The sequence below is a fragment of the Cervus elaphus genome, chromosome 17, assembly GCF_910594005.1.
Source record: "Cervus elaphus chromosome 17, mCerEla1.1, whole genome shotgun sequence".
NCBI classification, from domain to species: domain Eukaryota; kingdom Metazoa; phylum Chordata; class Mammalia; order Artiodactyla; family Cervidae; genus Cervus; species Cervus elaphus.
Window position 1 is genome coordinate 36,151,931 of NC_057831.1, and position 144,179 is coordinate 36,296,109.

Below are 144,179 nucleotides of genomic sequence, written 5' to 3' on the forward strand. Positions count from 1 at the left end.
CTGATGATGGAAACCTCTTCTTTACAGAAAAAAGCATCTTTCCCAGTCAGATGCTTTTCTTTCAGAGAATTAAATTTTAGGGAATAAGGGGTAAACTGTCAAAAGCAATAATGGGAAAAGAATGTCTTTTGGAAGCAAAATGTCAGCTTGAGTCATGGCCTACTTCTTATCACACTAAACAGTTTGGGCAAGTAACTTGAAATTCTGCGAACCTCAGTTTGCCTACCAGTAAAATGGAAATAAAACTATCTATATAAGAGGCTACAGTAAAGATTAAACAATATAAATTTCATGGCCTGAAACTGGCACCCTTAAAGGAAATTAAAAGTGTTAGTTCTTTATTGTTATTTATGTAGCATTTTGAAATATGTTATTGCTTTAATATTTGTACTTTTTAAAATCTTTTTTTATAAGTTTCTCTTTTTGAGCCAGAAGTTTCCATTACCTTAGAGAAATTTAGTATCTTTACAGCTTGGATGAAAGCATAAACAAAATATTTTTATTCATTTGTCGACTGCCAAAATAGGCACTAGAAACCCATCTTTGAAACAACAATCCTAAAATCCAGGCTTTTGATTATAACTTTTGGGCCTTTGTGATTTAAGGGGAAAAAAAAGTGTTTTATGTCCCAAAGTCTTATCATTAAATATCAGGGAACAAACCTGACCTTCATAGCATAATGTCCTGTAAGCCACAGACCAGAAAGATGTGGCACAAGTGCCTACACTATAGCAAAAGGAGATTTTAACAGCTGAACCACATGCATGTTGTATTCCAAGCACTTTAGACACATTAATTCACTCATCCTCATGACAACCTCCCGTACAGATAAGGAAATTGATACCCAGAGAGGTTAAGTAACTTATCCAAGCTGACGCAGCTTGCAAGGGATGGCTCTGGTATTTGATCCTGTGCAATCTGGCTATACTCTTTACTATGGCGCCATGGTGCTATAAAAGCAGATCCTGGGCTTGGGGGACGCTGCTTGGAGATTACTGGTAAGACAAATTTGAAATTCAAACACTTGGAGGAGGCAGATTAAAAAAAATCTCCAGTTATGTTTCAAAATTCAGAAACAAAGCAGGCTGTGTAAAGATAACCTCACAGAGGGTCTCCGTGCCCCATCTCCACCGCCACCCCTGCCACACACATCGATCCGGGAGCAGTAGGTACACGGGCATGGAGCATTTGTTCAGAAACAGGACTTGCAGTAGTGTGCCCTCTGCTTCACAAGTCCTACACGTCCCTGCATGCCAGTGGGGTACCCCGAATGTCACTGGGGCATTAAGTGCTCTTAGAACTCAGAAATGGGGTGAGGTGTGCTGAAATGCACATGCTTAGGAAACACAGGCCTGGAAGACAGCTGCGATCCGGACAACGCATAGGGGCCGGAGTCCAAGCCCGCCTCACACAGCAATGTCTACCGCTCAAAGGACATGAGAAAGCGGAATAGGGTTCATAGCGCATGAAGTTTGCCTACAAGCTTTGGGGAGCCCTGTGAGGAAAAAAGAAAATAACATGATAAATGTAATGCTAAGAATGAAAGTAAATGTTTCTTTAAATATTTGAGAAAAGAAAAAAACAAATATATAAAAGCTAACAGATATATCATAAAATCTAGATAATAAAAATGGTTTTATAAATTTATTAAATTATAAATTAATTATAATTTAATTATAATTAGCAAATTATAAATTCTCTATAAAACATTTTTCATACATTTGTGGCTGCACACTTTTTGATCACTTTTTCATATGATAACTATTTTGTAATAGTTTCTACAGAGAGAAAGAAAAGGTAGATAATTGAGGCTTTCTCAAGGATCACTGACTTTTTTATAACTGGTAGTTGGAAGGTATAAATCATGTGGCCTCACATGTGGATGCACCTGCTCTCAGTGCCAGTACCTCACAAACACAGGAATTCTAAGTTCTACTTTGCATAATTTCTGTCAGAAAAAAATAGATGTAACATTTATAATTGCATATGCTGCATTATTGAATGTATTCCTGGCCTAAAAAGAAAAGTCTCTATGTCAAGCTGTCAATGAGTACTAAATTTTCTGCTTACGATATTACCCCTCTGGTAACTGGAAGAATCTTCCACAGGCTTTTTCCCAAGTTTTTTCTCCCCCACTCACCCACATACTTCTAATGCCAGGCATCGTAGGCGCTATATCCCCATATGACCCCAGCCTTCCATGGTTTTGAATTGGCACAAATATTTCTATTAGAGAAGCCATTTCTAGCCAAGATTGACCAGTCCATAACTTAACTATTCACGGAAGTGACTGTAAACCACATGAATCTATCACACTAAATACAAACTGAATGTACCCCATCTCAACTTCCCCATAAAACAGATCCCCCAAATTCTTACAGCTATCCCAAAGCTATTTTATAAAAGGTGAAGTTTTGGTGGAGTGAAAATCAAGTGGCAAACAACAGTGGTCTTAATCAGTTGCTATTAAAGTATTTAACTTCTGTAAAAGTTACAAAATCTATGACCATATGAACCCATCATTGCTGCCCCTTCCAAGGGTTCAGAAAAAGCCCTGAAGTTTAAGCTTCATTAAAAGTACAGTACATTCAACTCCAGGTATGAGATACTTTAGGCAAGACCAAGAAGGACAGGATGACACAGCAAGGACCAATGGCCTCTCCCGGAGACCTAGGGCTTACCCTGGGGGCAGGGTAGGGGGCAGAAACATTGACTTATTCTGGAAAATAAGATTTTTAAATTGAAAGTGACTAAGAAAACTTGAGTGAGCAATTTATAGTTCTTCCCCATTCCTGACCAGAGTTGGGGAGCTCATGGACCAGTTGAGTTCAGTTATAGAAAATAAATTATATCTCTCCATGTTTAAAGGGTGACTTGAAATATAAACCCCCCTACATATGAAAAGAAAATGACTGAAACACAAAAGTCAAGGAATTTAACCCTCTGTTCTCAAAAGACTGTGAGTTAATGTGAAATGCTAAAAAAAGGTACAGATAACAGTTTGGATAGCTTTAAATAGCTTTCTGTGGTAACCTCTAAATCCCCATGGTTCTGGATATTTTGACAGAGAATTGGACCCAGAATGGGTTTATCTTGCTTTGGTTTGAATGTTACACTGGTCATTCAGCCAGGTTTGGAAACACCAGGGGGTGATTGGCAATAAAGTTCACTGCTTTTTTAACCCTTCTCTCACCAAAAAGAGTAATGGATACAGCTGGAATAAACCACTCCATCAAAAGATAATGTAAAAAATAAATTTAGTTAGTCCTTGTTATAAACTGAATTGTATCCCCCAAGTTCACAAGTTGAAGACCCACTGCCAGAACCTTATAATGTGATTGCATTTGAAGACAGGGCCTTTACAGAGGTTGAAATGAAGGCATATGGGTGGGCCCTAATGTAATATGACTGGTGTCCTTAGACGAGAAGGACACAGACAACATAGACAGAGGGAAGAACACGTAAGGACACAGCGAGAAGGCCTCTATCTGTAAACCAAGGAAAAAGGCCTCAGGAGAAACCAACACTGCCAATACTTTGATTTGGGACTTCCAGACTCCAGAAATGTGAGGGAATAAAGTTCTATGAATTCAGTCACCTTGTCTGTGTTACAATGTTATGGCAGCCTTTGCAAACTAATACAACTCAAATTGGAGTCTTAGTAGGATGGAAGGTTCCTTTTATGCTCCTAAATGAACATGACATTCATGAAAAAGTTTTTTTAATAGCTTCACACCTATATCTACCACCTCTATGAATTTTTTCCTGTATATGCCAATTCCTTCTGGGTACTGAAGAGGCTTTTTTAAGGGGAAATATATTAAAATTAATGTTTCACCCCTTAAGACCTCTGTTGGGTGTCTTAAGCATACATTGTGGATCCTGGGGACTCACAGCAATTTCTGTGTAAAATTTATTCTTTCCCTGTGATTTCTCTTCCTTTATCTGGCAATTGAATATTTCTCTGGGAATTTTTTTACCTTTGAACTAAATTGCTAAGCCTATATTTGATATGGGTTTTTCCTCTATTATTTTGTAAAAAATATCTGTGTGTGTGTGTGTCTGTTTGCTATATAAACTATCAACACTTCATTTTAGTGCCAAAAAAGAGTTGTCAGTTTTTGAGGATATGCACATGTTTTATGTTTCCCTAATGGCTCAAATAGTAAAGAATCTGCCTGCGATGCAGGAGACCCAAGTTTGATCCCTGATTCAGGAAGATCCCCTGGAGAAGGGAATGGCAACGCACTCCAGTATTCTCGCCTGGAGAATCCCATAGACAGAGGAGTCTGGAGGGCTATAGTCCATGGGTTCACAGAGAGTGAGACATGACTGAGCAACTAACACACACACATACACACACACATGTGTTTTACACACCAAAAACTGGGAAAAGAGTTTACTCATTTTTTGATATTTTGCAAGCTTTTGTGTAACATGAAGTCTCCTTTTCCAGTAGCAAGTCATCATCTAAACACAGGGAGAGATTCGGAAAGGCTACACTGCTGACTGTGAAGGTAGAGGAAAGGGCCAGTAGCCAAAGAACACAGCTGCGAAAGGCACGGAAGTGGATTTCCCTAGAGCCTCCAGGAGGAACGCAGTCCTGCTGACCATGTCAGACTTCTGACCTCCTGAACTTTCAGATGACAAATCTGTGTTGTTTGAAGCCACTAAACTTGTGGTGATCTGTTATAGCAGTTATGGGAAGCTAATACTCAATGTATACTGCAGTGTACCCTATAAGTCCAAGCCTTTCCTGGTCCTGAAAACCTCACGGGAAGGCCAGGAAAGGTATCAAAACTCTAAGTTCCACTCTCCACTGGAGCGTGAAATAAATCGTGCCCTCAGTTTGACCCAACAAACAACTCACTCGGGAGCTAGGTGGTGATTTCATAGCCCTTGAATCCATATCACTTCCTGTCCACTCCTTCTTCCCTAATCTGTGTGGACCTGTTTTGGACACTGAGCTCCTATCTGGACCCTCACTGGTCCTATGTTGACTAAGGCCTCAGGGTTTCAGTACCAGGGCTACTCATAATTGGTGTAAATCCAGCCACACTGGGGATGAGGGACCCACACTGGCACAGACCAGGGTCTCAGCAAAGCAGAACAGAGAAGCAAAACCCTTTTACAAGAGAATCAACATCCTAAGCCACAAGTCTGAGAGCAACTTCTTAACTAGCAGAAGGACATAAATAATAGCTAACATTTCCTCGGTTTGTGCCGGGAACTTTACACGCATTATCTTATTTAATCCTGATGGCAGTGCCTATGAGGAGGTATTTTATTACCTTCATTTTACAAATGAGAAAACCTAGGATTCGCAAACATCATTACTTTGACTAATGTTACGCAGCTGGGGCTTGAGCCCAGGCAATCTGACTCAGAACACCTACAAAGACTTCTGGCCAGCAACGCAGTGAGGTCTTGGGCAATGTGTTTTCAAGCTACAAGTAAAGCCTGTCAGCAGCACACCACTTCCTAAGGGAAGGAAGCTTTAAGAAGCTAAGTGGGGAGGGGGTGAGAATTTTAGGGTCCCAGGTAAAGGGAGTGGAATTCAGGACAGGGCTCCAATCTCAGAGATGCAAAGAACAAAAAGGCAGAAGGAGAAACACCAGAAAGGCCACCCCCATCCCCAAGAGGACCTGGAGCAGAGTGAAGCCATGGCCTACCTGGGACTCAGATAACTAAGCTTCTCCAATGAGACTTGGGCAGGTAAGGAGATTAGGGGAGCAGCAAACTTTTTCAGACTTCACTGACAAGACAGAACAAGGTCCCATTCATCGTCAGTGCTGGTTTTCCTTGACTTGGGGCACAAAAGGAGCTGAAACTTTGGGTGTTTAGCCTTTCTGGCTGACTACGGGAAAGGGCTGGACTAGCGCAAGGTGGATAGTGAAGTAGGTCATATAGTGGTGAGGAGGTGGGCAGTGAGGCCCTCTGTCGGGGCTCACATCCACCCTGCTGTTCGCTAGCTGTAGACCTCCCGCAAGTTACTAGACCACATACAAATGAATGCATGCATACTCTGCATCTTGATTTCTAAACAAGTATCAACCAAGAAATTCTTAGTGAGCATCTAGTTGTAGACTCAGTACAGGGTTACTGGACAGATCAAGCAGTGAATAAGAAACATCCCTTGCCATCATGGGATGGCAGAGAATCCTACTTATCAGTAGTAGTTAGCCCTCTATAAGAAAAAGGGGATTGAGAAGAGAGATATATAGGTTTAAAACCCTATCCACTTGGGCTAATTAAATGAAACTTGATTTAATGATGAGTAGCAAGGAAAGAACATCTTGGAAGGATGCAAATTTCATGTTGGCAGTGTTGCTAGTCTGACCTCACTTTGCCTTCGGTTTATGTTAAATTAAAGTTAACTTCAAACAGCATTGATATATTTAAAACTATTGGAGTTTTCCTTAGAGCTGAATCGATAAAGAGGCCTAATGGCTTTAGAAGAAATTGATCAAAATTTCATTTCAAGCCTGACATTTAAAGTAGAACATTACAAGCAGCTTACTTGCCCTCAAGGAAAACTTAGATATAGAAGTGCTATAATTTAAACTGTTCTTCAAACAGTGAGAAAGCTCGAGTTTACTGAAATAATGATAAGGATGATGATAACAATATCTGTCATCCATTAAGCATCACCCACCTACCAGACATGGTGGTAGGTCCTCCACATGTATTGTCTCTGTACGTGTATGCTAAGTCACTTCAGTCACATCTGACTCTTTGTGACTTTATGGACTGTAGCCCTCCAAGTTCCCCTGTCCATGGAATTCTACAGTCAAGAACACTGAAGTGGGTTACCATGCCCTTCTCCAGGGAATCTTCCCGACCCAGGGATTGAACCCGCATCTCTTACACCTTCTGCATTGGCAGGCAGGTTCTTTACCACTAGCACCACCTGGGAAGCCTGGTATTATCTCTAGTCCCTGCAACAACTAGGAAAAGTAAGGACTATTACTTTTGTATATGAGAAAAATAAGATTGAGTAATGTGCTTAAAATCACACAGATAATATATGTAGGATGCACATAAATGTACCACATGTACATGAAAGAAAAAGTTGTTTTAATTTACTCACATATTTTGTATTGTGCATTATAGAAAGGCCACCTATTTCTGTTTTCTCTTACTCTTGCAACTTATATTTGTACTTAAATCTCTATGTAGTATTTTCTTAAAATTCTGAGAAATAATGGTAGACATATGTTGTTTTTACTTAGTATTCACACCCCTTCAAATAATAGTACCTCTATCCACTTTCAATCCATGTGATTTCATGGGCCTGACCCCATCACCTGGCTCCAGAGCTAGGCATGTGAGTCATCTCTAGACAATCAAAGCACCAAATTACCCTAACTACAGGGTGTTTGCTTTTAAGGTGAATATGACAAAACAGGGTAAATGAAAATTGTCTGCCAAAAGTTTGTTGGAATTCTTGAAAAATAAAACCTTTCCTTTGACTGGTGTTGCTAGAACAATAAGCCAAAAACCTAGATACAAAGAAGCAACCTGCCTGAATTTAAAATTAGCACAGAGAAGTAGAGTGGCATGTGAGGAAGAAAGGCAAATTCCTGGATCAATCTGTGCCTGAAACTGCCTGAATTTCTTCATTTATTAATGTAATGAATAACTCCCACCCCCCATATTGATTTCTTACTTCAATCAAAGTCACCTAATGCAGAGCATGATTTCAGTTTGTGACTTTCCATCAAGTGTTAGTTATGTATTTTGGAAATACTAATACACCAAGAATTAATGAGCAGGTTCTGTGGTATGCAAAATAATGATAGCCACCCCCTGCCCAAGGATATTCACACCCTAATCCCCAGGATATTATCTTACAAGGAAAATTTTCTTTACAGATGTGATTGAGGATAAGGACCTCAAGATTAGATGGCCCAATCTAATCATGCAAGTTCTTAAAAGCAGATCTGGGAAGCAGAAGATAAGGTCAAGAAATGAGGTGGAAGAAGAATAAGGAAAGAACCTTAAAAAAAGAGGGACTCCTACCATTATTAGCTTGGAAGTTGGAGGAAGCAGGCCATGAGCAAAGAGTGTGGTGTCCTCTAGAAGCTGGAAATGACCCCCTGGAGGCAGCAAGAAAACACAAACCTTAGTCCTATAATTATAAGGAACTGAATTTTCCCAACAACCTAAATAAGTAGGAAACGTAATCTCCCCATGGCCTGCAGGCATCTTAATTTTAGTTTGATGGACACACACCAGGCTTCTGACCTACAAACTGTAAGATAATAAATCTGTATTAAGTCACCACATTTGTGGTCATTTGTTACAGCAGGAGTAGAAAACTAATATAGATTCTGTTCACTGTATTTGCCTTGGAGAGTGGGAAATCAGACCATAACACCAAAAATTCTATTGGCAGAACCTCCTGGGCTTGAGGGGAAGAAACTTGGGGCTTAATCTTAGCACAGCCACACAAGACGAGGAGTAGGAGGAGAGGCTGCAGAAAGAGAGCATGAGAGAAGGCAGAAATCTTAGACTGATAAAATGTGTGCCTCAGTTTGTGTTACTCAGCAACCACTGAGGAGAAGTATATTTGCTGTGCTAACCTAGGGCTTTGGTAATCATATCCAAAATTCCTAACAGGGTATTAGTAAATAAAAAGCAGCCAGGTGGAGCCTTGGAAGACTAGAAAGCATCTACCAGTGATAAAGGAACTTGTCTCCATCATTGTTGGGACTGATGTCAGAAGTCTCGACAAGGGAAAGTAGAATTAGGAAGAGAAAGCAACAAGAGTGTTGAATGGGAGTAGCAACAGCAGCAACACTGACAGGGTGGGCATTACCTAGGCCGTGGCAGCAGCAAAGTTGTAGCAGCCACTGAGAAAGAATATGAAGTCCCCAGAACCCTGCAGGTGAGAGAGGAAAGGAAAGCAAGGGTGGGGGTTCCCATGAGAATTCTGGGGATGGGGCAGGGAAATCAAGGAAACACAACTGCAATTATTGTACAAAACCTCAGTGACCCCAGGGCCCCACAGATTGGCATCACATGGGTTACCATGGTCACAAGTTTATATTTCAAAACCTTCTCAGAATATTCTAAATGAGCTTATGACTGCATTTTCAAGAATGGTGCTGTCTTTGGGATGGTGCCTTGGAGGCTCTCTCAAGGTCATCATTCAAGGTTCACTAGTCTGTTTGTAGTGATTTTACACCACTGTGGCAAAGCATAGAGGCTCCAGACTTATGACTCTCTTGAGCTGATGTGACACAATGAAGAGAAGGCCTAGGTACTTAAAGCAGGATGATTTTTCCACTTTCCAGTTTACCTGCCTCCTGATGTCTTCTGAAGGGAATTAATCAGAGAGCTCCTTAGTCATAAATCTCTGGAGATAGTACTCAAGAGGGAAAAAAAAAAGAAAGAAAGCTTAGAAAGTGAAGATCTTAGGTAACATATTCTTTTCTCCAGTCAAGGAAAGTAGCATTTATAACTAAAGCATCAAAGCCAGCTTTTTCTCTTTCACACATCACTATTTTATTTTCTCTCTTTTTTGTGGCACTAGGATTATACTCTTAAAATACAATGTTATGTCATATGAAAAAATTTACCTATATTAAAAAAAAACTAAATCTTCTAATTATTTAATTTTTCAAAAATGCCCAAGCATTATTTAAATACACATTTAGCTATTTGGATATTTGATAGTACATTGGTCAAGAAATAAAGGAAATAATAGTAATAGCAAGAATTCATTAAGCTCTATGCTTACTTTGTACTGAGGAATCAAGGAATAAATACTGTATTTTTTAAAGTTGCAACTAGAAGTTTCATCTATGTATTCTTTCACTTCCTCACTCATACATAGCTACAAAGCCTGATTCATTAATGACAATTTTTTTTTATCCTAGCTGATCTGTAAAATGGGGGCCACAGACTTACGAACATACACAACCTGGAAGAAAAGATTCTAGTTCATATTTCTTATAGTCATCTGAGCTTGGGAAATTTTAAAGAAGACAACCAGAAAGAATTTTTCCTGCAACACTATATTTAGTCTTATTTGTTTATCTTTCTTGTTGCTTAATTGAAATGTAAACATAAAATAATCTGATTTCTGGTTTACCAATCTACAACTGCTGAGCAGTAAATAATGGCATGTCCTGTCTAACCTCCAGAAATCTCAGAGTTGGGAAGGGCAATTAATTGCCATAATAGAAGTTAACCAGTGGTGAAGAGCAATGCACTGCCTTTCTTTGATCATTAAGATTAATTGTTCTTTATAATTCTCAGAAATGGCAATCTGTAAGGTTAAGAATATAGAATGGCACAATGTAGATTTTCCTGCCCTTTGTTTTTCTTAACAAATAAGGGCAAGAGTTTAATATTAAGCAATTATCACTCATTAACTCACTCTTTTAACACAAACAAAAAACAGTTTCGTGAAATTGTTTTTGTAAAAATTTTTTTGTCCCTGGGTTTATAAGAAGTCCTTCTATGTATCAGGAGACTGGATTTTAAAATTATTTTTAAGAATTGCTTTCTTCTCCTTACTGGTCAGTCTTTCTACCTGCCAAAAAGAGAAAACTAACATAACAAAACCCAGGAATTTAGATAAGACTCCTCTAATTTCAGCTTTGCTTGAGTAATGGTGGACAAAGTGTCTAAGATGGAATCTAAGAGGTGGAAAGACCCTTGACCTCACCCGCTCCATGTTCTCTTTCCCATACCCACAACTCTGGTCTCTGGGCAAGAAATATGCCTGGTTTATTCTTCACTGAACCCCATTACAGAAGAGGAAGTTGAGGTCCAGAAAGTGGTGACTGTTCTCACTCCACCAGTCATCAAGGGAGCAGGGCTCCTAATTTCCTGTCCAACTTTTATTTCCTGCATCCAGGATCCCTGGAGGATGAGAAAGTTCAGAACAGTAATCAAAATAATGATGTTGATATGATATTAGAGCTAAAGGAATGTAGTCATCTAGTCCAATTCCCATATTTTCTAGATGAAAAATACAAGACCCAGATAGATTATAATTTGTCTGAGGTCATATGCTTTGTCAGAGGAAAAGCAGAACCCAATGATGTTGCTGCATGGCCCCCGTTACCATCAGAAATCAACAAGTTCCTTGTAGTGGGACCTGGAAGAGAGAGGCCAATTCCTGGAATTTGATAGCTCTTTCATGTCTTTGTTTCTCATAGATAAGTCCTATATAGGTGACTTTCTCCAAATCGGGCACATAAAACTACTTCAGAGGCCAAAATGATGAAGGTCCTCAAGACTTTCTTAAATTTCTCGGGTTAATGATGTCATACAACTGGCCTTTGAAAGGAAACACATTAACTTGCCTCCTCTCGTCTTGTTGTACATCAAGAACAGAGCCATCTTCTGCCCTAATTTGGGGCTGAACATCATAATGACATTCTAAACACTCCCAATAGTAAATGGAAGTTCCCAGGTGCCATTGGAGCATAGATCCAATATGTCACGTTTTAGCTTAAAGAGAAAACATGTCTTAGGGGAGGGGTAGTGTTTAATGGATGGAAGGAAGACTATTGCTTTTAACTGTACTTTTTACTTAACCTATCTCAATGCTCTGAATATTTGTTTCCCCTCATGATGCATATGGCGAAATGCTAACCCACAACGCCATGGTATTAATAAATGGTGCCTTTAGAAACTATTTGGTTGAAACACACACATTACGATATGTAAAATAGAAAGCCAGTGCAAATGTGCTGTATGGCTCGGAATTCAACCCAGTGCCCTGACAATCCAGAGGGGTGGGCTGGCGTCGTGGGGGAGGGTCAAGAGGGAGGGGACATAAGGACACCTATGGCTGATTCATGTTGATGGTAGAAACCAACACAACATTGTAAAGCTATTATCCTCCAATGAAAAGTAAAAAACAATGCAAAAAAAGAGAAAATATTTGGGTCATGGGGGTAGATCCTCGTGAATGGGGTATACAAGGGACCCGAGAGAGCTCTCTTGCCCCCTTTCCATCATGTGAAGATATGACAAAGATGACTGTGAGCCAGGAAGTAGGATCTCACTAGACATCAAATAGGCTGTAATCCTTAATCTTGGACTTCCCAGCCTCAGAACAATGAGAAAGAAATGCTTGTTGTCTATGGGAGTCTTAGATATGGTACAAACCTTCTTCCACTTATGATGGAGTTGAAAATATCACAATTCAAAAACGAATTTAATACACTTAGTGTACAGAACACCATAGCTTACCTAAACTGGGCTCAGAACACTTACATGAATGAGCCTACTTTGGAGCGAAATAATCTAATACAAAGCCTATTTTATAATAAGCTGTTGAACATCTCATGCAATTTATTGCATTCTATACTGAAAAATGAAGAACAGAATGGTTGTAAGTGTATTGGTTGTTCACCCTCATAATCTCGTGACTGGCTGAGAGTTGTGGTTCGCTGCCACTGACAAGCATTATGCGAGTATCATGCTGCATAATGCTAGCCTGGGCAAGGTCAACATTCAACATTCAGAGAATAGTTTCTAATGAATTCATATTACTTTCACACCATCATCAAGTCAAAAAATTCTAATTTGAACTATTTAAAGTCAGGGACAGGCTGTATTTTTGTTACAACAGCCCAAATTAAGATACTTATAGCCTACATTTTCAATAGGAAGAACAGTGAAATCTACCTTACTAGACCCTCAGACTTGGCAAGTCATTGGGGTCTTGGTGAGGAAAGCATTGAGTGGGTTTATGAGGGATGGCTTTCTAAGACAAGATTTGACGACAATTCTTGTAACAATCAAGTCCTTTTGATTCCCTCTCACATTTATCTGATATTCCTTATCAGATAAGGATGTGTTTGCCACCATGGCTCCGAAAATCTCAACTCATTCCTAATTTATTTACAAGTCCTGCTCTCCCTGGAGTAAAGACTAGTAACAAAAGCTGCCATTAAATGAGTTCCTCTTATGTGTAGGTATTGTGCTTTAAATACATTATGCTCATTCTCATGATAAACTGCTAGACCTTAAGAAGCTCCTTTTATAGATGTTATGTTTGAGAAGTCCAGAATTTGCCCCACAGGTAAGTTAAGGATAGAGATTACTTCCACTTGTGACTCAACTGATTCAGGTGTTCTTTACAGATTTTTCTTCTCCTCTAACATAATTCTAGTTTAGAGTCCTCATGCTCTAGCTAAACTGAAGGGTTGGAAATGACGCCCCGCCTTGGAGAAACTGCCCCTGCTCCAGCTAGCTTGCCTTCGGTTTTTAGGGTCTCAATAGCAAAGCAGAACTGGGGAAGCTCAAAACAAGACTGTTGTTTTCAGTTGCAATTTTTATTTAACCTATAGTCTACATTTTCAACAGGAAGAACAGTGAAATCCACATTACTAGACTTTAACTCAGCGGGGCACTCGGGGACCCTGGTGAGGTAAGATTTGAGTGGGTTTAAGGAGATGTTTGAGCAAAGGAAAATTTGGAGATTGAAGCTTGACACTTCTTAATCAGAATAATATTCAAATCCAAGAAGTGGAGCAAAAATAAGTACTAACTATGGTATAGAGTGGGAGAAGGAAACAATAAGATTAAAAAACGTTTTAGAAATACTAAGTATGATAGAGGGAATGTAGGAGGTGATGAGGGTGATAGTGTGGTTGGCAGGGGTGGAGTTTTGGCATAATTTTCTGTGTATACCTAATAAGATTTAAACGTGAGCTGTCAGAGGAGTAGTTTCTAGGTTAGAACAAGGTATATACAAAGACATGAAGGATCAGAGGTTTATTACTGTCTTGAAACTTTTGTAAAATATTACATAATTATGTTGACTCCACCAGCAATAAAAATTGACCTACTCTTCACATAGAAGTTAAATCTCGTCCAGGGTTATTCAATAATCTTGTAATATCTAGATATGGCCCAAGAGGACTTAGGCTTTATGTTTGCAGTAAGACTAATGATTGAGTTGGTTTATATACTAAATTTGTGCAAAACTAATTTTCCTGAATCCAGCAGCTTTCTCCTATCCTAGTGATAAATGAGTCACTCATCTGTACCCTAGTGGTGGCCTAGTCACTAAGTCGTGTCCAACTCTTGCGATCCCATGGACTGGAGCCCACCAGGATCCTCTGTCCATGGGATTCTCCAGGCGAGAATCCAGGGCTGCCAGCCCCTTCTCCCCGTACCCTAGTAAGAGTGGCGTTTTTACTCTCAAAGGCAGTAGTGGACCACACACAAGTAAAGCTAGAGAGTATCTGACTGTAACCCATAAGTAAAAAACGTATTAGCTCTGTTTCCTAGGACTCAGCTATTAAGCAACATATGAAAGAGGAAATCTTATTACTATTCACCCTAATTTATACAGGTCTTATTGCTACTGTAGTTATATTGCCAACAATTGTCTGAGCAATAGATATTGCTATGGAGCAATAGATAGAGGTAGGTAGTTAGGCAAAAAGATAGATAGAGACAAAGAAATGCATATGTCTGTGTCTCTATGTAATGTGTGTATACTTAATTATTTTTATCATATTTGGTTAACTGAAATATTTCTAGGCTTCAGAATTTTTAAATGCACATTACTAAACTCAAATATGCCTTTCGGGCCTTTGAGTTTCTTGTCATTAGAATGTGTTATAAATTACAGAATTAGCCTACGGTGCCACAACCAGAGAAAAAAATACAAAAAAAAAAAAAAGAAAACAAATACCCTTGCCCCATAGCCTTCCTTTCCCAGAGACCATCCCTACCCTAGGGTAAACATCATCTTTTCACCTCTTTATGAGGCAGCAAGCTCAGGTTTGGGGTGAACCCATTTATCTCAATGTATCTGAGATGCTATTTTATACTATTCTGTAGCCACTGGGAGACAGAAAGGTGTGCCACATGTACCCAGGTTTATGTTTACATGTGTGTGTGTGTGTTTTGTCATTCAGTCGTGTCTGACTCTTTGTGACCCCATGGACTGTAGCCCGCCAGGCTCCTCTGTCCATGGGATTCTCTAAGCAAGAATACTGCAGTGGATTGCCACGCCCTCCTCCAGGGGATATTCCTAACCCAGGGATCAAACCCAGGTCTCCTGCGTTGCAGGTGGATACTTTACCATCTGAGCCACCAAGAAAGCCCAAGAATACTAGACTGGGTAGCCTATCCCTTCTCCAGAGGATCTTCCTGACCCAGGAATTGAATCCAGGTTTCCTGCATTGCAGGCAGATTCTTTACCAGCTGAGCTACTAGGGAAGCCCATGTATATGCATAAAGTTCTGAAATTTAACATAAAAGAATTCCCTTTACACTTCAGGAAGGCCTATGAAAGCTCAGATTTCTCTGTCATGAGATCAGTGGAGTATCTGAGGAAATAGGTTAATCAGTTTCAAGTATTCCTTCAACAACATTCTAGAGGTTGAGGTGTCCGATCCTTCCCATGGCTAGAATTTGAGGAGACTCCTAAAAAGAAACATTCTTAAATGTTTGATCTCATCCATCTCACATCTCAAACTCTATGAGTCAGTAATGTCACTCAACCAGTCCAGATTAAGACATGTCTTTCTCACCATTACTAAGTAAAGTTGTTTTGTACCCACTTCTACATTACTGGTTTATATATATTTAATATTTTAGATAAAAGATGGAACATAAAGTGCCACTTCATGCTATGTAGATCTTCCTTTTCTTATTATTGATTATTTTGTGGCTAGACAATATACTCTAAAATCATTAAAGTTCAGTTCAGTTCAGTCGCTCAGTTGTGTCCGACTCTTTGCGACCTCATGAATCGCAGCACTCCAGGCCTCCCTGTCCATCACCAACTCCCAGAGCTTACTCAAACTCATGCCCATCAAGTCAGTGATGCCATCCAGCCATCTCATCCTCTGTCGTCCCCTTCTCCTCCTGCCCCCAATCCCTCCCAGCATCAGGGTCTTTTCCAATGAGTCAACTCTTCGCATGAGGTGGCCAAAGTACTAGAGTTTCAGCTTCAGCATCAGTCCTTCCAATGAACACCCAGGACTGATCTCCTTTAGGATGGACTGGTTGAATTTCCTTGCAGTCCAAGGGAGTCTCCAGAGTCTTCTCCAATACCACAGTTCAAAAGCATCAATTTTTCGGTGCTCAGCTTTCTTCACAGTCCAACTCTCACATCCATACATGACCACTGGAAAAACCATAGCCTTGACTAGACAGACCTTTGTTGGCAAAGTAATGTCTCTGCTTTTTAATATGCTATCTAGGTTGGTCATAACTTTCCTTCCAAGGAGTAAGCGTCTTTTAATTTCATGGCTGCAGTCAAATCATTATAAGTGCTGTAGAAAATCAGTGGGTATTTTATTCTTATCTCTTTGCATACTTCTGTGTTTCACATGATGCCATTTCTGGGCTTTTTGCCCACTCTGAAGACTCTCCTTTAATTAGCTCTGAAGCATCTACTTGAGCAGAAGATGCAGTTAAGATACAGGTAAATATATTTTTAAAAAGCCCTTATGTTCTACATAATATACCTACAACAAAGTCTAGAGATGATCATAAACAGTAAGATATTTGCTCAGATATTTGGAGAAGAACACACTCACATAAGCAATAGTTACTGAGCTCAATCAAGGATGCAGGAAAAATGTGATGCAATTCCTGCCCTCCAGAGGTCACATCTATTATTCTTACTTTACAAAGAGTTTAACAAGGTGGACCTCAGTGTAAGCGGAGATTAAGAATGAGCTGTGGGAAAATCAGGGAGAAAAGTCCATATGTAAGAAAGCAATGTGGACAGAAATCTTTTCCATCCCAAGAGAGAACTTGGCAGGGGCATCAACTAAGTCAACAGTTGGCAAACACTGCAAAGGCCAAGATGGCAAATATATCAGACTTCATGGTCCACACAGTCTTTCACAGCTACTTAACTCTGCCATGTTCCTGTTAAACTTTCAATTTACAAAAATAGGTGGCGGCCAGACTTGGCTTTAGGGCCATAGTTTTCTGACCCCTGATATAAATAATCACAGTTTCAAATTGGTATCATTAATAGAGAAGGAAATAGAAGGCAAAGTAGGTTACATGAGGAAAAAAAAATATGAGATTGGCATTAATAAACATTTGATTGAATATGACAAATATTTCCTGAGCACTTACTATATTCTAGATATGGTATTAGGTATTAGAGTAGGAAATGGCTACCCACTCCAGTATTCTTGCCTGGAGAATCCCAGGGACAGAGGATACTGGAGGGCTACAGTCTACAGAGTTGCAAAGAGTTGGACACGACTGAGCATAGATTAAGGTATTAGCTACAAGGGGTAAAAGAAATGGACAAAAATAATCATACAATGTGATAAGATCATATCATGGAGCCACAACTTTCTGTGTCCTGAAGTAAGCAAGCCATGCACATGGGCTCAACAAAGGCCCTCCATTCAAATTACTTCAGTCTCCAAAACATGCTCATGGCTCCGTAAACTGGGCTAAAATGGGCAAGTTGAAGAAGCTGCCAGTGAGTGTTGGCAAAGTGAAGACAGGACATTTGATGACTTTTGAATCAAGTGGATGGAAATGAAATTTAAAACTTCAGACAGACAAAGGCTAAATTGTTACTGGCAGCTGAAGTCATGCTTATTCCTTTAAGAGGAATAGTGGAAGTTGAAATGGAAGATGATAAAATATGGATATCATAAAGATACTGACTTGTGATAGGTAAGCATATCAACTACCTTAAACTGGATGTGCTCTATGTACCAGAAACCACCATTATAAAAAGAAAACAAACAAACAAAAGAATAAAACATGCATCACTGATGTTACCACACACTATGAGTATTCACTCAGAAGATTTGCCTATAGGTCAAGTTTGTGGTTATGATGGGGGAAGGGAATGAACCAATCCCACTCCTGGAGAAATTGAAAGAAAAAAGGGAAATACCATTATGATTATCTAGTACAATGATTTTTAGTATTTGACAAGTTTATAGACCCTTAGAAAATGTAATGAAAAATAGATATAAGATTTCCCACACACAAAAACATGTATTTATACATATAAACAAAATCTTGCATGTAGATACAGAGGATCAAAGATTCACTGAATCCTATCTGTGGAGCCTCTGCAAGCCTGTGTACCAGAAGTTGAGAAACACTGCCTACAGTAAGCCAGACACTTTTCATGTTTATCTCAGGTGATCCACAGACAAAGAGAACAACAATTGACAAAGATCCTTTTAATATTATCACCATTTTACAGAGATAAAGGAATAAGGATCACAGCGGCTGAGGAATTTGCCCAAGATCAAGCTAGAAAATGGCAGAACCGAGTCTGTGAACACCCTGCTTACTAGTGAAATGGAACTCACATGTGCCTTGTTGTAGCATTCTACTTGCAAACTAGGAGAAAGTAAATGAAATCGTTCTTTTATAAAAACAACTTCTACGACACCCCAACAGAAGCACTCCCCAAAGAGAAATAAGTTCTTTGTTCTTAAATATTGAAAAAGTGTTATAGGGTGAAAACTTGCTCCCCACCTGACCCCCCCCACCCCTGAAGATATTCACACCCTAGTCCCCAGAACCTGTGAATATGGTACCTTACATGGCAAAAGGAACTTTGCAGATATGATTACACAAATGATCTGGTGATGGTGAGATTACGATGGATAATGCTTGTAGGCCCAATAAAATATAATAAAAAGTGTTCTAATAAAGGACATGGGCAGGTCAGACAAAGGAGAAGCCTGTGATGATCGAAGCAGAGGGTGGAGTGATTTGGCCACAAGCCAAGGAATGCCAGCAACCCCTAAAAGCTGGAAGAGACAAGAAGACAGATTCTCCCCTAGAGCTTCCAGAGAGAACCAAGCCTGCCAACATCTTGCTTTTAGCCCAGTGCAGTCTTTTTGCAGACCTCTGACCTGCAGAACTTGAAGAGGATGAATTTCTGTGGTTTCAAGCCACTAAATTTGTGGAACTTTCTTACCATGGAAACTGGAAACCAATACCAAAAGTAAAACCAAGTTATTTATAATCAAATTTCATTTTTTTTTCCTGAGCTCCATGAGAGCAGGGAGTTTTATATCCTAGCACCTAAAACAGTGCCAAAAACAGTATATGCCCAATAAAAAACACAATGAACCAGTGAATGTTCATTGTGGTACCATGACATTTTATAAATGTAGGAGAATTAAAAGTGAACCTAGAGGCACATTCCTACAGGGAGAAAAAAAAATGCTTTAAAATGCTATATATATTAATAGATATAGAGTATAAAGACAACTATATCTTTGTCATGTGTTTACACCCCACAGATGCAAATACAAGAGAATTATTAAATAAATGTTAAGGTGAATTGATTGATTATTCAGTCAGATTCTCTAATACACTAGTCCTTTCCTCATATAATCTTTTGTTATTTATGAATGAGGTGGTCCAAACTCAATTCTGCTTAGTAAATGACTATATTTTTCTTTTTCCTCACTTCTGATCACTCCTGCTATTCTTCTTGGAACTGGGCAGGGAAAGAGTTAAGGAATAATGAATCATTTAGAGGTTGCTGTGGGGAAGAGGCTGAAGCTGATGACTCCTACAAACTGTGAAGTTCATGTCCATACCTCACAGCATCACTAAGACAAAAGATGACTATCCCCCTTCTCTTTAAAACAAAAGGCTTCAAACTGATCTTCTATGGCCACTTTGCTTATATAAGGTTTTCCCTCCCAAGGGAAGCTGATGGGATGATGTTTAGGGTAAAGGATTAAGAAAAGAAAAAGAACTCAAGTACCAAATTCAACAGATGCCTCTTTTCAAGTCCCACCTACTAAAAGCTTTATTAGTCAGGGTCAGTGATTGCTGCGGAAGAGGAAATGGCACCCCACTCCAGAGCTCTTGCCTGGAAAACCCCAGGGACGGAGGAGCCTGGTAGGCTGTGGTCCATGGGGTCGCTAAGAGTCGGACACGGCTGAGCGACTTCACTTTCCCTTTTCACTTTCATGCTCTGGAGAAGGAAATGGCAACCCACTCCAGTGTTCTTGCCTGGAGAATCCCAGGGACAGGGGAGCCTGGTGGGTTGCCGTCTATGGGGTCACACAGAGTCGGACACGACTGAAGCGACTTAGCAGCAGCAGCAGCAGTGATTGCTGATGATGCCTGGAATTACAGCCATCAGAGGCAGCACCATTAGATAGATACAATAAGTGTGAAAGATGTCCAAGGACAAGAGAGAAGAGGACGGGAGAGAAGGAGTCTAAATCTTGTGGCTTAGCATAGTTGACTGTATTTTGTTAAAGCAAATATTCCTAGTCAGTGAACAGGAATGTGCTTAGTTAGAGACCAGGACTGCCCAAGGTCTGAGTCCTCCATGAGGTGGGAAATCAAAGAGATGAGGGAATTACACAGAACATTTACTTGAATAAGACTGGGAGTAATATACAGCACTTATACCACATTCCAGGGGTCAGATCCCATCACTTTATGGCAAAGAGATGGGGAAACAATGGAAACAGTGAGAGACTAATTTTTGGGCTCCAAGATCACTGAAGATGGTGACTGCAGTCATGAAATTAAAAGATGCTTGCTCCTTGGAAGAAGAGCTATGACCAACCTAGACAGCATATTAAAAAGCAGAGACATTACTTTGCCAACAAAGGTCCGTCTAGTCAAAGCTATGGTTTTTCCGGTAGTCATGTATGGATGTGAAGGTTGGACCATAAAGAAAGCTGAGGGCCAAAGAATTGATGCTTTTGAACTGTGGTATTGGAGAAGACTCTCGAGAGTCCCTTGGACTGCAAGGAGATCCAACCAGTCCATCCTAAAGGAAATCAGTCCTGAATATTCATTTAAAGGACTGATGCTAAAAAAAATAAAAATAAAGGACTGATGCTGAAGCTGAAACTCCAATACTTTGGCCACCTGATGAGAAGAACTCACTCATTGGAAAAAACCCTGATGTTGGGAAAGATTGAAGGCAGGAGGAGGAGGGGACGACAGAGGATGAGATGGTTGGTTGGCATCACTGACTTGATGGACATGAGTTCAAGCAAACTCCGGGAGTTGGTGATGGACGGGGAAGCCTGACATGCTGCAGTCCATGGGGCTGCAAACAGTCAGACATGACTGAGTAACTGAACTGAACTGAGGGGTCAGAACTCTTTCATATGGCTACACACTCCCACCTGCAAAGAATTCCAGACAATACAGTATGGCTTCGAAACTAGGAAGCAGAGAAAACAACTTCGGTAAAGATAAGTATTCCACATGCCCTGGCCTCTGGCCACCTCTATCAACTCATTTCCTATTGTTCTTCCCCTCATTTACTATGTTCCAGCCATTTTGGCCTCTTTGTTTATTTTTAAACCTATTAAACCAAAGTCCTATCTCAGAATCTTTGTACAGGCTGCTCCTAACAACCTAAATGCCGTTCCCGCTAGATATTCACACGACTTGCCCTCTAATTTCATTCTACTTAAAACCACTTCTTCAGGGAGGAGTTCCCTGACCCCACCTCCATCTAAAATCAGTACCCTGTCACCCTCTTGTCCCTCACTCTGATTTTTCGTTTCCCTTTATGTAATTCATCACTATTTGATATTATGCATGCATGTGTGCTCAGTGTGTGACCCCATGGACTGTAGCTCTCCAGGCTCCTCTGTCCATGGAATTTTCCATGAAAGAATGCTGGAGTGGGTTGCCATTTCCTATTCCAAGAGATCTTCCCAATCCGGGGATCAAACCCATGTCTCTTGCATCTCCCACACTGCCAAGCACACTCTTTACCACCGCACCATCTGGGAAGACCATCTGGCATTATAATATCTATCTGTTCATTCCATTTTTATGTTTTTCTCACTAAAATGTAGACTCCTAAACGTCAGAAACTTTAGTCTGTTTTCTTAATTGCTGTACTTGCAGCATCTAGAACATTGCCCCAAATATGATAAAACACTCAGGAAGCATTTTATTGAGTGGAAGATGTTTCTTAATAAAGACTTCAAATATATAAGTACTGCAATGACTCTATTTCCTAATGACCCATTTTGAGCACAGCCCAGGTCACCCTCTTTCACAAATATCTCTTATTCATTCCACTTCATCGCACTAACTCCTATCCATCTTGAATTTAAGTCGTCTCAAGGATCCTCTCTTTTCCCAAAACTCCGGCTGCTCTGTGCTCCGTGGTACTTCACACAGAACTCCTTCCTGCATGGAAGTCAACTGCTGATGTGTCTGTCTCCCCCACAGTCCAATTAATTCCTCCTGGGCAGGGCTGTGTATTCTTTAACTTTGTGTCCTTATTGCTTAGTATAATATCTGACATATGGTAGAATCTTAACAAATATCTGTTCATCAGAACTGTTCAATAAGTTTGAAGACTTCTTCCTGCAGCAAAACTTATCAAGAGAAAAAAAATCAACCACTCAGATTTCCCTGAGCAGATTTAATAAGAATATGGCAAAACATGATTCCTCCCAGCTCCTTCCAAATTGTAAGAATACAAACAAAATTGTTCCTTGAATCATATATAATTAATGCAATGGTTATTAGAGCTGGATTATTTGTTTTAAATATGTCATTATGATGCAGTTAAGTGGTAATAGTTTAGTGTTATAGATGTAATTTGTACATTGAGATCCATGAATAATTGATGCACACATCCTATTTATGCCATTTTATAAAATTTGGAACATAATCTTATTTTAAATGACTGTAGAGATTTTAGTATTTGTTAGTTTTTAACTCTGGATCATTTTGCTGTTGAATTCATGATCAGAGAAGCCAGGCCTAATGGTAACATTATTGCTAAATGAAAAAAAAAATCCATTTCACATTGATATGCTTTATGGTATAACTTACAGCAATGTCTTATAAAGAAATGTGGAGATTCCTTATAGGAAATGGATAATTGGAGAGACAAGTTAATCCTGGAACTAACAAGCAGAGGGCTTCCTTCCCAGGTTGCTAAGTGGGAAAGAACCCACTTGCCAATGCAGGAAATGCAGAAGACATGGGTTTGGTCCCTGGTCTGGCCCCTCCACTGGAGGAGGAAATTTCAAACCACTTCAGTATTCTTGCCGGGAAAATGCTATGGAAAGAGGAGGCTGGTAGGCCCCAGTCCATGGGGTTGCAGAGTCAGACATGACTGAGCACACACACACAAGTAGATATAATAACCCATTAGGTGATTAGTAAAATCAAGTATTTTTTCTTAACTAGAGAAGTCTATTGCATTCATTTTCCATGTGTATAAAAGGTTTCCAGAAAATATGATAACATTTGGACAAATGTAACTCTTGTCAGAGACACCTTCAATCTGTAAAAGATAAAACATATTATCTGTGTATCTAGACTTTGTGTATCCCCTATGTACATGTATATATCCTGTGATAGAGACATATATTTATGTGTCTATATTTATGCATAAGGCATTTTCTTTCTCTCTATATATATAGGTGTACATGTGTGTGTGTGTATTTAGTATGGTTAATAACCATGCCTCCCAGGGTAGGGAATCATGACGTTTAGAAACCCTGTTCCACTGTGTCACTTACATTTCAGGAACTGACTAGGCGTTTGGTTCTGTCTTCACCAGGCCAAAAGAACAGGCTTAAGACACAGCAGCCAAACCAGATGTGAGTTTACAAAATGCATTTGTTCAATTTCTATTTGGATCTTCACCTAAAAACCAATAATGTCTCAGCCACCACCTCATGGTGAAGTCCACCAGAGAAAACTGAGCCAACTGGATATAATCATATTAACACAGATATCAATGCGTATGAGTCTGTTAAGATCACTAAAACCAAATATAGCTTAAATTTCTCTGGGATCTTGAGTAGGCATCAATCCCATTGACTCATCAATAATGAGTGCTGCAGTGACTTCAGACTTCAGAAAGTAAAGTGAGATACCTGGTACAATTCTACATTTGGGTGAAGGAAGAGAAAAGATAGGTTATAAAGAAACAATTTTTCTTTGAGGGGCCAGGTTTTCCTACCATTCTATCAAATAAATCAGATTTTCTATTTTGTTCAAATTTGGAAAACACCATGTATATAGAATGCAAGTTGAGTTGTGCAATTCCATGATAATTAGATAAACTTAATCCATCTGGGGCAAATGAGGTACATTCATCAGTCTACAAACAATATGCTTAGATATGAGTTTATTCATTCATTAGTTCAGTTCTTATTGATTACTGATGTGGTAGTGATGCTGAAGGCCAAATCACTGTTCCTTCTTGCCATGGCTTCACATCTGTTACAAAAGACAAGATCAGTAACTATATATTATTTTCATTTATATTTGGTTTAGTTTTCTTCTGTGATGTGATACTCCACATTTCCAACAGGGGTCTTTATAGTTTTGCATTGAAAAATAATATTCCATCTAATTTAATGTAGCTTAGACCTGTCAAGAAGAAAGAGCAAGAGGTCAACCTGCTGACTAATAATTTTAGGCAGGGTCTCTTGGGGATTCAGCATCTGTATGTGGCTAATACAGGCCAGACATTTAGCTTTGCAGTTTGCTAAAATCAATTCCATCAGTTCATCTCAAGTGTGATCAAACTCTGGGGGAATTATTTGGACTGGAAAAACCACAAGAGATGGGTGGGCATGCAAACCAGAGTATCAACTTATTTGTGTGGTTGATGTACTTGGCAGAGTAAGCATCATTGATCAGGGTAATGCACTAGGGAAACTGAATTAGAGATGAAAAACAGTTGCTCACATGCTCAGCCTCAGAATTATGGAAATTAAGGATTCTCAAAAAGTATTCCATCCAGCTAAATTAATTGTTAACATAATATTTTTAAACAGCTTTACTGAGATATAGGCTTCCCTAAGAGTTCAGTTGGTAAAGAATCCACCTTTAACATAGGAGATTCCTGGGTTGGGAAGATCCCTTGGAGAAGGGATAGGCTACCTACTCTAGTATTCGGGCCTGGAGAGTCCAGAATGTATAGTCCATGTGGTTGCAAAGAGTCGGACAAGACTGAGTGACTTTCACTTTCACTTACTGAGATATAATTCACATGTCATACAATTCATCCTTTTAAAGTGTACAACTGAATATTTTTACTGTGTTCACCTCTAATTTTAGAACATTTCCAGCACCTCAGAAAGAAATCCTATACCCGTTACCAGTCATTACCCATTCCCTCTTCCCCCCAGTCCTACACCTCGAGGCTACAACTAATCTACTTTCTGTTTCTATTGATTTGTGTATCCTGGACATTTTATATCAGTGGCATCCTGCAATATGTGTTTCTTTGTGACTGGCTTCTTCACTTAGCATGTTTTCTTGGTTTTCCTATGGTGTATCATATATCAATACTTTGTTACTTTTTATTTCTGAATAAAATCATATTTTATGAATATACTAAATTTTATTTATCTGTTCTTGGCTGATGTATATTTGGGTTAATACTAATTTTGGGCCACCATGAATAATGCTGCTATGAACACTCACATACAAGCTCTTGGGTAAACATATGTTTTAATTTCTCTTGGGTATATACTTAGGATGGAATTGCTGGTTCATAGGATAACTCTGGGCTTTCCTGGTAGCTCAGATGGTAAAGAATCTGCCTGCAATAAAGGAAACCCCGGTTTGATTCTTGGGTAGGGAAGTTCCTCTAGAGAAGGGCATGGCAACCCAATCCAGTATTCTTACCTAGAGAATCCCCATGGACAGAGGAGCCTGGCAGGCTATAGTCCATGTGGTCACAAAGAGCCAGACACGACTGAGCGACTAAGCACAGCACAGCACAGGTTAACTTTATGTTTAATTTTGGGGGGCCTACCAAACTCTTTTTCAAAGGAATTGCACCATACTTAATTCCCATCAGCATTAATAAGCATTCCAATTTCTCCACATCCTCACCAGCACTTGTTAGTTTCTATTGTTTGTTAGTAGATATCCTAATGGGTGTGAGGTAGTATCTCATTGTGGTTTTCATTTGTATTTCTCTAATAATTAATGATAGTGAACATTCTTTCATGTCTATTGACCATTTGTAGACCTCCTCAACATTCAGAAAACTAAGATCATGGCACCTGGTCCCATCACTTCATGGCAAATAGATGGGGAAACAGTGGAAAGAGTGACAGACTTTATTTATCTGGGCTCCAAAATCACTGCAGATGGTGATTGCAGCTGTGAAATTAAAAGACGCTTACTCCTTGGAAGGAAAGTTATGACAAACCTGGACAGCATATTGAAAAGCAGAGACATTACTTTGCCAACAAAGGTCCGTCTAGTCAAGGCTATGGTTTTTCCAGTGTCATGTATGGATGTGAGAGAAAGCTGAGCACTGAAGAATTGATGTTTCTTAGCTATGGTGTTGGAGAAGACTCTTGAGAGTCCCTTGGACTGCAAGGAGATCCAACCAGTCCATCCTAAAGGAAATCAGTCCTGAATATTCATTGGAAGGACTGATGCTGAAGCTGATACTCCAATGCTTTGGCCACCTGATGTGAAGAGCTGACTCATTTGAAAAGGCCCTGATGCTGGGAAAGATTGAGGGCAGGAGGAGAAGGGGACGACAGAGGATGAGATGGTTGGATGGCATCACCAACTCAATGAACATGGGTTTGGGTGGACTCCAGGAGTTGGTGATGGACAGGGAGGCCTGGCATGCTGCAGTTCATGGGGTCACAAAGAGTCGGACACGACTGAGCAACTAAACTGAACTTTGGAGCTATTCAGATCTTTCATCCACTTTTTAATTGGAGCGTGTATTAACATTTCATTTGTTTTATTGACAAGCAATGTTATATTGTACAGATATACCACATTTTATGTGTTCATTTACCAGTTGACAGATATTGTGGAATAATGTTTGTATTTCTATGGAGAATGTTGGTGATGTCAACAGGATGGAGAACCAGGGGAAGTGTATACTATGGAAATTAATTTGGTTTATGGGCCTAACTCTGAAAGAAGTAATAGTGCCTGCAAGAACCCAGAAAATTTTGTAATATACAGCTAACATATTTAAAGTAGGGGGAAGATGAAGCAGTCTTAGAAGTCTCTGCTCTCCTACGAAGGTGAAGCCATCTTAGGCAAGGCAGCCAGCCCCTAGTAGCAGTTATACTTGAAGCCATGTATTAGTTGCACTCTTTCCGGCTGCGTGCATGCTTAGTTGCTTCAGTTGTGTATGACTCTTTGTGAACTCATGGCCTATAGACTGCCAGGCTCATCTGTTCATGGGGTTTTCCCAACAAGAATACTGGAGTGGGTTGCCAAGCCCTCCTCCAGAGGATCTTCCAGGAGGTCCATCTAATTTAAAGCTGAACTTTACCCAATTACTGGAGAATCAGCACCAAGGTACAATTAGCCCATCACCCTTGGAGAAAAAGGACTGGCAAGCAAAAAGAAGGGTCAGGGTCTTTAGCAAGCAAGGTGAAATGCCAGCAGATGGAGCATTACTGAGAAATCAGGCAGAAGTGGGACCACATGAACCAGCAAAAAATGGTAGAGAACAGAGATGAAGGTGGATCATCATTGTAGGGACAGTAGCCCAGAGCCCACCTCAGTCATTTTACATTCAATGCAGAAATTTAGTGATATTATTTCTGTATTATACCAGCTAGAGGGTGAAAGTCCACTACCTGTCTTCGTCAGACTTGGCTTTGGATCTGAAGTCTTGAGCATACATGGTAAAATGTCTATATTAATAGCAACATGGAACAAGAGAAAAGCAGTAACTTCCAAACCTCTGTAATCAAAAGATACGATCAACACTAGTTCATCTATCTGTCTGTCAGTCTGTCAATCATCCATCAATTCTTCTCATTAGAAGAAAGTGGTAGCTCCTCTTTTGAATGCTTTCTTTCAGCACTGGAACAGATTTCTGACCCTTTGGTCCAATACCAAAGCAAGTGGTTGATAGTGTTTAGATGCCATATTTTATGGGGAGGGGGGCGGGAAATGGACCTTTAAACATCAAAATCATCCCCATTCTGTTAAGAAGATGCTACTATGAGAGCCTTACTGAGGGAATAGCAGGTTTTCGGCTCTTATCAAATGCTAATCCCTGGTCAGATGCTAAATGGTAGAATGTCATGCCCAAATCCCATATAAATTGTTATTGCTGTATTTCTTTTACCATCCCTCTCCAATACTATATATTTATATTTACATAAGTTAAATGGGCATATAAACTTTCAACTCACTCTACAGTTTTCTTTATATAAGCTGTATTTCAGTCCTTTTCCTGATGTTACACCTTGAATATGTTGAGTGAACTAACTATAGAGACCCCTTGCTGTTTTGGTCAATGGTATTTCTGATAGAGACTTGGCATACACCCTAATCTCACTGTTAATTATTTTATTCAATAGTTAACCAAAATTATTTTTTATCTGTATTGTGCTTGATATAAGTCAAGAAAAAAAATCCTGTCCTCAAAGAAATTACAGTCTAGGAGTGGTAGTGAAGAGATGGACAAATAAATAGACAGTGAAATGCCAAGTGATGAACAGGTAGATGCTTTAGAAACACAAACAAGTACTTAACCCAATTCCAGAGTCTCAGATAGCTTTTGTAAAGGAAATGGATTTCCCTGAGACTTGAAAAATGCATAGGCATTAGCCACAAAGAGGGGGGGATCCCTGGCGCAAGAAAGCGTGCCAAAGGGAACAACCTGTAAAAAAGCACTTCATACATTTAAGGGACAGTATCAAATAGCCAATCAGATTCTCTTTCTTGGGAAGTTTGAATGCAGGTTGTGCAGAGAAAAATAATTCAAAGAATTGTGGTGTAAGCAGAGAAATGAAAGAAACACAGTTACAAAGTCATTTGCAGGCTTCAGAAAAAGAAGCAATAGCAGATGGCTGCTTCTAAAAGAGCAGTGTGACCAAGTCACCAGAGACCTTCTTATTGGACCATAAGCGTCATTGCCAAACACAGGTGTGCTGCTCTATTCTGAGGGACATACGAAGTCTCTCTGCGCATCTGTTCTAAGAGCCTACAAGAACGCTTTCCTTGCTGGAGGCAAACCCACCTCGGAAATGACTGAGCAATGAAAATTTCAATAGCAGAACTTGAATGAACGTGGTGGTTTAAATGATATCACTGATATCATCTCTTTCTCTTCATCTGCCAGCCCTGCTTTCCTTTCCTTTGTCTTTATGTTTCCCTCATGCAAACTTCCTCCAAGTGGCCCCCACTAGTAGCCTCAGTTTTACATTTTACTAGCCAGGGGACCCCATTCTCCCAAGAGTTCCAGCAATAGCTTGGGTCTTGCACCTATCTGTGAACTGACCACTGTGGCCAGGGACAGGTAAACCTTCTATTGGTCTATCCTAGGTCTTATGTTCACCTTAGATCAAGGTCAGACCCACCTACTCACATGGACTGAAGTGTGGTTCCTCAGTGGAAAATTGAGACACAGTCATCAGAAAGGGGTAAACAGAAGCTTAGAAGACAGAAACAGCAGCTCTCTTCCATAAACTGTCCTTGTGTGTCCTTCCCTCCTTGTATCTTTCAAACAAGTCTGCAGTAGCTGATGTCAACTCAGCACATTTTTGTGGGGTTATTTGTGGTTTTTTATTTTTTATTAATTGTTTGCTCCTCATAGCCTAAAAATTCCTGGAAGAAAAACAATCATTTGAATAATGGTCCTGTATAAAATAGATTTTTACATGTATGACATGCAGTTTGTAAATAGAAGTGATGATTATTACTCTTAAGCACATATGGCTAAATTAGCAAAGTGTAAACCAAACACTGCCACACTGCATACCTATGAAGACAGCGTAGGCACAACCAGTTTTCAGAGCCTAAGGTAATCTAGTCTATTAGAGGAGAAAAACAAATAAAAATACAAAATTATAGTACAATTTTTAACTACAACAAAGACTGGTACCAGGTGTGTCTACAGAGGAAGAAGTAATTAAATATGGGAATGGGTGGTCTGGGCAAGGATTCCAGGAGGAGGGATCGCTAAACTAGATTTTGCCAGATAGATTCGGTAAGCGGCTCTGAGAAAAGGGCACTCAGGAGGTGGGCTGAGGGGGCACAGGTCAAAACAAAGCCATTGCTGTGGAGCAGTATGCTCGTGTGTTACAAACTACTGGGGCAGGAATGGAAAATACGAGTTCAGGGAGCAGCAAAAGATGACACCATGTGACTAGCAGTTACTTGAGTGTCTCTTATCCAATCAGTTGAACAAGCCTATTGTAAGAATATTTCTGATGGTGAGAATCTAAATATTTGACAACAGGGCACTGATCAAATATACAGTAGAATACTAAATAAGACTAAAAACGATGCTGCAGAAAGCCATTTAGTATTAGAGGAGGGGAGAGGGAAGGAGAAAGGGAGAAGGAAGGAAGGATTGAAGGAAGAACTGAAGGAAGGAAGGAGGGAGAGAGGGAGCGAAGGGGAAAAGGAAAGAAAAGAAAAGAAGAATGAGAAAGGGGAGAGGAAGGAAGCGGTAGAGAGAGAAGGAGAAAGGGAGGAAAATAGGTAGGAGCCTGACTTAACATGACTTGCCAGAAATCAAAAGGCAGTCAAGCAACATCAAAATGGACCTTACAGTGAGTCTTTAGTTAATTTCTATATGATTTCTCTGTGAAAGAAACTGCTAAGGGCTGATCCTAGAGCCTACCTTCCTTCTCTCTTAATAAAAGAACCTCAGTTTCACTTGGAGCACCGGGACATCTAGCCTAGAAAAACCAAAGCAAGCTTGTTCTCCCTGGCTACGTGCTCACTTTCACAAACTCCTTGGGTGATCTGGTGACTGGATTCTGGTCAATGACTTGGAAATAGGAGAGTGGGTTCTGGAAAATATTTTTTCCTCCATAAAAAGATGTTCCCTTTTCCAATGGAATCCTTTTCTTTCTATTATAAAGGAGAGAAAAAGCTTTTTTCCCTCTATCCTCCTAGGGTCTCTAACTGAGGCCCTGCATATTAGACAGTGAAAATACATATTAATAAGAGAAAAAGAAATAGAGTTTATTAATATGTATGTACATCAGGCATAGATGCAGAAGAAACTCAGTGATGAGTAACTCAAAGGAGCAGTTAGAACTTGGGCTTATAGAGCATTTTCACAAAAACAATAAACTTGTATAGAAATGACAAGACAAAGGAAAATTTGGGGGGTTTAGGCTTTTAGGGGCAGCAAACTGTGGGAAGGCAAATATTAGGGGGAAACCTAATGAAAGGGAAGAATTACTTTAGTAAGATTTGTTTGCAGACTTATCATGGTGCAAGGTTTCTGTCCTCTTCATGGCCTTACACTATCCCAAGAGAGGGGATTTAGGGTAATCCTCACTTCTCTAAATTTCTGCTTTTAGTCTGCATCTGTTGGTTCTCATTTTCCTCTGGTTCAAAATAATTCTTATGCCAAAGTGGCATATTTTGCGGTGGCATATTTGAATCTCCTACACTGTCTTGAACGTGGTTTGTAAGGATATGGTTTTTAAGGCAACGGCAGCCATTTTGTAACCATGCAGTGATAAAATCTATTTAGAGTCCAGTACTGGGCAGAATGGGCTTCCCTAGAGGGTCAGTGGTAAAGAATCCGCCTGCCAACACAGGAGACATGGGGGTTTGATCCTTGGGTCGGGAAGATCCCCTGGAGAAGGAAATGGCAACCCACTCCAATATTCTTGCCGGGGAAATCCCATGGACAGAGGAGCCTGGTGAGCTACAATCCATGGGGTTGCAAAAGAATTGGACACAATTTAGCAACTAAAGAATAACAACTGGGCAGAATGCATGGATATAAAAAAAAAAAGTTATAGTCCCTGAGCCAAAAAGTGTAATACAAAGTGTCAAGACACACACATATGAATTAACCAAAGAACAATTACAAAACATCTTACAGTATGATTCAGGGCCAACTAACGCAGCACTGATGGGGGTCCTCAGGAATCGACCGTTGCTAACTTCCTCCTGTCCATACTTCTAGCCAATCCAGCTAAGATGATGAAGTTTTTAGGCAAGATGTGACATTTAGAGAAGATTCTCATCTCAAATTCTTATGCTTTTAAAATATAGTACTGCCCCTGTTTAAATGCCCCTAAGACCTTTCACTCAGAAAGGAAACAGACTATCAAAAAAGCATTGGGCTGGTCCCTGGGCTTTAGTCTTGGTAAAGGCTCTGAACAGCTGTGGAACATCACAAAGTTTATTTAAATATCTGGCATTTTGATTCCTGATTTATAAATTAGAGTAATGATTCATTCAATTTATCCAGCCCTTAAAAAATGAGTGTAGTTTTAGGTGACAGAGATTTAGCAGTGAAAGAGGCGAAGTCCCTGCCCTCAAAAACAGTAGAGAGACAATAAACAAATATATACTCTATCAGAATGCAGTAGGAAGTCTGCTGGAAACACATAAAGCAGGCTAGAGAGGACAGGAAGAATGACAGGTAAGGGGGGAGGGAGCTGCTATTGCAATACAGAGTGGATGAGAACACATCTTTGATAGGAAGGCTGTATTTCTTTCTCCTTGTGGTGTGAAGTGTATATGTGTTTGTGTGTTTGTGAACACATTGGCCTGCTTCTCCAGGGTCAGAGGAGAAGAAGTCAAATAATTGAAAATATGTAAAAAGTGCTTGGTAAATTACTCGGCATTATGTGGACATAAGGTATTGTTATTGTCATTATAATTTCAGGTTAAGTCTAAACTCCATAACTTGACATTTAAGATGCTTTACAAAACAATTTTCAAATCTACGTTTCTAGCTTTATCTCCACTCCCCTGTATAAACCTAACTTCCAAATAAAATGTTCACTTTAATTCACTTGGCAATTAATCATGTACCGACTCACATTGCTTCTCCTATTGTTTCTTCTGTTCAAATCCTTTATTATTTTCATTTCCCACAAACCCTGTGTTCCTAGTGATATTTTAAACTTGTGTATGTCAGTCTTTCTATAAATTCCTTGAGGTATTCAATAATATGATTTGGCTTTGCTTCATGTACTGTCATACTATTTATCATCACTCTGATAGTTATTATGCTTTGGAATTTGGTGTTATACTGAATTTTGTATGGGTTTTGAGAAGCAGAATTTTTTTAAAAATATTCTGTATTGCTAAACTGAGCGTATCACTGTAGTTAGGACTTGCCTTAAGGATTACCTCAGTTCCATTCAGATAATTAAGCACCTCCTAATCCTGTGTGTCCACTTCATGACCACAATCCTAGCCATCCTCTTGGCTTTTTCATGGCTTTGGGATTTCTCTTGCCAGTATACATGTGATATTGTCTCTTGAATGACTTTCAAGTAAATTTTTGCATTGAAAGAACTTCCCAGCAGTCTGAGAAATCAAGTAGAAGAGATAGATGAGTAAAATATAGTAGAAACTATAGGATAAGTACTAAGTGAAGCTTTGGTAGACATAATGATCCTACCAAAATAGCTAATCCCTGGAACCTCTGACTATGTTACCTTGCATCACAAAAGGGCCTTTGCAGATATGAATAAATTAAGGATTTTGAGATGGGATATTACTCTGGGTTACCTGGATTAACCCAAAATAATCACAAAAGACTTTATAGAAGAGGGATGCAGGATAATCAGAGTCAGGGTAGAGGATAAAAGAGGTCTGAGTGATGTGGTCACAAGCCAAGAAAGGCAGATGCCTCTAGAAACTGAGCAAAGAACAGTAAGGAACAGATTCTCCCCTTAGAGCTTTCAGAAGGAATGCAGAGCCCTGATGAACCTTTGATTTTAGCCCCATAAAACCAATTTTCAGGCTTTGTACCTCAAAAACTATAAAATAATAAATTTGTGTTGCATTAAGCCACCAAATTTGTGGTAATCTGTTATAGCAACAGAAGAAAACTACTGCAGGAGATCTGGGTTTGATCCCTGGATTGGGAAGACCCCTTGGAGAAGGGAACAGGAACCAACTCCAGTATTCTTGCCTGGAGAATCCATGGACAGAGGACGCTGGCAGACTACAGTTCACGGGGTCACAAAGAGTCAGACATGACTAAGCGACTAACAGGAAACTAATACAGTAGTTTAATAATTTTTTTAAAAAGCCCTGAGCTAGGGATCTATCACAATCTAGCCCCATCACATGTTTTTAGTTGTGTAATATCGAGAAAGTTGCTCTACCTCAGTTTCCTTTCCTGTAAAGTAAAATTATACCTGCCTTACAGAGTCATTATGAAGACAGACGAAATTATTCATATGAGCATTTTGTAAAGTGTTTTGTGTTATGTAAACGTGAAGTGTAAAACTTTAACTTAAGGCTTTCTTAACAAGGGTTGGGTGTGGAATGAAGACATCCATCCTTACATGTTACACCATGATCATTCTCAATAACCAGCATGTTATTTTAGAAGTTGTAGAAGTGGCCTGCTGGGATACTTGCCACAAACTTCCCTCCATTAACCAAACTGGACATGGCTAGTGGGCTTCCCTGGTGTCTCAGATGGTAAAGAATCTGCCTGTGAAGCAGGGGACCTGGGTTTGATCCCTGGGTTGGGAAGATCCCCTGGAGAAAGGAATGACTACCCACTCCAGTATTCTTGCCTGGAGAACTCCATGGAGGAGCCCAACAGGCTACAGTCCATGGGGTCACAAAGAGCCAGATATAACTGAGCAACTAACAGACACACAATGGACTGCAACATTCTTTGTGCAAGAGCTAAGACACAGCCTTAGAATCCTTCTTAACCTACCTTCAGGAAGTTGCAATCAATCATCTAGAGCTGGCATAAAAGAAGAAATTTATTAAAATCCCTGACTTGGTGGTTTAGAAAGTTTGGTCCCTTGGCCAGCAGCACAAACACCCCCTGTGAACTTGTTAGTAACCACAGATCCACAGGTCCACCCCAGGCCTACTGAGTCAGAACCTACATTTTAATAAGATCCCCAGGTGATTCCCCATGAGTGAGAGGATCTCTTTTGCAGTGTTAAATTCTTGTTTCGCAGTTACTACTATGTGACCTGAAGCAGTGTCTAAATCATTGAAGCTTTAGTTTTCTCATCAGTTCAGTGGAGAATTTCACTCACTTCATTGGGTCATTAAGAGAATTACAGAAGCTGCATATAAGGCATTTTGCACAGTGCCTGCTAACAAATAGTTGGTGAACGTTACCTCTTCTCAGTTTCATTTGCACCATCTGCAGCTGCTAACCATACTACACATCCATTCAGTGTTGCTGGAGCCACTCTGAGTGGACGCTTTCCAAAGCCATCCATGTCCAGGAGACGGGAGTTGGGGCGATAGGGGGCAGGGGGCAGGAACTGTCAGCAATGCCATCTCCAAATACGCGGGGTATCATACTTTTTGCAACACCGAAAAAACCTTGGATGGTCTCCTTGGTTTCAGATCTCTGCACTTGGCTCTTCTGGAAACCGTGTGCTGGAGTCAAGACACAGCCATGGAGTCTGGTGACCTGTGGGTGGGAGCGAGGGCCAGAATTCCTGCGGAGCTGCTCTGGGCCCCAGCCCTCTATCTTAATCTCCTTCTGAACTTTCCACCTGCAGCCGGTCTCCTCGCAGCATACCGCAACCCGCCAGCGGGTGCCCGGGTGCCCCCTGGCCCGCAGCAGCCGCCGCCGCAACCCCTTCCCGCGGGACGGAAGGCTGGGCGGGGGCGCGGCGGGGGCGGAGCTCGGCGTCCTGCTGCTGCTGCCGCCGCCGCCGCGGGTGCAGCCGGTGCAGCCGGTGCTTCGGCCGCCGCTGCCTGCGCTCCTGCCGCCCCTTCCTCGAATGTTCCGGCAGGGCAGCGCTCCCCGGCGAGGACAGATGGGCGCAGCCCGGGCCTGACGGACGAGCAGTCGGGCACGTGAACTCCCACCTCCAATTTGGCTCAGTGCCGGGCGGCGGCGGCTGCAGTCCCGGAGTGGGGGGTGGCCCCCGCGGTCTCCGCCCGGCTCCTGCGCGCCGCCTCTGCTCTTTGCATAGTAATTTCAGTTCCTGCCGGCACCCGGCTCCCTCCCGGAACAGGTCTGAAAAGGACCGCCACTCCCGAGCCCGCTGAGGCATCGTGGGGCGCCGGGAGCCGCTGCGTGTGACATGCGACGGGAAGCCCTCGCCAAAGCGCAGGCAGCGGCCCCGCCACGCCGGAGAGAGCCGGGCAACAGCAGGTAGGTGACCGGCGGCCGCGGGAGGAGACGCCCCCCGCGCCACCTCTGCCCATCTTGCAACCCTGGGAGACCACAGCTTTGCGGTGTGCTCGGTACTGATGGGGGATGGATTCGGTCCCACATTTTGCTAGGTGATCCTTTTTGCCTGTTGCTCTCGTTTCCATCCCGTCCTGAGCTCCAGGAGGGGCAGCCTTTCTCGCAGGTGATGAATTTCTCGGCAAGGTCATTGCTACCTTAAGCTTTGGCTTTGAAGGTAAACCGGCGAAGACGCCTGTTGTTCTTGTTCTTGGGAGAGGGGGGTTTGCAATCAGGTCTGCATACTGTGAATATCCAAATAGGGGTGTGTGCGTGCGTGTGTGTGTGTGTGTGTGGCAATACTACACAGGCATTTTTCTCATTTTCCTACACTTACTCCGTTTAAGGTCAGCATACTATCGTTATATATAATATACATGCGTTTGTATGCGTGTGTATACACACATTACATATATAGTTTTTCTTGAGATAGGCAGAGAGAGAAGGGCATGCAGAGGTTGATAAAGGGAAATCATTGTAGAGACCTGTTCAGTATCTAGAGGTGAACTTTGGAACCACATTAAATCCGGGTAGACTAGAGGCTATAAACAGCTCTTTGGAGATGGATTTTAGAAAAGAAATCACTGAAAAACACTGTCAACCAATACACACAAAAGATCCCTACGCCATCCAGGCAGATCGAAAAGATACAGGCAAAATTTCAGACGCAACAATGGACAGTGAAAGAGTGGGGGGAAAAAAGAGGGGGGGAAGAATTTAGACACTGGAAAGTGATTTTGGCTGGTAGGAAGGCAGCAAAGTCTGGTCAGGTTTAAAGTGCTTTTTAGAGGGGCCTTGGGAGAAATCTTGGCTTGGGGTGTAGGTAGTACAAGGTTAAGATGATGCAAATGTCCTGAGAGCAGCATAGGTAGTGGGGAAAAGGTTTGGAGGGGGAGGGGAGAAAGGAAGCTCTGAAAGTCATCAAGAAGCAACCACCTTTATTAAGGTATCCTCTTCTTCCTGTTAAGGCAATACCTTGGATATGCTCTATCTATTAATAAATATTTTTCACACCACATTTGTTAAAGATCCATTGGATCATGTTTTCATTTTGTTTTTGCAAAGAATCTGGGTCATGGTGGGACTGGAGGAAACTGAAGTGTTTACAACACCAGCAAGATTTAGAGAGAGAGTTGATTAAGGCTTTAGCTTCATGAAATATTTACACATCTCTTGCGTGGGCTTTTGTTTGCTCTTGTTGGTACTGCTGCATATTTTACTTTGATAATGCTTTGAGTGTACTTCTTCTGAATGTGCTTATTTTCCAGTTATAAACTCTTCTTTCTTTTCCATTGTGTTCACCACTGGCCTGCCCTAAGTAGCAGCTGTGGGAATAAAGATACATGAGTCACAGCATAAAGAAGAAAATCTTCTCTGTTGCTATCTGGGAATGGCAGGAGTTTGTATTAGGGAATATTCTTTTCAAATAGGATTGCAAAGAACATTTTTCAAGAGCTTTCCTGCTTTTAGTTTGTTGGCAGGGCGGGGGGTAGGTTGTTGATTCATAAACAGAAAAAAATTAGTAATTGCTATGGCAAGCCTAGATATTATATCACTGGAATTTATTCTGGAAATAGTGCAAAGGAACTTATAAAGATCCATGCAGAATGTATGTGTGAGACTTCACCTAATCACTAACTAGACTAATGAAACTGATGAGGACAAAATCGCAAGTGCATAGCTTCATGTGGGAAATGGAGATCTGAGGCATGGTCAGAACCCCCAGGGTGGGTTCCAACCAGCAGTTTTAAAATCTGAGTGATTTTTTAAAATTGCCTCAGTACACTTGCCCAATATACTAAATTATTTGTCCCTTCCAAATACCATTGTTTGTGCCCTAAATAAAGTTGAAAGAATATATTAGACACAGCTATCCTTCACTTTATGAATTTCCAGTCACAAAATCTGTACCCTTCAGGGAAACACTAAAATCATGGTCATAGAATCATAAAGTCATGAATGATTGGCCTTGGAGGGTTAAGACATACAATTCCAGTCCCAGAGCACACTCAAGCTTTTTCGTGGCCGTTCTTTATGCGGTCACTTGTTGATTCATTTATGCCTTCTCCATATTTTTATCCTGAATTCAACATGGCCCTAGATTGTAGAATAGAAGAGTCTCAGCCTGTAAAACTCAGGAGGGAGGGAGGAAGAGCTAGTTCAGTGCTTGATGGGGAGAGCACAGGGTGCTATGAAAGTCACATTGTGGGAGAGGAGAGGAGTAAGGACAGTTCCCAGGGATTTGAAGGATGAGGAACTAGCCTGGTAAAGAGGACAAAGAAGGGCAATCCTTGTATACGGACCAAAATATACAGAGGCTGAAGAAGAACAAGTAGTTCTAGGTGGCTGAAAAACTGAGGAGATGAAGATGGAAAGATGGGGATAGAGAAGGAAGTGGATACATCTTCAAACTGAAGTCCAGAAGAGCTGTTAACTCATTTGATCCAGACGAGTTAGGTAAATACATTCATACTGAGGCTCTGTGTTGTTCACATTACCCAAGTTTATCTCCTTTAAATGTCTAGAAACCATATTTACCTGAATTTATAACAGCCTGATTAAAAGAGAGATATGTCATTGAGAAAGTCAGAATTCTCTGTGCCTAAATTTCTTCATCCACGAAATGTCTACCACCTACTGTGCATATTGTGAAAATAAAAGAGAATGAGGAAATGGAGATTTGAGTTTTACAGAAACTCAGGGAATCTTATCTTTTGACCAGCAGTGCTCAGGGCAAAAGAATGGAAAATACTATATATTCCAAGCATTTAATTGTCCCAGATGACTCCAAAAGGCAAAAAAAAAAAAAAGAAATGTAATGCTAGAAAAGTCAGAGGCCAATGGCGACAGATAATTGTAATTTTTTTTTTTTAAGTAAAGGAAATATATATAGCAGTCCCAGAGTAATCAACTGGTCACAACCCACAGTGAGGTCAGTTTACTGGGTCTGACAGCATTTTTATTTTCAAAGTACAAAATAGAATAAAACAATAGAAGGGTGAATAAATATTGCTCTTGTAACAGCATATGTGGACTATGGTAAAATGGATATCATATCATGCATCGTTTTAAAAAGTCTGAAAGCTGCTGCTTTAAGTGATACAAAGAAGAGATGCTTCCAGTTTGCAAGTCACCTAGAGATCTACTACACAAGCATTTACACCATATTCTGAATAGCAATCAGAATATAGGGCTTCCCTTGTAGCTCAGTCAGTAAAGAATCTGCCTGCAATGCAGGAGCCCTGGGTTTGATCCCTGGGTTGGGTAGATCCTCTAGAGAAGGATATGGCAACCTACTCCGGTATTGTTGCCTGGAGAATCCCATGGACAGAGGAACCTGGTGGACTACAGTCCATGGGATTGCAAGAGTCAGACCCAGCTTAGTGACTAAACCACTGAAGAGCAAACTTGTCTTGAGAAAGGCAAGTCATCATAATTTACCAGTAAACTCATGGCAGTGAAGTCAGAAGACAGGGAGATCCTTAGGAACTGAATTAATTTAGAAAAGTTCAAAGTGGAGGTAAAACTTAAGGTAGTCTATGACAGATGGATGGATCCAGGTGGGCAGTGAGGAAGAGATGGTGATATAGGAGGAGGAAGTAAAGAAGGAGGTGGGGATATGTGAGATTTATTTAAAAATCATTTAAAAAAGAAAAAAAAATGAGTTATCAAGATGGGGGCCGAAAATAACAGCAGAATGTTTGTTTAGACTAAAATACGACTCGAAAATTGTTATTTTCTATCTAAGGTTTCTTTTCTCAGTCCTACTACTTTAAGAAAGCTAGGCAGAAAGGCCATAACGTCAGTCACTTATCTGTTATTTTCTGCCATATTTTTTATTTCTTCTGCAATAATTTACTGGCTAAGCCTTGCTTCAAATGAATTTAATAATTGAACTGCTGAAATTATATGGCACACCATAATACAGCGTGATTATTTCATTTCTCAGAACACAAGTACAGTCTTTGGCACAGAGGGCCGCGGGTCATCAAGTGACTGTCTCACATGAAGCAAACCCTGCTTCTACTGTCCGCACTCTCTCCTGAGTGCCTTATAGGTATAGCCGCCCATGCTCGATACTGGCAGCTCTGTGAGGATGGATCAGACCACCTGAGACTCAGAATCCCAAAAGGAAGGGCAGAAACTGCCAGACTTTCTTTTCCAGTTGCTCTGTGACTTGTCCATCATTTTCATTAAATCTGTAAATATATCTGTATGCATTTTGAGAAATTAACATCTACTGTAGCGAAACAGTTATTTTACAAAGATAAAATCAGAGAAGAAAGTGCGTTATGTGTGTTTCTGAAAACTTTTGGTGGGCTTCTCTCAGCTCTTGCTGTCCTTCCTAAGCAATAAAACAATCTTAGGAATTTGATATCCTCTTGAATAAACCTGTACATTTAACCAAAAGAACCACTGCCAGTTAAAAATAGAGCCTCATGTGCTTCAATTAGTTGACTTGGAAGGCAATCAAATATGGAAATTCACTTTTTATAAATATGTCTCAGACTTCTCTTTCATCTTTCTCCACTTCAGAATGTTTACATTAGTGATAATCTAAGTTTTTTGCATGAGTCAAGTCTGAGATAATAAAAACGTGTAGAGGCTGCACGTGAGTTGAAAAGGCATTTGTTAAATTTCATGGAGGAAGACATAAATACATACATATATATACATACTGTTACAATTCAAAGTACTATCTTGAATGCCAGTGAGAAAAATTTTCACAGCTTTTGATCTGGGCATGTTACAGTTGGCAATACAATAGCAGCTTTCTAATTGTACATGCCTGTAATTAGACTGACAGCTTTATTTTGAAGCTAGCAGCATAACTGAGGGCCTGAATTATAATTTCCAGTCAGTAATAACTGACCCTTAGCTGGAGGGTTGGATGCTGTGACCTATGGAATCTGAATCTGTAGGTAGGGCTTAGAGATCTGTATTCTATAATAGTTAACAAAGGATTTCAATAACCAGTTGTGGACACTCCTGTTTGTGTTCAGCCTTTACTTATAAGGAAGAGGAAAGATTACAGATGAGTCCCAGAGAAGTTAATAAATTGTCCTAAACCAATGGGGCAAAACAACCTAGACCTCCGCTTTCTAGTTCACTGATCCTCTGCAGAGGGGAGGAGGAGCAGGACCTGAAGTAAGGGTCTGAAGGGCTCCTGAGTGGTAGGGGGAGGGAAATCCAATTACTCCTGCCTCTTTCTTCCTGGACTGTGAGTCACTACAGTGATCTCTGTCTCAAGGGTCTAATGAGGCAGAAAAATTTTGAGGATCTACTGTGTGATCTGAGACCAGTCACTTTCTTGGCCTCACAAATCAGATTCAATTTTAAAATGTTAATTCTTGGGTCCTAAACCTCGTAGATCCCCAAGCCATCCCTAGGGAGATTGCTTTAGTCAGTAGTCACAGCCTGTGACACTAGCAGAACCGAGCAAATCCTGAAAAAACTCAAGACTAGAGAGTGAAAATCTATAAAGTCACAAGCACCTTGAGGGACCTCAGGACTGTTGCTAATTCAGTAATGGAAAGCTGGACAGAGACCTCCAGAGCTCCTTAAAAAATCACATTTGCATCTACTAATTTTCTGGAGGGAAAGGAGTTAGAGAGAACACCTTTTTTTTTTTTTCTTAAGCCTTAATTGCAAATGGTTCAACAAAGTAAGAGATCTAGTTTAGGGGGTATTAATCAAGATGGCTTATGTGAATAGATTCTTGATTTTTTTTTTTTTCCACAATATTGACTTCTAAACAGACTCAAATTAAGCTAACCATATTGTGTCTATGGGAGATTCTTTCTTTATAACATAAAACTTGGAGTAAATAAAATGCTTGAAGGAGTTAACTGTGTTCAGTATATTTTCTGAGTAATAACAGCATCTTTTTGTTTGAATTCTTGTTGAAATTTTTTCTGAAATCTAATACTCTATGCTTGTGTGTCTGCCTTAACAAAGACCATGTGGCAAATATTATCAGGATTCAGAATTTTGCATCACCTCTGGGTTTTTATTCTGAATTATATCTGTGTAGGACAGGGCTCCTGAATATAACATAGGATTTGTGAACTGTTTTTTATTCATTCTGATGTAAGTGTGTTTTCTCATGATGTACTTTAAAAATTTTTGTTGTTCAAAAATGCAAAAGATATTTGATTCATTGTGGGTTTTACTTTGTTGGACTTTGGTCTTTGCTTTTGCTGTTACATCATTTTGGAATGCTTATTTCTTCATCTGAAATTAGTTTCTCAATCCCCTCAAAACATGGTTTAAAGCTCAATTCAACAAACTCACCATGCTTCTTTAGACCTATTTCTAACTACTATTTTATACATGAATTTGTAATTTATCCTTACTTGTGTTATTCTCTAAGCATGCCTTCCTTTGAATCCTGTAAATGATTTCTCCTTGAAATAGGCAAGCAAAAAATGAAGTGACTAGAATTTTAATGCTAAAGAGAACTTTAATCAGAGCTAAGGTTAATAAATCGATGTACATTTCCCCATGCATCCTTGAATGAGTAAAAATTGCTTATGACAGATGGGTGTGGAAGACTGGCCTTGTTTTTGTGTTGAACAAGTTCTGAAAGCAGTCAGAGAACAGAAAGAAATCTGTCAGGGTCAGGGTCAGGGGCTAAGCTCTGGCTGAGTGAAAATGCCTCTGCCTTTTCCTTTCACTTGGGGGATGATTTCTTGTCTGCATATGTAGATTCTCAGAGCAGGAGATTCTTTGTCAGGAGCATCTGAGGGGGCTGGTGTGCTCCACTTAAAGCTCTCAGACAGGCTTGAGGATGTGTGTGTGTGCTGTGTATGTGTGTGCTAAGTTGCTTCAGTCAGATTCTTTAGTGTTGAGCCTCCACGGAAGCCTGAGAATGTAGGTACTCGATCAGAAACTGAAAACTGGCCAGCAGGAAGATCATGTTCTATCTGATCTGCAGGTATTTCTTTTTAATTAAGCCAATATCTAAAAATAAGAAGATCTATTATAAAAATGAAACACCAACCCACACTCTCTAAGCCAGAATTGAGCAACAGTATGTGCCTTTATTACACTTCAGACCCCACTGCTCCCTATTGTCTCCCTGACACAAACTGCGTATAATCCCTTGTACTCAACAGCTTCCCTTAATTGTGTGAGCTATAGATACTGGGTTCTCAAAGCCTGAACTAGATGTTTTCTGAGTACCACTGAGCTCTCCAGTGCTCTGAGTGAGTTCATGAAATTGGTGGGACTCTACAGAGTAGAGAGATTATTGTGCAGTGTATAGTTAATTCCTATACACTCTCATGAGAATCTAAACAGTTCTCATCATCAAAATATGTAGATTCTGTAAAAGGGTAATGAATGCAAACTGAGTTGACCTGGTCTGTTAAGAACAGACTAACGGAAATTTTTGTTTGCTTGCATGCTTTTTATGGTACCACACTGCACAATACAAAACAAAGAAACAAAAAGTTTGATCAGTTATCAGTTTTACATTGGATTGCTTTATGTATTGAAGTACAGTTGAATTATAATATTGTGTTAGTTTAAGGTATACAGTAAAGTGATTCAGTTATGTGTGTGTGTGTGTATTCCTTTTCAGATTCTTTCTCCTTCTAAGCTATTACAAAATATTCAGAATAATTCCCTGTACTATATAGTAGGTCCTTGTTGGTTAGCTTTATATATTTTTAATGCACCATATCTTTGTTTTATATACAACTCTTTCCGTAGACACTACACATGTGTAGCCTCCTGAAAGCCCAAAGCATATCTCAAGCTTTCAGTGGATGGTGTATTCTGTTTGGTAGACTGGGCAGTTGAGAATAAACTGTCAGGGGTGGATTGACTTGTATCCCAGTTTGTGACTGCGTCTGTGCAACTGAGGAAGGGTCATCTAATGATGGTGGTTGGTGATGATTCCAACCCATGGCTACAGTGGCCCGAATCCCTGTGCAGTCTGACCACTACACTGTGCGGAACTGTTCTGTTAATATGGCTGAAAATGAAGTGACCCTGTCAGTGTTGATTTATTCATGTTGCAAGTAAAAGCAGTTGCCCTTTGGAGACAACAGGCAGAAGACAAACGCAAGCAGATCCCTGAAGTAGAGAAAGCTCTTCCCAGCTCTCTGACATCTCTCCTACTTTCTCAACTTCAGCTGCCACTCTCCCTCCTCGTGCACACTTCATGCCTGCCACCCCCACATCGTGCCTCCCACTTTACTTCTAAAAACATCCTCGCACCTAATTATTAATCCCAAAGTGTCGGTGCTTCAGCAGCTTCTCTCCAAGAAGACAGTGCTGAGAATAGTATCAATGGAAGCCAGCAGAGGACACGGTACCACATCAACTGTATGCTTCCTTGGGACAGAGTGTATTTCCTTCTAGAATACTGTCTAAGTCTTTAAGTAATAGGCATCATATCCCCTGAAGTATACTGATAATATATAAAACCAGAGGTGTCCAGTGACTTAAATTGACTTACACTAAAACTTTTATGTTCTCTTATGAAACTATCCTCCTTTTCCCCTGGTGGTTATTTTGATGTTTAAAATTGCAGCGATGGGCTTTTAAAGATCATCCCTCTGGGGTTTGTGGCTTTTGAGTGCTGGGTCCAGGTCTCAGGAGGGATGATAAGAGTTAGTAATCTGAATTGGACTGGGTTGAGGGTACATCAGTACTTCCGTCTGGTAAATCAAATAAAAACATGCCTCAAACTGGAAATAGGAATTCATTTAGGAGATGAAGTACAGAATGTGAGAAGGGATTGGCAGAAGGCCCTGATTTAAGGAAGACAGATGTTTGGATCATTTAGTAAGTTGGATGTTGAATAAAGTAGGACCCTGTGCTATATGCTAGGGATTCAGAGTTGGATAAAACACAGTCTGAATTGTCAAATAATTCCCAGACTACTGGATTAGATAAATTTATTGATAAATGTGGCTCAGCAAAGTGACAGTGGACTCTTTTCCTGGTCAGGATCTCCAGGAATTCCCCCAGTAGCCTAACAACCAGGCTCCTTTCTCAGTCCCAACCACACACACCCCCGTGCCTCCCTCTTCCTTACTTAGGCCCTAGTGATTCAGATCACTTTCCGTCCATCTTCACAGCTTCACTACTTGTTCATCACACCTGGGTTCCTTTTTTCCCCAGCCAGGTCAACATGAAAACTGGAAGTCTTTCCCCCCACTGTACCTCCCTTCATGAATTTGAAAATAAAAATGCAGACACATGTATTTTCAACTTTATCTTACTAAAAACAACTAAGAAACAGAGGATCACAAGAGTGACCAAGATGGGGTAGATAGAAGATCAAGAAATCTTCTGAGTTTCTACTGGTGGCTAGTCTGAATACTGTAGGGAGTTTCCTCCCCATGAGTACGTAAGAAACTCTGTGTAACTCCATCCCCTCTCTTTTTTTTCTGTTCAGGAAAATATCTACAAATGCAAGTGAGGTGAATGAGAGTAACATTATTATAGAAGTGACTTTATTATTGAGATCAGCATAGTTGACATTAGAGAGAACTGCTTTAATTATTCTTTTAATAAATCATTTACTGTCATTGATACTTTATCTTTGCTCATAAACTGTTTGTGATACACTAGTGAATTATTAGATGGTTTAAAGGTCATGGTTTTAGAGTATTGCTTAGATTCTCAGGGATTACGTCCCCCCTGGGGGGATGACTTTGAGTTAGATCATTACTGGGTTGTGTACCCACTTCAGGGTACTGAAAATACCTGGCTGTTTTCATAGTTGCTTGGCAAAATGCCTCATACCCTCATGCTGTCTTTTGTTTCTAAGGTGGTGCTCATCACTTTCCCCTGGTTTTCCTCTTCAGAGATAGGACCCTGGAAGTTCAGATAATAATCCATGTCTCTGCAAAGCCCTGGTGAATGAGCCCATCTCTGTGCATTTGCCCCTACTTACAGAACTTCCTAGCCTTGTTGCCTAGAAGGCAGTAGTGCAGGGAGAAGGGGGACGGTACCTGGATTACAGAACTAATGATGAGTGGAGAGAACAAAAGGCCAGCCAGACACAAGAGAGAAGAGGAATGAATCTAAGTGGGATAAATAGGAGCAAGAGACCAAAGGACCCACTCAGGCCACTTTGTCATCTTGGTTCCGGCGCATGAGAGGATGGAATACATTTCTTTTTCTCTATTTGCTTTCCACTGTAAGGAAACTAAACATGAGCAGGTGGTCCTGTGCGTAGCCTCTCAGTTGTGTCCTACTCTTCGCGTCCCCATGGACTGTAGCCTGCCAGACTCATCTGTCTAAGGGGATTCTCCAGGAAAGAATACTGGAGTGGGTTACCATGCCCTCCTCCAGGGTATCGTCCCAACCCAGGGATTGAACCCAGGACTCCCACATGGCAGGTGGATTCTTTACCGTCTGAACCACCAGGGAAGATTATAGGTTGGTATAATTAATGACCTCCAACTCTTTCAAAACTTCATTCTTTAGGCTTGTCTGCCAATGGCATCTGCTAAACTCATTTCTCATTTGAACAAATCTATGAGGTCGGACTTCCCTGGTGGCTCAGTGGTAAAGAATCCACCTGCCCTTGCAGGAGATGTGAGTTTAATCCTCGGGTCAGGAATCCTCTGGAGAAGGAAATGGCAACCATTCCAGTATTCTTGCCTGGGAAATCCCACAGACAAAGAGCCTGGCAGGTTATAGTTCATGGGTTCACAAAGAGTTGGACATGACTGGGCAACTACACAACAACAACATGAGGTTTGTATAATACTATTATCTCCCCCATTTTGGGGAGGAGGAAACAGATTAAACAACATGCCCAAAGTCCCTCAGATACTAAATGATGGAGCTGAGAATCCAGAGTTGTCTAACTTCAAAGGCTGCACCCTTTAGCACTACGCTATATTCCTTGCAGTATATTAATATGAATGTTATTAATACTGTGGGTCAAAATGTGAGGAATGAACAGGATTTTACAGACTGCTTTTTCCCAGCTCAGATTTCATTTTGTGTTATTTAAAAAGAAAACGTGAAAGCTTCTAGATCAGTGATAAGTCATTCTTTTAGCAAACAGCGTGAGCTCAAGGACAAACATTTTAAGTTAAAACTTCATAAATCATAGTATAGGCAGAAAAATTGCAGAACAAAATGTCTTATCAGAATATCCAGGTGACACATATGTCATACAGACAACATGTCTTTGTTTCTTGAAAGAAAAGCCAAATATATTCTACACAGTCACATTTACACATGTGCACATACACACATATAACAGGAAAGAAAACCAGGCAAGTCTGTTTTAGCTTTACCTCTGGACTTTGGACCTAGAAACTATTTATAGAACTAGTGTTTCCATGATTGATGTTTTAATCACAGACAGTCATTTACCTATGAAAGTGAGCAATTCCTTATTATAGCTTGCCGCTAAGTGTTCTAATTGCAGACTGAAGGATGAACAAAAGGTAATCTATGCACAGGAGGCCCATTTGAGACAAGTTTCTTCTTAAAACTCTATTTCTAATAAACTAATGGTGCTTGACAGGAGGATGAGTATACATAGATTTGTCTGTTTTGAACATGAAAATTCACTCATTGGTTTAAAGTCATGATTTCTGCTTTAATTTTTTAAGTATTAATAATAAGCAATTAATTTTTTTCTAGTTAAAAATAAAAACAAAACAGAAGTCCCCTACAGGCACTAGGCTTATTGCTGGACTCTTACATCAATCTGGAATGTCTTTACCACTTGGTGTTGTTTCAAAACCCAAACTCTTTGTTCCAGAGTGTGGCACAGTAGAATGCATTGCTTTTCAAAGTGCAAGAGGTTTCTACCAGTGACGTGTGAAATGATCTTAGGTAGTATACATATTTACTTTGTATTGAATAGCTACGAATTTATCTTAGTAGAAAAATACTTAGAATAAATTTTAAAGTATATATTTTTAAATATGCTATATGAAAAATATATAACTGACACAACAAACCTGTGACTTTACAGGTACCACTTCCTAAGGCTTAGCTAGTATTTTTAACTAGTGCACCAGTTACATTCAATTGAATGAAAAATATTAAGTAAAAAAATAATTTAGATAAGAGGGCTTCCCTGGTAGCTCAGTTGGTAAAGAATATGCCTGCAATGCAGGAGACCCTGGTTTGATTCCTGGGTTGGGAAGATCCACTGGAGAAGGGATAGGCTACCTATTCTAGTTTTCTTGGGCTTCCCTTGTGGCTCAGCTGGTAAAGAATCTGTCTGCAATGCGGGAGCCCTGGGTTCGATCCCTGAGTTGGGAAGATTCCCTGGAGAAGAGAAAGGCTACCCACTCCAGTATTCTGGCCTGAAGAATTCCATGGGGTCACAAAGAAAACTATTAAGTAAAATATTTTTTAAATGAAAATATTAAGTGAAAAATCATTTAGATAAGAAGTACATAAGGGAGAATTCATGAGAGAGGTACACAAATGTCACAATCTGTGCAGGTGTTATATGAAACCATGTCATTGCCCAAGGCATCTCAGATTCGCTCTAGAAATGAGAAGGTTGGTTCGGAAATCCCTAAGATCAACTCTAGCTCTAAAGCCCAATTATTTTTAACAGGCTTGCATTTTTTTCTTTATCCTTGGGCCCACTTACTGAATTTTCAGTCTTTCAGCCTTTTCTGGATCTTAAAGATATCCTTATCTGCCCCCCTCCTCTGTCAGCACCAAGTGCTCATGTATGCATTAATTTATGCCAGGTACTCCTGAAACAAATATTCTATGGAGAACTTACATACTAGGTAATGTGGGCAAACAGAAAGCTATGCAATTCTATATCCTTGACTTCATTCTTAAATGAGTATACCTGTCTGTGGTTCCCACTAAAGTTAAAACCCCCAGAAATGCTGGACTTCTGTCATAATCTTTTCTTTGTACTTCCTGAATGACTAAGAGATCCTCAATGGAAAGTCCCTTCATTGATAAAAGCACATTATCAAGGCTCATATTACAAATTTAAAACATGTGATGTGTAAATCCTGAGTAAGATTATATATGAGAATAGACAAAAAGGACTTTCTATATTTCATAACTAGAATGGTCTAATGCTTGGGCCATTTTGAACATGAAGGGAAAAATACAGTACTTTTTCTATTGAGGGTAATACAGTTGGTTGTCTAGACATTTTTACAGATCTGAGTGGAATGAGGAGTTTTAACAGGTGTTTAACATCAGGTGTTTTTTAATTCAGTGATATAGAGGGAGGAATTGAGTTTCAGCAGTGTTTACTGTTTTTCTGTATAATTTACCTCCAAATACATGATGCTTAGTCACTTATCGTGTCTGACTCTACGACCGCATGGACTGTAACTCTCCATGCTGCTCTGTCCATGGAATTTTCCAAGTAAGAATACTGGAGTGGGTTGCCACTTCCTACTCTAGGGGCTCTTTTCAACCCAGGGATTGAACCTGTGTCTCCTGCATTGATGGGTGGATTCTTCACCACTGAGCCACCTGGGAAGCCCAAACACAGAGTTATGGTGTAACTATTATTATCACTATTTTTCTTTGGGAATTTGTCCTTGAAAAACATTTGAGAAAGTGTAAAGCACCTGAGTGTGGTGAGTATAAATTGTCACAAACATCTGTGTGATGTCAGTAGAGTTCTTTTATGCTTGCCAGCAATTCATAAGATTTTCCTATACTGGTAAAAAGGATATAGCTGTGGTTTCCTGCTGGGGTTTCTATATAATAGTGAGAAAAGCATCAGAGGATCAGTTCGTTGTGGTCGTTCATGCACTGCTGCTCTTTTCTCTTTTGCAAAAAACAGGAAGTTGAAGTTTACTCTTTACTCAGTTCAAGTATGTTTAATAAGGACTTATCCATGTCCTCCTCTATAGGAGGATATAAAGATGAAAAATGCCTTTAAAGACCATAAACTCTTAATATTAAGAAAAAGTAAAGAGGTTGATGCACATACATTGTGATTAAAAACTGTGAAATTGTTTTCAAAATTTTAATGTTTATGTTTTATCTTAGCATATGTAAGATTCCAAGTGTCACATTGAAACATATTTTGAAGACACAGCTAGTTAAAAACAGGTGGTTTTTAATGCTAGTAATTACACCAAAGTTCAAATTATAATAGTTTCTTAGTTCTTCTGTATTCCCTAGTGATAGCCCAAAATCTTGATTTCCTAGCCCAATAATTTAGAGGGGAATTGGGCAGAAGAAAATAGTCCAAGTCCTTTTCTCAAAGACAAAGTAAAATGATATACTTAGATTTAATAAATCAGTATGATTGCACTTAACACTATTATACATTTTAAAAGAAAGAAAGCCATGCACAAAAAGAATATTTGCAACCAAATATGTATTCTGACTGGAGAAGGAAATAGCAACCCACTCCATATTCTTGCCTGGAAAATTCCATGGACGGAGAAGCCTGGTAGGCTACAGTCCATGGGGTCGCAAAGAGTCGGACACGACTGAGCGACTTCACTTCACTTCACTTCATGTATTCTGAATGGAGCTTCCCAGGTGGCTCAGTGGTAAAGAATTCGCCTTCCAATGCAGGAGAGGCAGGAAATGTGGGTTCGATCCCTGGGGTTGGGAAGATCACCTGGAGGAGGCAATGGCAACCCACTCCAGTATTCTTGCCTGGAGAATCCCATGGACAGAGAAAGCCTAATGGGCTACAGTCCATAGGGTTGCAAAGAGTCAGACATGACTGAGCAACTGAGTGTGCATGCGCAAGTATTCTGAATAAAAATGATTTAATGGAAACTGTATCAGTTAGGAAAAAAGTACTATATGGTACTGAGCAATGAAGAATTGATGCTTTTGAACTGTGGTGTTGGAGAAGACTCTTGACAGTCCCTTGGACTGCAAGGAGATCCAACCAGTCCATCCTAAAGGAAATCAGTCCTGAATATTCATTGGAAGGACTGATGCTGAAGCTGAAACTCCAATACTTTGGCCACATGATGCGAAAAACTGACTCATTCGAAAAAGACCCTGATGCTGGGAAAGATTGAAGGCAGGAGGAGAAGGGGAGGACAGAGGATGAGATGGTTGGATGGCATCACCAACTCAATGGACATGAGTTTGAGTAAACTCCAGGAGTTGACGATGGACAGGGAGGCCTGGCATGCTGCAGTCCATGCGGTTGCCAAGAGTCGTGAAGAGTAGCAAAGAGACATGAGTGAGCAACTGAACTGACTGACCACAATGGTGATATGGAATAACGGATTTATTATAAATTTTAGACCTTGCACAATTGTGGGAGCTTATAGAAAAGTTTATGAGAAGTAGTTGCTTTTGCATCTGGTATTGGGTCTGAAGTCATCATAGGTTAACAGAGCTGGTGTGTTTTGTGTGTTAGTCAGTCATGTCTGACTCTGTGACCCTGTGGATTGTAGCCCGCCAGGCTCCTCTGTCCACAGAATTCTCCAGGCAAGAATACTGGAGTGGGTAGCCATTTCCTTCTCCAGGGGATGTTCCTGATCCAGGGATGGAATCCAGGTCTCCTGAATTGCAGGCAGATGCTTTGCCATCTGAGCTACTAGGGAAGCCCTAACAGAGCTGGTAGTAGGAAGAAAAGCTGGATGTTAAGTGAGGACGGGCAAAGGCAGACTGGAAGCTATGTCAGACAACTGTCCCATCCAGCCCCAGTGATCTGGGAGAACTGTGGAAGGAGCTGGCACTCTGCATTGCAGAGCTGTTTGTGCACCTGACCCAGAAGGTGAAGATGGGGATCTGTGTGCTCAGTCATGTCCAACTCTTTGCGACCCCGTGGACCGTAGTCTGCTAGGCTCCTCTCCCCATGGGATTTTCCAGGCAAGAATACTTGAGCGGGTTGCCATTTCCTTCTTCATGGGATGTGGATTTGGTGGGAGGCAGAGAACCACAACCTGGCTGCTACTTGACTTCACCAGGGTGAACTGGAAGATCTGTGCCCAGCACCTGCCCTTCTGAGAGCAGTAACCCTACTGCTTCACTTCTGCCTTCCAAAGCTCACCTAGATTTTCCTTGTAGCCAAGTGTGATGAAGAAACATTTAGAGAAGAGAATTCTGGAAATGGGTTTCCATCTAAGCTAAATTGGCAGCTGGTACAAAACCATCACGGAAACTAGTCAATAAATAGAAAGAGAAATGTCTAAGGTCAGAGGGCCCCTTGTTTTTGAGTTCTGTGAGAATCCTTTAAACTAAAAGACTCAGGTTCCAGTCTGCTCATGGATTATGTTTAAGACGTTTTCTTCTATTTATACAAATTTTCTTCCACATGCAACTATGAGTTGTTGGTTTACTTACACTCAAAGACTAAAGCTTCAAAAGTAGTATCTATAAAAAAAAAAGTTCCTGGATTCATGTCATTTAAGCCACTGAGCTCATCACTTCAAAATATATATCATCTTGCAATGCAGAAGTTAATGAGATTAACTCAGCACATGGCTGAATGATGTAATGATGAACATATTTTCTGCCACAATAGATTCCAAACTCCATTTTTAGATTTCCGTAGGTGCTATAGAAGGTTCATATAATATAATGTTACAGAAAAGAAAAGGCTCATTTAGAGATAAGCTGCCTTCTCCACCTCTTTGCAACCCCATGGACTGTAGCCCACCTGGCTCTTCTGTCCGTGGAATTTTCCAGGCCAGAATAATGGAGTGGATAGCCATTCCCTTCTCCAGGGGATCTTCCCAACCCAGGGATCAAACCTGGGTCTCCTGATTGCAAGCAGATTACCATCTGAACCACCAGGGAAGCCCAATGTAGCATGTGTTGTTTGCCTATTGTTGCAGATCTCTGCACTTGGGTTAGGGTGCCAGTGTACTGTATATACAGAGGTAGCTAAGATTTACTCCTTGTGCATGCTCAGTCGCTTCAGTCATGTCTGACTCTTTGAGACCCTGTGGACTGTAGCATGCCAGGTTCCTCTGTCCATGAGAGTCTCCAGGCAAGAATACTGGAGTGAGTTGCCATGCCCTCCTCCAGAGGATCTTCACAACCCAGGGGTCAGACCTACGTCTCCTGCATCTTCTGCACTGCAGGCAGATTCTTTACTGCTGAGCCACTGGGGAAGCCCAAGATTTACTTCTTACCAAGAATAAATCTGTAATCTAGTGAGAGAGATAATACAGAGATTCAAGTGAGGGAGAGGAGCAAGTGTTTAATGTGGGCTTAATATGGAAGTGGAAATATTCTGGTTCTAAAAAGATGAAGTTGTAAAATCCTGTCCCACACTATGCATCTAGAATGACGAGGACAAAACAAAGACTTGACAATACCAAGTGCTGGCAAAGATGTGGTATAACTGGAACTCTCACATGTCACCAGTGGGAATATACAACGGTACAGTGACTATGGAACATATTTTGGCAGTTGCTTATAGAGTTAAACATTCAGTTACCCCATGATCTGGCACCTCCACTCCGATTAACTGAAGTGAAAGTAAAACCTACAGTAACCCAAAGATCTATTTCTAGTGGCTTTATTCATAATTGCCAAAACAAGACATACTGAAAACATAGCTCAATTAGAGAATGTCTAACCAAACACTGGCACACTTGTGCAGTGGAATACTATCCAGCAGTGGAAAGGAAGAAATTACCGATACAACCAACAGCACAGATGAATTTCAAATATATTATGCCAGATAAAGAAGCCAGTCTGAAATAGCTCTGTACTTTTACTGTTATGTGACAATCTGGAAAAAGCAAAGTCAGAAGTGGAAAACAAATGAGTGGTTAAGAGTGGGGGAGAATTTGACTACAAATGAATGGTCAGTAGTCAAGGACTTTCTTTGGGGAATGATAGGATAGTTTTGTATCTTGACTGTGGTGGTGGTTATACAGCATTTATCAAAACTCATAGAATTGTACCCCCAAAAAGTAAATATTACTGTACATATATTTTTTTTAATTCTTAAAAAGTAAATTCAGCTTTGAATCATGGTCTAGAGTTTAGCATCCTCTTTGTTCTGAGATTAGAAAATCAGGCCATATGGAGAAGATGCTAATCCTATTCTCTGTTTATTGACATAGAAAAATGTGCAGACTGAATAGATTTGTGCTCTGATGTCCAGAAATCTTGGGTTAGTTTAGATCTCAAAACTCTCTTTAAATGGATGAAGAGAGGGATCATGGGGCCTGAATATCAGCTAAGAATTCTGTTGCCAAAAATTCTGTTATGTTAACCATATGGTGGATGTAGGTGAGGGTATTGTGCGCTTGCTGTGTCTTCTACTGGCTGTGTGTGAATGGGCTACGGCCCTTCTCTCACCAGTCTCACATTCACAGACCCTGAAGGTGATTGTTCACCCTAATCTTATTTATTAAGGTCTTATAATATGGGAAGTGCTATACTACATGCTGTGAGCACTAATACCAAGCTACTTAGAGCCTGTATCAAACATGGAGCTTACAACCTAGGGTGAGAGATAAGACATGATAAATCCTGTAATAAAGGTCTTCTCACTGGACTGTAGCTGTTGAGAAATGGAAGTCACCACTTCCTGCCAGGAGTATCAGAAAGGTTTACTTTGAGGAGAGGATGGTGTTTGTCCTGAACTTTGAGATTCTTAGTTCCTAAGGTCTTTGAGAAATGGGTCTTTTCTATCTTATTTACTAGTTTCTTCCATATTTCATCCAGTCCCTGATACATTTTGTTTTATTGATACATCAATGTTTTATAATTAATAAATGAAATAAAAGACAGAGGTGGAGAACACACACTAAGGGGACATGGGGTGAGCACAGAAATTCAGGCAAATGCTTGAGAAATGCATGTTTGAGAAACTGAGAGTTGGTCCGTCTGGCTGGAGTATAGGGGGCTTGTGGAAACCGATGTGGTGAAATCAAAATGGTGTTAAAATCAAACTGGAGGTATTCTTCAGTGCATGTTAAATAATATGAACATGTTTCAGTATAGGAAGCCTCTGAAGGATTCTGAGCTGAAAGTGATCAGTCTTTTAAGATAATGTCATTAAACAGTGATTATAAGACAGTGACTATTACTGATTATATAAGATGTATTGAAGCAAAACAAAAAAACCATACCTGAGGCACCTATACCAGCTCAAGCATGACTTGGAGAGCTCAAGGATTGGAAGATCGAAACTGGAAAACAAGAGTCAGAAGCCCTGGGATCAAGTCCTAACTCTGCTTCTAAGCTATGGTATAAATCACAGAAGTTCCTGAAGCCTCAGTCTTTTTAATCTGTAAGGTTAATGTGGAAATTATAAGAAAGAATATCTATGGGAGCTTTGTATATCCGAAAGAGCTATATAAATGTGAGAAGTATTGTTATTTGAGTCTTGGTTATAGGAAGGAAAGTTGCATATATTTCTGGCAGAGCTGTGACAGGAGTTGGGGACTGCGTAATTATAGGGGATGAGGGATCTGAAGCTGTCAAAACCATTCCAGGATTTTAAGCCAGACCTGACTGGGTGACCACTGGTGCTGTTAATAGGAAGAGAGATGTCAAGAGGGAAAGTTCATTTTGGCAGAATGATGTCGAATATGGGATAGCCAAATTCACCATCCAGTCGCTGCACCATGTTGAGTCTGGGATACTGGCATGACATGCAGGTCCACAGTTATAAAATGTAGGAGGATGGGAACGTGGGGGAAAGTGGTGCCTGTTACAGCTATTAGATCAGCACCATTAGATACCCTGTGTGTGAAAGAGACTTCCAAGGACAGGGAAGAAGAGGACTAAAGAGGAAAATTCCTGATAAAATCCATGTTTAAGGGTCAGAAAAGGAAACAGTTTGATCTACGGCTACAAAGGGGCTGTCCAAAAGTGGAAAGGAAAGTCAGCTAGAAAGAGTGTCAGAGAGAAGGGCTCAGTGGTGAACACCATGCCCGAGTTCTCGGCAGATAAGGAATAAAATTCAGCTTCCTTATTTTAAAATTGATAAAATAATACTTTCCTTGCTGGCTTGTTGTGGAAAATAAATAAGACTTAGAACAATATCTTATATACAATAGTCTTAAAATAGGAGCTATTATTACAGCATTTCTATTGCTGTTAGAAATGAAGTCTCATTTTCAATATCTTTTAGGAATTAAAAAATATTAATTATACAGGCCTTGTGAGTTTTGTGTGTGTCATGTTCCTTTCTAAAACATAAATCTTAGGCTAAATTTGCAGCATAATTAACATCGACCAACCTTTAAAGCATAAAACCTAGCTCCACAATCATTTAAGAAGAGCTCCATACTGTCCTGACAAAAGCATACTATTTTTCAGTGACTCATGAAGGTGTCCTGCTTGAAAAAAATTTCTCCCATCCCTGCCAAACTTAAAGCAAAGCAAAGATACACAGGTTAAGAACTTGCCTGTCTGTTTCCTGCTGCTGCCCTAATGTGAAATGTATCATTTATATGGAATTAATGCTACATTTCAATCCTGAAGGTGGAAATATAAACTTAGTTAACTCAGAAAATCACTAATGAAGGGGAGAAAAATTAAAAGAATATCAGTTTGATATATACACTTTTACACTGTCTTATGTATGAGTGACCAGACAGCATAGAACAATCATAAAATCTTTTTGTACCACGCTGATTATTTTTTAGATTTTTATCTAAGGGACTGAGCATCTCTGCTTTGATCCAGGTAAAAACGAGTTTACTTTTAAAACAGGGAAAAAAATCTTTCAGGATCACATCTTGTGTCTCATCTCAAAACAGCCACCTTGAAAATGTACGCTATTAAAGAAACAGTGAGAAAGCACAAAAGGCTTGGGGACATCAGCAGTTACTCTAGGGAACACCATCCAAGGCAAGGCGCAGGATACTGTATCTTTTAAGATCCTCAGGGCTCTGAAATTCACTGGCACATGGAACATAAGTCCCTTGGTTTTCAAAGCCAGATGTTCTGGGGCTTGTTTTCCTGGTGTAGGACCACAAGCTCAGCCCTTTGTAGGCTTGGACCCTTTGCTCCTTGGGGAGGACCTCTGTGATTGTGACATTCCTTCCATTCATGGCTCACCAGTCCAGGGAGATGAGTCCTGAGTACACTGTGTGTCTGCTCCTCCTACTCATATTGCTGTGATTTCTCCTTTGTGTCTTTAGTTGTGGAAAGTCTTTTCTGCACGTCTTCAGGTTGTTCTCATGGATAGTTGCTCTGTGAGTAGCTGTAAGTTTGGTGTGTCTGTGTGAGGAGGTGAGCTCAGAGTCTTCCTACTCTGCCATCTTAGCCACTTTCCCTCTACAATTTTTGATTAATCATTTAAACACATGGAGTAATGTGCCATTGAATTTCAGAGCCATGAGGATCTTGAAAGATCACAGCATAATAGCCCCTTATCAGCTTCTCTCTGAGTCCTGGCACAGGCAGCAGTTTGAAAGAAGCCAGGGTCAAACCTACTTGATGATCTTGGAGAGCCTCCTGGAAAAACAGGAGGCAACTGGGACTCCCCCTGGGAGCCTTCTTTGGGAACTTATTCTACCAAGATAACATCAGCATTGGCAATCACTATTTTGGAATTCTCTCGATAACCTATTAGTGTTGGGACACAGCCTTGCCCACCAGTAGGCCGTGCCAGCCCCCAAAAGACTGTGTAGCACTTTATTTATAACGAAAAGAATCTGTATATAAGTGGACCTGAGCAGCTCAAAACCACATTGTTCAAGAGTCAACTGAATACACGATGGAATATTAGTCAGCCATAAAAATGAAAGCTTATTATTTTTGACCATGTTGATGGATCTAGAGGTTATTGTGAAAAAAGTGAAAAAAGTTGATAAAAAAGCAAATACTGTATGATATCACTTATATGTGAGAATCTAAAAAATGAAACAAAATGAAATGAAACTAGACAAATAAACAGAAAAAAAATGGGTGATTGCTAGAGGGAAGGGATGCAGGGGGCAAAATAGGTTAAGGAGATTAAGAGGTTCAAATCTCCAGTTTTAAATAAGCCACTGGGATGTAATATACAGCATAACAAAGATGGTCAGTAACATTGTAATGACTTTGTATAGTGACAGATGTTTACTAACTTGTGATCATTGTATGGTATATGCAAATGTTGAATTACTATGTAGTATAATTCTGAAACTAACATAATATTGTAGGTCAACTATATGTCAATTAAAAAAACTATGGGACCTCCCAAAGAAATTGATAACACCTTTTTGTCATCATTTGATATAAGTTGCTGCCCCAACACTGAAACCAGGCACATTTTCTTCTATATAGCAATCAGTAAAAATCAATCTTACCATGGAACCAGCTCATCAATATTTCTCTTCTTTTCTCTTTTTTATTTTTTAAATTATGAAAGTATGATAACACATTTACAAGAGACTTGGAAAGTACAGAACGAAGTTACATATAGTCCCACTATATATTACAATTATTTTTAAGTAGATAAATGAAGATCATCAATCTTTCTTAACTTTAGGATTTATTATGATATGTTGAATTTTTAGAAACATCTTTAAATATACACATTTCTTTCTGTACTTTCATCTTTCATTCTACATTTTAGTTAGTGATTTATTTTTTACTTATTTCAAAGTATAGGGCTTTGAAATAATTTCTAGAATAAAATTCAATTTCTTAACTTGGCACTTAAGTCTATTCATAATAGACTTGGGCCGAGAGCCATATTTCCCAATGAATATCCCAACCCATACCCCATTTTCACACAACTCCCAGCTTTCCTCCATTATATACTCTTGAGTTCCAGGCATAATGGACCACAGTAAGTCTATAATTTCCCATCATTGAATCCTTCCTTAGGCTGTTTCCTCACTCCCAAAGCTCAACTTTAAAACCTCAAGTAACATCTTTACCATGTGCTATGAAATAGCACACCATCCAGTTTAGTCGGTTCAAATGTGTAAGCCACAGTAGACTAATTTCTAATAACATATAACCCCAAAATGTCAAGGCTTAAGGAAATAACATTATATGTATTTAAGATCTTTACCAGCACTTGCAAAAAGCCTTTGAATTTGACTCTAGTGTCAACTGAACATTTGCCCTCTGTACTCTCCTAGCACTTTCTTTTACAAGCCTAGTACGATAGTTGTTCTCAGAGGTATATCCTCCTTAAAATGTTCGGTTCTGGAGCCTACCAGCCAGCTTTTCTGGCATAGCCCACCCCCCAAACTTAACATAATGCCTTAAACATAGGACTCCTCAATAAATGTTTACTTAGTTCAGTTTTCCATTGAGTTCAGTGTTGAAATTCTCCGGGAATTTGAGACTAGCATAGTAGGGTAAAAAATAATAATAATTTGCTTTATAAGTATTTTTGTGGTACTTCTAAATCCTTATAAAATTGTTTTTTAAGTGGCTTTATTGTATCTAAGACATCATATTTAAAGTATCTTTAATGTAGTGAAATAAAGCATATATTTCCCAGTCAATACTTGGTGACTTTTCTTCCTTGAGGTTTTTGTTTTCTACTCATTCTGAAAGTCAAAAAACTCCTGGAACCAATGATAAGAGATAAAATAAAAATAGGAATGTATTCATAATGTATAAGAGGAGATGTACATAGAAAATGCAAATACATTGAAGCTGGAGTCACATTTTTAAAATGAAAAAAGGACAAAGGATCTATAGTATTTTTTTAAAGTAAGCTTTCCAATTATGCGGTAGATTCTTAGATGAAAAGAACCTTTATCTGATGTGATAAAGACAGAATACAGGAAAGCACCAATGAAAGGTGAGTTTGGCTGGAAGAGAAATATCAAAGCTGGTCTGAAGTCAGTCCCAGCCAGAGTATGAGGAATCAAAAAGCTGAGGACAAGATTTCTGGGTCATCATGATAGAATGGTTATAATGAGCACCACCTACCGTGATACTGTTATCTATATAACTTTAACAAGATGATCAACAAAAACCACAATTTTGTTGAAGCAGTTCAGCTTTTGAAATGAACATTTTTGTGTTTTGCAAACCAGTATCCCTCACTTTTATTGATAATTCCTTTTACCATTTTTGTTAAAACATTTAGAGAACATGACAACTACTTAAATATTGTGTCCTCTTAATTTTTATGTGTAATTACCTGAGGAAAATATATTCCTTCTATTAAAAAAAAAGGTGAGTGTGATTGAGCAACCTCTATGAAAAGGAAAATGTCTATAAGTTAAAGAAAAAGATATATCGATATTTTGCAAAAGAAAAAGGGAAAGAGCTGAAAAGATAAGCAACTGATGAAGTCAAGCTAGAAAATGATGTATCTAAGTAGAAAACTAGTGTATGACTTCCTTGTCCACTGAGGATAGATTAAGCAGCTGGAGTAGCAGAGTTAGAGATTTAGGCAGAGTGGATGTTCTAATGAGCTCCTTGCTCATAGTGATTCCCTCCCAAACACCCAGTTTCTCTACCAGTTCTTGGATGCTGAATTACTTTATGTGTCTTTTCCCCAATCCATGTCAATTCCATTTTGTATAAAAGGTGAATCTTGATGATTTCTTTTGGGAATAATTATGCAGAAAGGAGATAGTAAGATTTGAGAAAAGCAAAAAGAAGTGCATTGGAGGACAGAGTCAAGAATTGAGATCTTTTCAGTGCAGTCTAAGGTTCCAAAATATTTTCAGAATTAAAATGTCAAGTTATGGACCATGATCTTTGGTTGTTCTGTGATTATGGAGTGGATGGAGTAAGGGAAGGGAGGTGGGGAAGGGGCAGTGGACTTGGAAGGTTACCTGGCAGTGAGTTTACTAGTAAGAAACAAGTAGTTGTACTGTGACTAACACTACATACGTTGCTGCTGCTGCTAGCCAACCCTGTGTGCAAAGCCTTCTTCCAAGAGCTCACAACAACCCCATGAGGTAGATGCTACTTCCATCCCTGTGTTATAAGCTCTAGGCACCAAAGAGTTAAATCATTTACTCAGGGCCACACAGTTCATAAGTGGCAAGCTAGGTGTGAATCCAAATCATCAGATTCTAGAAAATTCTTAACAATCTTGCTAATGGAGCCTCTCCCACAGAGAAATGTGTCTCAAAGATAAGGGCCACAGTAACTCTAAACTGCTAGTCGTTCTCTAACGCATTGTGTTCATTCTCCTGACCCTGCTCACGCTGTTTTCTTTGCCTTGAGTGACCTCCTTCCTTCCACCCTTTCCTTCACGTGGCTAACCCTTCTCCCTTCAGGTCTCAGTTCAGGGGTCATCCTGCTCAGCAAAGCTTTCCAGAACCCTCCTGAAGGCGGTGGGGTCCCTTCCCTCACAGACTTATATGGCGTCTTACAAGCACCTTCATCACAGCACTTACCTGTTATTGTACTGCCTCATCTTGACCTCCTGGATAGCCCAGCTAACTCATCCTTCACATCCAGTCAGTCATGGTGCAGATTTCATGGCTTCAGTATTTCTAGACCCCTCCCTTCCTCTCTGTTCCTGTGACCATACCCTGGTTCTCTCAGTACCTCCTGCAGTCACCGTCTGAGAGGTCCTTTTACCTCCAGTCTCCACACACCTGCCCCCGGAAGCCCTCAGTGACCGCCTGTTAGCAAGGGGGAAAGCCCAGCGCAGTCTCACTTTGTTGCTCCCTTTAGTCTCATCTCTTGACAGATGGATGCTTTGCACTATCAGCCCTGATCTGGAGCTCCAGCAATGCTCAAATATACACTGTTCCAACGCCACCCCACCCTCGACCACTCCTGCCAACAAGCTGTCTCTCTCTTCTAACATCTGTCCATGAGTTGTTCTCAATGTGCACATGAAATGCCCTCTCCCCTTCGCTGACAACTCCTGCTCAACTTTCTTTTTTTAAAATTGAGATATAGTTGATTTACAGTATTATGTTAGTCTCAGATATACAGCATAGTGATTCAGTATTTTTACAGATTATCTCCATTAGACTTATTATAAGTTATTATAAGACAGTGGCTATAATTCCCTAAAATATAATCTGTTTTATACTTAGTTTGTATCTGTTAATCTCATGCCCATAATTTGTACTCCCTCCCCTCTCCCCATTGGTAACCACTAGTTTGCTTTCTGAATCTATGAGTCTTTTCTGTTTTGCTACTTACATTTATTTTATTTTTTAGATTCTACATCTAAGTAATATCATATAGTATTTGTATATTTCTCTAACTTATTTCACTAATCATAATATTCTCTAGGTCCATTATATTGCTCCAAATGACATTATTTCATTCTTTTTTATGAATGAGTAATATTCCATTATCTATTTTTACCACATCTTCTTTATTCATCTGTTGATGGATGTTTGAGTTGCTTCCATATCTTACCTATTGTAAATAGTGTGCTCTGAACATTGAGGTGGATGTATCTTTTCTAATTAGTGTTTTTTTTTCTTTTTCTGGATATACCCAAAGTGAAACTGCAGGATCATATGGTAGTTCTATTTTTAGTTTTTTGAGGAAACTGCATACCAGTTTCCATAGTGGCTGCACCAATTTATATTCCCACCCACAGTGTACACAAGTTCCCTTTTCTCTACACCCTCACCAGTATTTATTATTTGTAGTCTTTTTAATACTAGCCAGTCTGACTGGTGTGGTCATGTTGACATATGTTCCCTCTATATTCACTTTGATGAGAGTCTTTATCGTGAATTTTGTCAGATGCCTTTTCTGCGTCTATCAAGATGCTTGTGTGATTTTTATCCTTCCCTTTATTAATATGGTGTGTCACATTGATTTGCACATACTGAACCATCCTTGTGTCTCTGGCACAAGTCCACCTTAATCACGATGTATGATCTCTTTTGTATATTGTTGGATTCGGTTTGTTAATATGCTGTTGAGGATTCCTGCTTGACTTTCAAGGCAGCTTTGCTGTCACTTACACTCAGATTCCCTAGGTGGGCCCTCACTCAGTTTCACCAACAGTGTGATCTCCTACTGCCCTGTATTTCATTCTTTCATGAAGCTCATTATATTATATTCCAATCATCCATTTTTGTTTCTTCCTTCCCCCCTAGGGAGGAACATCCTGAAGGTGAGAACTGGTATATTTATCATGATACTGTCAGTGCCTGGGATGTAGCAAAAGCCAGATAATGTTTGATGAATGAATTAATGAGTTAATGTACATGTTTAAATGTCACATATATAAATACATATAAATAACATTATTTCCACCTTCCGTGCCTGATGCCTTACCATTTCTCCTTCCCCCTTACTCCTAATTAAACTTGGAGCTGTTCTCGAAGTCCACTTTGTGTGTACCATGATCTGTGTGGCTATTTCCACTGATTGCACAGATTGGAATGAGTCCTTTTCCTCTTGTGTCCCTGCTGAAATCTCTGGCACTTAAATTGCCTCTGTCCCCAGCAGATGTGAACCCCTATAGGCCGGAATGAAGTTTTGCTCATTTCTGTGTCTCTCTAGTACCTACCACAGGCCCAGCACTAGTGTATGTTAAAAAATTTTGAAATAGCTAAAAAAAGTAATATGTCTCATGTTTGGTACTTCAGGCCCTTTACTTAACTGTATAAGAGTTGAGTGGATACAAAAATAATTACTCCAAAGGCCCTGCTTTCATCTCATCTTATAGCCTTCAGTTAAGCAAGAGATTTTACAAAGCTACATGCTAAGGCTCTTGGCAAGCTTTGTTAATCTTAATAACATGTGGTCTTCTTAGGCTTAAGCAGATGTAGGTGATGTTCTTATCACTTTTAGAAAAAAATGGCCTCCATTACCATCTGATAGTAATATAATTGCATGTATGACAAATTGTCATATTAATGAATTCTTAAAAGCAAACAAATCCAGCTCGTTATAACTTTATTAGGTGAATTTCCACAGATTTGTGAGATTTCTGACATAAATTCATAATCCCCATGATAATCAAGTGGAAATAGCCCACTAAGCCACTTCAGGCCACAAAGAGGTCATTTTTAATGAAAAGCACCAACACATCTGCAAAGTAAGTTCTCAGGCTAGCGCTTTCTCGGGCTAGCGCCTACACATTTTGGATTGATCCTTTCTTAATGAATTCTTCTAAACCGTGGGTTTATCCCAATAAAGGATGTGCATTGCTGAAGCAAGAGAGAGAACACAACTGCTCGTGGTCAGGCTGACAGGGCATGATGAAACTTTCCTGGATTCCATTTATTTTATTGTTTAAAAAGGATACAGAATATTTATTTTTGTTAAAAACTGCTAGTCAAAGCAGTGAATAAAAATGCAAACAATTACAAAAAAAATGCAAACAGTTCATGAGTTGAGATGGCATGGACATGATTCTTGTCATAACTAGTGAATAAAACTAACGTCAATAATAGAAACAGCTCTTGCTTTATATTAAAGTGATTTTGTTGGCAATACATTGCACATTATTGGTCTAATGTGAGATCTTATTTTCCCATTAACTTACGTCCACTCTACTTGATGATTTATAACTTTCTATTTGAAGGAAATAAAAGCACACTCCTTTTGAGGCATGTTAAACTTTTACCAGTGTTAACTGCACGCTTTTTTTTTTTCCTTGCCAGTGCCAGGGAGGATAGCAGGGCTGCCAGGTAGTCACTCTCTTTACCCTCTTAGACCTAACTGCTTAACAAATAAAAACAAAGGAACAAAAAGCAATGTTTGACAGCAAAGCAATACCTTATAAAGGGGCTATGCACCTGCACCAGTGCAATGAGAACAGAGGGGAGGTATCTAAATCAGGGGTTGGGAAAGGCTTAGAGTGGGAGAGGCCTAAAAAGGTTCCCAGAGGAGGAGATGCTGACCTGAACTGAGGTTCACAAGGGAATAAAGAGTTAGGAAGAGTGTATTAGTTTCCTAGATCTGTCATAGCAAAATGCCACAAACTGGGTGGCTTGAAACAACAGGGATTTGTTCTGTCACTGTTCTGCAGGCTAGAATCTGAGACCAAGGTGTCAGCGGAGTTGGTTCCTTCTGGTGGCTCTAGGAATCTGTTCCATATCCCTCTCCTAGCTTCTGGTGGTTGCCCACAGTGCTCAGATTGTAAACATCACTCCAGGCTCTGCTCCTATCTCTTCACAGGAGCGTCTCCCCAGTATTTGTGTCTATGTCCATTTTCCCCTCTTCTTAATGAACTAGTCATACTGGATTTAGGACTTAACCTAACCCCATATGACCTCGTCCTAACTTGATTATATCTACAAAGACGCTAGTTGTGGGTTAAGCTCACATTCACAGGTTGTGGGTGGACCTGAATTTTAGCGACCGTATTGACAGTACAGAGGGCATTCAAGAAACAGGAAGCAGCATGGATGCTTGTCTACGGTTGGATTAAAAGGTTCTGGAGATCCTAGCAAGTTATGAGGCTTAGAGGCCACAGGAGCTTCATCACAAAGAGTTTTGTGTGCCAAGCTTAGGAATTTGAATTTCCTCATGGAATGTGTGGGTGTCACAGAAGGATTTTAATTCTGGAAGTTACATGATTATATTTGCATTTTAGAAAAATCTTTCTGGCAGCAGTGCAGAGAATAGAAGAAGGTACAGACTGGAGATAGAGAGATTATATAGGAAGTCCTTGAAATAATTCTGGCAAGAAGTGATAAGTGCCTACATCACATCAGTAAATAGGGAGACTAGAGACAAAGTGGTTGATAGAGGAGATATTTAAAAAGAAAGAGCTCTAAGACATGGTGGCTAGTTGGGTGTGAGGGAGAACAGAGAGACAAGAGTGGCTTTGAAGTTTCTGGCTGTATGTGAGGAAACGGAGGTGACATTCGCTCAGCTAGTTGAGAAGAAGGAACATGATTAGAGATCAAGGCGTGTTAGCATTTGGACCTACTAGAGGTACCAATAATACTTCTAAGTGGAGCTGCTGTTTTGGAGATTGACTGACAATTCTGGCTTGAGATTTGAGATTCATGAACATATAAGTAATAGTGCCCCTCAAGTTGAAAGTAAAAAGTGAGACGAGCAGAAGTTCTGGGAAATGCCAACATTTAGGAAATTAACTGAGGGAAAAAAAAAGCCAAAGAATGCATTGTGAAGGAGACTTCTATAGAAAAGAGAGGAAAACCCAAGGAGAACATATCGCAGATAAGAGAGCTTCCAGAAGGACACCGTGTTCAGACTGTCAATGCTGCTGAGAAGTCTACAGAGATAAGGAGAGAAAAGTGTTTGTTTTGGCAAAATACAATCATTGTTGGTTTTAGCAAGAGCAGTGTCAGTGGAATGACAGAGGAAGAAAAAAGTCCATGGTGATCTGGAAGTGACTGTACAGGAAAGGAGGTATGTAGGGATCATGGACTGTCATTTCAAGATGGTGGATTGTGAGGAATCAGAGCTCTAGAGGAATCAGTAGCTCCATGGGGTTAGGGAAGAGTTTTCCCCTGATGGAGATTTAAACATGCTGTGATTCAATTCAAGTGGGAGAATTTGAGGTCTACAGAGTGGCCTTGGGGTAGAGGTGGAAGGTGGGAAACGAGTAGGGACATCTCTCCCAAATAAAGAAGTTTATGAGGACGTGTTCTTAAGGCAGTTGTGGATCTCTCACAGAGCTGCTATGTGGTCATCGTGTTATATGAATAAAAAGTTTTCATTCTCCATGAAATGGGCATGTTTTGCTGGCTACCTTTCCAAAACCTTAGAACAATCACGTGAGGGGACCTATTCTCCCCCAGGCAAGGTCAATTATGCCTCTCTCCTTGGACTTTGCATCTGGAGCATTTAATTGATGCAGACAGGGGTTTGGGGGATGGCAGTGGGGGTGATTAGAAATAACTTATCCCAGTGACAGTTCTTTAGCATACCCTGGTTTCTTCCCTCTTCTGCCCTGCTTCTGTAGCCTTCTCTTCCATTCTACGACTGTGTCCTTTGGTAGGCTATAGTGCCAAACTCTGGGAACCCATGGCTTGGGTTCAAATCCAGACGCCACACTCTAACTGTGTGATTTGGAGCAAGTTACCATTTAACTTCTCTGTGCCTTGGTTTCCACATCTGTGAGACCAGTGATGATGCCTATATACAGGGTTCTCTAGGAATTTATGATTTTAATGCTTAGAATGGTATCTACTCAAAGGAGGTGCTCTAGTTGTTTGTTATTACTTCTCTGATAAATTCCCCTTCTCTGTAAGCTAGTCAGGATCATCTGTTTCTATGTGCCACCAAGGAATCTTTATGGATACCCCCTTCATTCCAAATGAGTAACATTATACTGATATACTAAACTTGAATGTCTCATGTAATTAATACTTTCATAGGGATTGACCACTACAATGGTTTAGAGAGAGATGAACGTTCTCATTTAAGTATCAGATAAAGAAGGTTAGCAAGAGACATTAATGGTATATTTGTACAGAATTTTACAGAACAAATATGGGTGAATTTTTAAAAATTATTTTGAAATGTGACAACTCCACATTGTCTATTGATAGAAATGAGATGGATATGATAGTTCCTTTCTAAGTTCATAATACAGTAGAAAATGCAGTGACCAGAGCATCAGATTTGGAGGCTTATGTCACTTACGTTCCCTATAAGAAGGTAGTATTTCTCCCTGAATCTCAATTTCCTCAGGCAGAAAATGCTTACGGCTATCTGACATTGAATTCTAGGGTAGTTTGTTAAACAGCAATATTGCAGCAAAGATAAGGAGGCTGAAAAGCGATGGGATTAAGATCTCCTTTAAAGGAAAATAGGGGATAGTGAAAAAAGCCAAGGAGTAAATCTAACAAACTCTGGCAGTTAGAACTAAGGAGAAAAAGCTACCCAAGGCGGTCTGGACCAAAATATAGAAGAAAACCAAATAAACTATGAGTCATAGAGGCTAAAAGAGACACACATTTCAAAGAAGAAACATTCATGTGTTGAACCTGGCTAAGAGGTCAACTAAGATGAAGCCAGAAAGTGTTTTGGATTCACATATATCAGGGTCACCAGTGATGACAGTATGAGGCTGGGTAGAATGCAGGGATGAAGGCTGGACTTATGAGTCAAATCATGAGCAACTAGTGACAAGAAAATATTGTATATCCAGGAATCTCAGAACCCAAGGACAGAGGATGGAAAAAAGGAGTTTGGAATGACTAAGGCCCAGCAGATGGCCCGGCAGACAAACATGACAATTTTTCCTTGTCTGATTACTGCAGACAAGTTATCGGAAGGTCACCATTGTGGACTGACTCTCCAAGGTCCCATGATAAAAAGGGAAAAGCCAAGTTGAAGATCTGACAGGTAGAGCAGTGATGGGCAGGCAGCCACATAGAAAAATATCTGCACAAGAAAGCACAGTGGTTCAGAAGCAGAAAGAGTTCAGCCTGTGTTCCCTGGGGTTCCTCGCCTCTCTCCTGGAATGCACAGTGTGTAGACTGCAGACTGTCCCTTAGGGACAGATGTTCTGCTTTTGCAGGTCTCTCCTGCCTTTCCCTGGGATCATCTTGCCTCCCACCTAGACACAGACCTCACAAGGGCAGAATCTGCCACTTCTGAGAGGTTAGCCCACAAAAAGAGGAAACAGTGGCCACTTTCTTCACCATTTGGGCTGGAATCTAAAATTCCTAAAACATTTTGAGAATTCAGCTGTGATCTCAAAAGCCACTGTGATGAAGAATGGACACTTCTGAGGTCAAAACACTCCCCAACTTTAAAGGTTCTGGGAGAAAAATTCTTTGTTTGGGCTGAAGGCCCTTCCCAAAATGTGAGAGCAGCTTATGAATCAGAATGAACTGTTGGAAAGAAAAAAAGATATTAAAAAAGTGTTATGTTTCCCAGTTCCCAGTGTTATGTTCAGGTCTGCCCAAACAAGCATGTGTGTGTGTGTGCACTTAGTCACTCAATCATGTCCGACTCTCTGCGACCCCGTGGACAAGAGCCTGCCAGGCTCCTCAGTCCATGGAGGGGGATGTCATGTCCTTCTCCAGGGGATCTTCCCAACCCAGGGATCCAACTCAGGTCTCCAGCATTGCAGGTGGATTCTTTACCATCTGAGCCACCAGGGAAGCACTAGAATACTGGAGTGAGTAGCCTATCCCTTCCCCAGGGGATCTTCCCGACCCAGGAATTGAACCAGGGCCTCCTGCATTGCTGGGGAAGGAAATGGCAACCCACTCCAGTACGCCTGCCTGGAAAATCCCATGGACAGAGGAGCCTGGTAGGCTACAATCCATGGGGTCTCGAAGAGTCAGACACCACTGAGCGACTTCACTTTCACTTTCATGTATTGGAGAAGGAAATGGCAGCCCACTCCAGTATTCTTGCCTGGAGAATCCCAGGGACAGAGGAGCCTGGTGGGCTGCCGTCTATGTGATCGCACAGAGTCGGACGCGACTGAAGTGACTTAGCAGCAGCAGCAGCTCCTGCATTACAGGTGGATTCTTTACCAGCTAAGCTACCAGGGAAGCCCCCAAATAAGCATATTTGACACATACATTTTTTTCTTTTTAAAAAAATGATTCAGTTATACATATATACATATATGTATTCTTTTTTAGATTTCTTTCCATTATAGATTATTACATGATATGGAATATATTTCCCTGTGCGATACAGTATCCTTCTTCTTCATCTACTTTACATATAACAGTGTGTATCTGTCAATCCCAAACTCCTAATTTATCCCTCCCTGCCCCCCTTTTCTCTTTGATTACTGTAAGTTTGTTTTCTTTGTCTGTGAATCTATTTCTATTCTGTAAATAAGTTTATTTGTATCATCTTTTTAAATTTCACATATAAGTGATATCATATGATATTTGTCTTTCTCTGTCTGATTTATTGCACTTAGTATGATAACCTCTAGGTCCCTCCATATTGTTGCAAGTGGCATATATTGCCCTTTGGCACATATTGCAAATTAGCCAGAAGGTTTGTTTGGGTTTTTCTTGGGGCGGGGGGTGGGGGAACAACAGTGTGATACATATATATATATCACATCACTATATATGTATATACACCACATCTTTGTCCATTTATCTGTTGATAACACAGGCTGCTTCTATGTCTCGACTATTGTAAACAGTGCTGCTGTGAACACTTGAGTACATGTATCTTTTTGAATTAGTTTTTTTTTTTTTGGATACATGCCCAGGAGTGGGATTCCTGGATTATACGGCAACTCTATTTTTAGCTTCTTAAGGAAGCTCCAGACTGTCCTGCATAGTAGCAGCACCAATTTACATTCCCACCAACAGTGTAGGATGGTTCCCTTTTCTCCACACCCTCTCCAGCATTTATTATATGTAGATATTTTGATGATGGCCATTCTGAGTGGCGTGAAGTGATATCTCATGAAGTTTTGATTTGTGTTGCTCTAATAATCAGCAATGTTGAGAACCTTTTCATGTGACTGTTTGACATTGTGTGTCTTCTTTGGAGAAATGTCTGTTGAAATCTGTCCATTGTTTTATTGGGTTGTTTGTTTTTTTGATATGGAGCTATATGAGTTGCTTGTATGTTTTGGAAATGAATCCCTTGTCAATCACATCAATTGCAAATATTTTTTCCCATTCTGTAGGTTGTCCTGTTTTGTTTATGGTTTCCTTTGCCATGCAAAAGCTTTTATGTTTGATTAGGTCATATTTGTTTATTTTTGCTTTTATTTCTATTACTCTGACTTCAGTTCAGTTCAGTCGCTCAGTCATGTCCAACTCTTTGCGACTCCATGAACCATAGCACACCAGGCCTCCCTGTCCATCACCAACTCCCGGAGTTTACTTAAACCCATGTCCATCTAGTCGGTGATGCCATCCAACCATCTCATCCTCTGTCGTCCCCTTCTCCTCCAGCCCTCAATCTTTCCCAGCATCAGGGTCTTTTCAAACGAGTCAGCTCTTTGCATCAGGTAGCCAAAGTATTGGAGTTTCAGCTTCAACATCAGTCCTTCCAATGAACACCCAGGACCAATCTCCTTTAGGATGGACTGGTTGGATCTCCTTGTAGTCCAAGGGACTCTCAAGAGTCTTCTCCAACACCACAGTTCAAAGGCATCAATTCTTCGGCACTCAGCTTTCTTTATAGTCAACTCTCACATCCATACATGACTACTGGAAAAACCATAGCCTTGACTAGATGGACCTTTGTTGACAAAGTAATGTCTCTGCTTTTTAATATGCTGTCTAGGTTGGACATAACTTTCCTTCCAAGGAGTAAGCACCTTTTGATTTCATGGCTGCAGTCACCATCTGCAGTGATTTTGGAGCCCAAAAAAATAAAGTCTGACACTGTTTCCACTCTTTCCCCATCTATTTCCCATGAAGTGATGGGACCGGATGCCATGATCTTAGTTTTCTGAATGTTGAGCTTTAAGCCAACTTTTTCACTCTCCTCTTTCACTTTCATCAAGAGGCTCTTTAGTTCTTCTTCACTTTCTGCCATAAGTGTGGTGTCATCTGCATATCTGAGGTTATTGATATTTCTCCCAGCAATCTTGATTCCAGCTTGTGCTTCCTCCAGCCCAGCATTTCTCATGATGTACTCTGCATATAAGTTAAATAAGCAGGGTGACAATATACAGCCTTGACATACTTCTTTTCCTATTTGGAACCAGTCAGTCTGTTGTTTCATGTCCAGTTCTAACTGTTGCTTCCTGGCCTGCATATAGGTTTCTCAAGAGGCAGGTCAGGTGGTCTGGTATTCTCATGTCCTTCAGAATTTTCCACAGTTTATTGTGATCCAGACAGCCAAAGGCTTTGGCATAGTCAACAAAGCAGAAATAGATGTTTTTTCTGAAACTCTCTTGCTTTTTTGATGACCCAGCAGATGTTGGCAATTTGATCTCTGGTTCCTCTGCCTTTTCTAAAACCAGCTTGAACATCTGGAAGTTCATGTTTCACATATTGTTGAAGCCTGGCTTGGAGAATTTTGAGCATTACTTTACTAGTGTGTGAGCTGAGTGCAATTGTGCAGTAGTGTGAGCATTCTTTTCATTGCCTTTCTTGGGGATTGAAATGAAAACGGACCTTTTCCAGTCCTGTGGCCACTGCTGAGTTTTCCAGATTTGCTGACATATTGAGTGCAGCACTTTCACAGCATCATCTTTCAGGGTTTGAAATAGCTCAACTGGAATTCCATCACCTCCACTAGCTTTGTTTGTAGTGATAGATGAATCCAAAAACAATTATTGCTGCAGTTTATGTCAAAAAATGTTCTGCCTATGTTTTCTGTAGGAGTCTCATAGTATCTGGTCTTATATTATCATATCCAGCCTTACTTTTGGCATGTATTCTTATATGCTATCATTTTATGAGTATATCTTCCCTCTACCCAGTATGGGAATATTAAGTATATGTTCAAACCGAAGCTGCGGGAGCACAGCTCCTGCTGCTGGATTCTTGGCAGGCAGAGCATCGCCCAGCCAACATAAGCACCGTACAGTGAAGGTGGGAGAAATGACCCACCAGCTTTGACTTCCTATCGTAGGGGCAGCGGAGAAGAGGCTAGGAAGCAATGACAGTTCGCCTGACAACAACAACAATAATAATAATAATAACCGTGACTGGTCTTCCCCATTCTTTACAAATTACGAAGAATTCACCTTATTTTCTAGTACATGTATGTTTCTTCTCTTTCACTTTAAGAGGCTTTGGGGTGAGTGAGGGCAAGATATACTTCTCATGTATAGCAGATTACTTGTTATTTCTATAGAGAAACATAAGAGCGATGTCTAGTTTATCAAAAGAAACTAACTACCATTTATATTAGCCTCCCCCAAATGAAATACTTGAGTATCAATTTAACAACATATGTAGAAACTCTATGAGGAAAGCTATAAGACTCTGGTCAATGAAATCAAATGAAGAGATATTTCCATGTTCAAGGATAGGAAGATTCAAAACTGGCAAAATGCCAGTTCTTCCCAACTTGATTTATAAATTTAATGCAACACCAATTGAAATCTCAGCAAGTTATTTTGTGATTTTGACTAACTGATTCTAAAGTTTATGTGGAGAGGCAAAATACCTAGAATAGCCAACACAATATTAAAGAAGAACAAAATTGAAGGACTGATGCTACCAAACTTCATGGCTTACTATAAAGGTACAATAATCAAGGCAGTCTGATCTTGGTGAAAGAACAGACAAATCAATCAATGGAGTAATGAAATGTCATCAGTTCAGATTTTGGCCCATGTAAATATAGTCAACTGATCATCAATAAAAGAGCAAACGTAAGCAAAATTTAGCCCAGATACAGACTTTGCACCCTTCAAAAAAACTAATTAAAAATGGTGGATCATAGACCTAAATGCAAAATGTGAAACTATTAACCTCCTAGAAAATCACAGAGAAAACTCAGATGACCTTGGGTATGGTGATGACCTTTTAGATACGACACTAAAGGCACAATCCATGAAAGAAAGAATTGATAAACTGAACTTCATTTAAACTTATGCTCTAGGAAAGAAGATGCCAAGAGAATGAGAAGACCAACTATAGATTGGGAGGAAATATTTTAAAAAGACATATCTGAAAAATGACTGTTAACTCAAAATATACAAAGAACTCTTAACATTCAATGAGGAAACAAACAATCTGATTTTTAAATGGGCCAAAAATCTTTAACAGACACTTCACCAGAGAAAATGTACAGAGAGCAGATAAGTGTGTGAGAAGCTGCTGCACATCATACTTCATTAGAGAAATGCAAATTAAAACAATAACCAAATACCATTACACATCATTTAGAATGACTAAAATCCAAAAAAGCAAAATAACACCAAATGCTGGTGAGGATGTGGAATAAGAACTCTCATTCATTGCTGGGGGAATGCAAAAAGGTACAACCATTTTGGAAGATAGTTTGGCAATTTCTTACAAAATTAAACACACTCCTTACATACAATCCAGCAGTTGACTCTTTGGTATTTACTCAAATAAGCTGAAAACTCATAGCTACACAAAAACCTCTACATGGATGCTTATAGCAGCTTTGTTCATAATTACCCAAACTTGGAAGCAATCAACACATCTTTCAGTAGGTGAATGTAATGGTTTATCTGGACAATGGAATATTATTCAGTGCTAAGAAGAAATGAAAATACATGGAAGAACCTTAAAATACATATTGCTAAATGAAAGAAGCCAATCTGAAAAATCTACATACTATAAAATTCCAACTATTATATGACATTCTGGAAAAGGCAAAAACTATGGAGATACTAAAAAGATGAGTGTTTTCCAGGGGCTAGAAGGACAGGGAGGGTGCTTGCTTCTGCAGCACATATACTGAAAAAGAAGGGCAGGGAAGGGAAGAGTGAATAGATGGAACACAGAGTGAAACAGAACACTGAAACTACTCTGTGTGGTTCCCCTTATGAGAGAAACATGTCGATACACATTTGTACAAACCCACAGAATATACAACACCAAGAATGAGCCCTAATGTAAACTATAGACATTGGATGATGTGTCCATGTAGGTTCATTGATTATAACAAATATGCCACTCCACTCTGGTGGGGAATGTTGATGGTGGGGGACATTATGCATGCATGGGGACAGAGGTATATATAAAAAAAAATCTCTATATATTCTTATCAATTTGCTGTAAACCTTAAACTGCTCTTAAAAAAAATCTGAATTTTAAAAAATTTAATAGTATTTCTGAAGATTAAAAAATTTTCTTCTTTAAATATTATATATTCTAAAATTTAGTTACAGTTATTAGTGATGGTTGAATTAATCTTAGCTCTTAACTCAGTTTATGAGCATTGGTCTTTAAAGGACTCTGTATTGTTAGTTAATCAAGTAATTAATTTCTCTTTTTCCTTCTACCCCACTTCTGTCCTTTTCCTCATTGTTCACCATAGCCCATCATTCCATTTTTACATGTTTTTATAAAAAGGATATTATATCAATAGATCTATTTCTATTGCATAAAATTTTTTAAAAGAAACTACCTACTGAGGGTATCATTTTCAGCTAGTCTTTCTTCATGTATAAATAATAAGGAAAAGGAAAATCCAAATTCTAAGCAATAACAGAAGTGTAAGTGCAACAGTAATTAATGAAATGAATCTCTAATTAAGACAGGTTACATTAAAATGTGAATTAGAATATCATTAGCAAACCTATAATAATTTAATTAAAATAAATATTCTGAAAGGAACCTAAATATCAGTGTATATTTTAATTTATATGTGGAATCTAAAAGATTAAACAAATATAAGAAAACAGAAACAGATGAATAGAACAAACTGGTGGTTGCTCCCTGAGGCTAAAGGGGCCAGAGGATGGGCAAAATAGGTGAAGGGAATTAAGAGGTACAAACTACCAGTTCTAAAATAAAAAAAGTCATGGGGATTTAATGTGCAGCACAGGGGATATAGTCAGTAATATCACAGTAACTTTGTATGGTGTATAAGCTATAAAAATAATTGAATCACTATGTCATATACCTGAATCTAATAAAATGTTGTAAGTCAATTACACCTCAATAAAATGTTTTAAATCAATTTTTAAAAGATCAGTGCATAGATGATAGAATAAATATGAGTAAAAATTGTATAAAGTATAATTATACATGATTATACCTAGTATATAGTAGGTGATCAATAAATATGAGAGAATGGTTACTAAATTCATTGTTAATATCAAAAATATTCTGTATTATTTGCTATATGGTAGAGGGACAAAATAGCTCTGAGCTCTGAGACAGGTAATTCTGTTTTTAAGCAAGAATTTCCTGGAATTCAAGCCCCTTGAGACAGGTAAGTCTCAGAGAAACTTCCTTTAAAATTAAGTCTGCCTGGCCTAGGTTAATTGTAGACATTACGAAACTGAGAGCTCCACATGAAACTGACCCACTGTTAAGATCAGTTAAGTAGCTGGGGTTTTTATTTTCTCTTTTTTTTATGAAATGTGTTGGCAAATATTAACTACTCTGATTAGGACCCAGATTGCATTACGGTGACAGCATTACAGTTTGTTATTCCTGTTGACATGGACTAGGAGATAAACAAAGGTCTATTTCATTAAGGAAGAAATAAACAGTCAAGGAAGGGGTTGCACAATTACTTTTCCTAGAGCTCTTTGCAGGGCTGGCAGGAAATGAGTGAGGAGGGAAGGAGGGCTGCTTTCTGCTCCTCCTCCAAGGATGGACACAGTTATCATGTCAGCAGGGCACAGGACTGCCAGAGCAGATCTAGTCCAACTGTTGGGGAATCCAAATCTGCTCTCAAGAAGGAAGAAGAAAGCTATCCTATTGTCTTTTATCTTTGATTTGATTCCTTTTTTCCTACTGATACCAAAATTACTCAAATACAACCAGGATCAAAGAATGTGCTGACTCAGTCTGGCATTGAGTGGCTGCTGGCTCTAGGCAGGATGCTGCTATTTTATTATGATTAGACTGTCTTGAATAATAAAATGTAGACATCCTTGGTAAAGCTTTAAAATTAGAGATCCAGCATTTGTTCTGTTTTTCAGTCACAGGGCCAAACCTGTCTTCTATTTAAGTTCTCGTCTCAGACAAAGGCACTGCTTTACTCTAAAGTTGCTTTCATCCCCCCCACACCCATGTGTGATTGTACACACACACACACACACACACAATGAGTGTGTGCACACACATACACACACAGAGGTTGCCTGGCCCCATCCTGGAAGATGTAGAAGTCACCATGACACAGTGCTTGCCATAGCAACTGAAGCTCCTCTGGCTACATCTATCACTCCTATTGCCTGTCCATGAACTTCAGACAGTTTTAAACTCCCAATTTGTTGTGGTTGTTAGATTAATGCTACAGTTGGGATTGTCTGGAACTTGGGGACAAATTTACTAAGTTTGCAGATGGCATAAACTGAGATAGTCATGCAATGAATTTACCAAATCTTTTTTAAGAAAAATGGAAGATCTACCCAAATGATGTGATTCCTTCCCTCTTTCCTATTTGCAACATTTCTGAAGCTTTACATGTTAGATTCTGTGTGGGCACCAGAGGCCCAAGCTGACCACATGGTTACCTCTTATTTGAAGCTCTCAGTTAAGCTGTCTGTTTTTCAATCTTTGGGTCACTATAAATATAAATTTGATGGATTTTAGTCAACACTTTTTAAAATTTTATTTTATTGACACATAGTTGATTTATAACATTATGGTTTTGGTATATGATTTAGTTTTATATATATAATATAAAATATTATTTATATATAGGCTTAAAATTCAACATTCAAAAAACTAAGATCATGGCATCCAGTCCTATCACTTCATGGAAAATAGATAGGGAAAATGTGGAAACAGTATCAAATTTCATTTTCTTGAGCTCCAAAATCAATGCAGATGGTGACTACAGCCACAAAATTAAAAGATGCTTGCCCCTTGGAAGAATAGCTATGTCAAACCTAGACAGTGTTTTAAAAAGCAGAGACATCACTTTGCCAACAAAGGTCCATATAATAAAAGCTATGTTTTTTTCAGTAGTCATGTATGGATGTGAGAGTTGTACCATAAAGAAGGCTGAGCACCAAAGAATTGACACTTTCAAACTGTGGTGTTGGAGAAGACTCTTGAGAGTCCTTTGGACAGCAAGGAGATCAAACCAGTCAACTCTAAAGGAAATCAACCCTGAATACTCATTGGAAAGACTGATGTGAAGCTGAAGCGCCAATACTTTGGCCACCTGATGCAAAGAGTTGACTCACTGGAAAAGACCCTGATGCTGGAAAAAGTTGAGGGCAAGAGGAGAAGGGGGCAACAGAGGATAAGATGGTTGGATGGCATCACCGACTCAATGGACACAAGTTTGAGGAAACTCCGGGAGATAGTGATGGATAGAGAAGCCTCGTGTGCGGCAATTCATGGAGTCGCAGAGTTGGATAGGACTTAGTAACTGAACAACACGACAACAATATAAGAATATATATGTATATACATATGTGTATATATATGTGTGTATGTACATACATATACTTTTTCATATTCTTTTCCATTATGGTTTATTATAGGATATTGAATATAGTTCCTGTGCTATACAGTATGCTCTTCTTGTTTACACAATCTGTATATGAGTCTGCGTCTAGTCAGCATTTTTAAATGGGATGGAATATCATTTATCTGAAATATCAGAAGTATTGTTTTAATACTGTTTTATTTTAGTGGGCTAAACAATTGGATAAAAATGTGTGCACTTGATTGTGGGGTAATTTTTTAAAGAAATATTGTGTCAAAAAAAAGCTCGAAATCCACTAGTATAGCTAATATATTGACAGAAAAATTTGTGATATCCTAACTATTCCATTGAAGCAAAAATCCCATTAATGGCAGTTGTTTTCACACAATTAGAAACACGCCATCAGGAAATCAGTGGAAATGAAAGTTTGAATTGAATGGCCAAAGAGTGACTGAAAATATGAAAAGAAAATATTATTTTTATAAATCATAAAATAGTAAGTGCTAAGATAATTTTGACTGCCATAGTGATATGACCAACCGTAAAACTCTGAAAGGAAATTCCTTATGGGATTGGCAGAGCCCCGTTTGGTATGGTACAGCGTGACTTGTCTCGGTACTCAACATCAGCAGTTCCATTTTGTGACTCTATTGCCTCCCCCTCTCTACCCACTCCCTCTAGTCTTATATTAAAAACCTAATTTTTACAGCCTTCTCACCAACACGTAGGCCCAGTTTCCAGTTTTTGCCATTATTCTCTCTAACTAGTTAGAATTCAAGTCCTGGTAATTCTTCCTTGAAAAGATGTATCACATCCATGTCCTTCCTCTTTCCACTCCCCTTCTCACTGTTAGTCCAGACTATTGTTTTAACCACCTGTCCACTGCCTCACTTCCCAGGTGGCCCAGCGGTAAATAATCCATCTGCCAATGCAGGAGACTCAAGAGTCAGGGGTTTAATAATCTCTGGATAGGGAAGATCCCCTGGAGTAGGAAATGGCAAACCACTCCAGTATTCTTGCCTGGAGAATCCCATGGACAGAGGAGCCTGACGGGCTACAGTCCATGGGGTCACAAATAGTCAGACATAACTTAGCCACTAAATAACAACAAAAAGGGTTATTGTGGGTTTTAAATGAGATAAAGCTTATGAAATCTTTAGGACATGAGAACGCCTGGAACATAGCACATGCTCAATAAATACGTTTCCATATCATAATACATTGCTAACCTATATGATGGAGTGTACATGCTTCCAAACAATACTCATCTTTCCTTAGTGTGACATGCTAAATTTGTATTGTCAAATCCTCCTGATTCACAGACTTGCCACTGTAGCTGTCCTTAAGCATGGCAGCCTCTGAGATGTTTGCCTTCTCCCTCAATTGCCACTTTTCCCATGCACTCTAATCCTTCTCTGCTGAGCCACATTCCAACTTCTGCATCATTCTACACCTTGTTTTCTGCCATCATTTGGCCTTTAGCAATATGTGTGATGAGGTATTATTTCTTCTATGTGTATCTCTAAGCATAAGATTTATAGGAGAGGTGCCAAAGGTAAAAATGCCAAATATGATGCAATATACGTAAGAAAAAATATGTTTGAAAGAGTAACAAATAGATGAACCATTTGTATTTCCAAACACAGTGAGGTCTACATTTGTCTGGCAACTTTGATAAGCTAATTTGATTCTAGTTAACTGAACTTTGTTTTCTCAGCATCAGAGCAGATTGCAGGGAGAACAACTTAGTCACCGGATTTGATATAGGCCCCAGAGGTTATCAATATGAAGCCACCTTCTTCACCCCTGAGAAACTGTACTAAGACCAGCAGATAAAGTGAAGCCTTTTATCTCTCTTTTTTCCCCACTCCTTTTGTCCATCAATTTACCACATCCCTTTCCTCACTTCCTTTATACTTTTTCATGTCACTATGTATTCTGCTTTGATAATTTTAAAATAGTAATTAATCAATAGGTCTCGTAATGTTTTCCCCCCACAGAAGTAACAATACTCAAGCTAAGAATAAATACTCAAGCTTTACATGCTATTCAGTTCAGTTCAGTTCAGTTGCTCAGTCGTGTCCGACTCTTTGCAACCCCATGAATCGCGGCATGCCAGGCCCCCCTGTCCATCACCAACTCCCGGAGTTTACTCAAACTCATGTCCATCGAGTCGGTGATGCCATCTAGCCATCTCATCCTCTGTCGTCCCCTTCTCCTCCTGCCCCCAATCCCTCCCAGCATCAGGGTCTTTTCCAATGAGTCAACTCTTCACATGAGATGGCCAAAGTATTGGGAGTTTCAGCTTCAGCATCAGTCCTTCCAATGAACACCCAGGACTGATCTTTAGGAAGGACTGGTTGGATCTCCTTGCAGTCCAAGGGACTCTCAAGAGTCTTCTCTAACACTATAGTTCAAAAGCATCAGTTTTTCAGCACTCAGCTTTCTTCACAGTCCAGCTCTCATATCCATATATGACCACTGGAAAAACCATAGCCTTGACTAGACGAACCTTTGTTCACAAAGTAATGTCTCTGCTTTTTAATATGCTATCTAGGTTGGTCATAACTTTCCTTCCAAGGAGTAAACGTCTTTTAATTTCATGGCTGCAATCACCATCTACGGTGATTTTGGAGCCCAAAAAAATAAAGTCTGACATTGCTTCCACTGTTTCCCCATCTATTTCCCTTGAAGTGATGGGACCAGATGCCATGATCTTAGTTTTATGAATGTTGAGCTTTAAGCCAACTTTTTCACTCTCCTCTTTCACTTTCATCAAGAGGCTTTTTAGGTCTTCTTCACTTTCTGCCATAAGGGTGGTGTCATCTGCATGTTTGAGGTTATTGATATTTCTCTTAGTTAAATTAACCTGACAGTTATACAATAGAATTTTAAATGAAAGGGACATGTATTGCCTTAGTTCCTTAAATATTTGATTTAAAGCTTAGTGCAATGAGAACTCTACTGCTACAGAAAAATATGCTGTCACTCCACAAATATTTTTGAGCATCAATTATGTATTAAACCACAGAACAAGAGGTTGGATTCTCTGATAACGCCTAATCATTTTCTTGGGGCTCCCCAGGTAGCTCAGCTGGTAAAGAATCCACCTGCAATGCAGGAGACCCCAGTTCGATTCCTGGGTCGGGAAGATCCCCTGGAAATGGGACAGGCTACCCACTCCAGTATTCTTGGGCTTCCCTGGTGGCTCAGATGGTAAAGAATCCACCTGTAATGCAGGAGACCTGGGTTAGATTCCTGGGTTGGGAAGATCCCCTGGGGGAGGGCATGGCAACCTACTCTAGTATTCTTGCCTGGAGAATCCCATGGACAGAAGAGCCTGGTGGGCTACAGTCCATAGCGTCACAAAGAGTCGAACATGGCTGAGTGACTCAGCACAACACAGCCTAGCTATCGTTGTCTTGAAAATTACATGGGAATCTCTGTCACTCAATCTATAGTTTTTTCTAATACTTGAGGAGGCTTGCAGAACTGTATTTTTGTCCTGTATGGGAGAATATGGTTCTAAATAATGGGGATCTTAACCTTAATCCAACCAAAATGTCATTTAGGCATAATAATCTATTGTATCCTGCCTGCTCTGGTTAAGAATTTCTGTAATAAATTTCACAGTTGAGGGATTAAGCCTTAGAAATAATTCATTATGAAATGAGTGAATACAAACTACATTAGCTTTTCGTAGGAGGGAGGAGAAAAACCAGGCAGATGGGGTTGTAGAGGGATGGGGTAGATGTTTTAACACAGACCTAGTCCCAGAAAGGTGCCCTAAAAGAGAAGTTTAGTAATATACCTTTGAGATGAATTGCTATCTTTTAAAATAACTGTTTTACATATTGGGCTTCCCTGGTAGCTCAGACATTAAGAATCTGCCTGTAATGCAGGAGACTCAGGTTCGATCCCTGGGTCAGGAAGATCCCCTGGAGAAGGAAATGGCTACCCATTCTTGCTTGGAGAATTCTATGGACAGAGGAGCCCGGCAGGCTATAGTCCATGGGGTCACAAAGAATCAGACACGACTGAGTGACTAACACTCACATACTAAGCATGCTAGCCTATTGAAGAAAAGTCATTATTGCACAGTTGAATAATTCACCAGACTTTTAGAGGAAATTTAGCAGGATCACTGCTACAGGAAGGATAAGAAGCAGGAATTGCCTACAGTGGTCATCTTTGAAAAATATATTTATGCCAGAGTATTAAATATTGTCTTAAAAACCAAAAGAAGTTTTTCCTTCAAGGAAACAATAGCTAACTTAGAAATATTTAAAAATTCCTTCTAAGTGGGAATAAATTCTGCCATCCCACCTTGCCTGAACCTTGATAGCAGGTATATCAAGCATAGCTCAAAACTATATGCTTCCCCCTTTTCTCCTTCCAACTGATATTCTTAAATGTTGCCTGACAGTCATTCAAGAGCATGTATAAAATTTTACTCTTTTTCTTGCTTTCATAGCCAATTTCTCAAGAGAGGTATAAATATTTAATAACTGGCTCTCTAGGAGAAAAACAGCCCTCTGTTTATAGTTTGGCAGTTTCTGTGTTGCCAGTTTTACAGTATTCTGTAAATACTCCCACCATGGGTTGCATATTAAGTGCACTGTTTTTATTGGGTTATATGTTTATTTGGAGTTAAGAGGCACAGACAGACAGCAGTGGAAGAGCAGCTAAGAGGAGTAACCCCATTCATGCCATTTGCCAACTTTCACACAGACACCCATTAAAAGTCTTCCAGTCCAGCTTTGGTCCATGTTAAGTTTTTTTGTTTGTTTGTTTGTTTTCAGGTTAGAGCTTCTTTATTTTTTTAAAACTTTTATTTACACTAGAATGTAGTTGATTAACAATGCTGTCATAGTTTCAGATGTACAGCAAAGTGACTCAGTTATACATGTACCTATTCTTTTTCAAATTCTTTTCTCATTTAGGTTGTTACATAATATTGAGCGGAGTTCCCTGTATTATACAGTAGGTTCCTGTTGGTTATCCATTTTAAATATAGCTGTATGTACATGTGGTTCCCTATTCTTTAATCATCTTGTCAACCTTCCCAACATCCTCTCAGTCGCTCTGATTTGAAATCTTGGAATCATCTTTGATTCCTCCCTAGCCTTGCTTCCCTCCCACATGACACCTCTGCCATAGTTTTCGTATCTCTTTTCTCTTTATATTCTTTATATTAACAACAATGATGGACTCCCCCTACCTTTTTAGGTGGCAGTAGCCTTGTAACTGATCTCCCTCACTGGATTCTTTTCTACCAGTCAGTGTAATTTGAAATCCACTTCATTTGTAAACTTTCTAATTGTCTCACTGGCCTGTTGGAAAAGCTCTAGTAGCTTCCTACTGCCCACTGAAGAAACCCAAATTTGTTAACAAAGCCAATAAAGGCTTTCCAGTCTCACCTGATCTATGGTATCAGCTTTTAGCTCCCCATAGCCATTTTTATGTAATTACATACCAGTATTGGTTGTTTTATACATAGCCTTGCATCTGATAAGTCAGACACACATAGGCGTGTACTAACTGGTAAACATTTTTAGTGATACTCCTGCATATGACTACACTATATTTGAATTTTCAGGACAACCTACTCTTCCTTGAACAACTAGTATATTTTCCCCATGTCTGTGTTTTCTTTTTGTGGATTCTTCTGAATTCCTCCCCACTACAGTTGAAATCTTCTCTTATCATTCAAGGGCAGACACAAATTCATGTAGAACTTAAAGATATTAACAAACAAAAAGAGGACATAATATGTCTTAAAGCAAGCAGTAAGAGAGAGAAATGACTGTGCCTTTTCAATGGCTTAAACCAGAAGCCAGAGACTGACTGGAGCCCAGAAAGGAAAGAATGCCAAGGGCTGATGAGGAGCAGTGATAAGTAACTCCTAGAAAAGGCATGTTAATGCTGTTGAACCAGAAACATCAGGGTGATTATAAACCTTCTAAGGCAGCAACTACCTCAATGAGGCAGGTTTAACCCCAGATTTCTTCTCAGGTATCCAGTGGAGTCTCATTGTATACTTAGGACTAGAGGGCAGAACTGATTTAGTTAGACAAAGTAAAGAGCTGGTGTAATATCTGAAAATCCAAAGTGAATCGAGAGAAAATAAGATCTGAAAGTGCCATGTTAGAGAAAAACATCCTTCTTACTGATACTCTTAGCAATGAGGAACCCAGAGTTTTAACCTGGGTTATAAAATAGGAAACCTCAGGGTTCTGGAGTTTGATTTGGCAGTAATAATATTTCTTCATTCTTATTCTTCTTTACATTTTTTACTAAGTTTTACACAGTGGAAATAAGACTACAGGGTTTTAAAAGTACAAAAGAATAAAATTTTTAAAATCACCCATAAAACTACCATATATCAACACACTAATATTTTCTATATTTCCTTCTAATATTTTTTCTGCATATGTGTTTTCTCTACATATTATACTAGATATAAATTTCTTAGAGCCTATAGCATCACAACTTACTGATATAATTGATCAAAACTAGAGAAAATAAGAAATTATGAAATGATATGTACATTCCTATGATTTTCCTTCCAACATAAAACATTTGAATTTTCATCATTCACTAGCCTTTTGATACAGGGCAGATGAAACCACTAGTTGGAGTTTTGTATCCTTTTTCTTATATAAACTCATAATGGACTCTTTGATATTTTTCTACTTCAGTTTTATTAGAGTAAAGCAAAGAATTTCTAATTAAGGATAAGAATATTAAATATTGTTATTTTCCTCTTTTATAGCCGTCTTACCCATTCCTAATTTGATCACTCCTTTTTTTTTTTAGTGACCTACCTTTGTCAAGTCTTACCAAAGCATTCACCTTGGTTTCCAAGAAGCAAAAACACTTTTGTCATCAAGTTTTATCCTTTTTTATGCAATGCGGTAGTCAAATGATGTGGTGGTGAGAACACAAGCAATTGACATGAGCAAGTTTAGGAAGAGCCACTGACCCTTGGTTTTAATACAACGTAATTGATAAAAATAGAATTGGGCAGGACCACCAGAAAAGGGGCTACCCTACCTTCTGTGAAGGTTCCATGAGTCATGATTCTTACCAGTAAAGCCTACATTGAGAATGGAAAGCTCTTTAGCTGGATAGAGGTTATTTAGAGAGCTTCTGCTGTATAACCCTCCAATGAATGTCATTGTTCACCAACACTTGCACGTTGTTTTGTTTACTTCTTTAGGCTCACTTCCCAGAAGTAGAATTATACATAAGCTTAGTAGGACTTCAGAAGTAACAGAGAGTGGAAATCAGAGGTTGGCGATTTAATAATAGGCTGGTCTGGAGGACCTCATTGGGAAGACGATACCTGAGCAAAGACATGTAGAAGCCCTGTGCTGTCCCTTCACCTGACTTCACTCCCCTGCCCTCCTAATCAGCTCCAGCTGCCACGCTGAGCTCTCCACCCTTACCCACAAGTTCTCACCTTTGTACTAGTTGTGCTCTCTGCCTGGAGAACAAAGGATGAGGTAAAAAGTGCCATTGGTACAACAATGAACAGTTAACTACAGGAGAGGAGAGATGGGACAACTGGTTTGGGTTGATGTAATCAGAAAAGGTCCTAAGGAGAAATTATCATTCCAAAAAGCTTTGCATATTTATCCCTCTTGCTGTCTTTAATATGCATACATCATGAATTCATTTTTGCCTCTGATTTTGTGCTTGAGGCAGTAGAGTGTGGGTTCAGACTCACCAGGATTTGAATTCCAACTATGCCACTTACTTGCAGCTTTGGTGAGCTGGATTTCTCTGAGCCAGTTTTCTCATCTGTAAAATAAAGATAATAACCCTCTTTGAAGCTTGTTGAAAGAATAGTAAGCAACATACAAGGACTGACAGATGATGAGAGAGGATGTCACTATTAAAAGACAACTGGATCAGATAGTGAAGGACATTTTTTAAACTGTGCTAAGGAGCATGTATCTTATTTTATAGGCAGTGGAGAACCATTAAAATTGTTTTGCACAGAGAAGTGACATAGTGTATGTTTGTTTTAGGAAGATAACACAAGCAGCAAATGGAGGGTAGGTTTTCAGAATTGGCTAAATGAGACCAAGTAGTATGGTACTGCACTGTTGTGAGACATGATAAATTCAGTTAAGCCTGGTAGAGACAGAAGAGGTGGATTTGATAACTGGCAATTAAAATATGTTTTCTACACTTTATATCTTAATATTTTGTCAGTTCTCAAAATATAAACAAAATAATTTTTTTTAATCATTCTCATTGATGTTTTGACCCAGTTTCTCAGAGTCTGGCTTTAGGCCATTCTTGGATTTATTGTTTGAAGTATATATGACTTGAGGACCAACTGCTCAAGCTACCAGAAATAGGAAAGGAGGGAGGGAAAAAAAGGAAATCAACTGATAAACAGGAGTCAGAGAGTCTGGGAAAAGAAACTTAAGTAAACTTTATTTTGTGGCCCAACAGACATTGCTTTAAAAAGCATTTCTCAGCTGTTGACTTTGAAAAATAATTATATCGCCTAGCTTGGAGCTTGTAGATAACCAAGATGGATAAGGAAATTATGGTTTCTTTTTAACTGGTTGCATTCCAGACTGATCTCCTTACAGAACAAAGAGTAGATGGAAAGAGTGTGAAAGGATAGATCAGCACAAATCCATCAACACTGTTAGAAAAGATTCAGGGTGCCGATTTTCTCAGTTTTGCCTAGGAGGGGAGCACGAGCTTTTAAATTTTTAATCATTTTTTTAACATGTGTACATTCATATAACTTAAAATTTAAAAAGTACCAAAGAATATGAATGAAGTGTTCTACCCATCCTATTCCCCCAGACACCCAGTTCCCCTCCCCTGAAAACAATTTCTTACTTATCCTTGCAGAGATATTTTATGTATACACAAGCAAAAAATACTCATTTTTCCCTTTCTAATATAGTTAATAGCATTGGAAACATACTGCTCTGTATCTTAGGGATTTTTTTTTTAACTATCATCATGTTTTTGTCTTACTTGTTGTTTTACCTAACAATATGTTTTGGACTATTCCATATCAATATATAAAAGTTTCCTTATTATTAAATCTGACTGCTTATATAGCAAAGAATCTGCCTGAAATTCAGGAGACCCCAGTTCGATTCCTGGGTTGGAACATCCTCTGGAGAAGGGATAGGCTACCCACTCCAATATTCTTGGGCTTCCCTTGTGGCTCAGCTAGTAAAGAATCCTCCTGCAATGCAGGAGACCTTGGTTCGATCCCTGGGTTGGGAACAATCCCTGGGTTGGGAACATTCCCTGGAGAAGGGAAAGGCTACCCACTCCAGGATTCTGGCCTGGAGAATTCCATGGACTATATAGGCCATGGGGTCACAAAGAGTCGGACACAACTAAGAAACTTTCACCTAGTTGAACTTATATGGACGTGCCATAAATTTTGTAACTAACCTGCTCCCTATTAATGGATATTTAGATTGCTTCTAATCTTTTGCTATTTCATGCAGTGAATAACCTTGTACATATATCAATTAGTACATGTATTTTACTCACAAGTACCTAAGGTGAAATTGTTGAGTCAAAGTGTATTTGACCTTGTATCTTTGATACATAGTGCCAAAAAAAGTTGTATTAATTTGCATTCTCAAAAAAAAAATTTGCATTCTGACAGGTAGAATATGAAGAACACTATGTTTGACTTGAGAGCAGAAAACTCTATCATTAATTCATATGTACCTGGAGTAAATTCAAAGGCTGTCACATCCACTCATGGTATTCATTCTGAAGATGCTGCTTTCTATCCAAGTGGATACATTTGTCTCCTAGATCAGTTGGTTCTCAACTGGGGACAGTTTTGCCTCCCAGGAAACATTTGGCAATGTCTGGAGACATTTTTTATTACCACCAAAAGGAGGTGGAGGTGCTGCTAGGGTACAGGCACAGGACCCTCGTTCCTCGGTCCCTCCCCACAAAGGGTTATCTGGTCCAAAACATCAGTAGTGCAAAGTAAGAACATCTACCATAGATCAATGTCTACATCCTCCGGATTGTATTCAATAGATCTTACAAAACTGCAGCTCCTCAACTCTGTAACCAAATGAAATAATGAGACCTCTGTGCCTTCATAGTGCATTTGCTTTTGTTTCTTTTCCAACATTTATGTTGTATTGAAATTAATGATTTACAGGAACTGTGAGCTCCTCAGAAAAGATGAATGTGCCTTATTTATATCTAAATATCCAGCATCAAGAAGTTACTCAATTTATTGAATGAGTGAATGGATGTAAAAGTACTTTCTAGTTGTCTCGTTGTGACTTAAAGTGTGGCTTATTTTATATATTTATTTTTTTACTCTAACTTGCTCACGTTCTCTTACTTTCAGTTTTCTTCAGACTTACACGAGTAATTTTTTCTAGTGGACAGAGAAATTTTACCAGGAAGTGTCAGCTGAATAAGAAGTATGGGCCCCTCCCCTGGCTTAAACTTCTATAAACTCTGGTTTATTACTACATCATTAATCACTTAATTATAGACTAGCCTGATCATTTATAGCTTTGGACTGAATTTGTCTTGTCTCCTCAAATGGATTTAAATCTTCTGAAGGGCAAAATCAAAAATTTTAAGGACCTCAGTGAGGCCTAACTTAGGACTTTACAGACTATAAAGTAGGAGAGTGACAGGTTGGTTCATCTTTTTCGCTAATCACAACTCAGACCTCACCCAAAGAAGATTCTGACTTCAACAAGGAAACCACTCCTTCTCAAGAGCAGAACACCCATGGGAATTCTCTCCAAGTCCCCGTGGTTAGGGCTCTGTGCTTCCACTGAAGGGGGCACGGGTTCGGTCCCTGGTCAGGGAACTAAGACCTTGCATGCAGTGCAGCCAAAAATAAATAAAGACTAACCATTTAAAGAAAGAAAGAAAAAAAAGCAGAGTATCCCAAATTCTCCCAGACATGCAGGTCAACAGCAGAAAGTCTGTGCCGAAAGGGATCCATGGGCTTCCTCACTTGGCTTTCTCCCTCCTTCCCACCTTGTTCTCTAGGAGAGGATGAAACAGGAGGAAAGGGAGCAGGGCATGACCTTTGAAAGAATGACATGGCCATAGGGGAATGACAAAGACAGGTTAGAACCATCCAGGTCCAAGATGGCGCAAGATTCCACCTGCAGTAAACCTTGAGCTTCATCACAGGCTAATTGTAATATATTAGCATGTAAATGACATGCCCACCAGCACCATGACAGTTCTGAGGCGGAAGAGAAAAGGCCAAGAAGTGGGCGGTAGCCCAGTTCCTAGAAATCCCTGCCCCTTCCCCAAAATAATTAGTACAGTCCTCCCACTTCTTACCCTATGAAATTACTCAGCCCATAAAAACTAACCACGCCACATTTTGAATTTCTCTCTTTCTCTGTCTCTCTCTCTGTCCCTCTCTTTCTCTTGCACTCTCGCGCACTTAGCATTCTCTCTCCTTCTGAAGTGGTCCACACTCCGGCTGTGTGTGGGCGGATAAACAAATCCACGTCGTACCTATAAGTTCCTCTCGGAATTCTTTCCCAGGTAAGCAAGAACCTCAAATCCACTGGCATTAAGAAGAGCCCTGACTGACGGTTGGGGAAGCGCTCTCTTTTCACATCTGTGTCCAGTCACCACAAATCCTGCCGTCAGACACTTTTCATTGTCCGATTAAAGGCCCCAGTGTGACTTGAACTAATTGGCCAAAATCACTAGTAAGCTTTCCTACCGCTGGCTGCTAGCTGCGCTCTCCCCTCAGCAGCCCCCCTCCAGGGCTGCCTCACGTGGGGAGGCACGTGGCCGGAAGGGAAGTGGGTGGAGCCAGAGGCCAGGTTTTAATGAGACGCACCTGTGTGGGTGGGGGAAGGGTGGCCGCAGGCCTGCAAGGTCAAAAGAAGCAAAGACAAAAATCCTTGTTTGTAGCGCTCCGTGGCGCTAATGGATCTTGGAGAAAATCAGGCTGCGGGACAGCTTTGTTCCTGTCTAACACAGCAGTTTAAAATGCAAATGCAAAAAAAAAAAATGCAAATACTGACTGCTGGGTTTATTTCAACAGCTTGTTGTTTATCTAGCTTTTAGCCCTGAGATCCTGTTGCCTTCTCTTTCCAGTTAAGACAAGCTTGCAACTGAAGACCTTCAAAGCTGAGTTGCGAGTGAAAATATTCAGATTCAAATATCTATAAAGCAAGCCTAGTAAATGATAAGCGACAGCTTCATTAGGAAAAGGTTAAAAAAAAAAGGCAAAACAAATGTTTAATCATTCTTCCCTAGAATAGTTCAAGTTTAAATATTTTTAAGACGTTTTTGAAACAGCAACTTTGATATTTAGATACCTTGTATACTTAGGTATCTTGGATATCTATAGAAATGATCTTAGGTAACTTTAGATATTTATCTCCACAGGTGGGACAGTGGAGCTACTGAGGGGTTGATTTTTGAAGGTTACTAAAGCTTGAGTCTTTACTTTGCTGAGGAAAAAAACCAAAAAGGTCACATTTCCTACATGATCTGAATAGAATGGAGCTCACTATTGTGTTTATTTTCAAGTTAGCTAAAACTTTCCTCTTCAAATGATGGCTTTTGGTCAGGGGTTTGGGAGAACATATTGTAAACTTATTTAAGTTTTGGGACATTTAAGTTGGCTTTCTAGAAATAGATTGCATGGTTTCTACCTTCTTAGGTAAATGACTCCAAAATAATATTTTTAAATAATAATAGTTCCTAATTGTGTATCTGTTATTCTCTAAGAACCAGCTGAGTGTTTAACTTCTTTAAGCTCTATAACAATCCTGAGGCAGGTAAATTCCATTTTGTGACATTTTTCCAAGGTCTCAGACAAAAGGATATTAACGTGCAGTCTTAGAAAGTTTTCCAGACATGAATTTCCTAAAATTATCTACATACATGTATGTGTGTGTGCACATATGTGTTTCTAGAAAGAGTACATAGTTTTCATCAGCTTCTCAGAAAACTGTGACCCTTAATGCATTCAAATTGGATAAATCATTATGAAGAGCAGGAATTTCTGTGTTGCCTAGTCTATCTCTATTAGCCTGAGCTAGTAAGTGGTTTCAAAGCTATGTTTTCTGAGTTTTCTCTTGTTTCTTCATTGTCTGACTATGCTTCTTTCTTGCCCAAGTCATTGAGCTTGCTTCTAGAAGAAATGCCCATCTCTCTACTGTGTAAAATTGGTTAACAACTTGGACTCTGGAGCCAGTGGTCTGGATTTAAATCTGTTCTCTCTCATTGCTTGCTTGCATGACCTTGCCTCAGCTTCCAGTTCTGCAACATGGAACTCAGAGTAGGACCATCCACCTGGAGTTGTTCTGAGGGTCAAATAAATTCACATAAAGAACAATGTTTGGAATATAGAGAACAGTAAGGGAGTGCTTGCTGTACTGTGTGCTTCTAATCAGTTGTGAATTTAGAAGTCGTCTTTTCAAATCATATTTGACAAAAAGGGAGGATGTATTTGGGGTCTTCATGCTTTTTAAAGCCCATTTTTACTTCTTTGTTTTTGTCCAGCCCTGCTTACCATGGAATTCAATGAGATCACAAGCCATGCATTTGTTTTTCTGAAACACTGTAGAACAAAAGAAAAGCTGAATAGGGAAGGGATGCAGCCTGTTTCTCATGTGCCTTTATTAAAATGACCATTATAACCAAAAGTCTGGAACACTGTTGTTGGCACAAAGCAAAGACTGCTTGTCTCTTGAGCCTTGTGATTGACTTTAGATGCAGTTCGAAGGGAAGAACCAGTTTTTCAGCTGATATCTTTGAAGAGTGCATTTGAGGCAGCTATTAGTGTGAGGGTATGATTTTTTAAAGAAAGAAGAAGCAACTGCTTTTCCTAGCCTGTGGGTGTTTTCCTGGGACTGAATCACCTCCCCTTAAAGCTGCGTACTGGCAGGATCTGCTGGGTTCAGAATGCAAATGATCTAGGCAAGGGTTCCAAGTAAAGGGAGCAAATAAAATCAGATTTAATAGGAAGCCAGATGACATTTTTTCTTTATCCTTTTTTTTGAGGGTTAACAGTCTCTTATCTCTCACCCCACTGTTCTCCAAGGGTCTTTGTGATCATCCATCTGATGGCTGCAGTCAGATGAGTGTAAACAGGGACACCAGGGTCCCTGTGACACTTTCCTAATGTCACTAAAGAGATCTGATGACATCCCGGAGCCCTTGTTCTAGCAGCGCTGACGTTAAGTGGGCAAAGGTCATTGCTGCCACAGGATTGTCACCGTGATCTGCAGCGTATTGGCATCTTGCTGGCCCAGGACTGCCAAGCCTCTCCCCATTCTTTGCATCTGATGCTCTTCCCGCCAGAGCAGCTTTGGAGGAAGTCACAAAAGGCAGCGATTCCCTGCTGCCCGTCTTATTAAGCGTGGGTGTCTGTTATGAAAATAGGCAGCGCGGCTGAGTAGTGGAACCCACTATTTTCAGAATGAGCAGTGGCAGTGTCAGCTTTCAACAAGTCGAGGTTTTCATAAAGTGACCAGTTATGAATGCCATTGTAGTCGGTGTTAGTACCATCCAAGCTGCTGCTAAGTTGCAAACCACTTACAGAAAGAAACTTCCCTCTCCTCTGAAGATACTTTTCTTTCCCCTCTGTTTTTACATTTTCTTTCCAGAGTTAGAGATAATAAGGAAGCAGCATAGAAGGAGGCCAGGCATTACCATTCATAAGAATTCAATTCAACAGGAATTAGATTGGTCTCAAGTCAATCTCTGGACCTCAGTTACCTTCCCTGTAAAAAGTCAGTAGTGTTTACCCTGCAGCCTTGCTGCATTGCTGGAACAAGGCTTTAAATCTTTGTTCATAATTTTAAAGGCAAAAGCACCAAAGGGACCTGCTGTCAAAAGTCCAGTTCTCCAACAGACTGAAAAACAAACTGACTTAATGATACCATCAGCTTCTGTGGAATTCATGCCCAATTCAGAAAGAAGTCATAATGCCCCAGAGAGTCTTGTAAGAAAATTCTTATTTGCTGCTGCTAATGAGATGAGATGATAAGGACTCCTTCCTTTACTAACCTCAAGTTGGGCTCCTGTGAGCCCATTTCTTAATTAGATCTCAGTCTTGGGCTTCCCTGTCTGATCTTGCAGAGTCCAGTTTTAACAATCCTGCTAGGTCAATTTAGAGAGAATACTCTCCCACATGATATCTGGTCATTCTCAATTTGTTGTTGTTCAGTCACTAAGTCGAGTCTGACTCTTTGCAGACCCTATGAACTGCAGTATGCCAGGCTTCCCTGTCCGTCACTGTCTCCTGGAAGTTTGCTCAGACTTATGTCCATTGAGTCGGTGATGCCATCCAACCATCTCATCCTCTGTCGCCCCCTTCTCCTCCTGCACTCAGCCTTTCCCAGCATCAGAGTCTTTTCCAGTGAGTCATCTCTGTGCATCATGTCAAAGTATTGGAGCTTCAGCTCCAGCATCAGTCTTTCCAATGAATATTCAGAGTTGATTTCCTTTAGGATTGACTGGTTTGATTTCCTTGCTATCCAAGGGACTTTCAGGAGTCTTTGCCAGCACTACAGTTCAAAAGTATCAATTCTTCGGCACTCAGCTTTCTTTCAGTTCAGTTCAGTTCAGTCCCTCAGTCGTGTCTGACTCTTTGCGATCCCATGGACTGCAGCACGCCAGGCCTCCCTGTCCATCACCAACTCCTGGAGTTTACTCAAACTCATGTCCATTGAGTCAGTGATGCCATCCAACCACCTCATCCTCTGTTGTCGCCTTCTCCTCCTGCCTTCAATCTTTCCCAGCATCAGGGTCTTTTCAAATGAGTCAGCTCTTTGCATCAGGTGGCCAAAGTATTGGAGTTTCAGCTTCAACATCAGTCAGCCCTTCCAATGAACACTCAGGACTGATAAGCTTTCTTTATGGTCCATCTTTCACATCCATATATGACTACTGGAAAAACCACAGCTTTGACTATATGGACCTTTGTCAGCAAAGTGATGTCTCTGCTTTTTTATATGCTGTCTGGGTCTATCATAGCTTTTCTTCCAAGGAGCAAGCGTCTTTTAATTTCATGGCTGCAGTTACCATCCGCATTGATTTTGGAGCCCAAGAAAATAAAGTCTGTCACTGTTTCCCTTGTTTCCATTGTTTCCCTATCAAATAGATAGGGAAGTAATGGGACCAGATGCCATGATCTTAGTTTTTTGAATTCTGAATTTTAAGATTGTTGCCTTCAGCAACAGTCCGCCTACCCTTGATGTCTCTTCTTAAATCATTCTTAAATCATTTTCCATCCACTGACCCACCCCCACCCCACCCCCATTCACACACAAACCTACTCCTTGGTTATAATTCCCTACACATTTTTGTGTATTTGGAGTTGAACACAGTCTTTCTTTCCTCCTGCCATGGGCTTTACCCCTATTGCAATAACATACATGAGGTCTTCTTTATCATTTTAACAAGTGTCAGAATAAATTTTTCTTTCACATAGATCAAAGTTTGCACACATACTTAGTTGTGTCCGTTGTGTCCAACTCTATATGACCTGATGAATTGTAGCCCACCAGGCTCCTCTTTCCATGGGATTCTCCAGGCAAGAATATTGGAGTGGGTTGCCATGTCCTCCTCCAGGGCATCTTCCTGAACCCATGTGTCTTAACGTCTCTTACATTGGCAGACGGGTTCCTAACCACTAGTGCCACCTGGGAAGCCCCAGATAAAAGATTAAATATGAGGTTTTTTAAAGAGGCTAACACTTCTTTGGTGCTTAACATGAGCCAAGACATTACTTGTTTTAAGAGCTAAGTCTATTCCTCACAACAGCTCAGTCAGGCTGTATTATTATTATTATTATTAGCCTCAATTTATGAATTACACTGGGGCCCTGAGATGTTAAATTACTTGCCCAAGCACACAAAGCTAGAGCTATGTGTTGGAACTGATATGTGGTGGAACCCAGGGGGCCTGGCCCCAGGGTTCATGTTCTTAAACACAATGCCAGACTGTCCTTGGAAGACTGAAAATTAGGTTGGGAAGTCTACTGTGTCAGTGCTCTTAAAACAAAGCTCTCAAACTTACCTGTCCATAGGAGCCAGGGTAAATTATGCAAAGCAGTGAAACAGGCTAGATGAGGAAGGGTTGTGTGGAGTCTGGAATGCCCCTGCCCTCTACAAAGACTGACCTTCACATCGCCACCTTGTGTTGGTATCTGGAAATGCATATCTTCTGAGGTTGGGGAGGCGGAGTAATAGAAGAGAGAAATAAGGATTTTTCTGAATGATCTCTTCAATAGACAAAGAAAGGGAAGAGAAAAAGGGAAAGGAGAGAGAGGGGAAGAGAAAGGAAATGGAAGGGAAAGTTGCACAAGAAACACACACAGCAGACCTGCAGAAGGAATTTATTCAGTCTGTGGGCCACCTCATTTAATAACCTCATTTCTAGACATTATTAAATCTTATCACAATGGAATCCTACTGATTTTAAAGACTTACTCCTCACTGTAAACCACCAAGTAATTACATTTTTTAAATAACCTATTTGTGTAACCTATTAGAGACTGTAGATTTCTGCTATTTAGTTGGAGAGGAAAGGAGCAAAAGGAAGAGAATTGTTTCTTGAGGTTAAGCAGTCTGTCCAGGGCTCATGGAGATGCAGTGACAATTACAATAGCAAATGTGTTTCAAGTAGTGTTGATTTCCTATCTACTCATGAATCAAGAGATTTCAAATTACATGTGTTAACCAAGCAATCTGGGCCTTTCTTCTTGAATTGATGGATGATTTAACTTCTACTGACAAAGCAAGCAAAAAGAAAATGTTCTTTTAAATGTAAACTAGTATAGTCAGCTCTCTGTGGGAAATGGGGATCAACTTGGTGACTTCTGAGATTTCAGTGAAGTCCGTCATCTTTTCTAAGTCTTCCAACCTTCAGTTGCTGGACTCTGAGGTGTTCATATTTTACAGTCCTCTCTGGCAAGCCAGGCTTCTTGGCTCCAGCCATATAACAAGAAGATGTTCTGTCCCCTAACCAGGTGTTCTGACCTTCCAAGTTTTAATAGGAGGTGGCCAATGGACTTGTTTTTAATTATTTAAACCTGGATTACAGATATGTAACCCAGTCTCATAAATAAGATACAACTATTTTATTTCCAAAAATAGCACTCTTTTAAATAGTGTTTTCACTACTATTTCATGTCATGGCATAAATTTGCTTATTATTTTGAAGTTTGGCAGGACTTAATAATGGCCATTTTGGAGGGAAATGGGATCGATTAACACCTTTTTGTGCACAAGGTTCTGCACTGTGTCCTGAGGAGTGAACAGGAAAGAATCAATAAGATTATCCCCTTCCCTCCTGGGACTTGAAGGACTTCTGGAGAAATGAGACATTTATACACAAAAACAGTATATGCGAAGCACAATACAAAGAACACAGATGACAATAGCTGTAGAATTTTGAAAAGAGAGAGTGATTTTATGACTTAAAAGGCCTTAGGAGCCCTCAGAAAGGATGGGGTTTAAGTGGGGTTTTGAAGAACAAGTATGCTTTTTGAAGATGAGGAGGTCAGAGAGTAGTACTAAGGACAGACGCCAAAGAGGCAGAGGGAAAATAAGCTTGGGGCACAACAAGTGTCTGCAACAGAACACTCTAGAAAGGAAGAAATGGAACATAAACCTGGGGAAGAGGTTTGAAGGAGCAGAAAGCCGTCAAGACCAAGGATGGGAAAATATTTAACCCATCAATATGAATAGTGAAGTTAGAAGGAAGAGCTGTTTGGGAAAGAAGATACATTGGATTTATTGTGAAATGTCATATGATTGAGCAATCAAATACCATTGAACCAAAATACAAAAGTATTTATTTTCAAAATCTGGGTGCAACCAGATTGACCTTTGCCTTACTTTGACCCTAAAGCTGGAGTTATGATTGTGCTGTTTGATTTATTATCCATCACATGCAAAAAAGTAGGATCTTTGAACTTTGGAGCTGGAAGAACCCTTAGAAATCATATAATTCATTTTGCCAGTGAGTTAATTTGGGGTGCAGAAAGATTAAGTGATTCCCATGAGGTCATAGAACCTGTGAGTGATAGAAGTAATATTAAAACAGTCACCTGCTAATTTCTGAACCATTGCTTTGTCTTCATCACATAGTCTGGTTATTCTTTCTAAAAAAATGTTTATGCATAAACACACATGAATAAATTTTCACATATACTTTTAAAGATTCAGTTATACTTGTTAAAATCCAAAATTTTCCCACTTTTGGATACCTGCATCTCTTTTCCCCTATTTCTAAGTCACAAAACTCCATTTGCCACCGAATATGTCTCATTATGTATATTTTTGGAATTTATATAATTATACACAAACACACACATAACACATATGTATGTAGAGTTTTAGGTCATTGTTTTACATAAATGAAAACATATATTCTTTATGTACCTTGCTTTTCTCATTCAACCATACCTTGGTGAAATTTCTCCCAAGTGAAAAGTTATAGCCTCATTAGCTATTTATTTTAATGGTTGTAAAATGCTCTACTGTACAGCTATATCATGATTTATTCTGCCTCTCCACCTATTTAAGGAGACCAGTTTGAGTTTTTTGTGTCTACAAATAGTTCTTCAATAAACACGTGTGCATGTGTTAGTCACTCAGTGGTGTCCAACTCTGTGATCTCATGGACTATAGCCCACCAGTCTCTATCCACAGAATTTTCCAGGCAAGAATACTAGAGTGGGTTGCCATTTCCTTCTCCAGGGGATCTTCCCAACCCAGGGATTGAACCCAAGTCTCTTCCATTGCAGGTGGATTCTTTACCATCTGAGCTACCAGGGAAAGCTTTTTTAATAAACATACTTGTATATTTATCTACACATGCTGGTATTTTATTTCCATTGATAGGATCACTGAGTGAAGGACATGTGCATTTTTAGTTTTAAAAGCTAAACTACTTCCCTAAGAAAGCTGCAATAATACACATTTGCACATACAATTAATAGAAATACTTCCTTTCACAAGGTCTTCCCAGGCCATGGTGTTACAACATTTTTTAAAAGTTTTTGCAAGTGCAGTTGGTAGAGAGTAAAATCTCATTGTTTATTTATTTGCATTTCTTTGATTACAAATGAATTTGATCATCTTTTCATCAGGCTCTTGGTTATTGGATTTCCTACCTTATAAATTGTGCTTCCATATCCGTTTTTCCAATGGATTATTTTGTCTCCGTATAAGTTTTTAAGAACTTCTACTCTATTTCAGATATTTTTGCCTGTCCTCTGGGTTGAAAACACTCTTTTAAACCTATTGTATCTGTTTGTGTCATCTTTTGCCATGCAAAAGTTTTGTCTTTTTTTTTAGTCATCTGGCTGATGTTTTCTCTCATAATTCTGGGTGTATTTTCTGCCTTGCCAAAGAAACCTACCTACCTTGCTCCTAGATATATTTATGAGCCTATATTTTCTTAACAGAATTTTTAATTTAAATATTTATATTTTAACCTTTAATCTCTCTAAGTCTATCTAAGATTTATTTTTGGAATTGGTATAAGAGAGAGTTTTCTTTTCTTTCAGATGACTAAAGAGTTTGCCAGCCCCTTATATTATCCATTCTTTTGTCACCGAACTGAAATGCTCTTTTGTCATATATTAAATCCTCATTTTATATCTGGATCTATTTCAAGATAATCTAGTCTACATATCTGTTTAGACTTATTTCTTATTTTAATACTTACTCATTTGATTACAGTTGCTTTATAGGATTTTCTGATATCTGGTAAATCAGATTACACAAATGACTTGAAGTAGTTATCAAGTGCATATGTAAGTATTAATGTGTTAAAAGCCTATTTTCTAGACAGCAATGGGATGAAGCAGAAACTAACATCAAGATAATACTTGTATAATTAAAATAATTTTTCCATCATCTTTCTTCCAAAGATCTGTATTTATATCAACAGTTATGGAAAGAAAAGCTTTCATGTGCTTATGAGATCCTATACAAGTGACAAATTGGTATAGCTTCAACCCTCAGATACTGTACTGTATTAATGGTACTGTTTCCTTGATTCACAGATTGGTCCTTCAGAGGAATCACCCCTGATTGCATCTTCACTTTGAACTTCGGCTGCTCCCCTATAGGAGTGCTGTCCAGGTGCGAGCTCCAAGGTTTTTCCCGGAGAGAGATTCCATGGGGACTGTACCTGACCCTCTGAGATCGGCCAAAACATCCCTGATTGCAGCTTCCGGAGAAGAGGAGGACCGGGGAGAGGTGCAGGCTGCCTCGCCCCAGCCTCGACCAGAAGTCCTCTGTGAGAACACCAATGGCCTTTCCAGCACTCCTGCAGAGCCAGACCGCAGCCCCAGGACAGCTGCCAAGGCCCTGATGCAGGCCGGTGAGCATGTGCCCACGCAGCCAGCCATGTCCTCTCCTGACACTGTCAGTGAGGTGGGGAAGGCATCTCCCACACTCAACTCTCCAGGCAGTACTCAGCTGTCAGCGGGCAGAGAGCCCACAGCACCAGCCCCGTGTTCTGCAGCAGGCAAGGATCTGATGTGTGCAACGTTTACAGTGCCAGCCAATCAGCACATCCACCCGGTTGTCCCAGGCAACCAGCCCAACGCCAGCCCCCCATCAGGGCCTGAAGATACCCCGGTGAAGTCACAGAGAACTGCAGATGGAGGGCAACCTGAGCAGTCAAGCTGTCCGGTGGGGGTCATCTGTGGCAAAGATCAAGTGTCCTGTGATTTTCCTTCTCAAGAGACAATGCAGGGAATGGTGCAAACTGAAGATGCAGCAACCAGGGCGTTCAGTCCTACTTCCGCTACTGGAGGTGGACGCGGAGCAGAAAGGCAGCAAGCTGTCTGCACTTCCCAGACAAGGTCCTGTGGCTCTCCAACAGGAGAAGATGGATGTTCGGGGAACAAACCGCCCTCTGCCGCCACCTCAGACACCCAGGCCATGACTTCGGTGATTCCTGAACCATCCCACCTTCCTAGCAACGGATCGATGTTTCCTCCAGATCCAGAGAAGGTGCCGCTGGCAGCCCAGCCTCAAGTGTCAAGGTTTAAAGAAGCAAGTACGATGACCAGCCAAGCTGAAAATGAGATCAAGGAAACCCCACCCAGGGCTCGGCAAGATGCCGAGGTGCAGGCAGTGGCGAGTGTCGAGAGCAGATCGGCATCCACCAGCCCCAGCATCCTCACTGCATTCTTAAAGGAAAGCCCTGCTCCAGAGCGGTTTGAACAAGAGCAGCTGCGTGTCATCTGCCACGGCAGCGCGAGCCGCACGCTGGAGCTGTCCGAGAACGCCCTCGCCCCCCGGGAGGCGGGTCAGTGCCGTGACCTCATGCCAGCGGTGCACATCCAGACAGCTGCGGCTGTTTCTGCAGCTTTCCAAGGAGAAAGTAAATCGGGGAGCCTACCGGTGGAGGTCCTTAAAACTTCAGCCGTCAGCGTGGCTTCCAGTGATGCTCAGGAGATGTGTAAAGAAGACGGGAAATCAGCGGGAATGACCGTAGCGGGGCCAGAGCTTACCTTCAGACAGCTTTCGGGTACTAGTTCTACCTCCCTGAAAGCTAGCCCCAGTGACCAGACTTCTCTTAGTGCAGGACATCAAGTTGAAACAGGTCACGGATTAGGGAAGTGTGAAACGAAGCCATCTGAGTTTGCAGTGGCAACCACCGGTGGCCACAAACCAGACCCTGACTGCCACCTCTCCAACTCCAGTGGCCCTGCCAGCAGAGCCGACCAGTCCAGGAGCTTGGAGCTCACGAATCAAGGGGATGCAAGAGAGAAGAAGCTTGCATCTCCTCAGATAATGAAAGAACAAGAATCTCCTGGCATCGATATCCTGGAGGTGAGGGCAAGAGCAGAGGCCAAAAGCCTACTGCTCAATCCTAAATCTCAAGAAAGTGGAGGCGTGGCATCAGGTGCCAGCCCTACACCCTCCCCAGTTAGAAGGAGCCAGGAGGGCACCGGGGAAGAAAACAGACAGACCAAGACGGCCGCCAGCCTAAGCCTGCCGTCAGATGCCATTGGGGACTCTAGTCCTGGCTCTGGCAAAAGGACCCCTTCTCGCTCCGTCAAAGCCAGCCCCCGCCGGGCCAGCCGGGTCAGCGAGTTCCTCAAGGAGCAAAAGTTAAACGTGACGGCTGCTGCCGCCCAGGTGGGACTCACGCCAGGGGAGAAGAAGAAGCAGCTGAGTGCCGACTCCAAGCTCCAGCTGAAACAGTCCAAGCGCGTCCGGGACGTGGTGTGGGACGAGCAGGGCATGACCTGGGAGGTGTACGGGGCTTCCCTGGACCCGGAGTCCCTGGGCATTGCCATACAGAACCATTTACAAAGACAAATCAGGGAACACGAGAAATTAATCAAAGCTCAGAGCCGGAGGTCCATCTCCTCAGATACTTCTTCTAATAAAAAGCTCAAAGGCAGGCAGCACAGCGTTTTCCAGTCCATGCTGCAGAACTTGCGACGCCCCAACTGCTGCATTCGTCCTGCTCCTTCTTCTGTGTTAGATTGAAAAGGAACGTGTCCGGAAGCCCTTGGATACTGCTACAGGCTTCAGAGGTGTCCATCTGTCTATGTCAGAGCTTACTTAATTTTTTTCTGAGGGACCAGGAAGAGAAAGCATTAACTCACGGAAATTGCTACTAAGAATTGCGGGGTCCTTTGCTGGGGCTCCATAAATAAAAAATAACGTTTCAATTTGAAAGGAAGTGAAGAAGTAAGCTTCACTGAAGGTTTACAACCTTAATTAAGAGGAAATAACACTCACTGTTTTTTTTTAATATGATGTTTTTAGAATAACATGCTCATTACACATGTGTCGTTTTATATTACTGCCTCAATTTATCACACTATGGTATTTCCATTAACACCCCTCTTTATATTAAAAGTAGCAAAGACACTGTTAGCAAAAACAGTTATACTTTGTAGTCCATTGCAATAAGAATGCTGATACCATACAAAATTTAAGTAGGTGATGAGAAATATCATGGAAAAAAAGGGAAACAAATTTGACTCATTCCTCGGCTAGAGGATATAAATAAAAGTACTTACATGCATAAAATGCCAAATATGAACTAATATTTGTAAACATCTGCATATAACCCTTTTTATAAACCTTGTTATACCTGTTAATAAATGTAAGTTATATTAGGAAAAAAGTTAGCAAACCATTTGAATACTGCCCACATAAAACATGAATTTATGTACATACATTTTCCTGCACTAAGGGCAAGGGTCACCTCTGTGATTGTGCTTAGATTAAATTCATATTTCCTTGCCCAAGAGGAAATACATGTGACTGAATTCTTGAAGAGAATTATCATATTATTGATAATACTGAATTTTATGTTGTTCAGCTGTCTCTAATAACATTCTGCTGAGAATGTTAAGGTTCTGGTAAGGAATTATAAATAGCCAATTACCAAACACTCCTTTTTTGTGTGTTGAAAAAAGGAAAGTCTCCTGAGTAACAAAAACAACAGGTTTAATTGTGGCTCCTGTAAACAGGATGCAGTTTGTATTTTTGTTTTGATTTGGTTCAGTAGCTTCTAATAGAAAATGTAGTCAAATAGAAATGAGCTCCCTTGCTGCTTTTATATGCAGACTAATATCATCTAATTGCTTAAAACTAATCTGTGGTAAAAAGGTAACCTCTTCAAGCCTATTAATTTTAAGAGAAATACCATCATATCTCATCCTTCCAACCCTTTAAAAGAAGCTGCCTTTACTAAAACATCATGTGAACTTTGGGTGGGCTTAGTCCTTGAGAATATAGGCCCCTGTTTGAGCTGAGCCCTCTCCTGTCTCCATTATGGAAGCGTGTCCTTGGGGCCCATGAGTGTTTTGCAGGGCACTGGCTGGGGTGACCAGCAGTAGCTTGAGTGGGGCTAGTGGGGAAGAGAGGAGTGAGCCCTGGAGATTGTTGGTTTCCACGTTGCATTTAGAGAATGAATCACTGTTAGTGATGAAGGGGCGTTGGCTGTTTTCTCTAAACTCACTGCCTTGATGAGCCAGGAAAGAATTGTCCAGCTGTGTACTATCTCTCCAGAGGTTCAGAAATACCATTTGTGTAGTAAATGCAAAGTTTCTATTTTTTTTTTTTAATTTGGATTCTCTTTTGCAGATTCTGAACATATTGCGGGAGGATATCATACCTAAACTTTAACACCACAAGCTACATCAGACATAAATTAGTCAATAGTCATCGATTTCTTTCAAAGTAATTGGACTGTCTATGAAGCCTACATAAGTAGGCCACAGAGCCATTCTCAGAGTCAGAGCCAGAGAATGGCAATTACAGTTGTTAGAATTGAAACTTCCAATGAATTTTTTAATAAAGCACATGTTTGTTTCTTAACAGTTGGCCTCTACTAGGAAGGCTATCTAACTAGAAATTACCATCAAATTAGCAGCCAAAATTATTATTAATGAATTGAGTCTAAAACTCTCTCTTTGGGCCTTAAATACCCATTGGCTGTAGTGTTCATGTCACTTCTGTAGGAGATGCCTTTGCCAGAGTTTAACCTCCCTCCTGTCTCGCTCACTGGCTGTCTCCCTCCACATGCTGTGTACACATGGAGAACACACTCTGTACACAGTGGCAGCTGTCAACAATACCCACTCCAGATGGGTGGGCCCAGGTCACCCTCTGCTCAGAACTGGCTAGAACAGGCTGTCCCTGCATTAAAATGGGAGAAAAGGAAGAATTTAGCATCTGGTAATAATATTAGTTTTCATGAGATTGGAGTAACCATGTGATTTATGAATAGTGAAAGGAAGCAGAGGCCAAAGAGAGTTGTAGACATTGTTGTCGTCACACATTAGAAGCAAATTAATAAAATTCAATAAATTGAAACTTGATGTGTGCTAGAGTCACTTTGGTTTTTTTGGGGACTGAAACTAACCTTTACTTCTTAATGTTTAATTTTTCACTTTCAATCTCTACCACACTCTAAAGATTGTCACAAAATGTTACAAAAGCTTTCTTCTCACTTACTGAATCTTATAGAAGGAAAAGTCCTGAAAAAATGGTCACAGAAATAGCTCATCAAATAGATAAATAAGACAGGAGCCTATTCAAAACAGTGGTGTTTCTGCATTATGATCCCCCAAAGACTCTCAGGATAAAACCTTGTTTTGAAAATGCTCCTTCACTTGGATCTATGACACATAGACATTCAGGACATCACTTGTGATTCCTTAGGTTCATTCAACAAATGAAGTTGCAGAACAATTTTCATGGCAGACTATTTGAACTTGCTCTGCTATTCGTTACCTGCATGACACACACAGTGTTGAAAGCTGTTTTTGTCCTTATTTCTTTTAGTTATCTTTTGGTCCTTTTAAATGTATTTTAGTTGTTGAAATAAATATATAAATTAAGTAAATCAGTATAAGATATTTTTTAAACCAGCAGCAAAAAAGAGGTGACTTAGGCCATCCAAATGTTTAACATGTGAAGATGTGTACCCAGTGAAAATTTTTAATTTAAATTCCGATTTTTCTATTTTATGACTACAAGAAAAATGTGACCACTTCAACTATCATGCATCTATTTATCTTCAGCATTTTTCTAATTATGTCTTTCTGGATTATTACCCTTGATGCCACAGACCAACTACTTTACATACACTGAAATCCTAATTAAGCTTTGTGTTTTGGATCAGTGGCACACATTAAACATTTTGTTAGGTCACAGTGGACCAGAAACTTTTTTGTTTGCATCCAAAATGAAATATTTATAAAAAATATTACTGTGTTTTCCTACCTTGACAAGTCAGCTATATTGAATATAATTTGATTTTTGATGATCTTTAATCTTTAGAATGGTCTAATATTTATTATTTTGGATATCAGTGTTCTCCATCTTATAGGTTAAATATCATAACTGGAATAAATTGGACTGAATATGCATGTGTACCATATACCCTAGAGGTTGAATTTTGGAACCAAATTCTTAATAAGAGCTTGTCATCTTAAGAAAGCAGAAGAGGAAAATTGCTTTGGGTTGCATCTAAGAGTATTAAGGTTTTTATTGTTCTAGCTTATTCTGATAGTCTTCCTCTCATCTCTGGGAGTTCCTATCATTTGGGAAATATCTGTATATACCACATGAAGACTAGAATATGATGTGACTTTAAGGTTTGTTTACAGAGGACCTGTATGAGTAGGCTGTTAATGTAAATTGTTTGGCCTCTGTTGTATCCTCTTTGTTACTGTTTTGCTTCCAAAATGTGAGAAACTGTCTTTTCTTCCTCCTACATATTGTGCAAGTGTTTAACAATTTGTCCCATTTCTAGTACCACATACTTTACCACAGCCCTTGTCTACTTTTTAAGAATCAATATAAAGGAAAACAATACATTAGGATAAGGTTTGCATATATATATGTGTGTGTTCTTACTGAATATCACAAATATCACTTGTAGCCTTGTGTAGGCCTCTACGTGTCTGATTTACTAATCATCTACAATGCTGCCATGGAGATGACGCTGTTTACTCTCTCCAGCTTTGTCCTAAGCGGTATTTGAGAAACGGAGCCTGTGAACTTCCCTCTGTGATAATAATGCAGTGAACTCAGCAGTATCTTGGATAAATAAACTGACCATCTTGTCTCTAACGCTGTTCTGTCTACACAGTGAACCAGAAGTCTTGCCCTCCTCTGCCTCAGTGCTTGCTATTTTATATTCCCATCTGAGCATTTTGTTTTCTGTTAGCAACATTCTTGGTTCCATGTGTGGCCCTTTGGGTTGAATCTCCAAAGATGGGTCAGAAGCTGCCACCCGGCAAATAACAGGTGACATGCCAAATCTCCTGTCCAACTTTGTAACTTTATCCTTCTTAATGAAATTCTGCAGCCAGCTGAGTAGTTATAAATGTCATTGTGCAGACACATGGGTTGAAGGATATCTACAAAATTTTAGACATTTTTTTGCAAAAGGGGAAACAATTAGTCTTGTAAAGACTGAAACAGATTTCCATGAACTTTACCCTACTGTTGGAAAAAATGAATTCTCCTTGGCTACAGAAATAAACTTGATTTGAAATGACCAAGGACATAAATGAAGATGGATTGAAGTGGAAAAATTCTGTCTCACAAATCAGTGACATCTACCAGAGTTCATTACTGCTACTTTTAACTGTGAACATTCACCAGCTAAACTACTCACTTGCCACAACCAAATAACCTCTCTCAAAGTAAATCCAGTACATTGGTATATATGTGTAGATAGAAACAAATAAAACAAAACAAAAACCCTGAAAAATTACTGTTGGCTGTTAGGTGAATCAAGGTGATAATCAAAAGGACACTTAAATAACGGCAAGCCTTGGTGAAATGACTGTGAAGGCCAGAATGGTGCAACAAAGTTGTTATTCCCAAGTCTGGTGTGTTTTTCTAAGACCCAGATATCTCAGCTACTCATCCTGAGAATAAAGACCGTTGATAATGAAATTAAAGTCAAGCAATAATGTGCCAAAAAGAGGCAGTTATACCACCAAGTGCATCTATTATGGGCACACCATTATATAATTACGGTTTGCTCCATGAAGACTGACCATAACCCACGGGATAAAATAAGCAAAGGCATTATTTCTGCTTTCTTGCTGGAAAAACTTATGTAGGAGCTCCATAAAGAGGTACAGCACTAGTGAACATTAGATCTTATGGTTAACAGCTCTGTTTTAATATAGTCAAGACCAAAGGAATCACCAAGAGTCTTGCTAGCTTAAAATTCAAGACAGCTTCAACCAGAAACGTGATTGAAATGGAAGGTTCAATGTATAGTAATTACTCTCCCTGGACACTAGCCTTTAAGAAAGCAATTCAGTTAACTCTGCCTGGAGGATTGCCAGATTTAGCTATGAAAAAATTGGTTCTAAAATAAGGAATAGCTAAAATGTGAATACTCATATCAAAAGTGGCCTGAAATAATGCCTTACAGAATTGATGTTGTATCTACATACAACATTTAGCGTTTCTAAATACTAATTCTTCACCAAGTATTCTTTTGGGTTCATGCTCGAAATCAACTGGCTAGAATAAAGATCACATATTTTACACTTTAGAAAAAGGTACTGATGATCAACCAGCATGGTGATAATTGTGATGACAAATACCTAATGATTTAAGTGTGTTAAAGAGAATTGAGTGAGGAAGAAACACTAACTTCTTTCTCGATCTTTTAAGATATGGGAGGCCATCTGCTTATTTTGGAGTGAAAAGGATAGCTTGCTTTTTTACCTTGCTGCTAGCATTACTCTTTGTCCCTTTAAAAATTATATTATTTTTAAGCAAAACTTTTGAGAAGTTAAGCATTTTTTATGGTTCATATTGTTTTTGTGTAATGTATAGAGCAAACCATGAAATGAGCAGAAGGGGCTTACCCATTTAGACTTCTTAGCATTTATTTAACCACATCTTTGAGCCAGTTACTTTGTAAAACGTTTTCCATCATTTCTGATGTTGGTAACTTGGGAGATTACAGTATTATTCTCACACTCCCCATTCCCTAGAGGGTTGGAGAGACTAAGTCTTGTTTTTAAGGGCATCTGGAAATACCTTTCCCAGGTATTTGAGGAAGGTCATCAGGGCCTGAAAACCCAAGAAGGAAATATACTAACAATTACTAAACTTCTAAATGTATTTATCTCTGCTGTACTAACATGTAAACACTATATTGTGCATTACCTTGTAGCTGGTTGTGGTACATCAGTACATTTTGTAAGTATGTACAGTCTGTGAGCAGTTGGTTTTCTATTTTTATGTGTAGGAAAAAAAAAAAAAAAACACTCTGCATCCCATTTTAAGGCCAAGTTCTGTCATCAGGTAGGCACGTGGCCGAAAGTGAATAAAACCAACAAAAGTGTGCGTGTGTGTTAAGTGACAGAATTTGTCCTTTTGCTTTTGAAAGTCAGAAAGGGCTGTTGTTTTCTTCTTTTAATCATCTCCCAGAGTAGATAACATAATTGTCACAAAGGCTGAATGCAGTCATCAGTACATTGGCCTGTTACCAAATATGCCAGGGCTAATTCCCCATGCCATGAGTCACAGGTAAGGTCAGTTCTTTGACCACTGGGTTGATTTACATTCCTCACACATCTTCTCTGTGTTGTGTGATTAGGATGTACATACTATGGGTGTGATTGTGTACATACCTTGTATGAATTATCTAAATTCTCAAAGCAGTGGAAAGCAGGAAGAAGAAAGAGTTGTTCAAAAGCCTCAAAAGGGCTAATCAATGTGTATTTTCATTTTCTACACATAAAAATGTATGCATAACTGTAAATAGCTTACCCACATATATATGCACACATAAATGCATTTTATTCATACTGGTACATTTAAATCAATCACAAATTAAAACAACTAATTGAAAACTGCATCTTTTCATGACTGGTTTCACATGGATTGATATCAGATTAGATGCTCCCCGGTTAAAGCTGTTACTCCCTCATAGCACATTTGGCGCTTAGGAAAGTCCAGCCCCACTGAGTCACGAGAATCTAGGTGATATTTTATTGAGACACAGACAGGTACTTGAGCAGCTTCAAAGATTTAGTGCTGTTCTTTAAGTACCTAATTTTATATCTGGAAATGACAAACACTGGGGAAAGCCAATTATGCTTCATAGACTCGATTTGTGAGTTTAGTGGCATGTTTATTTGCACAGGCTCATAAAAGCTCTACATTGTAGAGCTGTATCCCTAGGTTTCAAAAGAGTATATAATCACTCGAGGTGAAACATGATTGCAGGCATTCTTCTCTTGAGATTGGCAAAACAATGTTTAGCAACACCAAAGAAAAGTCAAAGTACAGATTTTATTTTTAAAAGTTACAAATGATACTGGTAGAATAACAGGATGTTAGCAATTGGGATTTCCTTAAAATGGACTCAAATAAATGACTGTTATTGACAATAGGTGACACTGTGTGGACTAGATAACGAGATTAGAGCCGTTAGCCAGCAAATGTCAATACTGGACAACAGTAGTCAATTTATCACAATTCCAGTCAGTGAATCGATGTTTTAGTTTCTCTCATTTCTTCGAAAAGGAAGTACTCTATTAGACATCGAAAAGTCTGATCTGGTCCTTAAAACCTAATATGATTTGATCCTGATATCTTGACACTAATAATTATGTTGACTGGATATTAGGTTGAAGTTATGAAAAGAAATACCAGAATTGCCATCAACAGAAAACTGTGTGGCAAAGTACAAATATAACCATTTCTGAATAGAAAGTCAATAATCGCATTTAATAGGTACTCATATTTTAAAGATTGAATTGCCATCTTTATATCTTAGATTAAAAAAGGTTAAACACCATAAAAACACTATAATTACAACTATACCTAGCTGTGTTTTTAACTACTAAAAATGGATGTTATAAAAGCATACATGAAATTTTGATGTCAATATTTACTGTTGCTTAAAAGATAAATTTAAATTTATGTAATTATTTTGGAAGTCATGTATTAATTTAAGTGCCAGCCAGGAAAATTATAGATGTCAATATAAGAATTATTTATGTGTGTACTCAGTGGAGAAAGACCAAAAGTGTAGTATGATGTTAAATCACTGAAGAAACAGTAATAAAGTGAAATTCCATTTATGAATCTAAAGTTATGTCTTTTCATGATGCCTATAGACAAAGGTCATTAAATTGCTTATTTAAGAAAGTCCCCATCCTCTGTAAACTGACCTATCAATAAAATGTCATTACCTAGGAAAAAAGACGGAATGTTATGATTTACATGAGGATAGATCAAGATTTTGAAATTACCTACACATCCACCCTCATTTTGGATTTGAGTTTTGAATGGATGAATGAATGAAATTCAACTGATGACTTAGTTTTATCCTAAAAAAAAATGTCAAATATGATTTTGTTGCTTTTTTTCACTTTCCGTAATAAACGTAATATAGACTAAGAGATACAGTCTTTGTTTTTTGTTATTATTGCTTCTGCCATTGCTGGCAAAGTTGTTCCTTAGCCCTAGGATGTTTAGAATCAACTGATTTTCAGTGTGACACACTTCTGCAGTGAAGCTGAAAGTATTTACACTGAAAGTATCAATTCCTTTAATTAAAATAGAATTCCCATGCCTGCAGCTCATCAGAGACAGTGGTTTTTCCTGCTCTGCCTGGCACAGTGGTATGTGTATACGTCCCCATGTGGCTGTCCATGTATGAACTTTTGCTCAGTGAGAGGTGATGAGAGGTTGATGTTCATGGAAATATAGGAGGAGGTAGGGGGCAGGGTACATCTACTCTTACGGAAGCATAGAAACCTATATTCCAGCTTACATTGTCTCATGCCTCTGCCCATGGCCACCCAGGTGTGTTGTTGTGGGGTTTCAGCTTTTCTGCCCGCTCCTTGGTAAATAAATCAGCATCCTGCAGTTTACGTTCCCAGAAGGAGACAGAAAACCCAGCCACGGCCTTAAATCCAGTTTAACCATTAATAAAACTAACACTATAGTTAGATCCCTTTTTGTCTCCTTGAATCTGCGTTCAATTCATTGAAGAACTGGTGAGTTGGATAGATATAACATTTATGAACTCCAAGGCTCAGATGGGAAAGAACCTGCCTGCAATGTGGGAGACCCAGGTTTGATCCCTGGGTTAGGAAGATTCCCTGGAGAAGGGAATGGCAACCACTCCAGTATTCTTGCCTGGAGAATCCCATGGACAGAGGAGCCTGGCAGGCCACAGTCTATGGAGTCACAAAGTGTCAGACATGACTAGCACTTTCACTTTATTTCAATCTTTAGAAATGATTTAGTGAACTTTCCATGAACCTTAAACAGTGATTGTTTCGAAACTTCCAAGGGCCTTGCTCTCCATCCAATGACTATATGTATAAATACAAACTATTCCAGTCTAAAATGATGTCCTGGGGCTGCCATTATCTAACTCTTGAACACTGAGACATTCATTTTGGCAAATGAAACTTCATACATTTCCAAAGATATAAACGCTATTTGTGGAGAAGTTAGATGATGCAAGGGTCCTCAGGAGGGCTGAGATGTTTTATCTTATGCCTGTAGCTGTTTATGTGCCACCAGCAGGCATTGCTATCATTAGGTGCCATTTACAGCCAACTGTTCTCACACACCCACATCTTTAATGTTAAGTAGTAAACACAAAACAGCCTTAGCATAATCTGGCTTCACTGGACTGACTGTGAATTCAAAATACTTATTTCTTGTAAAGAGTACACCTTTTGTAAACCATACAGGAACTCTTTAAGTCTAACATATATTCTTAATGAACTCATGAATACCAATATTGTTTAATTTCTCTTAACACCAGACTATCAGTAAGCTAAGTTACAGAGTTCTAAGTTCTTTAGACTTTTTGAATCATCTTAATGTCCTATAGCCAGTTTTTCTAAATACCATACAGGACTAACATACTAGAAATTCATATTACCAGGATGGAAGCTGCAAGTGCTCAAAGAAATTTCTGGTGGGAGTACTGGCTTCCCAGGGATGATATTTTCCTATGCCTTTTTTTTTATTATTCCCACTGACACCTCTCAATCAAACTACACAAGAACCTTGGCCTGTCATTCAAAAAAAGAAAAAAAAAAACCTAAGCAGAATGTCACTGTCAAAGATATTCTAAGTGTTTAGAAGCAAGATAAGACATTAAAAGGCTGAAAATATTTGCTTATTATCTGTGTTCTTTTTGCCTAAAGTCAATACAAAGAGTAATGATCAAGGGCTAAATATTCTGCTGGGCACTTCTACATATATCTCCACCTTGGGAAGTATTGTATAAAATTGCACATTTTTTCAGGGTTGGATACTTGAAATGGATGTTCAAAAAATGGACGTTCAAAAAGATATCATATTAATTACCCAAGCTTAGAACCAAAGAATCCTGGGTTCAAATTTCAGCTGTAAAACTAAATTTCTTGGCCCAGTCACTTAATCATTTTGAGCTTCAGTGAGTTCACCTGTGAAATGAAGATAACAATACTTACTTTGCAAAATTATGAGGATTAAATGACACAGGGAGAACAAATGTTAGTTTCTCCGGCTACTCCTATGAGTTTAGTATTCTTTTCTTGAACTTTACCATTAAATTATAAAAAGGCTGGCATTTTGCCACTTTCTTCTGTTTAGTAAACTTTTTAATAAATCTAGAAAAGCACTAAGACTGGTTTAAATAAGACTATGACATACCTAAATTGTCACTTTAAGCATATTTCCCTTTTTGCTCAAAACAGAAGGGTAACACTATTCCAATGTTTAGTTATCAGATCCTTAAGAATTAGTAAAAGATTTTGATTAGTTTAACTTTGTCACATCAAATATGATTTTTAAAACATAAATTTAAATGCTAATTAAAATATTACCAATTCAAAAAAGGAGCAAAGGGGAGAAACAATTAGTAACTTTACACGAATATTTGAAACTTAGATATGATAAAAAAGATTCCAAATGCAAATTAAGAGAGGTGATATAACTGACAAAATATTGGAATCTAGAAAAATAGGAAGAACACCTACAAACCAGTTACAAAAAGATGAATACAACAGAGAGAATCATCAAACTGCACAAGCAAGCATCATGAACGTATGAAAATATGCTCGACTCCACTAGCAAATCTCTACCCCTCACAACTGAATGCTGTTGGAGGAAATCTTCTAGATTTACAAGGGCTGAGTTAAGAGCTTTACATGCAAGAGTAGGAAGAGAGTACTTCACCTGTATTAAAAAAAAAAAATCTGCAAGTTGGAGAAACCTGGAGATGTGTGCATGGGAGGGAGGGAGAGAGAATCAGTGTGTGTGCATGCATGCACCCAGAAATGGCACATGTTTGCATGTATGGGAGGCGGGGGCACGGGGAGAACTCTTAAAAGAATCTGCAGAATGCCCACCAGCGTAGGTTCAAATAAGCCCTTGCCAGAGAGTGCAACACTCAGCAAAGTATGAACTTTCCTGATCCCCTCTGTTCCTACCTCTCCCTGGTCTTCATCCAGATTATCTGGCAGAAATAGAATCTTTAAGGGGGTGTAGAAACAAAAAGCCAAATCACAACACCCTTCTTCCTGTGGGTCTGTGAGGCCGATAAGGAGGGAACTTCCAGTTATAAACAGAATAATGATTATTCCATGAGACTGGCATTTAAAATTTGCATTGAGACTGCATTTGCAATTTGAATGATCTATGCCTGCTGAATCGGGAAGGGTCCCCAAAGCTGAAACAGATGATGTCACTAATGATGACCTTGCCACCTGATGGAAAGCTTTGTGTGGACAGAAAATACTGGAAGTTCATGTGACTGAGCCCTGCTACCTGCTTGGCCTCTGAAAACAACTGCATTTGCAACTGCCACTAGTCCAGAGGCTCCACATCTACCCCAGATTTTAGAAATTGGCGACATCAGACTTTGCATAGGTCGTGGAGGCAGGGTCCAGGTGATTCCTCTTCCATTTATCCAGACCCACTGAGGTAGGCAGAATTCTGAGAGGGCCCTGGAGATTCCCTGCCTCTGGTAAGCACATACCTTCCCTCAGTTATTCAGTCAAGCACAGCTGTGGGGGTGATTTTGTAATTAAAGTCCCAAGTCAGCTGACCTTAAAATAGAAAGATTATCTGCCTGGGCCAGACCTAATCATGTGGGCCCTTTAAAAGGTAGCATTTTTCCCAGCTGGTACCAGAAGTCAAGGAGACACATTCTGTCTGGCCTGGGGGAAAGCAAGCATCCCATTTGGCTGGCAGAGAGGAGGCCAAGTGGCAAGGAATTGGGACACCTTCCAGGGGCTGGGAGTCTCCTTGCCAGCTGACTAGGAGAAGTAAAAACAGCAACTCAGCCCTACAGCCACAAGGAAATGAATTCTGCCAACAGCCAATGAGCTTGGCAGAGGACTCCTAAACTCAGGTGAGAGTTGCAGCCCGGACCAACACCTTGATTTCAGGCAGGACCTGGAAGAGAGTCCAGACATGTTGGACCTGTACTTCTGACGGTGGCGCAGTGGTAAAGAATCCACCTGCCAATGTAAGAGAGGCAAGATATGCTGGTTCGATCCCTGGGTCAGGAAGATGCCCTGGAGGAGGAAATGGCACCCCACTCCAGAATTCTTGCCTGAAAAATTCCACAGGTGGAAGAGCCTGGTGGGCTACAGTCCTGTAGGGTTGCAAAGAATCGGACAGGAATGAGTGACCAAGCACTGCACAACAGAAATTGTTAAGATAACAAGTGTACCCTGTTTTAAGTTGCTGAGTCTCTGGTAACTTGTTACATAGCAATGGAAAGCTGATACAACCCTCAATTAAGGATTTGAAATTGCCAAAGACCAGTTGTGAAGTCAAGAACTTGTTTCTATCTTTGCCACCCAAATCAAGACACAGGAGGCCTTCCGTTCTGGAGTATCCTTTTCCCTGAAGCATCTGATGGGAGCTTTAGTGGGTAAGTGCCTGGGTCACTTTAACATTGAGCGATCCTGGATGTCTTTAGTTGTGCTGGTTACCCACCCTGTGCTCCTCACCGGACTCTTCCTGCTCTGTGCACTCAGAGGCTGACCTGGACAGTCGGATCCCACAGCCCCCGGGCCACGCTGCTACCCACCGCGGTCGGCCTGTCCATGTGCTGGCTGCAATGGGTGGCAGGGAGGAGAGAGGAAGGCTGGGCCGTTTATCTCCCGGATTGGCCCCATGCGCTGCGTCATGCTCGATCAAGCCAGAACCCCTGCTGACAGACCACTCCATTAGGTGACTCCTGGTTCCTTCTCCTGCCCTTGGCGTCTCAGGCCTAGGACTCATGTGCTGGGGACACCCACCCGGTCACTAGACCCCTGGTCTTCCACCACTATTTTGTGATTGCCCTAAAACCTATCTATATCTGCGTAAATCTCTTCATAGAATTCTCCTCAGTTATGCTATTTTAAAATGCCAACTGTTTCTTAACAGAATTTGACTGTTAGGGTAGTCACAGTGTCCATTTTTAAATGCTAAAACGTGGGACTTAAGATATATTTCTGTATCTTTTGGCTCGCTATGTCCAGCTGTGCCCCTTGACCTTCAAGTATTATTAGCTTCTTATTCCCACCTCCCTGTTAGACTACTGCATAAAATTGGAAAACCATTTGTTGGTGTAAATAATGTAGATCATATGCATACAAGATTTTCTTTATGATGTGTGTGCTTTGTCGCTCAGCTGCGCCCGACTCTTTGTGACCCCAGCCTGTAGCCCCCCCAGGTTCCTCTGTCCATGGGGATTCTCCAGGCAAGAATACTGGAGTGGGTTGCCATGCCCTCTGCCAGGGGATCTTCCCAACCCCAGTCTTCCATATTGCAGGTGGATTCTTTACGGTCTGAGCCACCAGGGAATGTCATTTTCAGTAAAGGAGAAACCTCCTGCTGTGAAATAGTTGCCAGGAAGTTACAAGATGCCTCAGATACCAGTGCTTGGCTGGGCTCTTAAGATAAATGCTTAATGAAATAATGCCTCATCTTTCCCATTTGCAAAACGAGACAATTAGTATTATTTGTCCCCTACTCACAATTAAATTTCATATATAAATGATTATACTTTAGTAATTTTTAAAATATTATTGCTATTAATAATAATAGTTAAGGTGTATTGATGGTTAACTACTTACTAGTCTTAATTCTAAGTTTCTTAGATACATTTCCTATTCAGTCAGTTCAGTCACTCAGTCATGTCCAACTCTTTGCGACCCCATGGGCTGCAGCACACCAGGCCTCCCTGTCCATCGCCAGCTCCCAGAGTTTAATCAAACTCACGTCCATTGAGTCAGTGATGCCATCCAACCATCTCATCCTCTGTTGTCCCCTTCTCCTCCTGCCTTCAATCTTTCCCAGCATCAGGGTCTTTTCAAATGAGTCAGCTCTTTGCATCAGGTGGCCAAAGTAATTGAAGTTTCAGCTTCACCATCAGTCCTTCCAATGAATATTCAGGACTGATTTCCTTTAGGATGAACTGGTTGGATCTCCCTGCAGTCCAAGGGACTCTCAAGAATCTTCTCCAACACCACAGTTCAAAAGCATCAATTCTTCAGCACTCAGCTTTCTTTATAGTCCAACTGTCACATCCATACATGACTACTGGAAAAACCATAGCTTTGATTAGACTGACCTTTGTTGGCAAAATAATGTCTCTGCTTTTTAATATGCTGTCTAGGTTGGTCATAACTTTCCTTCCAAGGAGTAAGCATCTTTTAATTTTATGGCTGCAGTCACCATCTGCAGTGATTTTGGAGCCGCCCATAATAAAATTTCTGACTGTTTCCACTGTTTCCCCATCTATTTGCCATGAAGTGATAGATAGGACTGGGTGCCATGATCTTAGTCTTCTGAATGTTGAGTTTTGAACCAACTTTTTCACTCTCCTGTTTCCCTTTCATGAAGAGGCTCTTTAGTTCTTTGCTTTCTGCCATAAGGGTGGTGTCATTTGCGTACCTGAGGTTATTGATATTTCTCCCAGCAATCCTGATTCCAGCTTGTGCTTCCTCCAGCCCAGCATTTCTCATGATGTACTCTGCATATAAGTTAAATAAGCAGGGTGACAATATACAGCCTTGACTTTCCCTATTTGGAATCAGTCTGTTGTTCCATGTCCAGTTCTAACTGTTGCTTCCTGACCTGCATACAGATTTCTCAAGAGGCAGGTCAGGTAGTCTGGTATTTCCATCTCTTCAAGAATTTTCCAGAGTTTGTTGTGATCCACACAGTCAAAGGCTTTGGCATAGTCAATAAAGGAGAAGGCAATGGCACCCCACTCCAGTGCTCTTGCCTGGAAAATCCCATGGACGGAGGAGCCTGGTAGGCTGCAGTCCATGGGGTCGCTAAGAGTCAGACACGACTGAGCGACTTCACTTTCACTTTTCACTTTCATGCATTGGAGAAGGAAATGGCAACCCACTCCAGTGTTCTTGCCTGGAGAATCCCAGGAATGGGGGAGCCTGGTGGGCTGCCGTCTCTGGGGCCGCACAGAATTGGACACGACTGAAGTGACTTAGCAGCAGCTGTAGCAGATACTTCCTATTACTCTTCACGATAACTCTGTGATAGAATTATTATTATAGTCTTGCCCATTGTACATATGAATGCTTAAATGCAATTTGTAGATGAAATGAAATGCAGAGATTCAGTGCATATAGCTAGTTGGTGGTGACCCCAAGATTCAAACCTACTCAAGCCTGGTATTACTGCCTTATATCTCACGAGTTCACTAAGGCTGCCTTACTGTACACAAAATGCTGATGACAAAAAAAATAGGGGGTGTTATCAGGATGTTAGATACTACTTCAACAAAATCTAGGGGTTTTCTCACGACCTATCTATTGGCCCTTACAAAGTTGTATTAACTCAGGCTTCTAAAGTGTTATGTGATGCCTCTCTCAGAGGAACAAAGCTTCTCTAACCAGGGGAGAAGTATTAAGAAAAGGGAACAATTACTTCTAGGAGAAAATGAAGTTCTCTCAAATATATTTCCTCTAAATAGTGTGGAAATTGGAGGGAATTAAAAAAACATGTTTAGGTAACAAAATATCCATTCATACTCTATGCGAATCTCATATTCACAATCACAAGTAACTTTACGCTAAGACTGCAAAAAAACAGGAGAATGCTTACTGAAACTGCATAAAATTACATGCCCTTTTCTGGGAAAGTAAAAAAAAAAAGATCCAGGTGTATGAAGGCATTATTTTATGTGCAATCTGAAGTACAGTTAACACAAATTGATTGAAAGTTATTTCTTGTCTCATAGCAAATGAGATTGCTTTCTACCTTCACAAGTGTTTTAATAATTAATTACTAAGTTAAATTTTTATGAACTTTAGAAATGTAATTCAAAATATATGAACAAGCCTTGAGCATATTTTAAAATAATTAATACAGTTATTGGAAGGTATAAATTTTTAATTATAGCCGCCCTTGTGAAAGAACCAAGGCCCAGTACAACCTCATTTTTCCCTTGAAGGTGAAATGCTCATTTAAAGATACTAATTCTAATAACATTGGCCAAATGTACGGACTGAGACATTTAAAGTAATTATGAATTTGTAAGTGATGTAATAATTTCATTTTGAGAAGGTTTTTGACTTAATCTTCAAAGTTCTTTGAACTTCCCTGGTGGCTCAGGTGGTAAAGCGTCTGCCTACAAAACGGGATACCCGGGTTCGATCCCTGGGTCGGGAAGATCCTCTGGAGAAGGAAATGGCAACCCACTCCAGTACCCTTGCTTGGAAAATCCCATGGATGGAGGAACCTGGTAGTCTACAGTCCGTGGGGTCACAAAGAGTCGGACATGACTGAGCAACTTCGCTTTCTTTTTTCGCCAAGGCCTTGCATTACTTGGGAGAAATATTCTCAATTTTTAAAAGGTGAAAATAGATCATTTCTCCTTCTGAGAACTTTCCAGGTCATTATAACCTGTTTTGCCTTTAACTGGGGGAATTTTTCTACACTAAGTCAAATATCAACCTGAATCTTATTCCAAGAACCCATTAGAGACTTAAACAAAATGACATCAAAAGAGCCATTCTTTCATTCAGTAAACATAAATTAGACACCTGCACCAAGCATGTATGTGACATTGACAAAAGGTGTGTTGAAAACGTGACTGACCCACACTCTAACCTTTAATAGCTTCCCAGACGTATAAACCGCAAAGCACAGCAATATCAAAAAGGCCACAGTGGAACTACTATCCGTTACTATAAGAGCCCAGAAGATGAAGCTCTGACTCTCTCTCTAGAGTTCAAGCTAGAAGTTACAGGAGGGAAACAGGAGAACACAGTGCATAGACTGTCACAGTATACATTCGCACTCCTGTGTAGTTATAGTAACTTGTATTGAAAGTGAAAGTGAAGTCGCTCAGTCGTGTCTGACTCTTTGCGATCCCATGTCCATGGGATTCTCCAGGCAAGAATACTGGAGTGGGTTGCCATTTCCTTCTCCAGAGGATCTTTCCAACCCAGGGATCAAACCCAGGTCTCCCACACTTTAGGCAGATTCTTTACTGTCTGAGCCACGGTGGGCTTCCCTTGTGGTTCAGCTGGTAAAGAATCCACTTACAATGTGGGAGACCTGGGTTTGATCCCTGGGTTGGGAAGATCCCCTGGAGAAGGAAATGGCAACCCACTCCAGTATTCTGGCCTGGAGAATTCCATGGACTGTATAGTCCATGGGGTTGCAAAGAGTCAGACACAACTGCACTTGTATTATAATGTCACAAATTATTTTTCAGTGGACATATTATATCATAATATTGGTAAGTTTGAATGTACGTTCTCACACATTCACATGTTTATTGGTGAGCTGTGATGATTTTAAGTGGGTAGTACCATGAAAGATAATTGAGTGAATGAACACTTAAAAATAGTATATTTACTGTATAAAGCATGTATTAGTAAGATATGAGGTGATATATGGTGACATATGATATATAGAAATGAGCCCTCTTTATCCAAAACCCCTAAATCTTATTTGGAACCAGCAGTTGAGGGCAGTACATCATGACCTAATATAATGTTTTAGAGTACACTTTTTTATACGAAAAAAAATGTGAGGCCATTGTTTCCTTTCACTTTGACACTATTGAGTTCATGATCTCTGAAACATGAGCATGACAAAGAATATGTCAGGGTAGGATTAAAAATTTCTACTGGTGTTCAATGTTTATTAACACAAAACTGAGTGGAGATGACACATGGGTCAAAACAGGTGTGAAACTGGAATGTCAGTTGCTCATTGTATTCACCTTGGGCCTCTGATAAAGTCCACCCTGAGGTGCTCAGACTGCCCCCTGGACTTACAGTGTGAGGTGGGGGTGCCTCACACAGCCATCAGGGTTCAGTATGTAAGGGTTTGAGGTGGAAGCCGTGTAATGGTCGCGCACCTGTGGTAAGACTGCACTGGTGCCTCTTAGAAGTCGGTTCAGACCACTGGCCTCCTCACTGTCCACCTCTTGCCTATTGTGATGAACCTCAAAGTGAAATGCCAAGAAGCAACAGAAGTCAATCAAAAACTATTCCATTGATCAAAAACTCTCTGTCATGTCCTTCCATGTTAAAGGAAATGGTTATTTTCTAGTCTGGAACTTAAGGGTTAGAGGTTGCCTAGTTCTACCTCATGATGCTTATCTCACGTGTGAAGCATGTCTTCATCACAGAGAAAGGCAGGTTAGTGTGGCCTTGGTTTTCTTTCTGTCTCTACTTCCACTCTTGGGATGTTGGGGAGTCTTCAAAATGAAAATTCTCTCAGTTTAATGTAAAAGGGTCTGAGAGAAGCAAACCTCCTCTTTTCACTACTGACTATTCAGTCTGCAGATTTCAGTTTCTGCTCCCATAGTATGAATAGGATTCAAATCTGAGTCCTCTGAGCCCACATCATTGCCTATAGTAGAAGATGGCATCTCAAAAATGTTAAGAGTTTGTAGCTATCAGCCCACTCCTTCAATGCCCCTCCATCTGGGCACACAATCCTGTATCCCTTTACGATGAGAGAGAGAGGCAGAAACTCCATCCTTTTTATGATTTAGCATTGGATATCTCATACCATTGCTACTGAGATATCCATTAGTCAAGGCCCAGATTCTAGGGAGAGAGGGAGCAAGAGAACATAAATCCCACTGAGAGGAGTGTCAATCACCTTGTAAGAAAAGCATGTGAGACTGAATAAACATACTGATACAGCCATCTTCAGAGCGTATAATCTTCAATATGTCACACCCTCTCTCCAAGTAAGAAGGGCCCAGTCCTTAGAGATATAATGGCTATTCTCTTCTTCTTCTCAGGGTAAGGAAAATAATTTTATTTATTCTCTTACAAGAACGGACAAAATGTTTCCTCATAAAAGAAATGAAAATTGCATTGAATATATTCATATCCAATTGGAAGTATATAAACTTGCTTCTGCCAAATGAATCCATCAGTGGGAATCATTAAACCAAGGTTCATGTAGGAATTGGCAGATTTAGGAAGGAGATTGTGGACTCAAATTTCTGATTAGGTTGCTGTAGTCTGTAAGAAGTAAATATTTTATCTTCATCCTGTTTCCGGCACTGAGCTAACACTGTTGGGATTTCCTAAGTGATGAGAGCTTCAAAGGTGTCTTTTGTTCTGTTCCTTAGGTGGGTTTTGGACCAAAACCTAAGGATGGGGGCTAGTTGCCAGGGAAACTAATCATGTGATTAGAGGTTCACTCAGAAAAGGATTCTTGCCTGGAGAGTCCCATGGACAGAGAAGACTGCCAGGCTACAGTCCATGGGGTAGCCAAGAGTCAGACACGACTGAAGTGATGACTTAGCATGCACACACAGAGAAGGAAAGGCTTCCCATGAGAGTCCCTTGGACAGCAAGGAAATCAAACCAGTCAGTCCTAAAGGAAATCAACACTGAATATTCATTGGAAGGACTGGTGCTGAAGCTGAAGCTCCAATACTTTGACCACCTAATGTGAAGAGCCAACTCATTGGAAAAGACCCTGATGCTGGGAAAGATTGAGGGCAGGAGGAGAAGTGGGTGACAGAGGATAAAGATGGTTGGATAGCAAAACCAGCTCAATGGATATAAGTTTGAGCAAAGAGGTAGTGAAGGACAGGGAAGCCTAGCATGCTGCAGTCCATGGGGTTGCAAAGAGTCAGACACGACTTAGCAAATGAACAACAGAGAAGGAAGAGGGGCTGGAAGCTGGCTCAATCACCAACAGCCAGTGATTGAATCCTGTCTGTGTAATGAAGCCTCCAGAAAAACCAGAAAGGATGGGAATCAGAGAGCTTCCAGGTTGGTAACGTATGAAGTTTCAAGGAGATTGGTGAACTTGGAATGCACATAGGAGCTTTGTGCCCTTCCCCATTACCTTGCCTTATGTATCTCTTCCATTTGGCTATTCCTGAGTTGTATCTTTTTATGATAAGCCAGTAATCTAGTAAGTAAAATGTTTCTCTGAGTTCTGTGAGCTGCTCTAGCAAATTAATCAAACTCAAGGAAGGGATCATTGGAACCTCTGACCTATAGCTGGTTGGTCAGAAAGATAGGTGGCAGCCTGGACTTGGACTGTCTCCAGGTAGAGAGTGTCAGAATTGAGTTAAATTGTAGGTCACCAGAATTGTTTGATAATTTGAGGAAACATCCCCCACCCCCGATACACACACACACACACACACACACACACACACACACATATACACTAGAATTGGATGATGAATCTTTGAGAACAACTTAGAACCAAAGAGTACTTCACTTGTTATAATATCACTAACTAGTAACTTTATATCCATCATGAAAATATGTCCAAAAAGTACACAATAAAGAATTCTATAGGTAACACAACACTGTAAATCAACTATACTTCGATTTACAAAAAGAATGCAGTAGGTAAAACTTTATTAGAAAAAGTACTCAGCAGTTTATTGGGAGGTTAAGTCTCTTGAAACAACTTCCTGTAGGGACAGAAAAATAGTATGGATAATTTGGCTAAAACATCCTTTGAATCCCAAATCACACTTTGAAACCCAAAGAAAAGAGAAACAATTAATTTAAAACATTTATACCACATAATGATCTAAGACTTGGTTATTAGTAAGAATGGAATAACATTTAATTTTCTTATTATTAAATACAGAGTACAGAGTAAATTAACAAAAGAGTTGTAGACTATGGACTTGAGTAAATTATTCTAAGGGAGGAAAAAGAATTTTTCCACTATCTATCTGAGTTCTTACCTGAGACCTCTTTAGTAAAACATAGATTAACAAGAAAAATTCAAGCAGATTATTAGTATGTATACTTCGTGAATACATGGGAGAAACCCAGGGGAAAAAAGTGCGTCTCTCTGAGGTAGGTTAGAATTCAGGCTTACATATCATCATAGGGAAAAGGGAAAGGGAAAATAGACCTTTTAGGGCAGGGTAAATGATTTTTAGGAAAAGTGAATGGTCCCTTAGAAGAATAGGTTGAAGGTATGATAGTTAGTGACAAAGTTTGTCTGCGTGTCTCCTGTAATGAAACTCCTCAGAAGAGGATTTATGACAATTTAGTTTCTTTTGGAGGATCTGTCTTTAGGTTTGTAAGGGTAGTTCAGAGAGAGCGTGTCTGTACAGTTGCCATTTCGCAAGTGTCTACAGTTCAAAATAATCAGTATACTAAAGGGCACATTCTAAGGTTGTGTATTCTGCTACCCTTTATTATCAAGAATTTCTAGTAAAATAATTGATACCAGTAGCTGCCTTCTAGGTATTTGAAGTCCCTTAAGTAGGTTTTTTTTTTCTTATATATTTCTGAAATCTCTTAAATGCTTTAGGTTTTCTACATTTAATCATCTATATTTCCTCTCTCTTGCAAGAAATTTTCAGTTAAGCAACGATAATTTCAGTCAAACCTTTGTCTAACACACTGCATTTTGAGCAGACAGGGTCTAAAGAGAGAACTGGTCAAACTTGAGAGCCCAGAAGCCAAAAGAAAACCTTTGTGGATGGATCCTCAGTTCTGTGCCCTGAAAGAGAAAATGTAGCTAGGTTTCCAAGGTCCTCTCTGGAATTTGAGACCTTGATAAAAAGCCTTTTCCCTCTCTATGGATTGGGGGAGACTCCTGCAGAAGACAGAGAGTGGCCCTACCCATGCTTGAGACCCCAGAGTTAGCTCAGACCAAGTTGTGAAAGCTTGGGGTGTCTGAGAAGAACCAAGCCGTGACTGCCCTCTGCTGGACAGCCTAGATGACCAACCTCTCTGAGACTCGGTAGGACTAGATGCCAGATCCCCTTCACTCTCCCTCCTGCCTAAGCTCATCAATACTCTCACTAGGCTACTTGCTACAGCCTCTATGCCACCATGCTGGAACTTTCTTCTCCTGAGATGTGTACTGTGGCTTCTTAAGTAGTGCTAAGTATGCACTGAATTTTTACTTTCCCCAGTTTTTAAGCAAGGTGACATTCCGCCGCAAGTCTGAGATACCATTCTCTCCTCAGTTCCACCCAAAACTCCAATGTGCTTTATCTCTAAGATGTAATGGACTACCAGTAAATGTGACTACTTTGCAATTCACTAATTGCTCTTTACGTTTGCTGAGTTCCCATCTATGTAACAGATGGCTATGGGCTAGTGATCTTAAAATTGACTGAGAGGAACAGAGAATAAGAACAGAAAAACACTGAGTTAGAAAGAGAGCTGAGTTCCAATACTAACTTTATCACTCCAGGCCTCATTTATCCCTGTCTGAATGGAAAAAGATGAGTTATATCACTATTCCCAATTTAAGGTCCTTAGGCCCCCTAGAGAGTTTAAAATGTAATCACATAAAAAAATAAATAAAATAAAATGTAATCACAAAGATCTGGGAAATATAAATGGCCCATGCATATGTTAGCCAAAACATCACATTTCTAAAGATGTAATTATATAATTATTAGTAAAAATATTTAATAATTATTACTTTCAGTCACTCAGTCATGTCCAACTCTGCTACCCCATGGACTACAGCATGCCAGGCTTCCCTGTCCATCACCAGCTCCCGGAGCTTGCTCAAACTCATGTCCATCGAGTCGGTGATGCCATCCAACCATCTCATCCTCTGTCGTCCCCTTCTCCTCCTGCCTTCAATCTATCCCAGCATCAGTATCTTTTCAAGTGAGTCAGTTCTTCCCATCAGGTGGCCAAAGTATTGGTTTCAGCTTCAGCATCAGTCCTTCCAATGGATATTCAGGACTGATTTCCTTAGGATTGACTGGTTGGATCTCCTTGCAGTCCAAGGGACTCTCAAGAGTCTTCTCCGGCACCACAGTTCAAAAGCATCAATTCTTCAGCATTCAGCTTTCTTTATAGTCCAACTCTCCCATCCATACATGGCTACTGGAAGAACCATAGCTTTGACTAGATGGACCTTTGTCAGCAAAATAATGTCTCTGATTTTTAATATGCTGTCTATGTTTGTCATAGCTTTTCTTCCAAGGAGTAAGCATCTTTTAATTTCATGGCTGCAATCACCATCTACAGTGATCTTGGAGCCCCAAAAAATAAAGTCTGTCACTGTTTCCATTGTTTCCCCATCTATTTGCCATGAAGTGATGGGACCAGATTCTATGATCTTAGTTTCCTGAATGTTGAGCTTTAAGCCAACTTTTTCACTCTCCTGTTTCCCTTTCATCAAGAGGCTCTTTAGTTCTTCTTCGCTTTCTACCATAAGGGTGGTGTCATCTGCATATCTGAGGTTATTGATATTTCTCCCGGCAATCTTGATTCCAGCTTGTGCTTCATCCAGCCCAGCATTTCTCATGATGTCATCTGCATATAAGTTAAATAAGCAGGGTGACAATATACAGCCTTGACATACTCCTTTCCCAATTTGGAACCAGCCTGTTGTTCCATGTCCAGTTCTAACTGTTGCTTATTGACCTCCCTACAGATTTCTCAGGAGGCACGTAAGGTGGTTTGGTTTTTATTATTATTATTATTACTTTGGCCTTAGACTAATACATTTGGTTATTTTTGCTTTAATTTGTAAATTATCTACATAATGCAAAAATCTTGGGACCACATCCTTCTGTGGATTTAAATGACTCTATCATTTAATCCAAAATTTATCTGACACATCACCCTCATCTGTATAACTATCAGGAACCTCCTTAATCATTTCTCCCATAGTTACTTCTGAGAGTACCTGGAGAGTTATACAAATACCCACAAAGCAGTGAACTCCTTTTTGCCCTCCTATCAACTCGATGATAACTCCCCTCTGCAAATCCAAGATTGTAAGCACCACCACCTTGGTTGCAGACACTGTCTAGGAAGGTCCGCCAGGCCCATGAGATTGTCTGCTTGACTTTCAGTGCTACAGGACCCTTGAGTTGCTGATAAGTTTGTATACCCTGTAGTTTTTGTTACACTTACATGAAGCCAGATTCAGCACAGAATGAAGGAGAATGCTTCTCCCCATAAAGCCCAGATAAAGCCATGGACCCTAGCCAAGTTGAAAGCTAGAGAACACATGCTTTCAACCACTGTCTTACAATCTCTGAAGCCCCATCCAACCCTTCTTCATTCTTCTGGACAGGAAAAAGAGGGGAAAGTATTCTTCTCTCCAGACTAGTTCCCCCACACATGAGTTAATTCACTAGGACATCAGAGCTCTTGGTGAAACAGATTAATTCAAGGGAGTCAGTGGAGGAAAAAATAATAAAAGAAAAGCTTAGTGGTGATAATATTTGAGAACTCTGAGCTGGGTGGTGTTTAAGTCCCCATTCAGTACTCTCTTGATGGTATAACCCTTCTGGCATCACCTTGTCTCACCAGGAATGTGGGGGTTTTCTTTATTGGCTTTCTTGGAATACTTCATCCCTGTTGTTATTGTTCAGTCACTAGGTTGTGTCCAACTCTTTGTGACCCCATGGACTGCAGCATGCCAGGCTTCCCTGTCCTTCACTATCTCTTGGAGTTTGCTCAGACTTATGTCCATTGAGTCAGTGATGCCATTTCTTCTGCTCTGACCTGCCACCAATTCCACACTTGTTCTTCATTCTCTTTTTTCCTAACATGCATTACATATCTTTTCTAACCAGTACAATTTCTATTGTTTGTAGTGATTTTATTTTTCCTACTTAGATGTCACCAGAGAATAATTTGATATTAATGAGCTTCTTTATATATTATAAAAAAGACAATATCCACAAATTTGAGTGCTTAGAGATAGATGCTTTAGAGATATCACCTTATTTTGTGATATCATGTAATATATGTGATAGATCATTCTAATACCATTTACAGAACAAAGAATATGGACTATTTTATTGGTTGCCAATAAAATGGCAAAACAAAGATTTAAAACCAGTTCAGCCTTCAAATCCATTCTCTTAAATCTCTGCTCAGGAAAGCTAAGAAAAAAGGAAGCAAAAAAGACCTTTGCAATCAAAATAAATTTCACAGAATCCATGCACTAAAGCTTATTAACTCATCTGTAAGGGAATTTCTCAGACTCTGAATCAGAACCTAAAATAGTCACTCTAATCCCAATCCCATTTCTAAATTATCTGTTTTCTAAATCTATGTCAGATAGCAAACAGCCTGTTGACAGCTGTGAGAGGAATAAATGATCTAATTACCAGATTCAGAGAAAAGAAGAGACAGGAAAGTTATAAAAATTAGTCTCACAAACTGAAAAATTCCCAGAAGGGTAGGATTGCTTAGAGGCACATAGCGGTACATTCTAATATCAGATGAGTGCAATAGTTGGTGTTCATAAATTCTGAGGGCATTTTGTCACCCTTATACTCTACTTAAAATAACTCCATTAAATTTTCCAAAAGACATGAATCAGCAGCTGCAAGTTCTCGTTTATACACTTTTTTAAAAACGTAAAGATAACTTTCTGCGTTGAGTATTCTAGTTCCACTGTTGGAAAACAATTGATTTTATCCAACACGAAATTTGAATTTTTAAGAGTATATTAATCCATTTTTGTAAAGCTCAAGAAGAAGCAAAGTAAAACACTCTTTTGTTTAGAAATATGTGATAAAATAATTTTTTAAACCATACATTATAAAAACAAAACTTTTATACACAAAGGAATAATGGTCCTAAAATTTGAGATAGTGCTTTCCTCCAGGAGGAGACAGGGAGTTGAAATAAGCAAGTAACCCAATTCAAAAATGGACAAAGGATTTGAATAGACATTTATCCAAAGAAACTATCAATAAAAAAATAAGGACATGAAAAGATTCTCAACATCATTCTTTACTCATTAGGAAAATGTGTATGAAAACCACAATGAGACACCATTTCTCACCCACTAAGGTGGGTATATAAAAAAGACAAACAGGAGCAAATGTTGCCAAAGATGGGCAGAAACTGGCACTCACACATGGCTGGTGAGAATGTAAAATGACAGTTATATTGGAAAACAGATTAGTGTTTCCTAAAAAACGTTAAAAAAAAAAAAAAAAAAAAAAACTTACCATGCAATCTTGCAATTCCAGTCTTTCATATCTACCTAAAAGAAATGGGTAAATTCTATGATACATAAGATATCTCAATAAAACTCTTTTTAAAAAGCATAACAGATTTCAACTTTTTCCTCTAACATTTTAGTAGACTACCCACATTATTCAAAGCCCCTGTGAAATTGTTCCTAATTGAAGCAACACATGACTGTGCTGTTCATCTCCTTCTAGTTTGCATAACTGACAGGTGGAAAGGAGAGGCTTAATTACCCGCAAATTACCCTCATTATCATTCCTTCCAATTTAAACAGCCAAAGTGCGGTTGTGAGTAATGTCACTAAAAATGTGCCAGTTTGCAGTCCTAACAACAACAGGAAAAATACTGATGACTGGTGACCTTTGAGTCATTGACCGTGGTAGCTTTGCCTCTGCCTTGGATCAGCCAGAATATGTCACGTTTTACCTTAAAGTCAAAGAAAAGAGTTGATAGTAACTCTCTTATTTAAAAGAAAATGATCAACTTTTCTTGATTCACCTTTAAAATTATATATGTAGATGATTATCTACAGAGCAAAATAGAAAAGTAGATGAACATGAACATGGCTGAAAGGCATCAAATCCAAAAAGAAAAAAGATTCACTTGGAGGCATACCTGCTATTCCTCTGAGAAAGTATTCTTTTGGTTCTTCACATAGAACTTGACAAGGTTCAACATGTCCTCTCATTCGTATTTCCCTGGAGACTCAGATGAATGTTTCTGTGATGGTTGTTTTGAATGGAGACATACTCTTTAAATTTATGTCTAGTGTATTATTGTTCTGTGGAGTTTATGGTGGTTGTTTTTTTAATATGACTGTTCTGAAAGCCTTTTAGAAGAAGACCTAGGATGAACTTAATGGCTTTGTTTATGCTGTTTTGGAGAGCAGGTTCTTTCTGCCCTGCAAAATGAAAAAGTTATTTGGGGAAACACAACATAGACTGGCATATTTTTTCTCAGATCTGTGGTAATGTTACCATGAGGCTAGAACTATCAGACCAAGACAGCAAAGCCATTGAGAGTGCCATTAGCACTGAAATGCACGCAGCCTAATTTTCTATTACTGGTGATGCAGAAGGAAAATATGGCAAAGCAACAAGAGAATAACATGAATTATTTCCCTTTTTATTTATCACTTTATATTCAACCAGACAGGAAGGTAAAGAGCAACAGAGAGTTCTCCATTTGCTAACAAAGCAATTTAGATTCATTAAACATCATTGGTCACCTTAGAAGACATATCCTGGACTTAGACATTGTTCAAGGACTTCCCTTTTTTATGGAATATCTTCCTCTTCAATCTTCTCCTGATAAAATTCATTACTTGAGTTTGGAACAGAGAAAGGACATTAGTGGGAAAAATGGGGAAAATCTGAATAAAATCTGTCATTTAGTGAATAGTATTGTATCAGTATTAATTTACTAATTTTGCTTATTGTGCCAAGAGTATGTAAAATGTTCGCCTCAGGAACAGCTGGGTGAAGGGTACAAAGGAATACTCCTTTGCAGCTGTCCTATAAACCCAAATATATTTCATAACAAAACCACTAGAGAATGCAACTTAAAGAGAGTTACTAAACGTAGATCAACAAAATTCTACTCTTCCTGTAAGTAGTGGATCAGATACCTTCCCTGTGATGTCTGTTTTTATCCACTACCAGTAAGAAGTGAAACAAGGTCACATTCTCTGATGGCCTTTTGTTTGTTTACAGCACATATCACATTCTAACATTTATTATCGATGTCCACATTTAATCTACCCTGTTAAGAAAGCAGAAAGGGTTAGGCCCAATAAACTGTGAGTTTAAATCCTAGTTTTATCAACCTTGGGTGAATGACTTAGCCTCCCTAAGTCTCAGTTTCTCTATCTAAAGAAGTGAGATTAACCAGGTAACTAGATTCAATGATCTTACATGCATAAAGATCTTTGGAAAAAGCTGAGCACCTCATAGAAGCTCAAAATACGTATTTATGTATTGATCCCATTACCCTTATTATTAGACTATGTTTCTTGGTATCAGGGACATTTTCATCACAGTTCACAGTGACGTGAAATATGGATGCTCAGAAATGGGTTAGTGAATCGAAGTGATTCCAGAATACGCTTTTTCAGGTTGATGTGTATGTCAAACATTCTCATTTAACTCTCTACTCCAGTAATTTATTTCTCTAAATTATTATTACACTTTTTACAGTATTCTCAATTCTCAAAAGTACACATGTATACTCAATTATATCTAGCCCAAACCATTGAAATTTCTCATGAAACTACAATAGGAGAAAAGGGTTTGTTTTTTTTTCATATCAAGTTACTGAGTAAACCTTAAATGTTCCCCTTTTCTATTTCCCTCTCTGAAGCAAGAATTTACCTCTCACTACAACTCAGTAACCTGTGTCACATTCTTGGGCTTGTCAGTGCCTGTTTCAGGGGACCCTGCTCAAAATCTGCAGGGCTTGCTGTGGTTTGTTAACATCTTCATTTCCAGTCACAAAGCAGGCTCTATATATTCTAACCCTACTCATACCCACGTGTTCTGGGACTTATCAAAACTGAAGAGAGCTGGAGTAAAATAGGATGACATTTTCACTTACTTTTTATATGAATATTATGAAAACATTTATTAGCGTAAGTCTAATTGTTTCCTCATTCATTCATCCATTCTCTTTGACAAAGGGTGATTGATTGTTTAGTACCTACCAGCCACGAAGCAAAATACTGAAAATATGAAAAAAAAAAAAGTTCCTACCCTAAATAAGTTCGTGTCCTCTAGACAGACAAATGTGTAAACAGCTCATTAAAATGCAATGTGAACTGTGCAATAAAAGGATGTTACGGAATATTATGGGACCATAAAAGAGCATTTCAGTCTGGGGAGAAGAGGCACATTATGACTCCAAAGCATAGTTCTCAGCCAGAGCTGCCATGGAAATTATCTGGGCAGCTTTAAAAGATACTGATTCCTGGGAGCCACTTACATACATTCGATTATGATTGGCCTGGGGTGTTTTCTTAGGGAATAGGATCTTTTCATACTCTACTGTCCTAAAGAAGGAGAAGAAACTAGCCAGGCTGAGGACTGGGCAGAAAGTGAGGAAGGGCATGGAGAAAGGGTATGTCAAACAGACAGCAGCATGGGCAAAGCCATCAAGGCAAGAAAGAGGAAACTGACAAGCATTCCGGTTTTGTTTAAGGGCAGTGTCATAAGTAGGCTTTCGATGTTGAGAGCAGAGGTAGGAAGGGAGATGAGAGGTGAACAAGCAAGCCATGTGCTGCTTCAGGATAACAGATTTGGGGCAAAGAAATGCCATGGTCAGATTTACATTGTAGATAGCTTCCTCTGCTTGCTGAGTAGAAGCGGGGATGCTATTGGGTTGGCCAAAATATTTGCTCAGGTTTTTCTATACGATGTTATGGAAAAACTGGAACAAACTTCTTGGCCAGCCCAATAGATAGCCACGACTGGAGGCAGGGAGAAAGAATCAGGATGTCCAAATGATACACGAAGGCCAGAGTCTTACAATGGCATTAGGAAGAGATTCCTAAAAACTGTTTGGAAAGTCATATTAGCTGGCCTTAGATATTGTTGGGGTGTGGTGAAAGAGGTGAAAAGAGAAATCTGGTGAATGGGTGAATAGAGATTACTTCCTACTGAGACAAGATGGTGCTGGCAGTAGGTTTAAGAAGAAATGTGATCTGCTCAGCTGGGAACACAGTGCATTTGAGACGCCTGTGGAGCTTTGAGATGGAGATATTGTACTAGGCCACCTGGTCCAGGTTTCAGGATGGATGAGAACATGGATTTGGACTCATTCAAGGTTGCTTTTGCTTTGCCTGGATCCTGAAGCAGCAAATAAGCAATGCAAAGATAGGGATGTGACAGACTGACATAGTTCCTCATTGTCTCTCTTTTATTTTAAGGAGACACATTGCAAATGCAGTGTCTGGGCAGTGTATGTGAACAATTTTTCCACCGAGACAAAAGAATTACAGATCTATGGGCTTTCCTGACTTTTATACCCTCAGCCATGTCAGCAACTTACGGTAACATTTGAAGCTCTGATTCTGCTGTTCCACAGACCACATTACACAAGCCTACTATCTGGGTTGTGAGGCTTGAAGTTCTTGCTTTGTCAGTACCAGAGAAAATGACTTTTAGACCCAAGTCAGTCTGGTTACATATATCTTATAGGTTCTTTTAGTTACATCTCAATAGGCAATGATATTTGGAGGAGTGTGGGTAAGGGCTAAGCCTTACCATGACTTCAATACCAGGTTATAAAGAAAGCAAGTAGCAGACCAAATTCTACCATAAACACAGATATTAATTAGTGTTCTGCTCTCTGTTCTCATAACAAACCACCCTAAAACTTAATAGACTATGTCAATAAAAAATTGATCAGTCCATCTGAGAAAAAAATGGAAAATTTTCTTCAGGTCAAATTTGAGGATTATAACTCAGGATGAGCACCTCAGAAAGCTCTGAGAACTCTTCCTCCCTTTAGAAGTCAAAGCACAATTATATAACTTTTTTGAGACAGAGCTGTACATTAAATGGCATATGATTGACAGTTTACATAATCCAGATCTATGCGCCATGTGACCCCTTATGAGATGCAGAAGGAATGGCATCTTTAAGGAATTGCCTTGTTGATGCTAGGGGAATGTTGCTCCTTATGGTTGAGCAGGTATTTCTGCTGTTGGGGAAGGATAAACAATGCAGAGTGTGGGGAGAGGGAAGGCCAAAGAGCAGAGGAAATTTTTGTTTTAATTTCTTTTGCCTTGCCATAAAATAAAAATTTTGTTTCAAAGCTGAAATAACAATCTTACTATTAATATCTCACAGTTCTGAGGTATAACTGATCTCAGCTGGGTGATTTTTTTTCCTTGAGATCTCTCAGTTGTCATGTCTGCTGGGGTTCTGTAGCACAGACAGATTGAACACCCATGATGGCTACTCACACGGCTGGTTTGAAAGCTGGCTTTGGTTGGGAGCTCAGCTGGAGCCACCACACCTGCGCATGTCCTCTTTTTTGTGGCCTGGCTTCTTCCCACCACACGGCATCTGGAAGCAGGGCAGTGAAGGGCTGTACCCAGAACTGGCAGAGTCATTTCTGCTCTACTCTATCACCAGCCATTCCAGCAGCCACGGAAATAGTCCATATTCAATGGAATGAAGAAACAAGTGCCTATAGCTTGATGGGAGAGTGACAAGGTCACATTGCAGAAGATCAGTCTGTGAAAATACGGTCTGCCACAGTTAGCAAACTGGCACAATGCAGTCATGCAACCCATTATTTAAGATCAAGCCTCAGCTTTTGAGACAAGTGCTCGGGCCTGGTGCACTGGGAAGACCCAGAGGAATTGGGTGGAGAGGGAGGTGGGAGGGGGGATCGGGATGGGGAATACGTGTAACTCCATGGCTGATTCATGTCAATGTATGACAAAACCCACTGCAATGTTGTGAAGTAATTAGCCTCCAACTAATAAAAATAAATGAAAAAAATAAATAAATAAATAAATACTAACAAGGCTTTACACACCTTTTGCAGAGAAAGCAATGGTTCCATTTCCTGCCATCCTACAAAAACAATTTTTAAACTATGATTAATTTGTCATTAAGAATCAAGCCCCATAATTAAAAATTAAAATGGCTTATTAAAAAAATATTTTTCATAAAAACTTCACCTGAAACAAGTATAACACCATTCCAGAAATAGGGTTTGGCTGACTGGGTTTTTTGGTGGTGGTGGTGGTGGTATATATATGGCATCAAAGAATATGGACTCCTTGAGGCCCATGGAACACCTCAGGGATTAAGCTCAGGACACTATCCCAAAGTTAACAGGGCTTATGAAACTCATGTACTCTGTGTGTTCAAGGTTGATGAATGTCTAAAATATTCAGCACATGTATTTCCAGGTGGGTCAGTGGTAAAGAATCTACCTGCCAATTCAGGAGATGCAGGAGACATGGGTTCGATCCTTGGGTCAGGAAGAACCCCTAGAACAGGAACTGCCAACCCATTCCCATATTCTTGCCTGGAAAATTCCATGGACAGAAGAGCCTGGCAGGCTACAGTCCATGGGGTTGCAAAGAATCGGACACAATTGACTGAGCTTGCACACATATACTTCCCCATTATCAGTGATATTGTGAGATCAATGAGTATTTTTAGATAATATGTGGAATCATCATCAGGCACTGGGGAACTGCTGCATTTGTCTACACAGGAGTTTCTGGGAATAGGTTTGTTCCTCACCCAGCACAGATGCCCAGAGACCATTGGATATGAAAGTCTGAGCATTTGCAGAGACCTCAGGGTTGGATATTTTAATTTAGAAAGCATCAGATATAAAATTTTAAGCCATTTTTAAACTATTAAAAAAAAAATATGAGGCTGGATGAAATCCCCCAGGAAGGGTTAGTACAATGAGAAAAGCAGTGATTCTTGGTCAAAAAGCAGTGATTCTTGGTCAATCTCTGTGTCTTCTTAAATTTCTTTCATCAATGTCTTATAGTTTTCAGTGTAGAAGACTTTCATCTCCCTGGTTAAATTTATTACTGTTTTATTCTTTTTGTTGCAGTTGTAAATGGGACTGTTTCCTTACTTTTCTTCCTGATGCTCTGTTATTAGTGTATCAAATCACAACAGGTTTTTGTGTACTGATTCTGAAATTTTACTGAACTTGTTTATTAACTCTAACATTTTGAGTGGGGCTTTTTTAGATTTTCAATATATACTTTCATGTCCTCTCCAAATAGTATAACACTTCTTTCTTTCAACTGTGGACGCCTTTTTTTCTTTTTTTCTTAATTGCTCCAACTAGGACTTTCATACTATGTTGAATAAAAGTGCAAGAGCAGACATCCTTGTTTTGTCCCTCATCTTAAAGGGAATGGTTTCAGCTTTTCACCATTGAGTACGAAGTTAGCTGTGGACTTGTCTTCTATGGTCTTTATTATGTTATGTTCCCTATTTACCACTTTGTTGAGAGTTTCATCGTAACTGAATGTTGAATCTTGTAAAATGATTCTTCTGCATCTATTAATATGATTAAATGATTTCTGTCCATTTTGTTAATGTGATGTGTCATCATTATTGATTTGCCTATGCTAAACCATCTTTGCATTCCTGAGATAAATTCCGTTTGAACATGGTATATAATTGTTTTAACGTATTGTTGAATTAGGTTTGCTAATATTTTGTTGAGGATTTTTGTATTTATGTTCATCAGAGATATTGGCCTGTAGTTTTCTGTTCTTGTAGTATCCTTGTCTGGTCTTGGTATCAGGGTAATACTGGCCTCATAAATGTGTTTGAAGGTGTTCTTTCTCTTCTTTTTTTGGAAGCGTTTGAGGAGGATTGCTATTAAATCTTTTTTAAATGTTTAGTAAAATTCACCAATGAAGTCATCTGGTCCTAGACTTCAGTTTGTTGGGAGTTTTTTGATTACTGATTCAAGCTCCTTATTAGTAATCAATCTCTTCAGATTTTCTGTTTCCTCATGATTCAATCTTGGTTGATTGTATGTCTTTAGGAATTTTTGCACTTCTTATGAATTGTTTTGAGGATAGACAGCCCTCAAGTTTTTATGTTTAAAAGCTGAAAGTCACTGAGAGAATTGTGCTCGGTCATCTCTTGGGGAGTGGGATGAGAGTTGAATAACTTTAAGAGAAGAAACCAAAATAGTCATAGAAGAAAGGATGTGGAAATCTTCAAGTAGGAAGGCATAGCCCTGGAGGAGGGCATGGCAACCCACTCCAGTATTCTTGCCTGGGGAATCCCCATGGACAGAGGGGTCCTGGTGGGCTACAGTCCATGGGGTCACAAAGAGTCAGACACGACTGAACGACTAAGCACAGCACAGGAAGGCATAGAAATTTCAACATGTCCTGGGAGAAACAGACAGTAGTGTCTCCTATTTCTGAAATCATCTTAAGGTGTGTGTGTGTGTGTGTGTGTGTGTGTGTGTGTGTGTGTGTGTGTGTGTGTGTGTGTGTGTGTGTGTGTGTGTGTGAAGTCACTCAGTCGTGTCCAACTCTTTGCGACTCCATGGACTGTAGCCTACCAGGCTTCTCTGTCCATGGGATTTTCCAGGCAAGAGTACTGGAGTGGGTTGCCATTTCCTTCTCCAGGGGATCTTCCCAACCCAGGGATCGAACCTGAGTCTCCCGCATTGCAGGCAGATGCTTTATCCTCTGAGTCACCAGGGAAGCCCCTATCTTAAGGCATAGCCAAAGTCAAAGAGGAATTAGATATGAGCCATACAGGAATGCTGGATACCAGACAGAGTGGCACCCCACCTCAGAGAGAACTAGCAGAAAATAGGCACAAAATAGTAGAGCTGCCAGTCTTTGGGTGGGCCCACAGGTTTGGACACTGAAATATCAACATTATATATGAGTAGATAGTCTCATGGTCAAGGCTTTGGGGGAGTGGCATTGTAATACTGGTATCCATTTGGAAAACAGACACGATGGAGCCAAACGAAATTAACCATGCTTTAGCCAGTTATCTTCTGAGATAAGGCCTATACATGTTTTTAAATTACACATTATTATTATGGCACTCTTTTTCTCTCATGGCCTTGACTAGAGTTCGGTTCTCCACAGATGATGCTACTCTTTCTGTGGGAACTTGTTCTCCCAGCTCTCATGTATTAAACGCTTACATGTAGGGCTGTCATGGCATTCTCTGGAAGTTCACTGCTTCCAGACCTTGGGAATCCTACCTTTGTAAAGCTTAGGTATCTAGCGAAAGCATTCAAAATGCCTTTTCTGTCAATGACCTGATCTTCTCACCTCTTCCCCTTGTTTATCCAATGTTCTGAGTGCTCACTGACCCATCTACCCCACACTCATACCACTGGAAGTTTCAAGGAATATGTAGACTGTTGTATAACCAGCTTGTGGACATGTGACCTATGCTTTCACACATAGCTCCACACTGAAATGGGTTCAACACTTGGTTAAATGTTCTACTTCTGCCATCTTAAAGTTCTCAGCACTTTTTTTTTTTTGTCCATGCCAAACCACTCTTGTCCAAAAGACCCATTGTTAATTTTTCTTAATAAAAAGGGACTTCATCTTAATTACAAGGTTGTATTTAAGATGGCAGGTTTTTCAATGGAGGGGAGATTTTGCAGATCAGTGTTCTATCAGCTCCTGCAGATATACTTGTCCCTGTCTCACTTGTCGTTTACCCTTTAAGAAATGTACAGTATATTGAAATTGCAGCTTCCAAGGACTGCTGTTAAGCTAATTATGAAAACCGCATAATACTAGAGTGTTGCCCCTCTGTGTGTCTTTCATTTGAATTGCAAAGTTGGTAATTTCTTGAATACCTTTGTGTGGCCTGGACCGCCAGTGTCTTTGTGAGGAAGATTAGGTGAGCAGTAAGCATGATTTTCCATCATTTTGGAGATGAAACAAGGTGAACAGCAACTATATGACTTGTCCAAGGACAATGATGACAAAAACTGCTGCAGTGTTCAGAATCTCAAATTTATAATTCTTTAAACCAGTGTTCACAGTGTCTGCTTGGCAAGCTTTTCCATTTCTTCTCCGCCAGAGGGGAGAGCAAACAATTGACCTTATTTTTTCCAAAAGCAAAGATCTATTTGCTAAATATGCTATCTAAAATTCATGCAGTTTTTTCATTTGATGATATGGACAACACTTGCAAAATTTTACACAGCAGCATATGAGTGCCTATAGACTGAGCCCTTGCTAAGCCTGGGGTTAATTTAATTTTTACATTTGGGACAAACTGACATATGCGCCCTTCAGAGGATGCTCTAAGGTTGCAATGCCAGTTAGGTAATATTTCTGCAAAAATGATTGCAGTGGACTGAATGTGACCCCCAAATTCATACGTTGAAATCCTAACCTCAATGTGATGGTATTTGGAAGTGGGGCCTTTGAGTGGTGATTAGCTCATGAGCAAGGCTCCCCAGCCTCTGGGATCTAATGCCTGATGATCTGAGGTGGAACTGATGTAATAATAATAGAGGTAAAGTGCAAAATAAATACAATGTGCTTGAATCATCTCGAAACCATCCTGCCACCCCAGTCCGTGGGAAAATTGTCATCCACGAAAATCGTCCCTGGTGCAAAAAGGTTGGGGATCACTGGTGAGGAGGACTGAGTCCTCACAAATGGAAACAGGCCCTGAGAGGTCCCTTGTCCCTGTCCATTCTGCCTCATGAGGACATAGCAAGAGGACAGTTACAAAGGAACCAGGAAGTAGGTCCTCATCAGAGTCAAATCTGCTGGCATCTTGTTCTTGGGCTTCCAGCCTCCAGAACTAGAAGAAATAAATTTCTGTCACTTAGAAGCCACACAGTCTGTGGTATTTTGTTATAGCTGCCTTTATCCAATGGCATTATGCAACCTTAAAAATGAAAGAAATTCTGTCACATGTAACAACATGGATACCCCTCAAAGACTTTATGCTAAGCATAACAATCCAATCACAAGGGACAAATACTGTATAATTCCACTCATGAAGTATTTAAGAAGTCAAAATCATGGAATGAAAGTAGAGAGGTACTGAGGATAGAGTTTGTTTCGTAAGAAGATAAAGTTCTAGACAGCTTTTCTGCTTTTTTTCTGTGTCCGTTGTTACAACAATGAGAATATACTTTACACTGCTGAATTGTGTACTTAATAATGGTTACAATGGTAACCAGAAACCATGAGAGAGACTGAAAAAAATAAGAATATCAGAGGGTAATAAATGCTACAGAGGAAAATAATACAAGTAGGAAAAGCCAGGAAGCACCTGTTGGGAGGTGGAGAGAAGTCTGTGGTCCAGAGGATGGGGTGCTGAGGAAAAGACTTGCTAGATTCAAGGCATCAGGGAAGTCCTTGCTGACATTTGAGGACATGTCACCCATGTGGATAAATGAGGAAAGCGTGGTGCAAACAGAGGGACCTGCAAATGAAAGGCCCTGAGGTACATGATGTCTGATATGTTCTAGAAACATCAAGAAAGTCACTGTGGCTGGAACAAAACAAAGGCTAGGGTGAGGGGTCAGTCATGAGGCAGAAGAGGGCTGACGTGAGAGAAAGCCACAGATAATGTAAGACCTGGAAGCCATTTTGAGAAGTTGACTTTATCAGAGTGACACGGGAAACCATGAGTAAAGGCAGACACAGGCAGAACAGTCCAGAGCTATTAAAATAATCCAGGAGGGGAGATGGATTTAAGATGTATTTTGAAAGAAGGACCACAGAATCATCCTGACAGATTAAATATAAAGGGAAAGAGGGATGAAGGATGATGCCATGATCTACCCTCACATGGTTACTTCTATCTGGTCTCACGTGGCCTGTGCTCCACTCACTATCTTATTTTGGGGGTGATTTGCTCAGACCTGTCCTCAAAAATTTACTGCATCTCATCTTATTTATTACCCTGCTTGAAAAATGAAACCCCTTCAACATAAGTCATAACTACAACCCCAAGCCTTAGTCACAAGTATAATCCAAAAGCAACAGTGATAAAATCTAAGGAGTCATATCAGTCAGCTCACCAGATAAGTGTATTTGGGAGAGCTGCCACTGCTAGAAGGAGCAGTCCCAGACCCCTGGAAATGACTCATTCACATAAAACAGATGAAAGGAATTAGGAAGTTTATTCTGAGATCAAACCCCAAGATGTATACAGTAGAATTCAAAAATCTTGTCTTCTCCAATTTTTATATCATTTCTTCAGAAAGCATGTCATATTCCTGGGAGGAACTCCTCCTGGGAGGAGTTGCTCCAAAGCCATTTATTTGAAATGTCTAACTAGTAAATAATTCTCAGATGATGACTGTTCTGGCACATTTGAAGGACTTCCTGGGTCATTTAAAAGAATATGTCTTAGTCTGAGCAATTACTGGGTAAGTCAAAATAGACTAATTTCTATGACTAAAGTAGCTCCAAAATCTCAGTGGTGTAACACAAGGAGATGTATTTCTTACACGTACCCAGGATTCTGTGGTAGATGCTCCTGGTTATCTTGCTTTCCCAGGAGGATCCACTCCACATGGTGACTCAGAGAGTCAGACCCACATGGGCAGTGAGGGAATCACCTTCAGTATTCTTTTTTTGTTTTTCTTCCGCCATCTCACGGGCCTTCATTTCCAGACAAATGGACAGGGAAAGACAGAGTAGAAGATGACACAAGCATTTGATATCATGTGTCCAAGTGGCAACTTCCATGTACATTGCTGTAGCCAGAACTCAGCCACATGCTCTCAAGTTGTAGCAGGAAGGGTGTAACTGGAGCCTTCCTGTGTGCACAAAAAGCAGACAGAATGATGGATGGTGAACAAATAGTGTCGTCTCTGCAATAATTTCCTATTTGTATCTTTATTTTTTTCAATTTTTTAAAATAATATTTTTTAATTGAAGGATAATTGTTTTACAGAATTTTGTTATTTTCTGTCAAACACTTTTATTTAATTCTCACCTAACCCCAAAGCACATGACTTAGCAATTCTGGCCTTATTTTTAAGGATCATGAAGACAAGCAGCTCAACATAAAATCTCTAACTTTCTGTTTTTGGAATTTGACAGGAAACCAGAAAGACATGTATACATGTATCACGTATTTGATCCCTTCAAATCAATATTCTGTTTTTTTCAAATCCACTTACGTTGAAATGTGTCACAAATAAACCAAAAATCATAGAGAATGATGTAATGTCTGCTGTGTGTCCTAAGATGATTGGGCTTTTAACATTTTGATGATGTGATGACTATGGAACAATGTCTCTATGGTCTTAGTTGGCATTTCTCTGATAACTAGTGAAGTGGAGCATCTTTTCATGTTTATGTGCTATTTGGGTTCCTTGTGACCTGCCAGTTCACTATTCTTTCTCCATAATTTGTATTGTATATGGCGGTGGTGATTTCATCCCTAAGTTGTGCTTGACTCTTGAAATCCCATCTATCCATGGGATTCTCCAGGTAAGAATACTGGAGTGGGTTGCCATTTCCTTCTCCAGGGGATCTTCCCAACTCAGGAACAAACTCACATCTCCTGCATTCCAGACAGATTCTTTACACTGAGCCACAAGGGAAACCCTGTATTGTATATATATATATTTTTCATATTGATATGATATGAATTGATTGATTCATATCAATATGATATGATTGACATGATAGTCATAGTGAAGTGATACTAAATGCTACATAAGAGCAGATGGTAATACACTACTGCTGCAGTCTGACCCTTCTTTTATTACCCGTAGCTATTCCATTTGGCCCCAAACTAACATACCCCACTCAGCACAAAATAAAATCCTTCATGCCACCAGTACCACCCTTCTGAAAGACAGCCTGGGACCTACAACTGTGCATTCCTCCTGAAGAGTTGCAATAGTAGAGTCCCAGGAAGAATTCTTGTTTTTTTTTTTTTCCAGGAAGAATTCTGATCAATATCATGAATATCATTTTCTCAATTTCATTGTATTTCTGAGGAGATTCTATTGCATCAGTGGTACTTTAGTGTCCATTATAAGCAGGCATCTAGTCAGAACCTCAATCCCAATTTGAATTAAATAGTCAAAATTTGTATGAGGGAGCACAAAAAATGTGCAAGAAACAAGAAAATGAGTGAACAAAGAAAGGATGCCATCAGCTGCAATTTTCTGGTGATCTTGCTGAGCTTCGTGGAAAGTTTGTTGCATGTGAGGATCTACTGTTTGCAAAAGTGTCAGCAAAACCTAAATGGAAATATCTCCTTGCTCCAAATGTGCTTAAAGCAAATATGCATAAGTACCTATATTTCATTATAAGCAAACATGCGTCAGGAACTTATATTTTACTAACACCATTGGAAGCTGTAATAACCTAGATTTCTGCATCTGAAAATGCAAAACAGGTAGGAGGCACAGAATGCTTGATAAAGGAGTTGCCTTGTCAGAGGCTCCATTTATTCTCTTTTCTTATGCACAGACACCCATTTTATATTTGCTTTTCAGCATGAGCAGATAATATTGTAACATATTTGCCTCCCGGCAAATAACTTGTTTAATGAGACCAACATCTACTGGCAGATCACTGAAGGTCACACCAGCTTAACTATATTGCAAGACTCCTGTTTTTAAAAAGACAAGCTTCACTCTCAATAGAAAAATATTTAAACAGATGCATAGCAGGGTCAGAAGAAAATACCTTTTTCCTACGGGTACTGCTCTGACTTAGTTACCTAAAAACTAAAACACACCCTGTTTTTCTAAGTCCATCTGCCTTTGATGGTGTCTTTGGGAAGAAGGGGGGAACCCTTACTGGTCATTACTATGCAGCAGTGTTTCTTGATAAGGGTAGGAGTTGAGGAAGCTGTCTCTCTTGGAGGAGTTTCAAGTCCAAAAAGCTCTACCAAGGTGGAAGGAAGGAAAGTTTTCCTTGACCCTCCTTAGGGCCTCTGGCTGCATCTGAAAATTAAAAGGACAAAAACAGATTAACAGGAGAAAAATATATGCATTTATTTATTATAAGTTTTATGTGATTTGGGAGCCTTCGTGAGGAAATGAAGACTCAAAGAAATCGTTCGACATGAGTATTTGATGCTAGCTTTGATGAAGGGTGAATAGTCATGGAGGAGTATGATAGGTTAAGGATTATGAGTAAGTATAGCAAACTGGGAACACTTAAAAGTCCTTGCCATTCAGATTGTTCTTGGCATCCTTTGTATTCAAAGGTAAAGATGCTCCTTTCCTCCAGATATAGGAGGACACCTCTCACATGAGGGATTTATGATCTGTTTTAGGAAAGAGGGTGGGGACAAAATTAGAGTGATCCTGCTTCTGCTGTTTTCTCCAACTCCCTGAGCTTAAAATATTTAATATGTCAAGTTATCGTATTTTGGAGTAGCCTGTCTTGAATCCCACCAGAGGGAACCCTGCAATGTAAACCCTGACATGGGCAAGACACCAAGGCGCTGATCTTCCTCTAATCTCCTGCAGATCTTCTTAAGATTGAGTTTCCTTTTACAAAGTACCACATCCTCAGCATCCTCGTTCTGCTGAGAGAAGACTGCCTCAGCGCCCTGAGGGGGAGCCCTGGAAACCCCGGCCTGGAGCTGCAGTCATGGCCGCGTCAGGGCTCATGTTGACTCTCATGGTGATGTAATTGGCCCCTCCCTCTCCATGACACCATTCAGCGCTAGACCAACTCCAGATTTACAACAGCAGTCAAGAAGAAAATGAAATTTCATTGGGAGGAAAGGAATATGGAGTCAAGTGTGGTTTCATATCACTTCTTTTTTAGAGTCTTACATTTTCTCACTTTTATCTCAGATGGGTATACACTTTGCTTCTTTAGTTTTCTTGGGTGATCATAAGAAAGTACTTCAAACTGGGTGGCTTAAACAGAAGAAATTTATTTTCTCATAGTCCAGAAGTCTGGAAGTCCAAGGTCAATGTGTTGACTAGGTTGGCTTCTTCTGAGGTCTCTCTGAACTTGGCTTGTCGTTGGCCATCTTCTGTCTGTATCTTCACATGATCGTCCCTCTATGTGTGTCTGTGTTCATGTCCCCTCTTCTTAGAAGGACACCAGTTATATTGGAGTAGGGCCTAATTGAATGGCTTCATTTTATCTTAATTACCTCTTTAAAAGCCCTGTCTCCGGATACATTTCTGATACCAGATACAAATCCAGATACCATTCTGAGGTCCTGGCCCTTCAACATGAATTTATGAGGACTAGTTTCAGCCCATAACAATTTTCAACACATGATTTCTAAAATATTTTCTTACATTTTAAAGGAATGAGTTTAGAAGTCCTCTTTGTTATTATACTCTCCCTCTTCTATTTGCTTTCCTCTTCAAAAATTTTTTTCTCATTCCATCAACTAAAGTTGTACTGATAATATCACACCAGGAGATCATAATACCACCATTGCATCATGCTAAGGGATTTCCCAGGTGGCTCAGTGCTAAAGAATCGGATTGCCAATGCAGGAGATGCAAGAGACATAAGTTCGATCCCTGAGTTGGAAAGATACCCTGGAGGAGGAAATGGTAACCCACTCCAGTATACTTGCCTGGAAAATTCCATGAACAGAAGAGCCTGGCAGGCTATAGTCCTTGAGGTCGCAAACAGTTGGACATGACTGAGCATAGTACAGCATAGCACATCATTCTAAGAGGAAACTATATACACCTCCTTATGTTTCTAACTGAAATAAATCCTGTTTAAATGATGACTGTGAGTCTTTTAGCACCAACTTTATTAAATGCATATCCATCAATCACAATACCATAAAAGGTCTGTTCTTTGGCATGACGACACTGGCTTATCAGTTTTCAGTAAACTAACTGAAGTTGACACTTCCAGATTATTTTTTTATTTTGTTTTTCTCCCAGAGTTTATGAGTAAATAAAAGGACAGCTATTAATCAAAAATCCAGAAACATATCCATGTGTCTGGAAATTTTCAATTTTTTGAGAAGTTGAGCTCTAAGTATTCCT

General features: G+C 39.8%; 1 protein-coding gene across 1 annotated transcript; it reads left to right on the forward strand.

The window, feature by feature from the left end:
• The first annotated feature begins 35,866 nt into the window (after nt 1-35,866).
• On the forward strand, nt 35,867-109,696 carry GPRIN3 (GPRIN family member 3). Its single transcript, XM_043871338.1, has 2 exons — nt 35,867-35,998; nt 98,823-109,696. Exon 2 carries the CDS (start codon nt 98,938-98,940, stop codon nt 101,269-101,271), a length of 2,334 nt encoding a protein of 777 aa, XP_043727273.1. The 5' UTR covers nt 35,867-35,998; nt 98,823-98,937; the 3' UTR covers nt 101,272-109,696.
• The last annotated feature ends 34,483 nt before the right edge of the window (nt 109,697-144,179 follow it).

What these genes read in the sequence shown, in the direction of transcription:
- GPRIN3 (XM_043871338.1), top strand. Translation starts at nt 98,938, where the DNA reads ATGGGGACTGTACCTGACCCTCTGAGATCGGCCAAAACATCCCTGATT.